The 144,179-nt window shown below is 37.7% G+C and overlaps 2 pseudogenes; one reads left to right on the plus strand and one right to left on the minus strand.

Annotated features, from left to right (window-relative positions):
- Positions 1-387: 387 nt before the first annotated feature.
- On the minus strand, positions 388-68,035 carry LOC143640307 (gamma-aminobutyric acid receptor subunit alpha-5-like; annotated as a pseudogene).
- Positions 68,036-91,367: 23,332 nt separating this feature from the next.
- On the plus strand, positions 91,368-91,544 carry LOC143640308 (DNA-directed RNA polymerases I, II, and III subunit RPABC4 pseudogene; annotated as a pseudogene).
- The last annotated feature ends 52,635 nt before the right edge of the window (positions 91,545-144,179 follow it).

The raw sequence follows: 144,179 nt of genomic DNA on the forward strand, positions 1-144,179 counted from the left end.
GAGCATTTCCTAAAATATTTATCTGTTGGGAAAACTTGTATGAAATGACATTCGAAGTATAAAAAACATTGTTAGGTAACACTTGGAACAGTTAAAAATATACTTATCTTGTTGTAAACTATCGATGTTGAGATACTGAGCATCTGAGTGTCAGAGTCATTGCCTTCTGTTTTTCTAGAAAGTTGTTTGCTTTATTTACCAATGAGACATCTTCAAAACATCTGAAGTAACATATAGAAACATCAAGGCAATATTATTTGTACATATTATTAAACATGCAAAAGTTTCCTGAAAGTGCCCAAATATGGAGAGTCCTCTTAGCTCATCCTCTCCCTTGTACCATTTTGATGGAAGTATGGCTTCCTTGGTGTCTGGGAGTGTGGTGGCTTACTTTGGAGAGGCAGCTCCTTTAATCACAGGCTCCCTATTCAAATATGTTGCCCAGTAAACCAGGTTGAAAGTGCCAAACAAGACTGGGAATACAATTCAGGACATTTTATCAATCTTGCTGATGCTGTTGTAAGTCTTTTTGCTTTCAGAAGTCTTCTCTTCAGAAGGTTTTACAGAGACTGAAGATGCATTTGAGGTCCCAGCTGGGGTTTGTTCTTTGGGGATGTTTGGTGGGTGGGTCATCTTCCCAGTAGTAAAAACATTTGTTGACTTATGTAGTATGAGTTCACGTCCCTTTTTCTGCAAAATATAATAAAAATGTAAGGACATGCCATCAGCAGGCAATTGAGCCCTCACTTTGAAGGTCTAAAGGTATACCTTTCAAAAGATGAAGAAATATCAGTTCATCCCTAATAGACAGCAGGCCTCCTTGGAGTTCTAAGTCTAAATAGCCCAAAGAACCACCACCCAGGGAACATGTCATGAGCAAGAGTCAGTTCTGATTTTAATGTTGGACATTTATTGAAAATATAGCATAAACTGAAGACTTCTCTTACACCAGAAATTAATCATCATTTCTTTACCTTTATGTGCATCAGTCAGATGAATGTGTGTGGTTATAAAGGAATCAATAGGAGAGCTCTAGAGAATGGGTGCTTAAGAATCATTAAGAAATCTTAACCTTTAGGGTAAGATGTCTTTCACTCAATACAGTGCTTCTGAGAATCATTCATGTTGTTGTTTATTTCAGTAATTTATTCCTTTGATGGTTTGAAGGGCATTTCTTTGTATGAATATACCACTGTTTGTTTCTTATGGATGGATACCTAGAAAGTTTCTGATCTTTACTAATATAGATTCAGCAGCTGTGAATGTTTTTGCTAGCATGTTTCATTTTTCTTGGGTATAAAATTCTAGAGCAAGTAAGATCATTAATGGAGGAAAATTCAGGATAGTGATTACTTTTGGAGAGGTGGGAACAGGGTTTTCCTGCTAAGACGCATAGTGAACTTTCTGGAAGTTGATGATGTTCTGTACCTTGATATAGATCTGGAGCACATGGTTGTACGAGTTTGCCAAAATTCAGCAAAGGTAATCTTAATAATATTGTCTTTAATGCCATATGGCTTTTACTTCAAAAACAATAAAACAACAAACCAACATTGAGTTCTAGTTAATGATCTACATAATGTTGTATTTCTTTAGAAGTGTACTGTCATCTGAAATTCATTTTGAAATGCATCAACATATAAGATGGATTGATGGATGGACAGAGAGATGACAGATGGTGATGACATAAACATAGTAAAATATTAATAGTGGACAGGTGTTCTTTGTAAATATTTGTAAACATCTGTATGTTTTAAACTATGCATAATAAAATATTGTAGAATAGGTATTTTAATTACCAAAATAATGTAATCTCATTAAATAAAATCTGGAAAACAGGATAGAAAGTGAATGGAAATATATAATCCATTAAAAATAGGGGAAAGATACGGGCTAAGAGGATAAGAAAGGAGGGAGTAAGTGTAAGCAGGAAGAGCAAATGCTGCGCCAGGTGCAGCTGTAAGGAGGGAGTGGGACGGAGGGGGCCACACATCAGAAACTGGCTGTGTACCAACACGCACCATCATCTGAGCACCATACCAGTCTGCCAGAAGGAATCAATAACCTTGCCTTACTGCTTTGGATGGCTCCATCTCTGGGTGTAACCAGGGAAAGAGGCACTTGAGGAGATACAGTGGTCCCTCAGTATTATGAAGGGATTGATTCCAAGATCCGTCTCATCATTCCACAGAAATCAAAATCCAAGGATACTCAAGTCCCTTACATAAAATGGCTTAGTATCTGTTTATAACCTAAGAACAACCTCCCATATACTTCAAAACATCTCTAGTTAACTTATAATACCTAAATCAATGTAAATGCTATGTGAATAGTTTCTTTACAGTAGTTTAGGGAATAATGACAAGAAAACAGTCCACACATGTTCAATACAAATATTTTTTTTCCTCAAATATTTTAAATCAATAATGTTTGAGTCCAAGGATACCATACAAAACCCATGGATTCAGAAAGTTAAAGGCACATCAGTCATGATAATGTGTGTTTTTAATTATGAAGCATTAGCATCAGGAAGGAGCAACTACTCAAGACTCAAGAGAGTCTAGATTGTTATGGTGGACATGGAGATGTGTTCTGGAATCCCCTTCCAGAAAGAGGTTGCTGGACAGCTATGGGCAGTGTTATTTCTTTCAGGAAACACCTGAGCTTCAGAAGCTGCCTGTCTGAGTCCCATCGTTCTTGAGGAATCAGATACCTGTGATGACTAAGTCCTGGCCAAATACTTCCTCCAGAGCTTCCCAGTTATCCTAGGCTTTGCTGGATTACCCACCCAGGGGAATGTCTTCTGCTGAATCTCACTTCCTCCTCTGTGCTTTCTCAGGTCCTCACCCCTGAAAACTACTTTGCACCTAACCTTGATCTGGTGTTTGCTCCTGTAGATCCCAGCATGGGACAGAGGTGAACACAGTCTATTTTCACATCCCTTATATGTCTAAGGGCAGTTTACACAAGTAGAGAAGCACTACGCTTAATCAGTCATGGGCCTCCCCAAAAGTCTGATGATCTCACTGCACAAAGCCCTATTGGAAGGAAGGCTGGAATCCCAGTACTGTGGTCTTCTGGGGAAAAACACCTCATCTCAACATTCTACAAGACTGATGGAGGCTAGTTGATTATTTTAGAGCCCCCCTCCTTCTTCCAGGTCTCCATTCAGATCTAGATCTAGAACAGTAGGCTGGCTGAGTGTGAATGTGTCAAATGATAGTAATGGTGACACTGTTGACAACATTCAGCAACACTTCAGGTCTCTCCTTTCACCCTGGGCTTTACTTTCCTACTAGACTCACAATCATGGACCAGACAACTTCAAGTAATGCAATGGTTTCTTGATAGCTCTTCTACTTCTGACTTAGCCATCTTCACTCTGTTACCATGCAGCATGGAAGACCCAGTAAGTTGGTAAGCATTTACCTTCCAGCAACCCAGACCTAGGTGCAGGAAGCATCTTTTTCTCAGACTCCTTTCTTGTTCCTTCCCCCATTAAATATCCTCTTTGGTTCCCCTTCATCTGTAGGATCAAGTTCAAATGGTTTGGTCAAGAACCTTCACAGTCTGAGAACACCCCGTCTCTACAAATGTTTTCCTAACTCCCTACCCATTGTCCACTGCAGTCAGATCATCCCTGTTCCTCGTAACCCTCTGACACACCCACCAAACAGGTTCTATGTGGTAGAAACATCCCACACTGGGGTAAGCACACACACAGGCAGCAAGCAGGGAAAAGGAAGCCCACTATTTGCCTACTCACATAAAATACTACTTAAAAGTACAGAGACTGTTAAAATAGACCTTGTGCATACACAACAGATTTATTTGTTCTGTGCATGATATAATTAGCAGTTTATCATGTGCTGTTTAATTTTCTATCCATTTACCATACTCTCCTACTCAGGCCTTTCCTTCCCCTCTTCCGTGACAAGGCAAGTTGTGCCTAGCCTTCTTCCAACAGAGTGAGTTGAACTTGGAAGTGGCACTTCCATGAGTGACAATGGAGCACAGGAGTACACACTTGGCCTTGAAAATGAGAGAGTTAGATGGGTAAAGTCAAGTCAGACCTTTTGAGTTTTCTCAGGAAAGGAAATGTGTCAACTCCAAGAGCATACCAGGCTGTGGATGGGTCAGCAATGAGTGCCCTCAATGGAACCAGTGTCCTGGGCTGGCAGTTACTAATTTGTGGTGCATGGTAGGGAAGTCAGGACATATAACTCAAGTCTTCTATAATGCCTTCTGGGACTCCTTTCAAGCAGATTTTCCAAAGGAAAGATCGAAGCTTATTTCTAAGTCTTCCCCAATGACTCTGACCTCTTCTCTCAGTACAAAGGATTTATTTGTTCTGTGCATGATATAATTAGAAGTTTATCATGTGCTGTTTAATTTTCTATCCATGTACCATACTCTCATCTCCCAAAGGATATGATTCAGTTTAGATTCTTGTGTAACTCTTTTTCCTTCAAATGTTCCTTAAATTTGGGCACAAGTCACCTGTTAAATACTTGATGATTAGTTGTTTTGAACAGAGGAATACTTTTCATAATGCATGTGCATGTTTTAAGTGAGCCAAATTATTGTCAGTGGTACTAGGCATGATTGGCTGATGGATGCTCCCATTAGGCTGTGTGCCCTCTCTCTGGTTTGAATGCCACCCCAAAGAAGATACATTGGATGGGGAAGTGGCAAAATAACAAGCAGGAAAATAAATCAATTAAAATCTGTACAAGTCTTACCTGAAGAGGTAGGAATTATTTTTGCAAAATTAGGCATGAATATAAACAAGTCCAAACCATTTAGCTAACAACAATTTTGACTGAATAAAATTGGTGATTTGAAATATATTAGAAAAGTGATCTGCTATTTAAAAGAAAAAAATTTGTAAGGGACTTGAATATAAGGGAAGGAATCATTCTGAGGTTGAAGAAGAAGCAAGAAGGAGAAATTTCTCATCTCTTATTTAGACACAGATTCAGGTAGGCTTTCTTGGTCAAGGGAACATGAAAGAAAGGAAAAGGAAGAAATTAAAGCCAGTACCTTGATCTTGGCGGCTTCCAAGGCTTTTTTACCATCCCAGGCCCAGCCTCTCTTTGTAAAGTGTTGACTATGGCAAACTCAATCAGCGCAGAGAAGACGAATGCGTAGCACACAGCAATGAACCAGTCCATGGCGGTGGCATAGGCCACTTTGGGCAGGGAGTTCCAAGCACTGATGCTGAGTGTCGTCATGGTTAGCACAGTAGTTACCCCTGCAGGTAGAGTGGAGAATGGAAACAGATCAGCAGGGCCCTCGTCCCCTGCTACAACACTGTCAAACATGACATACAGTGACACAATTGTAACCCCAGCCTGTACCTGCCTCTGTCTAGATGTGTTCATAATGTTTCATGCATTCAGTGCATTTTAAATATCACTTACTCAACATGTTTCTTTGCTCTAGAAAACAAACTGAGGAGGGCAGGGATTTTGGTCTGATATCTACATAGCTGTGTCTGCTTTTGCTTGGACCAAGCCAAGCAAATCATTGGTGCTCAATGAGGACATTTTAAGTGAATGGTGTGTCCTTGTGGCATTAGAGCAATTTCCATTTGAAAAATGGCAATTATGTTCACACAGCATTTAGCAAAGTGCATCACAAAGACTTGTTATGTGTTTTATAAGTAGTTGGTACAAGGCAAATTGATAAGTTGGACTTTCTTTCCTTTGGATTAACCCAACCTGCAAAGTGCAACTGGAACACTGTATCAGTCTGAGTATGTCATTCCCTCAAAGAAGGAAAAACATCCCCTCAAGCTGTTGTGCAAGGCACCTGCAGCCTCTAGGGAAATGTTATAGTGACCATACAACAAGGCTAAATTCCTTAGGGGAAAGCATTCCTTTAGAACTGCAAAATTATGGGTCACCCTTTGGAATGGAGTCGTGATCTCCATTTTGCAGGAGAAATCCTGAAGATATAAAGGCACTTAGCAATGTGCCCACATTCTCCAGCTGGTAAAGGAGACATCCCATCTTTGGAGCCAGGCCTAAAGCTTCAGTTTGTGTGCTTTCTACATGCTAACCCTGCCTTCCTTTCCAAAAAAGTTTTTTTTTTTCCTGAATGGGTGTGTAACAGTGTTTGGGATGTGGGTATAAACATACTTGCTGTGAGTCAAACAGTGAATCCCTTAAACTTCATATAATTAAGCCCTAACCTCTAGGAACTGAAAATTTGATCCTATTTGGTAATATGGTCTCTATAGAAATAATCAAGTTAAAATAAGGCCATTAGTTTGGGCCTAGGTCCAATATGACTGGTGTTCATTACAAGGGGGAAAATTGGGGGCTGGGGTTGTAGCTCCGTGGTAGAGCACTTGCCTACCATGCTCAAAGCCCTGGTTCCATCTCCAGTACCCTCCCTCACCATAAAAGAGGAAATGTGGAGACAAATAAGCACATGCTATAAACACTAGAGTTGTGCTACCACAAGCCACAGAGCTACCAGAAGCCAAGGACAGAGGCTGGAAACAGATTCCCCCTCACAGTCTTCAGGAGGAACCAACCCTACCAACATCTTTATCTTGGACATCCAGCCTTAAGAACTGTGAGACAAGAAAGCTCTGTTGCTGAAAACACCGAGTCTGTGGAACTTTGTTATGGAAGCCACAGGAAACCAATATAGTACCAAGGTAACATAATATTGCTGGTGGTCAGAGTAGTTATCTGTTTTCAGACCAAGTAATTCCTTAAAGATATTTATGTATATTCTTTGAACATAAATCTCTGCATGGAATTAATGCTTAATGAGACATCATTAGACATCTTTGACTTTTCTTAGGAATCAAATAATCACTGTGCTTGGAGGAGGAATTCTGTGCCAGCCCCTTAAATCTTCTCAGGTTGTTTAACATCTTAACATGCATTGGGAATCTCCAAGAGGAAACAGACTCTACCAGGCTTGGTCCCCAGCCCATAGTGCTATTGGAAGTGGTGGAAATTTTAGGATGTAGAGACTGGTGGGAGGTCTTCCAGCATTAGAGGCATCTGGGAAGCAGATACTGAGATCCTAGCACATTTCCCTCTCTCTTTCATTCTCTATCTCATATTCTGATCATGAGGTGAATGTTACACACTTCTGCTATGATGAGCTGCCTCATGGAAGGCCCCAAAAGCAACAGGGTCAATTTACCATGGACTCCAGAACTCAGAATCAAAATGAACCTTCCCTTCTTTTAAGTTAATTTTTATCTCAGGTATTTTGTTGCCATAGTAAAAATCTGACTTACAGTGAATTTTAAGGTGAGAGTCAGAGACGTTCAACTATGTCCACTGTGCCAAGATACCTACTGAGCTACATCTTTCTGTACTAAAAGTCTTAGGAATATAAAATTATGTTGTTCTAGAATCTTATTATATTCAAGCATCCCTCAGGAGATTGGTTCAAGGACCTGCTCAGATTCCAAAACCTAAGGATGCTTACGTTTCTTATATAAAATGTCAGAGTATTTGCATAGAATCTGTATGTATCTTCCTATGTACTATAAACCACCTCTATATAACTTATAATACCTTATACAATGTAAATGCTATGTAATAGTTGTTATGCTACATTTTTAGGGAATAATGACAAGAAAATTTTATGTTCAGTAAAGTCGCAACCATTTTTCAAATATTTTCCATCTGTAGTTGGTTGAATCAAGGAGATGGAATTTTTGAATAAAGAGGGTTGATTGTAAGTGTGTGTGTGTGTGTGTGTGTGTGTGTGTATTTAATTTGTCACTATCATATTGGATATATAAACTGCCACATGGTGGTTAATTTTAAAGTAGTATTTACACTTCAAATGAAATGCCTGATAACTTACAAAGCAGTACTTTATGAGCACTGTAAAAATACTACAGCAAAATCTCACCTAAGAGAGATATATGCAGGCAATTTCCAACCTTAAAAAGTACTATCAATGAAAGGCTTTCCAAAATGGGAATAATTATCAAAAAAACTACGTATTTTTCTCTAAACTATCATTCATAGAGAAATCCTAAATCCTAATGCTTAACCTTAAATTCTGAATTAATTGGTCAATTTGTTTCCCAGATCACAGAATGGACAAGCAGCACTCGATGTCTGATGGATGAGTTAGCCAGCTTTCCCTTATTGTAACAAAATACCTTAGGTAATCAACTTAAAAAAAAGGAAAGGTTTTGGGCTGGGATTGTGGTGCAGAGGTAGAGTGCTCGCCTAATACGTGCGAGGCCCTGGGTTCGATTCCCAGCACCATATAAAAATAAAATAAATGTATTGTGACCAACTACAATGAAAAAATAGATATTAAAAAAAATAGGAAAGGTTTATCCTGGATCACAGTTTTGAAGGTTTCAGTCCAGAGTTGCTTTTGAGCCTGTGGTGAGGTAGCGCATCATGTAAGAAGTATATGGTGGAGCAAAGTCGCTCACTTATGGTGGCCAGGAAGCAAAAGAGAGAAAAGGAAGAGACCACTGCCCCACAATTTCCTTTGTGGACACAGCTCCCTCCCATTACCTAACTTACCCTGTCTCACAGGCCCCACCTCCTAAAGGTTCTACTACTACCCAACAGTGTCACAGGCTAGAGACCAAGTCCTTAGCACGGGCCTCTGAGGAACAATTGAGTCCCAAATTACAGCAGTGGCAGTGCTTCTGTTACACTGAAGGTGGTTAGACCAGTCACAGAACACTGATGTCCAAGCCAGGTTGAGGGACACTCACCAAAAACTGTCCTGGCTGGGATGGACTCTCTGTTTAGCCAAAAGGATACCTGGGATAAGATCACTGTCATTATGCAGGGAAGATAGGTCTGGATGACAAAGTACCCAATCTTCCTCTTCAGGTGGAAATGGGCCGTCATGATTGTGTATTCACCTGCAAACAAGCAAATTGATGCACATCAGGCCTAGCTGGTTCCAGCTCTAGTCAGGGCAGTCCAGGCCCCTCCCTCTATCCCTACTTCATCTTGGACAAGGGTTTATTTGTATTATTTTGGTTAATGAGAGGACAGAGGAGGATGTATAAATTTCTTGAAAGTCCTTTTATAAGTCCTTACTTATAAAGCAAGTCCTTTATAAGTAAGTCTTTTGACCCTCAGCCTTTGAATAGCCTTTGCTGATGGAGGCTTTTCCTAGGGAAAATCAGATTTGTGTGTTTTACTAATCCCTGGTCACAATCTGTGCCATGTTCTGACCCGTCCCCTCGCCTGCTACTGCAATCAGGATTTCAGGATTTAACCTTTGTTGAAATAGCTCGGGGTATCTCAGAGCCCTGTTGTGGGTGTACAGATTCTTCCGATTTCGCAGCTGAGGAAACTCCAGGAAGGTGGACTGACCACCATCCCCCAAGGGCTCTGTGCTTGCCCAGGCTGGTTAGAGGGTAACCAGCAGCTCAGAAGACCTCACTTCCTGACAGCTACTCTCTTCGACTGTCCACCAGAGTGTCCTCTGTTCTTTGAAGTCAGGAACATTTCCTTGGGGATGTCCCAGAACCTTCTCTGGATTTGCCTGGCTGTGTGGGAGGCAAGAGGGGACCTCCCACTCTTTGCAGAGAATGATGCTGTCCTGATGGTTAACTGGTAAGGAGCTGAGGTGGGTGGGCTGCCGGTCAGAGGGAAAGTGAGGCCTACAGGGCCAGAATCTTGTTGCCACTTGAATGTGCATCTCCCTGGAGAGATGGGAAGGATGCTTTGAAAGTGTATGCTGAGCTAACCTGATCTAAGGATGACACTTCTTTGGTTGAATTGCAAGGAGTCTATAGTATGGCTTGGGAGCTGGGCTACTCTGTGGACAGGAAGAGGGCAGGCTTGGAGGCTCCACTAACCCAGACCCTGGGTAAGGTATCTCCTATGAGAGGAGTGGTCTGCTGGTGGCATGTGTAATGGGCAGGATGTTGGGAGGTTGGAGGCTGATGCCAGGGCCAGTACTTACTGTGGGCTGAGTTATGTGGATGCTCCCAATTGCTTTTACTTACGATGTCAAGAGATGAAGGAATCATAAAGGCAACATGTGGTAAAAATCTGCCCTCTTATAGACAGGGAGTCAAATTCTCAGCAATGTCTGAGACATACTGCAGTGATGGGACACACTTTCCCCATAATCCCAGGGCAGGCGAGAGCAGACGAGAGGGGCTGAGTGGGCTCCAACATGGAAGAAGGAAACAGGGATAAACTGAAGGGTTAAGGGATAGGTTTAGTGGAAGGACTGGATCATTAACAATGATCCAGATTTTCCTTTTCTTAATACTTAAAGAACATGTGAAGTACAATTCTACTTCTGTACACTAAGGTTTTGAATCACTCTTGTACTTTTAATAATTTTTGTTGTTTTCAATTTATTTTTGAGTTGGAGGTAGTAAAATCAGGTGACACTTAAACAGATGCTCTTTGGAGAATGCAAAAGGGGGCGGAAGCCTCAATTATCAATTTTTAAAGAGCTACATGAAGCAAACCCAAATGGTATCATCCTGTGTTGACACCACAGTTCCAAACTTCTGCCATACCACCTTTTCACTCATTTTCATAAAATCTGACCATTTCTGTTTCCTTGCCCTTTTTCATGGTAACAATTGGTGAAGCTATCCTGCCAGGCTCTCCTCTATCCCTCAATGATGCCATGCACAGGGTCCATCAGTTGGCCAGGACCTGACCCTATGCAAGTGCACGTAGAGGAGGCAGACACAGACCTAAATGCCCAGTGTACTGCCTGCTAGTTACAAAGGCGAGTGTTGCAGACACACAGACACATGGTGATGTTGACAGGGCTCCCCTGGGCACATACTCTGAGACTTAGAACTCATTTGTACTTAGGACTTATTCCATCCTTTGGGCTTTTTTCCCTCTGCTATATGGGGACTCTCTGTACCCCCTAAGTCCTCTGTCCCACCCACAACAGCCTTGTGACTGCTAGAGTCTGACCTGCTCTCAGGAGATGTTTGACCACACAACTTCAAGGCCCCAAAGATCAACTGCATGATGTTCCTTTGCCCTCCCCACTCACTTTAAATCAGGTGAATTCAGGTTTGGACTCCCCCTGCAGGTTCAGGGCAGCCCCCACAGCTGGGATTGACAGCATCTGCTCCCTTCTCAGTACCAACTCAGCTATTCCTTTTATGCTGCTTGGTTATTTTTTCCCCAGATTCAACCCCAGGGAGATCTTCTCTGAAATGTTCAGAGCAGAGACAGGAAAACAGGTAACAAGAGTATTTGTAAGAAGTTCTTTCCCTTTTCTGAAGAGACTGCACCTCACTGTTCAGGCAGGGGGTGTTATATAAGCAGGTCCACTCACCCGCAGGCAGGGCTTGCTTACACCGTGGCAAATGTACTACAGATTAATGCCTCACATGCTCCTTAATTCCCCGGATGCTGCAGCTGGTGCCTCTGTGTGTGTGTAGTTGCAGGGAGGGGTCCGTCCAGGAGCCCTTCTTTCAGCCAGCACTCATGTCAGCTATGCTGCCAAGGATAGTGCTGCTGGCCAGGGCATGATGTGCATGGTCCATGTCCCCCCTCTTGTGGGGCCCCCACAGAATGGGACACAGAACCCTGAGCTTCCAGAGGGTGTGGTGTTCTGCAGGTCCTGGCTGCACAGCCCTCAAGGGCTCTCACCTGTGCTGGTGCTGATGTTCTCAGTGCCCACTGTCTGCCCCATCAGGTGGTACTGGTTCAGTCTGGAGCCATCTTCTGCCACCACCACAGACTTGGTGGAGCCATTGGTCCAGACATACACAACCTCAGAATTAGGATATGCATCTATGGGGCGGAGGACAGAAAGTGTTATAAACATGAAATCATTCCCAGCCTGGAAAATATAAAGAGGTTGAGAAGCAAGAGAGAGAAATGATGGGGACGTTTGAAAGTTAATGCTGAATGACCTAAAAAGTGCAGGGTGGTCAGAATAGGGCCACTGAAGCTCAGGTCCTTCCCACTTTTGAAATGCAAAAGGCCTGGGTGTTCAGAAGCCAGTGCCCTCTGCTTCTTAGTATGTGTTTTCTCTTTTAATGAAGCAGCGATAATATCAGCTCTGAGATCAGATTACCTGTATCTTCTCCAGATCTGTGACCTTGAAAACTCACTCATCCTGTGCCTCAGTCTTTTCATTGATAGAATGAGCTAATAAGAGCACCTACTTCTTAGGGTTCCGGTATGATTGTGTGATCTACATAGTGACATATATGTGTGGCACACTGATGACTTTTGCTACTCTAAACCTTTCTCTCTGCAACAGGCATGTGCTATCAACACTGTCCTCAGGAGAAGGGTAGAAGGATAGACAGGACCAGGTGCCCCCATAAATGTTACCTTACATGGCATGGGCACTGTGCAGATGGAAAGGTGGTGCTGTATCTTAAAATCAGGAGATTATCCTGGATTATCCCAATGAGCCCAATCTTACCACAAAACAGAGAACTTTCTCCAGCTGGAGCCAGATGAAGAGATTTAAAGCATGAAAAAATGTACTCAACTGGCCATTACTGACTTTGAAGATGGAGGAACGCAGTCCCAGGGAAAGAGAACTCAAGGTGCAAAGGTCCAGGGGCAGCAGCATGCCTGAGATGCCTGAGGCAAAACAGAGCATACCTAGAAGAGGGCAGACGGAAGGCCAGATAAAACAGAGCTTTGAGGCATTTGACTTTTCCTCTGAGCCAGGAAGACTCTGGAGAGGAGAGTTAAGCCAATTAAGTGACCTATTCAAATTAATGCAATAAAAGGACCACTCATATGAGTGAGTCAGGAGAGCAGAATGCAGGTGGAAAAGGGACAGAAATGGGAGAGTAAAATTAAAAACAATCCAGGTGAGAGGCAATGATGGTAATAAATAAAGAGGAAAATAGAAAATACTTTTCTAAAACATGCTCATGTAAGAAACATGATGTGAGCTTTGAGAGGAAGTGTGTAGTTATTTGCACTGAGTAGAATGGCGAGAACCTGGAGGGCACTGACCTCTAATGAAAGAGCAGTATAATGTGTTGGAAGAAAGAGAACTGTAACATGTGGAGCTGAGGGATGCTGATGTGTGTGGGGTGGGAGCACACAAGCCCCGAGTTCATAACAATGGTCTCATTGTGATGCCACCTGAGGCACTGGGCTGGGAGGCCACCCAGGGAATGCTGATGAATAAAAGAAGAGGATGAGGCACAGTTTCCCAGTGTGCTGCAGGGTCTAGAGATTAAGGAGATGAGGAAAGCAGAGTTGCAAGTGGCCACCATAGCTGGGGGGCACAACAAATGTGTTGTCACATGGGCTGCACGTGATAGCCAAGGGGTGGCCAGAGAATCCAGCAGGGTCATCTAGGCAAAAGTAGGTGTGAAAGAGCCTGTGTATTCCAGTGGTCTCTTCAGGACCCTTCAGGTGAACTGGTACACCTGCCTCAGTCTAGCCCCAGAATCTGCATAGATGCCATGTGGAGCCATGACACCTTCAGAACAAGGCTGTGTGCTTTCACTCCCAGCTCCTCCAACAGGGCATGACACTAACTCCTGACTGAACAAAGCCAAGCACTGTCATACAAAAAAAAATACAAATGCTTCTGGATCTGGAGGATATGTTAGAGACACAGGCTACAAGGACAGTCTCCGTCAGTAGGACACATGTTCTGGGATCCCCCAGCAGCTGTGGCAGCTGAAAGTACCTACAATAGCCATTCTTAGTTCTTACATGCCACACCATGTCCTGTCAGAGATTTCAAAAGAGAGAAGCCAGAGGAATGATGGAGATTATGCTCAAAGTGTGGAAGCTTCTTTGCTAATACACATTACTACCCAAATTCTTATTCTATGTGCAAACAAGTATTCATAATAGTCAAAAATTATAAAACAAGCATGTATATGGCAAACACAGAGCCATCCCATGCACAGCTCACCAATATAGCTCACCATCCTGCTTTCCCAAGGAAGTATTCCAAATTTTATGTTTCTAGAAGCATTTATATTCTGGGCAGGGATTTACCCTTATCTTTTCTATAAAATCTGTGTTTTTATGCCCATTTGATTAGTATCTTTTCATTATAGAGTTTGATACACATACTTTTGGATATATGCATCACAAATATCTGCTCTAAATATGTAGCTCTTTCACCTTGTTCATGGCATTATTTAGGGGGAAGATAAATATTAATTTTAATGTAATCAAATCCATCATGTTTTAAGTTAAAGTTTGCTTTCAGAATCTCTTTCCAAAAGCCCTCCCCATTGCTCTCTCATATACAACACTTGAATTATACAAGGTTTAATATGTTGCCTTTTACACACGGCCTTAATTATCTGTATTTAAGTATCAGATACCATTTCCCCATGTGCATTTCAGTGTGACCACACTATCATTAGCTTGTCGTCCCCCTTCCCTCACTTGAAGTACCTGCTCTGGCAGGTAAGGCTGCATATATCAGGAGCCTGCTTTCTCCTCCCCTGATTCTCTTTCCACTTCCTTTTTCTGTCCCTGTTTCAAAATATTGCAATCATTCATATGTCAGGAGAACATCCAGAGGTAGGAGGGTAAGGCCCCACCCTTCCTTCCTCAGGGGATCCTGGATGTTCTTCGCCCTTGTCCATCCACATACATGATAGAATCAGCTTGTTAGGATTTATTTGAAAACAAAATCCTCAGGAGATCTGTACTGGAAACCAGTAGATCTAGAATTTAGGTTATAGTTTGGGGAAACAAGATGTCCCACCTGGAGTCTTTTCCATTATGGCATGATGTGTCCACTCATGAGTTTACATCATCTATACTGAAATATCTTTCAGTAAATTCATATCATGTCCTACACAATCACCTTGCACATCTTTTGATAGATTCCCCCCACCTTGTGATATGCAACACTCTTTTTTCATAATCAACATATCCTGTCTGAAAATGATGGCCATGTGGGGGGGGGCAACTTACAAGTTTGCTGGGCTGGGGGCGTGAGAACTAATGATAGGATCCTAATGTTGATATGCACATTAGTAAGATCTATACAGAAGTAAATATAATAGCTATTTATTTATTTAATAATTGATGAAACACCCTGGAAAGCATCCTTAGATCTTTTTAAGTGCATGTTGGGTAGTGTTCTTGTCAACCTTTTTCTAAAATTAGCATGACCTTCTGTTTTCAAGTTTTAGGTAATATAGAAAGGTGTTTTCACATGGACAACATTGGAGTTCTCCTAATGAAAATTTTTCCATTGTAATTTTCTTGTCTCCTGGGAAGATGTGCATTTCAGGGTGATGAATGTGTGTGGGGGGTAATGCTGCTCTCCCCCTTGGCACGTGGCTTTCTAAATGTCCAGTCACAGGCACCGTTGGGCATTTTCTGCAACTCCAATGGTTCCCTGGGTTCCACATAAATGACAACGAGTTTTCTTTTGCCTATTATGTAAATGTTGCAGAACCTTGAATAATGCAGGCCTGTGGATACTCAGACATGGATTTGAGCAAAGCAGTCTGGCTGGATTCTGTCCAGGCTGTAAGTATGGATTGGATAGAAGAGGCTAATGAAGCAGTGTCCTCTGGGTAGGGAAAAAGCCCTGCTTCCTGCTGTCTCCAGACTAGCTCAGGCTGGTCCTGAACCTGTTATCCTGTGCACCTGTTCTGTATCTTCTCCTCAGCTCATCTGCCTCATACCAGAGAAATCTCCTACACTGCAGCTGGCCTTCTACAGAGGCCTGAGTCATAACTGTAAGCTTCATTAACCACCCCTTCTTTCCATTTCCGTATCCACAGGAGACTGGGAGTTTGTTCCCTGGAGAGAAGTATGGTAGATCCCCACATATCTTCGAAGATGTAAATGGGTTGGGAAACATGAATCCCAAAGCTCATGAAAGGAGCTCAAAGCTTGGGAAAGTAAGTTTTGATACAAAACAGTTCTGAGACTTAGCTAAGATTATAGAAATTCATCTAAAGAGAGCCCAGAACACAGAAAATATTGTTTTTCTCATAGGTGACTACTTGATGCCAAGACTTCTAAGAGAGAAAAGGAAAAGGAGTGAGGACTAGGATGAGATGCTAGGGAGACAGGCAATGCCTGGGACACAGAGTGCTCTGGAGAAAGGTGAGATCCAGGGACACAGATGGCTCCTAATTAGGAAGCAAGGGTGCTGATGGGAATCATTGCATCTCAGAGGTACAGAGGTGGGAGTGGTGGCTGGGACAGTCTTGGCCTGGTAGGGCCACTGACTCCCTATCCCATCTGCCCTCCTGAATGTAGAGCTGCTCATCATTTCCACTGTAGACCTGGGGTGGCACATAGCTTCGCATGGCTCCTCCTCAGGCTCGAGGCTAAGCAGCATGTTGGCCAGGGAGTGCACTGCCAGCAGGGAGGGCTGAGGGATCACTGGCCCAGGTGGAGGCCCCTGTATGTTACTTGGAGCTTGCTAGGCATGAGTCTTTCCATTGTTGTGGGGTGGGCAGAAGATTAAATTAACAATATGTACCTTCCAGTCAAGATCCAATAAAATAGCAATTGTAAGTAGATAAAAGTCATTTGAAAGCACAGCAGACACTATCTACAACACATTATAATAATTCACATTGCTTTCACATTGCTATTTTTTATAATAATCCATTGCTTTCTTAAATATTAAAAGCTCTTTCGATGTGGATGATGTTAATACCATTAATAATACCAACAGCAAGAGGCACTGTGGCCTCCGGCATGTCTGGCAATGTCAGCACAGAATCCTGAGTTTCACTCTCATCAAATTAAGGGTGGAAATAAATGACCACTCATGTCCATTGCAGCTCAGATGTTTAGCAACCAACACTAAACTCTTCTCTTTGGGTCAGCAATGTGGCATTCAATCTTTCAGCTGGGACAACAGTAAAGGAGGCAATCAGGTTTACTGTGCTATCATTTTTCATGATTTAGAGTCCTGGAAAACAACACTCACCTCCTCTGACCATACATCAGCAGGGCTGTGCAAGAAGGCTTGAAACACATTCACCCACAACTGACTGGGGAATTCATCATCACTGCCCTCAAAAACTTTCCCCTCTGGTTGACACTTTCTGACCTCTTCTAGCATAGAAAATCTCTAGTAGAAGGTAGTGATGGCACAATCGACTGCTTACATAGAAGGCCTTTCATAAGTCATGTGTTTTTGTTTAACTATTAATGAAATAAGAAATTATGATTCTGACATTCACTATCAGAATGAACTTGGACAACCTGTTTGAGTTCTAAGCCTCTTATTTTCCCACCTGTAGTTTTTGCAAAAATAACACCCATCTCCTAAGGGTTGTAGTGAGAACAAAGTGTATACAAGAATATTAAGTATTTAGAATATGCCCATCACACTGTAGATGCTTAATAAATAATAGCCACAGTGAGTATAACCATATGTCAAGAAGGATTTTTACTTGGTGTCTAACCCAGACTAAAGAAAAGAGTTTTCTATTTGAATTTTCTCCTCCCTTATTCCCTCCCTCCCACCTTCCTTATTTGTGTTGTGGATTGAATCCATAGGCCTCATACATGGTAAGCACTCACTCCACCTCTAAGCCTCCAGCCCTGAACTGAATTCTGATTGTCAGCAGATCTAATTTTTGAGGAAAATAGTCAGTCTTATTTGACAGACTGGGCAGGGACATCTAGGAACTACTAACAGCCTCGCAAAAGGTCTGTGTTGTTCTGCATTAATTACATATGATGTTAGAGAAATGCAGATTAGAATGCCACAGGTATTCTAATTCTTTGTGATCTGAAAATGTACAGCATTTGAGTTCTCTGAAGCCTATGTCTCTAGCTTCCTCTCTCTTCTAAAACCAGGGTGGGAATAAGCATAGCAACTACCTAACAAGACCGTGTCACACATTACCTGTATGACTGTAGTCTCCTGGGTTGGAAACTAAATCCATAACTGACATTGTGGCTTGCATAACATAGAGAAGAAAAGTTTGCAAAATATGAATATATTTAGATGTGGCATCTCGAAGAGTCTACCAGAGGCCCAATAATCTTGCTTTAAATTTAAGAGATAAAATAAATCAAGAGTGTATTGCACACCCTTTGCCTTATCCAGAACCAGTTAAAAGGTAAGTGAGCAATCAGCAGATGGGATGAACAGATAACACATCTGCCTTATTACCAACAATGCCACCACTGTAGATCATGAAGCACTTCACCAGCTCATAGTTAAGTCCTTGCAAAATTACGCAGGGTCTGAGAGAACAGGATAAAGAAACTATGTTCTCTGTGTTTTTGGACTTTTAGTAGAAATAGATCAGGGAAGAAGGACTGTCACCTTCCCAGCAGAAAGATGCTCTGCCTCAATGACAGGAGTAAGAAGCACCGAAGGAGGATGGGAGTCCTCAGAGAAAATCTCTTACATAATTTTCTCACTTTCATGAACCACTTCACTTTTTTATCTTCAAACCAGCAGCTTCTCCCAATTACGACAGCTTTCACGTCACCTTGTCTTAAAATCACAGTGCTATCTTTGAATCATGCCCCTCTCTCATCCTACATATTCTCTTTTCATATCTGGCCAACAACTCCTCTCAGGTCTTATCTCTTCTACCTGCTTCTTGGGAATTTCTAGCTCTTGATGTCACCTCCAGGAAGAGTCAAATCAGCATGTGGTTCCTTTGTTCGATACGCATCACCCACTCTGCCTGCTACTTTTAGAAATACTTTTGTATTTATGGTCTTTCCTGTTTAGCTTGTAATGCCATTCTGCCAGTTCCCCAAAGGAGGCTTCCCTTCTTGTTAAAATGTATTTTTAATTGACAAATAAAAATTGTGCAAATTTATGGGGTACAAAGTGATGATTCGAGCTATGTATATAGTGCAGAAAGATTCTGTCAACATAGTTAATATATAACTATTACCTCACTAACTCATCATTTTTTATGTGTGTGGTGAGAACATTAGCAGTCAATTTTATCAGCTTTGAAATACACATTATTATCAACTGTGGTCAGCATTCTGTTTAATAGACAACAAATTCTATTCCTGTGGTCTACTGAAATTTTGTACTCTGACACCAACATCTTCCTTGTGCCCATCCTTTTCTACCCACACCCAACCTCTTGGAACAATCCAATCTCTTTGTTTCTATGAGAATCCCAAAACAAGCAAGATCATACAGAATTCATCCTTCTGTGACTTGCTTATTTCAGAGGAGGTTTCTCATTTCATTCTAGACCTGGACTAACAGACCAGGGGTTTTCTGTGTTTTGCCCTTATTTCCATTATATCTCTTTCTATTCAACTTCTACCAGGTTCATTTCAGATCCCCATGGTGAGCTATCTTTTATGTGAATCTCAGATGGCTTTAGGTTTCACAAAGATATTTAATCCAATGATCCACATGTGTCCATCAGCTCCTCAGGAGAAGCTCATGGCTGATACTTGTGTGTTCCTCCTTGCACCAAGCAGAGTGTCGAATGCTTTCCATGCTTGCTACAGATCCAATGTTTGTGTCCCCCAGAAATTATATTGAAATGGAATCCTAAATATGATAGTATTAGGAGGTGGGCCTTCACAAGATCATCAGCACATGTGGGTGGAACCCTCCAAATGGGATTAGTGACCTTATAAAACAGATTCTCTTGCTCCTTCTACCATCTGGCGTAAAAGTGAAAAGACAGTCCTCTATGGAGAGGAAGCAGGCCCTTAACAGTCAACAAATCTGTCATCAACTTGACCTTGGACTCTCCAGACTCCAGAATTGTGAAGAATAAATTTACATTGCTTATAAGTAGCCTAATTTATGATATTCTATTTTAGCATCCAAACAGACTAAGACATATTTTTCATCACCAAAAATTGCTCTCAAGTTGCTTGCCCTGAACACAATTACCATTAAATCTAGGCATCACAGTGACTTGAACTTATTTAACCAAAGGACATAGTACCACCACAGTAGGAAAAAGCAAAACAAACAAACAAAAAACCTTCAACTTTTCAGTGTTCTGTTTCTGATCAAATCAAAGCATAATTTTCCTATACTGAGAGTGGTATAATTTTAAATTATACAACTAGTTTTCCTTGGGAGATGTGGACCACTGATCTTCCTCCTGAGATGTGAATAAGTAATTTCCTACAAAAATGCCTTCGGAATCTTTAGTAGGTCTTTTGTCACAAGCAATGATGTCCATAGTCACCCCGTGTAAGCAAGTGATTTAAATATATCTTGGTGACAATGCCCTTCTATTATATCATTCCCCCAAATATATATATATATGCTAATCTGTCTTTAGCATTTGAAGACCATAGTTTGAAAAAAGACCAATTATTTCCATCTCACTTTACTTTTGGTTCATCACTCATACTTATCTCTCTTAAATTCAAAAGTCCCTTTGAAATGACAAAGTACTATAAATAAAACTCTTGGAGTCAAAAAAAGGCTCCACTTCCAGGAATGGCAAAGTGGCTGCTATGAGGTAACAACCATTAAGTCTGGACACTAATAAAAAAAATTACCCCCTGAAGGATCTGGAGAGAGAACAAGTACAGGAAGAAACTAAAGGGTGACACATGGAAGAAGCAATGGCTTTTCCCTTAAAAGGCTGTGTGTCAGTACTGTGAGGTGGCTAAGCTTCAGACAGGATTCTCAGTCTTGTCGGTGTGAAGAAGAGTCTGTAGTCGCCAAGGCAATGCAGCTGGAAGGTGAGGCATCAAATCCTTGAAATTAAAAGATCCATGGGGAGGAAGCCCCAAGTGTGATATATATACTGATGTACAAAATCTGCACCCAAATTTCTGTCTTACCCCCACACTAGGTATTTGCATGCATGAAGCATGGTCCCACCAGCCCAACAAAGGTCAAAGAAATACCTGACATGTCAGCTGCTGCCTGCCAGGGAAAGGCAGTCTGGAGTTTGAACTCAGCCAAGTTAACTGGTTTTATATATAGAAGTATGATTATAAATAGAAGTGTAAGTGTAAATAGAAGTGGAATATATAATTAAAACTCTATAGATTTAACAGAATCCAGAGTCCTTATAAAATAACCAAGTAGAGCATGCATCCAACATCCAGGTTTTCAATCCTTCCCTAGCGACAGGAACCTCACTTCACCTCATACAGTTGATGAGGGAATTGGCAGAGTTAGAACATCTAGACACCAACAACTGGGAACAAGGAAAAGGAGTAGGATGAGGCCCTACTTGGACTTTCAGTCACCACAGTCCTATACCCTTCCCAGGCTCAGCTCAGTATAAGTGGATGCAAAACACCACTCCCAGATTCTTCCTAGGGAGGGAGAGGCAGATCATGGATCCAGCATCCCAACTTTCTGGGTGCTACACAGAGGTCTGGCTTCCCATGGTGCCTGCCTTTGAGCACTGAGGGGACTCAGCATCACCCAGTCACCTAAGAGCCAGTGAGAACAGAGATGGCAACTGGTCTCACAGCCCATGCCACTGGTTCAGCACACAGCAAACAGGGAGAAACCCCTAGATCTCAGCTGCTCTCTGGAAAAGAAAATAGTTGGATGAAGCATCCAATAATCCAGCTTTTCTGAGATGCCTGAGGTAAAGGTTTCAGTCTTGTTTGTTTCTGAGTGCTAATGGGACCCAGCATACTCGACGTCTTGCGGCTGTTTAAATAACAACAAAAAGACGTAGATTGGATGAGACTGAGATCTCCAGAGCATCTTGCCAGAAGGACTGGTGAAGGTCTTCTCCTGAATGTAGTCAGCTCAGGAAGACTGGGAAACCCCCTCCCCCTTAGCCCATGTGTTAAAGGCTTGTCTCAAGGGTGGGACTATTGGGAGGTGGTAGAGCCCTTGGGAGATGGAACTTGTAGGAGGTCTTTATTTCTCTGGAATACAAACTCAAAGGGGACTATGGAGCCCAAAGACTTCCTTTTTTTCTTGCTCTCTGACTTATGATATAGGTGGCCATATTTTCACTTTAAAGACAAGGAAACTAGTGTGGCAAGGACAAAGCACTCTCTAGTCTTCTCTGATGGCACCATACTGTGCTCATACACAACCTACATTCTTCTGAATGAATGTGGAATTGATCTCAAAAGTATATCCACGGTTATTACTTGTGAAAATAACTTACAGCTGCCAAATTTCAGAGGGCAAGCATGGGTATCCATCGGGAAGTCTTCAAGTTGCATGGGGCACTCAGCAGAGATAGTCAAGCTGAAAAAAAAAAGACATCAGACCTTTAAATGACTCACTGTCTACTGAGCAGCTACTTTGTCCCAGAAAGCCATATCAAATACTAACTTTATCAAATACCTTTTGTGATACTGTTTAAAATGTCTTCACTAAAGTACCTAAATTTGCGTAGTAGATGAGTATCATTCAGAAATAAGGCTTAGAATGAAATCCACTCAGCTTGGTGTGTATGTTTCTCCCCTCCCATCTCTATACATAACTGCTTGTAAGACAACTAAAGATGCACTTAAAAGTATTTACTCTTTATTTCCCATCCCTTATTCATCATTATCTAAAAAGGTTACCTTGATGAGGCTGAAAATACACACATTATCTAAAATAGCTCAGAGCTCAAAATGTAAATGTAGATAAATGCACACAGTTTTAACCAGAACCTGGCTATACTCATTGTTTAATAGATTGATATGAAACCGTACAGTAGGTATATGTATGTTGCAATAGGAATGCTCTGGTAAAACTGAACTTGCTTTTTAATTAAAGCCTAGTTTTCCAGATAATAATACCAACAACCACAACTGCCATCACCAATAACAACAGTGATAATAATGACAGTGGGCCTGTTTGTGCCCAGAACTGTTTTGAATGCTTTACCTACATTCACTCATGAAATCATAGCAGCATGATGAGATCCCTTACTATTATTATGTCAGTTCATGGAGGAGGAAATTTAGTGTGTAGAATAAGGAATCAGACCCTAAATGCAAGGCTCTCATGGCAGGATCCTCTGCTGCCAGCTTTTGAGCACAGAGGCTCCCTAAAGGCATCTGCTGCTTGCCACACAGCCACAGGCTCTGCTCTGGAAGAAGCAAGTGCACTTGCAGAGCTACCACATGTGGGAATTCCATGGGCTGCACAGGGCTTGAGGTTGCTCCCCAAAAGTTCATATGCCTGAAGCTTGGGCCCTAGTGTGGGGTTGAGGTGATAGAAGCTATAAGAGGTGGGGCCTAATGGGAGATGATTAGGTCACTGGTGCCACCGCCTTTGTAAGGTCTTAATGTAGTTCCTACAGGACCCCAGTTAAAAAGTGACAGACTGACCCCTGAATCTGGAGTCCTGTCTTACCACAAGGACACTTCTGCTCATGCCTCCACCATTGTGATGCCATCTCCATGAAGCCCTCACAAGAGGTTGAACAGATGGAATCATCTGACCTTGAACTTTCAGTCCTCGAAACAAATCTCTTTACTTTGTTCATTACCCAGCATCAAGTATTTTGTCATAGTCACAGAAAATGGACAAGAATTCTTATTTATCTTAAAGACCTTTTTCTAATTAAAATTCCAAATTGTATTGAGCTTATCTTCTGTTTCTTGATTTTCTTTCCATTATTTAAAATAAAATGAATTATATAAAATGAAATCATAAGACAAAACATTTGACTTCAAATGATTGTTATCATTCTACTTCTAAAGCAAATAATAATTCCATTTTAAATAGCACTATGGTCAATGCCTCATTGTATTATATTTGAACACTGCTTAAGCACCCAGAAGGAGAATCCATGTAAAAACATTTATTTTTACCTTTCTTACTTCCTCCTATTAATATAGATTAAACTATAATTATTAAATTGGGCAAATAATTCACACTTGCTGATTGTAGACTGAGTAGTCAATGCATGCATTGCCTGATTGAAACTAAAATGTGATCAGTGGAAAGAGGTCTGTGCCCATAAGGAGTGAGAATTCTCCATTCACAATACTATGAAGGACAGTCCCTCAAATACATAGTGAGTCCCAGAGAGCTATAAGTGCAAATAGACAGAAGTCTCATGTTGAGGCAAGGAGATGACTTTTAAAATGGTATTCCATGTATATTCATAAATTATGAGAAAAAATATAAAGAAGATAATTACAAATACCTACCATTTTATTATGAATTTACTTGGTACAGGTAGCCCAGAATTCTTCTATATGTATGTATATTTTCTTTTCATTCCTGGTATTTAAAATGCATTCTTTTTTTTAAACCAAACATTAGAGCTGAAGTATTTCCCTCATTACTAAAATCTACATAATTGTGACTCTGAGGGACTGAATATTTAATTCTAGCATGCATGTGTATGTGTAATAACAAATAAAATGTTGTTAGATTTTATACTGTTGGTGGAAATACAGAGATCAAAGGCTCTGCTGGTGAGAGTCTGAAGGAAATGCAAAGCAGGCTGTTGGAAACTGTAAGAGAGAATATGACTATTGTATAGTGAGAGAAAGCTTGGCTGAACTGTATCTACAGTTATGCAGACAGCAGGGCTTATAAACAATCATAGTAACATAAAGTCCTCATTCCTGGAGCATGTAAACATTACCTTTCATGGAAAAAAAGGTCTTTGCAGATGAGAATAAGTTAAGGGTCTTGAGATGAAGAAGTCATCCAGGTGTGTCCTAAATGCAATCATCTCTTGAGACAGGCAAGAGATGAAACACAGAAGAGAGAAGGAGATGAAAACAGAGATTACAGAGGTGAGGTGCTGAGTTGCTGGCTTGAAGAGGTAGGCAGGAGCCTTGGACCAAGGAACGCAAGACAAAGACTCTAAAAAAGGTGATGAATTTTTCCCAAGAGCCTCCAAAGAGAGTGTGTAGCTCTACCAACATCTTGATTTTTGCTCCAGTGAAACTGATTTCAGATTCAGGTGCTTCAGAAGCTTAAGAGAATGAATTTGTGTTGTTTAATGCCACCAAATTTGTGGCAATTTGTCATAGAAGTCTTAGGAAGCTAACACAATGATGAAACTTTGTACCTACATGAGGATATTTCCAAGCCAAGTGTTGAAGTTGTGGCCTGCTTTCTTTCTGCTTCTCATAGTAAAAAGTGAGGGGCAGAGGAGGGAGATGAAATGGAAAGTTGCTAAAAAAAGAAAAGAGCCAGAATCAATGATTTGGATAACTCTTAATTTATCTAGGTTGCAAAAAAAAAAAGGAAATATACTTCAATTATGACTTTCAATGTCAGAATGGCCTGGTCTTAAGAGAAAAACAAGGGAGTCATAGGACAAAGTTCTGCTCATGAATCTGAACAACACAGAAAACTTTTTGAGATTATTAAATGTGTGACTCAGGGGTTCCCTCAGTCATGTAAGTGGAAGCCAGATATGAAGAGGGGATTATCCATGAACAAGCATAGAAGAGCTGCTTGTCTAATGGCAGGAACATCTAAGACATCTATGGGAGACCCATGAGATTCACAAAAATTTTACATTAACAGAAACACTGCTGCATTGGACTGAAAGGGACAGAGAACACAATGAAAGTAGGTATCAGACTCCCAACATCCTAGCGTCAGGAAACAGGTTGACAACACTCAGCTTCAAATATGTGCTACCCTAGGGAAAAGGAAGGAGGCTCCAAGGCCACAACCTCAGACACACAGGGCAGGACCTCACATCACAGAGCTTTAGTGCCAGGCCTTGAAACCTAATGTCATTTGTATGACTGGATTTAGAAATTGCTCGGAAATGCTGCTTCCTTTTTTCCTACCATTTTCTCTCATTTCAAATGGGAAGGTCTATTACTGCTCCCTTATTCCTGTTTCAGTATTGCATTTTTGGAGCAAAGAGCCTCCTGCTTCCTAGGTTCTACAAATTCACAGATGTAGAGGAAATGTGCCTCAAGACAAATCACAGCAGATCCTCACCCAAAGCTGATTTAGACAATTCAGATGATGAGATTTGAAACTTTTGAGCTGATAAATTTTAGTTGAGATTTTGTACATTAATTTGATGCTGTAATATGTTGAGTCTTTTGAGGATATGCAGATGGATTTAATGTAGTTTGATTGTGAGATGGACATAAATTTGGGGGTCCAGACTGTACATGTGGCAAGAAAACTAATGCCCTTAATCCTAATGCTCTCTTACCTATGAATATATCCTTATGTAGCAAAAGGGTCATTTCAGATATGATTCAGTTAAGGCTACTGAATACTTGCAAATGCATGTTTATTACGGCTCTATTCACAATAACCAAGACATGGAATCATTCTATGTGCCCCTCAAGCCGCATAAAGAAAATAGGGGATATATATATATATATATATATATATATATAGCATTATTCATCCGTGAAAAGAATGAAAATTATGCCATTTGGAGGACTATGGATGGACATCATGTTAAGTGAAACAAGCCAGACTCATGAAAACAAGTATTCCATGCTTTCCCTCATACATGGAAACTAAGAAAAGATAACCTACAAGTAAAAGAGGAACTTTTAGGGAAAGGGAAGAGTAACTGGGGGTAGAGAGGCAAGAGGGCAAGAAAGGGAGGGCATGTTCAAAGCATGATATATGCTTGTGCAGAAATGTCACAGTGAAACACATTAATATGCTATAAGTATAATTTAAAAAGTTAAGACTCTTAAAAATGGGGACACTATCTTGGATCCTCCTGGTGGGCCCAATGTCATCAATTGCAAGCTACTGGAAACGGAGAGGCTCCTACTGGAGGTAGGAAGTGAGGTGAGATGATGGAAACAGAGGAGAGTGAGCAGCAGCATGACCCATAGAAACAAGCAGCCTCCAGAAGCTGAGAAAGAGAAGAAAGTGGGATCCTTCCCAGTGAAAAGCAACTATGTGGCAATCTGTCATGGCAACGGTAGGAAATTTATACAGCAGTTTCCATACACTAAGACAGAAGTAATATTTATTAATTGTATAACCAGTTGTAACTATGCTGAATGTTCCCTAAGTTTTATTGTTGTTCTGGAGTTTTAGGAGTTGAATCCACGGACATTCATGTGCTTAGTCAAGTGTTCTACCACTGAGCTGCACCCTCATCCCCACCACAGAAGTTTTTCACAAAGCTGACAAGGAAATTTGGAAATATTAGTCAATTTAAAAATACCCACAAAGTGTTCGTGTCAATGAAAATACAGACTCGGTTAATGAAACCAGTGAGTAGTGGCCAGCAGACCACACCTCTCTGGAACCACACAGGCAAGGCACTGCCTTTCATAAAGATGCTACCAGTGACTCTCGGGCAATATTTGAAATCCTTGCGGGGAGGAGTTCTGAAAGTCAATATTAACATGTATAAAATGACTGATGCTATGGAAAAGAAACAATGTTTATTTGGTCATGATGTTTTTCCAGCCTTAGGAGCCCTAAAGAACACACCAATGCTTCATTCAGGTGCCTTTCTAGTCCCCAGAATTGTATCCATCTGAAAGACTGCAGGGCTCAGAGGTGCAGTGGCACTGGTACTGCCCACCTGGCCTCAGAGGAGGAGCAGGCTCATCACAGTATGGCCTTGTATGATGCCTCTGGTTTACCCACACATGTCTAAGGCTGAACAAGGCTTTTCAATACTCTGCCAAGGAGGAAGCCACAGAATTCTCCTGGCTCTGTACCTGAGTCACATCCTGAGATATACTGGAACTATAGATCCACATTTTGTGCTATGAAAAGGAGGTGTTGAAAGGAAGCCCAGCTCTGAGAATCACATACTCATTTTTCTTGTATTTGACTCATCTCAAGATTGGCAAATGAAGAGACATATATCCACATCTTCAATTACAAAAAACTGGCATGCACGCATGCGCCCACACGCACACACACACACACACACACACACACACACACACAGCAGGCCTCTGTATCCACGGAGCTTCCACATCCATGAATTCAATAAACTAAGGATAAGAAATATTCTGAAAAAAAAATTCTTCTGTACTGAACATGTAGACCTTCCCTTGTCACTATTCCCTAAACAAAACTGTTTAACAATGATTTAGATAGTGTTTACATTGTGTTTGGAATTTTTAGTAAATCAGATCCTCTTTTAAAGTACATAAAAAATGAGTACATAGATGTTATACAAACACCAAGAATTTTGGTATCTATGGAATATTTTCATATCTTTGGTATCTCTAGAACCAACCTTCCCAAAATAAGGGCAAGTGTAGGGTGTGTGTGTGTGTGTGTGTGTGTGTGTGTGTGTGTGTGTGTTTGTGTATATGCAGGCATATGTATGTGTATAAAAAAGTAAAGTCACCAGTGCTAGGAATACAGACATTCTTCTTTCTCCTTCAGAAACCTTCCCAGGTAGCTGCCTGATGCTAAAATCCTGCCCTGTTGGAGTTTTCTCCCTTACACTCCTTCACTAAAGGGAAAAACAAAACAAACAAACAGACCTCAAATTGTCTTCTAAAGAAAAGAATTTATGAACATATTTGTTTTCTTATAAACAATTACTAACATGATGTTCCACTTGTATTATTTTGTATACCTCCTAGGAATTGCCAATGTTCATGGAAACCTAACTACAATTTAGAATAAAAATTTTGAAGAAAAATGCATTCTAAAGCTTATTTAAATATGTAAAAATTGAACATTTTAAAATATAAATGTTGATCAGCCAAGAACAGTGTCTGTCTCATCAGGAAGATCACTGCCAGGCTGACCGACGCCTGTCTTATTACTGATGGTGTGGATACTGGTTGTGTTCTGTGATGGTTGTGCATCCACTGTAACGGATTGTCTTGGATCCAGGCTGACTACACGCCTAGTTTCTTTCAGGAGCTGGGCATTGTACTTGTTTGCCAAGGTTCTTGGGGATTTGTGCCTTAGCACTAACCCTAAACCCACCCAACTCCAAGGCCAGGAATAGGGTTGGCGGGTATTGCCTGAAATTAAACAGAGGCAAGTCCAGCAGAGGCTGTTGAGGTGGGAGAGTAGGAATAAGCAATAGAGAGCTGGAATAAAGTTCACAGTGACCTATTTTAAAAAATAGAATTTAAATTTGATGAACATAATCTTTTAAAAAAAAAGAACTTAGGGTATTATTTGAAATTTTAAAGTCTTTCAAGAAAGATTATGTTCAAATGATTCATGTTTTCATTTTTACAATTGTAGCATTCCATGCTTTAAAAAAATTGACTACTGAGATGACACAAATGTCTTCTTGGAAACGGATCTAAATTCTACAACTCACTTCAAGCTTGAGTTACAGAATTCATAAGTTGTTTTATGGCTAATTAATTTCATATGCTTGAATATAATAGGATGTATGGGACACCAACCAGCAGAATTATACTGGACTAAAAGTGAGGTCTGCACTATTTATTAGAATTTTCATTCGCCTTCAACTGTTGGAAAGATGTCACCAACTGTTATTGATGTTGGGAAATTAACATAAGTTTGATAATTTTGAAAAGCTAACATATTTCTTATCCTATAGGGACATAAGCTTTATAGATCTGTTTTGATTAATATCAGTATTTGTTTTTTCATTACTCATGTCCTGAAGAAGTCATCATAATGATGGGTGTGAGAGTGGGAATATTTTGTTTATTTTTTATGTGTATTTATATACTCAGCAATAAATATGCCTTAACAGGTCAAATGTGGAAAAATAAACATAAGCCTGAACAATAAAAATTGCTGCAAAATAGGAATATCACAAATATGCAAAGGAGTTACTTTCGCAAAATGAAATTCAAAGTTTAACTTTGAGAAATTGTTTGAGATATTTCTTTAAGCATAAAGCATAAGACAATGAATAGCATGACATAGAAGAAAGCAGATGGACAAGTCTGTGGAATCAAACAGAACCAGCTTCTATGATTCAAAATTGTGAAGCAGATTCCATTATATAGGAGCTACCTTACAGTATTGTTTAAGGTATTGACATACCAATGTAAAATATGCAGCACAATGTATGACACACAGTAGATGTTTTTAAAACTCTACGGAAGAAATAAAGGAGATATCAGAAACGATATCAGAAACATTGGCAGATTGGGGGACTCCAAAAGTCTGTCCATCCAGAATGACCTGGCAAAATTATAAACATCAACCTTTGTTTGAATTCTGGAACCAACAACAACAAAAAAATCTTACAACAACTAGAGGGATACTCAGTGAAGACAAAAGCACCTGGACTTCAGTAAGCAAGTTCTGAGGCATTTTAACTTACCAGGTACCATCCCTTGCTCTCCAAGTCTACCATAATCCTTAGCAATGGCAGCCCCATTCCTAGTGCAGGTGGCTGGTGACAGGAGTAATTCGAACCTTATTATTAAATGATATCTGTTACTTGTTTTGATCTATCTGAGGTTCTCTGCTTTTGATTTGCCTGTATCAGAGATTTCCCAGACTGATGTCCTTTCCCAGACAGCATTTGTCTAAAATCTATCACAGACTCGGGGAGGTTTTTTGATACTTTTCCCCCAAGGGGGAGGAGATGGTTTTCATTTTGGTTCAAGGCATTTAAAAATCTGTAGGATAACTATGTAACCACTAACCTACAGAAACAATGGCCCCACATGACAAACAATTTAGAATTGACAAAATTAATGGAAAAAAAACCTCAGCAAGCATTCAATACCTATAACAAGCACAAACAACAAATACTATGAAGGTGATGAGGATAGAGTTTTCAGAGTTACCACATTATAATTTTTTTAAATGCCTGTTTTTAATTAAAAAACAAAGCCCATGAAGAAACAAAGATAGTCTATTTAAAGTGAAAATAAAAATTAACAGAAACTCCCTGAGAATACAAAGACATTAAACTTCTAGGAAACAAATTAAACCAATTGTCTTAAATACCAAAGAACTAAAGAACACCATGCACAAAGTAATAATAAAGGAAGCACAGCACACAATATCTCAACATACAGAGTACAAGTAAAGAGAGAGAAGTTAGGAAAGCACCAAACAGAAAATCTGGAGGATAAAGACAAGCAAACAAAACAAAAACACAACTGAAGCAAACAATGTGTGGAGAGTTTCAACAGCAGAATGAAAAATTTTAATCAAACTTGGAGGCAAAGTAAAATGAAATTATCCAGTCTGAGGAGGAGGAGAAACAGAAAAGAATGAATAAAAATGAACAGAGTCTCAGAGAGGTCTAAGACACCACCAACATTACCAAATCAAGGACACGAGAAGTCCCAGAACAAAAGAAAGGGAGAAAAGAGAAGGAATAATTGAAGAAATAATGGCTCAAAAAGTTCTAAATTTTATGAAGAATATAAATTTAGCATCTAAGAATCCCAGTGAGCTCCTAGTAGGATAAAGTCAAAATAGATATAGATTAGAATACCTTATACTAAAATTGTCAAAAGCCAATGATGAAGAAAGAATCATGAAAGAAGCAAAGAAGAAGCAATACATAATGCACAAAGGTTCCTAAATAAGGTTAAACTGATGATTTCCACCAGAAACAATGAAGAGCCAGTGCAATGGATTACTGAATGTGTTTAAAGAGAAAAAGCTATCAACCAAGAATTCTATTTCCAGCCAAACTATGCTTCAACATTAAGGAGAATTTAATATATTCTAGATTAAAAGTCACTGAAGAAACATCAAAAAATCAATTAAAGTAATCCATCAGATCAACAAGCTAAAGAAAAGTTGTACAATCTTACATTAGATGCAGAAAAGGCATTTGACAAAATCCAACAACCATTAGTGACAAAAACTTACAGTAAACTAAAACTATTGGAGAACTTTCTTCACATGATAAAAATTATCTCCAAAACCCTACAGCTAGCATAATTAATGAAGAGAAATTCAAAGTTTGCTTCTCAGTTCAGAACTGAGCAAAGATATCTCCTCTCAACACCTTTTCAACATCATTCTAGAAACCCTAGCTAATAAAATAGGATAAGAAATGCAATTTAAAGATATCTACAGATTGAAAAGAAAATTATAAAATTGTTCATAAGCACAGATGATATGACTTTCTATGTAGAAAATATAAAAGAATCAACAACAATAATAATAAATTCCTGGAACTAATATACAAATTAAGTGAGGTTAGTGGATCCAAGATTAATATGCAAAATTCAATAATTTTCTCACATATCAGCAATGAGCAAATAAAATTTAAATGAAAGACATATTGCCATCCAAAATTGAAATATTTATGTAAAAATCTAACAAAGATGTACATGATATATGTGAGAAAAACAAAAAGACTGATGAAAGAAATCAAAGAACTAAATAAATGGAGGGAATTTCCATCATCATTTATAGGAAAATTCAATATCACTAAGATGTCAACTCTTTATAACTTGATCTGCACACTCAATGCAATTTCAACTAAAACCCCATAAAGTTATTTTGTGGATTTTAACAAATTGATTCTAAAATTTATCTATATGGACAAAATGCTGTGAATAGTCAACACAAGATTAAAGAACAAAGTAGGAACAGTGACAGTACCAAACTTCAAGGTTTATTACAAAGCAACAGTGAGTAGAGGATGGGGCTCAGTAGTAGAGCACTTGTCTGGCATGCAAGAGGTCTTGGGTTTGATCCTGAGCCTAGAGAGACAGACAGATAAAGTGACAGTAAGCAAGTCAGTGCAGAATTTGTGAAACAATGGACAAAGAGATTAATAGGAGAGAAAAGAGTGAAGAAATGGACCCACAAAATATTGTCAACTAATATTTGACCAAAAAGCAAAGGCAATGCCCTGGAAAACCATAATCTTTCAATAACTGATGCTGGGACAAATGGACATTCACAAAAACCCATTCAAAATAGATCACAGGACCAAATGGGAAATGCAAAACTATAAATCTCTTATAAGAATAAATGAATAAATTTATTATCCTATGAGAATAAATGACCTTGAGTTTGCCAAGGACACCTCAAATATGATAACAAAGGCACACTCCGTGAAAGAAAGAATTGATAAGTTAAAATTCATTAAAATCAAAATTTTCTAATCAGAGAAAAAATTAAAACACAAGTCACAGATGGGGAGAAACAAAGTACAAGATATATCTGACAAAGGACTGTTAAATGAAATATTCAAGGAATTCTTAAAACTAGACCACAAAAAGGAAACAACCCAATTAAAATATAGTTTAAAAAACCAACCTTAGAACTACCTCACCAAAGAAGACATAGAGATGACAAACAAACATAGAATGCTCACATCATGTGTCATCAAGGAAATGCAAATTGGAACAATGAGATGTCACCACATATTTACTACAATGACCAACTCCAGTACACTGATGATAGCAAATGCTGGAAAGCATGTGGAGAAAGAAATTCTCAGTTTTTGCTATTGTAAATGCAAAAATCATACATTTATTACATGCTATGTAATAAAACTTGAAGTTTGGTACTGTCACTGTTCCTACTTTGTTCTTTAATCTTGTGTTGACTATTCACAGCATTTTGTCCATCTAGATAAATTTTAGAATCAATTTGTTAAAATCCACAAAATAACGGAAGTTATTTTGGCAATTTGCTACAAAACTAAAAAAAAAAAAAAATCTTACCATAAGATCTAGCATTATGATCCTCAGTGCTTACTCACAAGAGTCGAAAAGCTGTGTCTACACACAATCCTTAACAAGAATGTTTTCAGTAGCATTTTTCACAATCACCAACACCAAGCAACCAAATATGTGCTTTCATAGGTGAATGGATGAAGCATACTATATCCAGACATAGCAATGGAATATTATTTGGTACTAAAAAGAAATGAGCTTTCAAGCCATGAAAAAATATGGAGGAAACCTAAGTGCACATTAGTAAATGAAAACAGCCAGATAGAAAGGTTATATATTGTCTGATTCAAACTACATAATATTATAGGAAAAGGCAAAACTATGGAGAACATGACTGTTGGGGTTTGTGGGGAGAGAGGGATAAATAAGTGGGGCACAGAGGATTTTTAGATCAGCAAAAATATCACATGTGATACCATAATCTAGGTACATATCATTCTAATTTTGTCAAATCCATAAAAAGTATAACATGAAGAGTAGACCCTAATGTAAACTATGGACCTAGGAGAATGATGGCATGTCAATATAGGTTTGTCTATTAAAACACATGAACCACTGTAATGGAGAGAGGGAGGCAATCCTTGTGTGGAGGTATGCAGAAAAAGGGAAATCTCTGCACCTTACTTTCGATTTTTCTGTAAATCAGAAACTGGTCTGAAAAATCAATTATTTTATAGGACTTAATAAGTTGGAAGAGAGTGTATAAAGGAGGTTGGATTTGATTGGGGCATGCTCAATACACATATGAATATATTATACTAAATTCCATTATTATGCACAATGAATACATGTTAACAAAAAGGAAAATAAAATCAATCATAAAATTTTAAAATATATAAAAAATTAATTTTTTAAAAAAACTAGGAAGTTCATTACTTAGTAAACTTCCATAGAGTAGACTTGACATATAATAAATGATAAAGGCAGTCCTATATGAATAATTAAAAAAAATACTAGACAATAATTCAAGGTTACTGAAGAAAATAAATGACAGAAATTACATACATAAATACAAAACGTGGTACTATACTATTATATTTTTAGTTTTTAACCCCTGTTTTATCCCATGTTTTTAAAAAATTTTTTAGTTGTTGATAGACCTTTATTTTATTTTATTTATTTGTATGTGGTGCTGAGAATTTAACCCAGTGCTTCACATGTGCCAAGTGAGTGTGCTACCGCTGAGCCCCAGTCCCAGCCCTATCCCACATTTTAAAAGACAAATGCATAAAGTGATCATTGTAAATCTGTAATAACGAACATACTTTATACAAGGATGTAATCTGTGACAACGAATAACATAACAGGAGACATGGCATAGCAGCAAAGTTTCTTATACTATATAAAATAAGTTGCTGTTAATTCAAACTAAGTCGCTATAAATTTTGATGTTAAACATAATCCCCAGACAAAACATTAAGAAAATAATTTTAAAATATACAAATAATTGAATGGGAATCAAAATTATATACTGGGAAAAAATTAACCTCAAAAGAAGGCAGTAACAGAAGAATCATAGAACAAAAAATAAATAAGACATATAGAAATAACCAGAAAAAAATGAAGAAGTCCTTTCTTGTCAGTGATTACGTTAAATGTAAATGGATTAAACACTTCAATTGAAAGGCAAAGATTGGCAGAACTGCTGGGCACAGTGGTGCATGCCTGTAATACCAGAGGTTTGGGAGGCGAGGCAGGAATATCATGAGTTCAATCTCAGCAAAAAGTGAAGTGCTAAGCAACTCAGTGAGACCCTTTCTCTAAATAAAATACAAAATAGGGCTGGGGATGTGGTTCAATGCTCAAGTACTCTTGAATTCAATCCCCAGTACCAAAAAAAAAAAAGATTGGTAGAATCGATAAGAAATATAAATTCATTATTTACTGCCAATAAGAGACACATTTTAGTTCCAAAATACATTAGAAAGTTGAAAGTGAAATGAAGGAAATGCATTCCATGCAAATCATAAACAAAGAGAGCTTTAGGACAAAATTTGTTAAAAGAAACAAAGAAAGATATCGTATAATTTTGATAAGAAGTTCAATTCATCTAGAATACAAGAAACTATAAACATAAATGAAGCTCACAATAGAATCCCCAAAATATCTGATGGAAAAAAAACGATAAAATTCAGAGAAAAAGGACTATCCTATAATAATAGTGAGACATCAATAACCCATCTTAAATAATGGGTAGAGCATCAAGACAGAATACTGAAAAGAAAACAGAGACTTCAGCTGCACTATAAACCACCTGGACTCACAGACACAAAGGACACTCAATCCAACAAGGACACGATACACATTGTTCTCAAGTGTGCATGAAGCATTGCCCAGGATAGACCAGCTGGCAACCAAACAAGACTCAAATTTAAAACTTGTGGAAATAATACAAAGGATCACTTCTGACTAAAACATGGAATGAAACCAGAAATCAACACCAGAGGAAAACTGAAAAATTTATGAATATGTGGAAATTAAAGAACACACTTCTAAAGAAGAAATGGGTCAAAGAATATATAATAAGAGAAATTAGGGGAAAGAACAACTTTGAGATGATGAAAACAAAAATATGACCTATCAAAATTTATGGGATAAGGAAACAGTAGTTCTCAGTAAAATTTATACCTAGATACACTGACATTTAATAAGGAAGATCTCAATTCCATAACCCAACTTCACATACAAAGAAACTAAAACAAAAAGAATGAGCTAAATAAATAAAGCAGAGAATAGAAAGAGAAAAGCTTGCTGGGCTCACAGAAGGGTCAGAGGGGATGCTGACTGGTGATAGGGAAGCCTGAGTCCCTGGACATAGGTGCCAATCTTCTGTACTATAGATGCTGCTGCTTTCAATCTTTAAATCCCTTCTTCCAGATGTCTAAGGACCTCAGATAACACACGAGCACTTCTGAGTTGCTATTTATGCCATTTTATGTGTCCTGCTTTAGCAACCCAGAATCTTTCAAATGATGACCTCAGGTTCTTCCTTGGTAGAGCTGGTAGGAAGGGTGTGTTGATGTATGTGGGTGTGAAGATGAAACTTTACACACTAAGATTCTCAGAAGGTGGTCCAAGAGAACCTCCCCAGAGTGGCAGTGCAGCAGTGCAAGGACTGGGGGGACTTCGTCCATTGCCTTTACTCCCTGGGCAGCCAGACTTTGTTTTCTGTATTCAGAGGCTGGATGGTCTGAACTTTCTATCTGCCTCTTCAGAGACAGCAATAAAATTCATGTTATTCAGGAGCATCATTAACACATGTACACAAAGACACCTCAGAGCCTTTACAAAGAAGGAAAATACATTCCAAATTATCCTTAGGTTTCTATGTAATATAGGGCAAAGAAGTGATCAAAAGGTATAAGGCTCCAGAGCAGTGTGAGGTTGGAAAATAACCCAAGGGACAGAATGATGTCCATTTGTAAGCCCAGGAGGAAGAACTGGGAGGTGGGGAGAAGAGCATCACCCCTTGGCATGAAAGGAAGGAAGAGGTGTAAAACTGGGCTCTCATGGAGACCCTGGACCCAGGCTGGCTCACAGGACTAAGCGGACATCTCCTCTGGGCTGAGCACTGTGAATAGGCTCTTTTCACTTATATTTACAACCCTAGGGGACAGATACTTTAACTGTCATAACATAAGGAGAAATTTATTAGTAGCAGAGCTAGGATTTCAATCCAAGCAGAATAGCTCCAAAGCCTACACCAAAGTTAAGAGTAGAATCCAAAATCTACAACTTATTTCACAGGCTATAAATCCTGAACATTCTAGAGATTCCTGCAAGGAATCAGAAAGACTTTTACAGTTGTCTTTGCATCTGTATCTAGAGGGAATAATAAGAGAAACCAAGAGCCAGGCATCAGCTGAATGACGGTAGCAGCCCTCTGGGGAAAGGTGAAGAGTCCCAGGGGATGGAAGGGAAGCTTTGGTAGCTTTGGACTACAAAGAAAGTCCAGTGTTTTGTGGCAGAAAGAATGGAAGGGGGTCAGCAATAGACAGAACCAGGTGGTTAACAAAGAACTAAGCAAGCAGCTGCAACGTAAGAACAACTCTGGGCTGCTGCAAACCTCAGCAGAGGGCACAAGAGAGAAGCCTGCAGTCCACCAAGAAGAAAATCAGGGCTTGAGGGTACTTATTTGAAGGCATATAAGTAAACAGAAGTAAAACCCATGGAAACAACTTATTTTCCAGAAGAGCAACTCAGAGATTGGAGGACAAAGCCTTGGAGGAACCCTATGTTCTGTTCATCCAGCTGTGTCTCTAGGTCCATGCAGCTTGGCATGTCCCATGTCTCTGTTCAATCCTTTACCAAGCAGGGCAAAGCCTGTGCCCAGGCTCCTCATGGAGGAGCACAGCACCCACCTCCAGTGCCTCAAAACAGCACCCTCTCTGTAGACCGGGGAAAGCAGTGGTTCTGATGACCAGAGAGTACAGGAAAACAGGTCCACGCAACCAAGAACGGTGAAGGCAACAGATTGAGGGGAGGGAAAATGGGAGAACAGACTCTAACCAGGAGAAGATCCTGGGAAATGTGGAACTAGCTTTTCTAAGTGGGCCACAAGAGAAGAACCACAGTCTGAGAAAACTGCCTGTTGTGTCTTTTGTGGAAGCAGACAGGAGCCTCTCTGTTATGGTTTGGATGTGAGGTGGCCCCCAAAAGCTCAGGGAAGTTTAGAGTTTCAATGATTGGGTTAAGAGAGCCTTATCCTAGTCAGAGCATTAATCCCCTGACAGGGATTAACAGGGAAGGTGTGGCAGGAGGAGGTGGATCACTGAGGGCGCACTAAGGGCGACTTTGGGGTTTATAGTTTGTCCCTCATGAGTGGGGCACTGTCTCTGCTTCCTGGGTACCCTGAGCTGAGCTGCTTTCCTCCTCTGCACCCTTCCACCATGATTTTCTGCCCCACTCTGGCCCAGAGTACTGAAGTCTGCTGTCTAAGGACTAAGACCTCTGAAATAGTGAAAGTCACAGATACTTTTCCTCCTCTAAAACTGCTCGGGCAGTATTTTAGGTCCTCGAGTCAAAACAAAATGCTGACTAAGACACCTTCACACAGGAGGGTCACAACATGGCCCTCACCTGTATCACCTCACTGATGCTTCTTCCAGTTCAAGGAGGTGCCTAACTTTCAGATGAGGGTGGGCACTCAATGATGATGTGGCGTGTGCAGTGGTAGAACCAGCCACAGACCCTCAAGGGGTCTGGAGGGATCCCTGTTCCAGACCTCTGTCTGTCAGCCTCTCTTTAAGGAGTCAAAGAAGAGAATGGGAATGTGGCTCAGCTGTGGAGCATTTGAGCCCCAGAACCAACCAACCAATCTCTCTCTCTCTCTCTCTCTCTCTCTCTCTCTCTCTCTCACACACACACACACACACACACACACACACACACACTTACTCACTCACTGAGAGTGATACCATTCAGAGAGAAGTGTAATAGATGGAAACATGGAAACATGAACCCCTTCCAGGTGGGGTTTGTCCGACTTTCTTCCTCATGTGAACGCTGGGGCTTGCTCACACAGAACTCCAGGTGCATGGCTTCCTCCTAGGGTGGCCTGGCTTTCCCTCCAACTTCAGGATCTCCTCACCTGCCGTGAGGAACAACTGTAGCTACTCTACCACTTCTGAGGGGTAAGGGGACATGCGTGGGAAGTGTGTGGCCTGAGAAGGTGGTCAGGAAAGCCTACCGAGGTGGTCCTGGCCTACACTTTCCCCAAGGCCAAACCAAAAGGAATCAGCCTTGCCCTGGTCCTTGTCCATAAGAAGGTCTTAACCCCTGCTGCTCCCTGGCCTTCTTCCAGACAGCCTCAAGCACACATTCACAAAGCTGCATACTGACTCCTGAAGCCATGTTTTTGCACACGCTGGTCTCTGTGTCCAGAAACCCTGGCAGCCCCAGCTCAGGCAGGGCCACATTACCTCCTCCACCCAGTCTCAACCCCGCCCCCCCCCGTGATGTCACCCTGTGGACTCACCCTACTCCCCAGCCCCTAAGTCTGAGCAGGCGGTTCCACAGATGGTGCTGGTTCAACTTTCCACAGGGCTTTAAATGGGTGAAGGGAGGGAGCAAGTGGAGAGGAAATGATGGCTAAAGGATAGGCTGAGCTGTGTGAGAGGCAGGGCAGGACGGCAGTGTAACCAGCCCAGGTCCCCATCAGGGCTTAGGAGACTTGCCAGACTGCCTTCCCCTCCTTATCCAGTAAGAGTCGGGAGATGGGAGCCCTTGTTCTCATCACACACCACACATAGCACACAAGCCCACTCACACAAGCTACACAATCACAAACACACCCCCACAATCACCTTCTTACACCATACACACATACACACAACTGTACACACCACACTCACATAAACACCCACTCACACACCAACACTCATCACAACCGCACCCCCCACACACCCCATATACATACTCTCTTTAACTATACACTATACCCATACACACACTATACACTCTCACACACACACACACACTCAGATACCACACTACACACCAACACTCACACAGCCATTCATACTCACTCACACATCCACACTCACTCATATACCACAAAGACACACTCATACATACAACCACTCTCCCACACTCCCACAAAACACCCTCACATTCTCCGACACCTATACATACTCTCTCACACACATGTACCCACACTCCCTCAAACACGACACACCCCCAAACCACACAATCTCTCTCTCTCACACACACACATACCCATGCACACTCAAAAAACGTATGCACACACTCATATACCACAATCATACACAACACTCACACACCTACATACCGATACATATGCACGCTCACACACACCACTCCAACTCTAGCACTACTATCCTCAGTGATCATTCCTCCCTGCAGAGGGCAGGGAGGGGGGTGTCCCCCAGCATTGCTGGAAATCCTGGGTCACCCAGGCAGGAAAGAACAAGACCCAGTGCCTTAGGGGCTGATGGAGCACACTGCATGCAGGCTCAGGTCTGCAGCTGGGCACCCGGGGAAAAGCCGAGCAGCACACCCTCCGGCTAACAGTCACACAAAACGTCTCTTTGGATTGTTTTTATCTGTGCCGGATATCTTCATTTAGCCACATCAGAGACTGCACAAGTGTAACATATTGAAAATAGAATTCAACGTTTCTCTGACACTTTCAGGAAAGCCCTGGTGCCTTTCAAATGTTCCCATTCGTTCACTCATTCCTTTGTGTCATTATCTTGGGGAATGGTATCACTTTGCAAGACAGACCTGGGAATCATTTTTGACACCTCCCATTTGTCACCAGTTTTAAATCTATCAAGTCCTGTCCTTTCACCTCCAAAATGTCACAGACATGGTCCATTTCTTCCATTTCCCTGGGGTCACCTTTCATCCCTTGCATGGATGTCATAATCCCCTAAATTCCTGTTCCCTCTGAGAATCCTAATGCCTCCAATCATTTCCCCCACACACAAAGTTGCCTCAGGTTTGATTCCTCAGCCTCAAGCCCAGGACACAAGGATGAACCCACTCAGTCACTGGCCTTCACCCACCTCCTTAAACATGTGCTCTGTGGACAGCCACGCACACCCCTCCTCTACCTACCCAATGCCACATCATCCTTGAAGTGACTCCCAAAGGAAAGCTTTACCTGACCTCTCCCAACCCCAAGGGCCCCTCTTATTAGTCCAGCCTATGTTCTTTTTCTTCTCTGTGTTTTAATTCTAATAGGCTAACAATTCCATGCTAACAACTAATAGTGTGTGTTCATTGACCTTATTAATATTGTGTGAAGTACTGTAGAAAAAATTACCTTCTAGGGCTAGGGGTGTAGTTCAATGGTAGAGAACTTGCCTAGTGTGTATGAGGCCATGGGTTCAACCCCCAGGACTGCCAAAAGTAGAAACATAAAGATCAGCTTCAATTAGGAAAAAACAAAGTTCAATAACAAAAATTAAATTGGCAATATACTATTTTCTTGTTAGATGTCTAGGAAAATATTTATACTTCTGCTACAGCAGAAACCTGGCTTCTCTATTACTAGGTATATTTATACTTCTAGAATGCTTTAGAAAAATCAGCCTATTAAAAGCCTGTAGCTTCAAGACTTTTAAGTTTCCTTGAAATACTTCGAAACTTTGCTTAAGTACAAAGATTTCCTGAGTCTTTGTTAACTGCACATGTGACAGGGATGAGAGCAGCTGGCTACCACTGGTCTAGGTGGGGTGGACACACATATGATCAGGGCTCAGAGTGGAAAAAACAGGATCCCTAAAAATGCTTCGGTTTCTGAAATTGGGCTGCATTTCCAAAGGAACTCTGTGGCAACACCAAGGTCCTATACATGTGCTATCCATCGTGGAAGCCACCATTCACATCTGGCTATTGATTGAGATGTTGCTAATATGCTGAATTGTTAATTTTATGTAAGGTTCATTTTTAAATAGATTGCTCATGGCTACCATATCAGATAGCACAAATTATAAAAGGCAAAAGCAAGACTCTTGAGATTCCAACCTCCTTGGGAAACACTTTGGGCATGGAGAACTCTATTGCATCTTCTTCCACTTCACATCAGGCAAATACCTAATTATTTTCAGGGTAAATATAGAAATCCTCACTGCATTAGTTGCATTACCATGAGACCATGACTTCTTGGAATTTTCTAGTGCCCATTGTTGTTGGCTGATCTGAGGTCAACTCAGACTCGAGAACCATATGGATGACAGCGTGCATGAGATGAGACCATTGATATCTGCCAATTAAAAGGACCACACTCTTAGTTGAGATTAGGAGGGCTGGTCCTTCAATCCTTCCCCATGTGAAAAAGGATTTTTTTTTTTCTTCTTCTTCTTTTTTTTTTTAACCAGCTTTTGACATTGACTCAGAACCCCTATTCCAGTGCCTGAGGTGCAGGTACAGGCTGGCTGCATGACAGGAAGGACTCTAGGCTAAGGACAGGCTTCCTGTGTCCTTCAGAAGAATGTGATACAGAGCCACAACACTTTTCATTTCCCTGGAAGTGCTTCAGTAGAGCCAGTGCTTCAGCAGTGCCCTCTGGAGCAGGCTGGCCTGTTTTTTCCTCCATGCAAATAGGCATGGCGCCACCTAGTGGATATTATTTTCAGTCTGTTAGCTGAACAGAGAGTGGGCAGGTTTCATAGGTATTATGTTACAATAGGGACAGGCAAGCAGGTTTGGGCATTTGGGCTTTATTGATGGGTGGATTCCTGGGTATTCACTTTCACCTGCTTCATGGGATGTATTTATTAATTCGGATAATGATGGCTCCAAATTCTTATGGAGTTGTGCACATTCGATAAATTTGTTTTTCTGAAGCACCTGGCTAATAACAAAGGACACAGACGTTTTTGCAAATTAATGAGCTCATCAAATCAAGTGATCCTTTCTATTCAAACATAACTGAATTCCTGGACTTTTGTGTGTGTGTGTGCATGGCAGAGGGGTATTCTGGATCAAGGCTCAGAGCTGAGACTCTAGTGAGCTTGGCTTTCAACCAAGAATGTTGGAACTTGTGGCCCTATGCATGTAAGAGGCTCTCTCTAAGAAAGTCCTTACTCAGGCAAGGGAGCCTGACATGTCAGCCGTGCAGAAGCTACAGCAGAAACCTGGCTTCTCTATTACTACGACTGGATGTGTCCGCAGCCTTTGAGATACTGTAAAATACTTTGAAAGACAGCAAATATGTGTTGGAGATGGTCCATTTACAAAGTATGGGGAGGTCCTTTGTGAGATGTGTGCTCAACAGTCCAAAACTATGGACTAACTGTAACAACTGTGAAATAAGACCCTCTACAATAGATCAAGAATAATTCTAGTCATGACTTTGAACCAAATATGCAAGAAATATGTGTTTAAAATGACTTCATTTATATGCTGCAAGTACAATGTTTTAGCCAAATATAAGCTTGAATCTTTATGAAACTGGCACAAACCAAAGCACTGAGCTTGTTTGCAAAAGAGGAATTTCTCTGGGTCTCCCTTCTAAATCCCTCAAACTGAGGTTGAGCAGAGAGACAACCTCACTTAAGAAAAAGTGGTCTCATTCAGTTCATTACTGTTCATTCCTTCACAAACATGCATTTAGTTCCTCTTTATTGCCAGGTGCTGAGATTATATGGAGTACAGCTGTCTGTCAGTAGCTGCAGGGAACTGGTTGCAGGACACTTAATTTTCACATTCAAAGTATCAGAAAGGAAGTAAGAGAGACAATCTCTACTCCCACTGTTGGTGAAAGTCAAATTCGTACAAATTTTACAGTGAACAATTTGAAAATATATATAAAAGATTTATCTTTTGTCCAATTCCTGGAATTGACCCAAAGCATATATCTGTGTGCTGAAATCACAATATTATTTATCAAGTAAAAAAAGGAAATAGGATGAATTTTTGTTATAGATACAGATACAGAATTTTGTTACAGAATATCCACCTGATGAAATGTGATGTATCATGTTTCAGAACAAACTCTAAGACACAGAAAAAGTCTTCAATACATTTTAAATAAATATCTACCTAAAGAAGTTTTCAGACATTGATACCACTTAAAAACCATAGGAGACGCTGTAGGTGTTCACACAGAAATGCACATATGTATGTATGTGTGTCTATACACAGAGACACAAGCACATGACCCACCCACAAATATTAACATTGATTCTTGTTGGCTTTGATATCATACTTCTTGAATTTTTTAATCATATTATTGTTTCTGTCATTATAAAATAAGTGTTACCTTGAAATTTCAAGATGAGTTGGTTCACAAAAGCAGATTTTAAATGGATATTGGTGTGTGTATGCATATATACTTGTTCATACACACACATATCAGTGTCTAGTTAAAAAAATTCTAGCTGTATGTATTCAGTTCCTTCAAATACATAATCCGTAAACCAAACACGTGTAACACAATTTCTTCCAAGTTAGTTTCTTGGGTTACTTTGGGTGTTGTGAATCACCAAACATAAATGTGACTATGCTGCCCTCCAGTGGCCATTCGAAGAATATGCTTATTTGGTAGCTGTTCTCAAAAGAGTCTTAGACCCTATAGCTCTTCCGCATTGTCAGAAAAATAATTAATAATAAGGCAACACAAAGGGGAAAAAAGTGATTCTAAGAGATTAATATGAAATGATCAAGGATTCCTGGCCACTAAATGCAAGTGAAGTTTAGTCAGCATAACCCCAAGGTACATGATCATTTGGATGCCTCCTATTTCTTCAATGTGTGGCAAATATTTGCCCATTTAATGATGAAAGTCTAAACAGAATATAAACAGATATAAGAACTTGTCTTCCTCAAAATAAAAACATCACAGAAGAAAACACTGTGCACAGAAGATGACACAGAGTGGCATTCGATACCTGACTCTGGTATTAGGCTACTCAGTGCTGTGTACTTTGTTATGATGCGGAAATGGTCAACATTCTAGAACATTTACCCAGGTCTTTCCCTCAGTTGGGCAGAGTGAGGATGGGCAGAACAGCTCTTCTGAGACAGACATAATCATGTGATTCTAGTGAAGCCCACCTCCTAAGTAAGTTCTTGCTCTTCTGACACTGAAGACTTAAGAGAGGCCCCTAATGGTGCATCCTCACAAGAGTTTGCACTTCTGGAGAGTGCAAAAGAAATGGAGATGAAAGACAGCCAGGTCTACCAGCCATGTCTCCCTGAGGTAATTACCCTGCCATAAAGGGCTTGTCTAGCAGCGAATCAGAACCCATCTACTAATGACCAAAAGTTCTATCCAGTATCAAAAGCAACTATGAAAGTCGGCCATGGTGACAATCATCCAGCAATATCCTGGATGGACTAAAGCTAGTCTCTTACTTCTCCATCCCTGAAAAGGAGGCCAGGATGAAGTGACTGGGCCACCATGCCTAATGTTTGAAACTCAACTTTGGGGACGGCTTTGTAAAATAGTTCTATTTGCTGAAAGACTCTCCAGGAGTAACTGTTCAATACAGATGACTTTACAATGTTGTGAAAGTGATACACATTTAATTGACAATATATTTAAATTTTGTATTTAGCCTTTTCCTGGGCTAGCAACATGCAGTAACAAACCAAATCACAGCCTCCTGTCAGTAACAGGATCATGAGTGAAACTGACATTCCACTGTGTGCTGCGTTGATAAGCTATGACATTTGGGGTAAGTGCATGAAATGCATTTTCAGCTTATGATATTTTCAGTTTACAACAAGTTTATGGAAATGTAGCCCTATTGTAAGTTTGGGAGCATCTGTACTGTAAAATGTCCTTTTGAACAAATTAATCCATAGCTGGGCACAGTGGCAGATGCCTATAATCCCAGTGACTTCCGAGGCTGAGGCAGAAGATCGCAAGTGCAAGATCAGCCTCAGTGACTTAGTGAGGCCCTGAGCAACTTAGAGAGATCCTATCTCAAAATAAAAAATAAAAAGGGATAGGGGTGTGACTCAGTGGTTAAGCGCCCCTGAGTTCAATCCCCAGTATTCAAAGAAAGAAATAAAGACATTAGTTCATATTAATTATACAGAATAGTGGGTTTCATTGTGGCATATTCATATGTGCAGGGGGGGAGCATGGGAAGAATAGACAAACTTTAGATAGGGCAGAGGGGACAGAGGGGACAGAGGGGAAGAGAGGGGGCTTGGAGGTAGAAAAGACGGTGGAATGAGATGGACATCATTACCCTAAGTATATGTATGAAGACACGAATGGTGTGACTGTACTTTGTGTACAACCAGAGATATGAAAAATTGTGCTCTATTTGTGTAATATGAACTGCAATGCATTCTGCTGTCATATGTAACAAATAAGAATAAATAAAATAAAAAATAATTTGATCAATATGATTGAACCCAGAGCCTCAGGTATACTAACCATTTGCTCTACAACTGAACTACACCCCCAGCACCGAATGTTCTCTTTTGGAGGATCCAGTGGGAAATGTTTGTGTCTCTCTTTGGGCTTACACTGAGTAGTTGGTGAACTGTACCTTCAAACTCTGTAAAGAATGACCCATTGGTCATAGAAAATTCTTCAGAACCAATGTTGTCAACTAACTCTAGGCAAATGCTTACGGCTGTTTGACAGGTATATTAGGATCAAATGGCATCAGCAGCTGACTTTCTCTTGGCTTCTTTTAAATCCCCTATGAAAATAATTCCATCCTGCTAAATTGTGCGTATCTTTGAATACTCATTTAAACGACTTCTGGGGTGTGATGGGAATTTTACAATACAAATCTTCTCCAAATACAATTACTCTGAGGCTACTTTTTAAAAGATGGTAACTGCACTAGTTTTAAACATTTCTAGATATTTATCTTAGGCTAAAAGGGCATCACACAAATCCTAGTTTGTTTTACACTTTCATGTTTCATTAATTACAAAGTTTAAAGTCACAAGATGTAGCTTCGTGGCTAAAGCCCTTCTCTAGCATGTGTGAGATCATGGGTCCAATCCCCTGTACCAGACACACACACACACACACACACACACACACACACACACACACACAAGACACAATGGTATTTGAAAAATGGTATCAGCTTTTATATTTCTTCCAATGTTTGACATCACAAGTAATTTCATAGCAGATACCTTTGTACATGAAGCTTAGATCATGTTTCTAATGATTTCCTCAAGATGGAGACTAACTGGGAATCACTGAATCAGGGTACCATTGGTATTACAGGGGGGTTTTTGTCAGCTTTCTGTTACTAGAACAAATACTTGAGATAAATAAACTTATATAGAAAAAAAAGGGGTTTTGGGCTCATAGTTACGGAGGTTTGAGTCCATGACTGATTGTCCCCTTTGCTTTGGTCCTGTAGTAAGGCAGTACATCATGTGGAAAGTGTGTGGTGGAGTCAAACCACTCACCTTATGCCAGGGAGTGAAAGAGAGAAAGGGAAGGATGTGGAGTCCCGCATTCCCATTCAGGGGCACACCCCCATTAACCAGAATACCCCCGGCTGGACTCCACCTAACTTTCCACTACTTCTCAGTAGGGTCACCCTAGGCATGCAGCTTTTATCACGTGCACCTTTAGAAGACATTCAACATCCAAATTAGAGCACAGGTCCAGACAGGTGTGGCCCAGTGCTGAAGCCAGAGGCTGTGCCCAAAGTGCCCCATGGTGGGGGTGGGGCACTGGGACACCACTTCACGTGATTTCTATTTTTAACAGGTTCATGTTGCCCGCTCATCATTTTGGCTAAGTCAATAACATGCAGTATCACCCCCTAGCTCTAGCTTCACCACATTAAAATTCATAGCACCTTGAAGAGGAACTATTTCCAATTCCCAAATGTTGTATATGACTGAAAAAGAAAACTCATTATCAACTTTGCAGCTCATTAGCAGAAGTCTCTGCATAAACAACCACTCACTACTGCCGACAAGTTGCTCACATTCTCACCTCTCACTGACTTCCTTCTAGGCATGACACTCTGAAGAGGGTACTAAGAAATCTACCCTACATCTAATAGTGCCACATCCTTCCAATTGTCAAATATGATGGCTTAAACAAGGGCACTGCTCAGACCTGAGCTCAAATTCTCATCCCTTCACTAGCTGTGTGACCCTAGGATAATTACCAAACACTTCTGAGCCTCGCTTTCTCTGAGTGTTAAAGGTCATGGTGTCATCTGGCTGGCAGGGTTCCTGCAGGTCCAGCACATGGTGCTCAATAAGAAGCCCCTCTCCCACCTCTTCCTCTTCTAATCGGTGGCCCTACCTCCCACCACCAGCTTCAGGCAGTGATACACCAATGGTAGCCTTCCAGTGTCTTCCAGAAATACAATCTCTCATTCCACGCTGTTTTGTTGAGGCTTTGCACCTGACCCCCGTGAGTGGGTGATGAGAATCAAGGACAACAATCCACTGGGGACTGTTGTATCCTACGAAAAACACACAGGCACCCCCACAATGATCACAGAGTCAATCCCTCAACCCAGCACCCTGTGTAGACCCAGCAAACTCCTCTGCCACCACACCGGGCTCTGCTCACAGGCTAAGATTGCACTGACTTCTCTCCATCCCCTCTCTTTTCCACGGGAAGATGACCAAGCCCTTATTCTCAACTCTGGCAACATTTCTTAGTTTTTCAATACACTGTGCTTCATGGAGAAGGAACTGTCCAAGGGCAATGATGCCCACAACCCACACATCCATCAATGGGAAGAACATGCACAAGATCATTGTAAGGAAAAGCAAGGTACAAGAAAAAAGAATGAAATGCACTGGTTGTGTCTCAAGACTGCTCATCGGAGCTCCTTATGGGGTGATGACGAGAAGGAGAAAGTTCTGTTGTCAATCAGGTTTGCATGTCAAAGTGTTACTCAGAAGATACATGAGAAAATACAGCCTCCAAAGATGACAAGAACAATATTAGTTTCCACTATAATTACTTATTTTACATATGAAGTTTAAGAGACTGTAGCAAGAGACAGGGAATTCCATAAACCTACATCTATCTGTGTGCTTTATTTATTTATTTGTTTTTCATTTGGCTTTGGTGACTTTTTTTACATTTAAAAAAAAAAAAATTTCTGAAGCTGACTTAAGCCCACCATGGAAGCTTTGAGAAACTATAAAGGAGCCCCTCTTGATGGTCAATTTATTGATTTACTGAAGGAGAATGAATAATGCAGGGGAAAAGATGACTAATGAACATTTGAAACCAGAAATACTGAAATTTAACCTCAGCCGTGCAATGTTATCAAAGTTTATGAGAAATGGACTTTTAAAACTTGAAGAGGTTGCATGACTACAACATAAAAAAGGATTCTTTTAAAGGTTTCAATGAAATTTTTATAAAATAAATTTTCCCTATCTTACATTATTATCTGGGTCACTAATTCCAAAGATGCTCTTGAACAAGAATAATTTTAAAAAAAAGTACAAATAACTAATGGCTCTGAACCCATAGGCGCTAAAGCAAAGAAGTGTCATGAGCTGTGGTATAAGAAGGGCAGAGTATGAAACACTGAAACGCACTGCGCAGGCTGCAGTCCTGAAACCCGTCCTCAGATGGATTGGACCCCAGGACCTTGGGACTGGTCGGGTGACCACGTCCCTGCACTGAACCCTTGATCGCCCAGCTTCCCCCAGCCCATCCCCTCGCTCACCGAATGGTGTAGAGCAGAGAGCCATTGTCCTCCAGCCGCAGCAGCTTGTGGGGCGTGGTCATGTTGTGCGCGATGGACTTCTTCCCATTGTGGAAGAAGGTGTCTGGGGTCCAGATTTTGCTGGCAAGGAGGTTGTTGAGAGGGAGGCGCTGCATGGGCCCCTTGAACCGAAGCCTTTCGTCTTTCCAGCTTTGCCAAAAAACCACATCTATAGTGTATTCCTAAGGCAAAGGAAGGCAACGAGGGGACATCTGAGTAGAAGAAGCCAGCGGCGGAGTTCTTGAGGGGACTATTTAGAATGATCTATGTGGGGCCAGGCCCCGTGACCTACCATTTCCGTGTCAGACACAGGACCGAAGCTGGTCATGTAGATGTCAGTCCGCACCTGAGTGATTCGCTCTGAAACAGACACACAGGTTGCTCCGCGCAGGGACTCACCCTGCACCTCGGTCACACTGTATTTGGGCATTTGTGATGTGTTTGGTAAATCCAGAGGACTGGTCAGAATACCCAGTGGAACTAAGCTGCTCCAAAATCTAACACAAATAAAATACCCATCACATAAAGAAAGCAGCTTGGTTGTCATTGTACTTCTGCCCCCTGGACTGTCTTTCTGCATAAGGGACCTGCTGAGTCCCCAGTGGTAGTTGGTTAGTAGCATAAACATTCAGGGGTAGCTCCAGTTAAAAAAAAAATGGAGCCACCATGTAGTCTCCAGGAAAAGGAGGAATGAGAAAATGCTCTGGGTGTGCTCTCAGACAAGGACAGCTCTCAGAGGGGAAGACCCACTGCTCCATGGATGGCATTTCAATGGTTAGAAATTTCCATCATGGAAGACTACTGTATCAGCTAAAATTATTGGAAAATACATAAAGTGATACAAGTGGTTAATAATATTGGGGAAAAATTGTGTGTTCTCTGGGCACCACTGAGGCCAAATAACCCCTGTGAGTACAGAACACATTCAGAATGTGCTACATCCGGTGTTAAAGGACCCCAGACTTCCTGATGATATCCCCATGGGCTCAGATCTTTTCTCTCCCAGTGTCTCCTTGCAGTGGACATCTACTTTTATACACAGGTGTTTGGTGCTTTGTGGTTCTGGTGCCTGTCTCCCCACTGAAACATAAGCCCCACTGCACCCTGAGATTTAGGGTAGCCCAATAAGCCCTCCTGTATATCCTCAGGGCCCCCAACCTGCAGAGTTGTAAGGCAGGCTGCAAGAACAGAGGACAACTCAGCAGGTCTCTCTATGCCTTGACCTCACTGAATATGTCCAAAAGGGGCAGGAGTGCTGAACACTGAGGCCTGGGAATGCCATTCAGAGGGCAGACCAGACATTGTCAAGGAGTCTTTGCCTTCCTAAAAAGGCTGAGAATGGCAATTCATGCTTTAAGTGAATCTCCCTTTAAAAATGCAAATATCAGAGAACTAAACCTTTTCCTCTAGAATGTGTTTGCCAGAGGGTGTCTACTTCACCTAATGAAGCAAGTTCAAATGCACTACATCTAAATTGGTTACAGCCAAATGCATTAAACGTGCCTGGAAACTGCACACAATCTTCACCATAAAATTAAGCTGTGCCAGTTGTGCTCTGGAAGAACAATCCATTATCAAGTTTTGTTTTGTTTTTTATCAGTTTCTCTCAAAGCACAGTCGTCCTTCCCTTATCTGTGCTTTAACTTTCTGAAGTTTCAGCTACCCAGTGTGAGCTGAGATTCAAAGATAAATTTGAATCTCAGCTGGGGTTGTGGCTCAGTGGTAGAGCACTTGCCTAGCACATGTGAGGCACTGGGTTCCATTCTCAGCACCACATATAAATAAATAAATGAATACAATAAAGGTCCATCAACAAATAAAAAAATATTAAATGGGAAATTCTAGAAATAAGTAATTTGCTCTAAAATAACTTTTACTAAAGTATATTCTTATAAATTGTTATAATAGTCTTGTTATAATACATTATTGCTGTTAATCTCTTACAATGCTTAACTTATAAATTAAACTTTATAATAGGTATGTATATACAGAAAAAAATCATAGTATATATGGGGTTTTGTAGAACCTACAATTGCAGGCGACTACTGGGAGTCTTGGAACATACTCCCATGGATAAGGGGAGACTATTATAAATATTATAATTATGGCCAAAGTCAAAAATTAAATTTACACCCCGTAAAGATGCAAAGAACAATACTGGATAGAACAGCTTCTCGAGATAAGCCAATCCCAAAATGTTTTCTCCAATATGCGGATGCTAATTCCCAATAAGGTGGAGGCACTAAAGAAGAATAGAGTTACCTTAGATTAGGTAGAGGGAAGTGATGAGAGGGGAGAAAAGGGGATGTGAGGATAGGAAAGATAGTAGAATGAAACAGACATTATTACTTTATGTATATATGTGACTACGTGACCAATGTGATTCTGCAACATGTACACTGAGAAAAATGAGAAATTATATCCCATCTATTTATATCAAAGTGCATAAATGCATTCTACTGTCTTGTACAATAATTAAAACAAATTAAAAAATTAAAAAAATAACTGCTTCCTCACAAAGTGAATAGGACTTCTGGGAAAAAGAGTTTGCAGGGACATTTTAGGGAGACCACTTCCCCAGCACTTTGCATCTGGGAAACAATAATAAAGGGTACAGGGTCCTTGGCAAGGAGGAAGCAACCATCTCAGGACATCCAGATGTGATGGTTCTTTCAGGGGTTGTTTGACTCACAGTAACCCAAGCTGTAGACTGTGGTTAGGTTTTTCCTGGGGCCTGGCCGGCCTCCTCCAAGAACAGCACACTTACCTCTGAGCCCAGGCTGCAGTCTGTTGTCATAGCCATCCAAGAGCCCATCCAGGATCCTGGTAAATATTGTGATGTTGCCATTGGTCTCATCTTTTCCAGAACTGGTTGGCATTTGTGAAAAGCTTTATGAAAGAAAAACAAAAGAAAAGGTTAAAACTTAAGTATTGTTTCTTACAAATTCTTCACAAGGTAGAGAAATCCAGGTATCCTATGGCAACTTTTCTTAAAGGGGGACATTGGGGAAAGGGAGCTTCCATACCACCTAGTTACTATTTTGCTGTCATAAGCCTTAGTTCCTGAGTATCCTAAGTTCTGTTCTGGACTAAATGTGCATCACCTAGCATGACAATCAAAATCTACCATTCTTGATTCTGAAGAGCTGTTTATTACCAATGTTTTAGCTATTTAAAAAACAAGTTAGGCACTGCACATGGACTAGCAGAATTTACTCCACTGATAAGGGATTTCATAAATTTGATTTAAACACAGAAAATCAGGATTCAATATCACTAGTAAGCCTTCTTCAATGAGCACTGGGGTGAGGAGGGGGATGGTGAAAAACTTTTACCCAGGTTGAAAGATAAGGCTGGTCTTACTGAGTCTTTAGTTGAATTGGGAGCATTTTGTGCTGTGAATAATACACCAGAATTCAAGTATTTAGTGACACAAGTGATTGAGTTTGTGATATATTTTTGGGCTTCTGCAGCCTTCAGTGCTGCCAGCTCATGGCACATTCTGTGTGTGCCCACACATCAAGAGCCAAAAAAAGAAAGAAAGAAAAAAAAACCTAGAAGAGCAGACTGAACCTTCAGGGATGATACAAGAGGATCATTCTGAGTTTGTTCAATGGAGTGAAGTTATCCAGGCTCAAAAAGCTTATGTAGATGGAACAGATGGAAACCAGAATGATCTGCTTAGATGCAATCCATGGAAATGAGGAATTTTTAAGAACTGGATGGGACAGACACATATAGATTCTGACCTCAGTGTCTGCCCTTGAGCAGATCTGGACAAGCTAAGGAGGTTATTTTGGGGAAAAGAAGGTCTACCATCCCAAAAGACAGTAACATGACTAAAGAGCATGGTTTCCACCTCTGGTTCCTGTAGATGCTTTGAGATGTGCCAACAGCACTTGAATTACACATTGGGCTTGGCTGCAGAGCTCAGAGGACTCACTGAGCTGAAAGCCAGATGTGACTCCCAGAAGCAAGCTCTCTTGGCAACTGGGAAAAGAATGCTCTATTCCTGATGCTTCCCTTAAATACTCAGCTGTGGGGTCTCAGCTGTACTTCATAATCATTGAAATTAGAGCCAAGAGCCACCATCCCTCTGTGGAGGGACACTGAAGTCAAAATCAATGTTTGCCTGCCCCACCCTGTTCATGAAAATTGGTCATTTTCATTGATTGCATTTATACAGATCAATTCTTTACTGACCCTAAAGCTTTTCCTTTTTGAATGACACAGTAGAAAGATCCCTTGATTTAATTTTTACATTGACATTAAAACACATATAGAAGTTCTAGCAAGCTAAAATTTAATCCTGTTAGTAAAGAGCCCACAGATATTTTATTCAGTGATTCAGTATTTAAAAATATTAAATTTCCCTTTTTTCTAGCATCCATGGTAATTTCACACTTTAGAAAGACAAAAAACTAAGCCACACAAAGCTAATGTCAGAATTAAAAGTCTTGACATCATCTTGGGTAGTGTATGAATGAATGTTATATTTGGTACTGGCTCAGTTAGTTGTGTAATGATTGGTCAAACAGATCTGGCCTCAGGGTCCACTTCTCATGGTGTTCAAATTCTAAACAGTCCAATTATTCAATTTTAGGCTATGGCCAAGTGCCTAGTATTTAGAAGGTACTTGCTGCCTCTTTAACATACAAATATACACCAGTAAAAAGAAAAGCAAATTCTTTCTGTATTCATGGATTCATTTTCTGCTGTTTCAGTTATCTGAGGTCAACCGCTGGCAAAAATAGTAAATGGAAATTTCCAGAAATAGACAAATCATAAGTTTTCAAATATGTGCTATTCTGAGTAGCATGATGCAATGTCATGTCAACCCACCCAGTATCTGAACCATCACTTTGTCCAATGTATCCTGCTGTATATAATATCTGCCCAGTAATCTTAATAATGGCCCCAAAGTCCTAGAGAAGAGATGTTGGCAATTTAATTGCTGTATAGTATTATAATTGTCCTATTTTATTATTAGTTATTATTTTTTATCTTATATTGTGCCTAATTCATAAATTAAACTTTTAAGTATGTAGATATAGGGAAAAAACATCATACATATAGGATTTGATACTATCCTAAGTTTCAGGCATCAGCTGGAGTTTTGGCATGTATTTCCTGCATTTAGGGGAGAAGTACTACATCTTAATGTTTCAAAGAAATTTTTCTAAGCTATTCCATTATCCATTGTGAAATGTTCTTAAATTACATTAGATCTGAATAGCCCTGGCTGTTAAGAGACAAAGACTTGCCTACATTATTGACCATTCTGAGGCTAGATCTGTAGAGATGTCTTTTGAGTGCCACTCTCCTTGGCTTTGTCCAAGAGGAAAGACAAACGTTTACTGGTTCACTAGTTTCAAGGAATCACCATTCCACCCTGAATTTCACTTCACAAATACCTAAATCATGTCTGATAGCAACAGGATAGGATTAAGAATTCCAAAGCTCAGCTTTCACTCACTGGCCAAAACAAGAACAATACAAAAAAACAGAGTTTAAATATGCACATAATTATACTTTTTCTTGGAGAAAGAGCTATAGTTAACCCTGTCTTGCCATAATCACTCTTTGTATTTATCTGTGGGCCTGCATAGTTAGAAGCATGGCTGAGGACCTGCAGGGTTTTTCCTTCACTGTATTAACTAAAGATAGGTGCTAAAGTAAGGAACAGATTATTCCAAAACTCCCTGAAAATGCCTCCTAGGATAGGAGCAATATCATTTTATTGTTTGTTTGCTTTTTGTTTTTTCCATGAACAATTGGGAAGCTCTCCACATCCATAGGTCAACCTCAAAAATGATTCAGCCACAGAATATGGTTATGAAGTACACCACATTGACAGCCCTGAAGAGAAAGACTCTTGCTTGATCACTGAACACAAATGCTGTGTTTTCTTAGCCCCCGGCACTGTTGTCCCTTCAGGAGAAGCTCACAGATGTCAGGGGAACTTGCTGGTGCTTCTACCAAGCTGCACAATCTTTAAGAGCTTCCTCTAGGATTAAGAGTAACCCCAGCTTTCTTTGTTCCATTTGGGCTCAGGGAAAGTACTTGAAAAACAAAATAACCCAGACATCCTGGGCTCTGCCATCAGTGAGTAACGCTGAACACAGCATCATGTAATGAGGGAGTCCTCCCACATTCCCCCTTCCCATTGAACACTCACTCCAGTTAAGGTCCAAGGGCAGGCTTGCTCCACTGGCCTTCCCATTCAACTTTTGTTAGCCATACTGAATACAATCCAGGAGCTCTGCTCACCTTTGGGTCCACCCTGAGTGTATTCCTGCCTCAAGGAGAAGCTAAAGGCTCTGCTCTTTGGGGAGTGGATTTTTGTAAGATGTTATTTATTTAACGGTCTTCAACATAAAAGGAATACTTGAAAATTTGGGTGACTCACACTTGATTTTAATGAGAGTTAATTAGTTAGGTTCTCTTGAAATATGAACTATTTCCTTATATTTGCATATACTCTCTTCAAAACCGTCATATTTACTCCATGTTTTCAGTTCTAATATTTTCAGATTATTGATCTTTCAGAAAAGAATAGTGTCATATCTTGATACCCATGAGGGACTGGTTCCTGGACTCCTTTTATGGAAACTCAAATCCATAGATGTTCAAGACCTTTATATAAAATGGTGCTATACTGGCATATAACCTGTGCATCTCATCCTACGCACTTTAAATCATCTCTAATTTAATTATAACACCTAATATAATGAAAATGCTATCTAAATAGTTATACTGTATTACTTAGAAAATAAAGATGAAGGAAAAGTCTGGATATGATCAGTACAGATGCAAGTATTTTCAATCTGAGATTGGTTGAATTCACAGATGCAGAATCCATGGATATGAAGGGTCCACCATCAAAAACCCATCTATCCTGTTAAAAAAAAATTCTCATTTTTTTTTTACATTTCTTTGTGTAAGTATTACTAGTCTATATAAAAGATATAAGGAATGGATTCCTAAACTTTATGGTGATTTGAAATGAGGACTAGAGATGTAGCTCAGTGGTAGATTACTTGCCAAGCTTGCCTTAGATCCTGGCTCAATCCCCAATACTACTGGAAAAAAAGAAAAATGGAACAGCAGGAGGAGGTGAATGAGGTGGTGGTGGTGGAGGAGGAGGAGGAAGAAGAAGAGGAGAAGATGGAGAAGATAAAGAAATGAGGTCAAGGGCCTCATATTGTAGCCTGAGAAAGGTACTGGTTGCAGGATCAGCAGGGACAGGAGTAAGGTGCTGAAGAGCCATGGAAATCCCCTGGGTTTCTTAAAAGGCTATGCCATGGCACCCAGCCTAATGTGAACTTCTGGGTCATTTATAGACTTTTTATGAAATGGAGTGGGGAGCTGGTATCCATGAAATTTGATCCACTAATGGGTTTCTTTCACCAGCAAAGTGCTTAAGAAAAATAAATTGTTCAGGAAGGGCAAACCTTTGCCAACTTCTCACCTCTCCCTGTTTTCCCATACCTGGCCTTTTTGAAGTTCTGATTTTGAGACTCTTGCATTAGCTTCTTCCTGACTTCTTGGCTCTGGAAACTTAGTTTTAATTGATCCAGGAGAAAACAGGCACCAGTAACTTTTAATCCCTCTCCCTGCCACCACCCTTGTGACCCTCCTGTGCAGCCAAGGTGGAAAGCGAGTGCTCTGGGGCTAAGCTAGAAACAGAAAACTGCCTTGTGAACCAACTGCAAACATGACTCCAATGGCCTCCAAGATTCTCTCTCCTCCGTTACATCTTCAGAGAGGCCCTGATTGGGCTTGGTACATATTCCAGCTCTATGACTACTGAGTCCACCATGTGCCAGGTGTTGTGGAGAGAACTAGGGACCCGAAAATGACCTGCAGGACATGAGTGTTTTCTGCAAGAACGTTTTGTGTTCCTGGAGGTTTTTCAGTAGAATATGGTAGGAATCCAGTGTCACTATGCAAGACGTTACAGGAACACAAAGGAGAGAAGACTCAACCTTTGCCTAGGTTCAGGGGAGAGGAAAATGAACCCGAGGCTTTAAGAATGAAGACTGTGTCTCATGTCAAGGAAAGGGGTGCAAAAGGGAATTGTCAACAGTGACCCTGAAAAAAGAAACTGTAAAAAAAGAAACATACCCTCTTTACAGAGGGTATGTGAGAACTCTGCTGAAAAGGACAACATGAGGATTAGCTCGATATAGAGTTCTTGCCTAAGATGATCCAGGCCCTCGGTTCAACCACCAGCACCACAAAAGCCAGCAATTGGTGGGCAGGTAGGCACACACTAAACCATGACCTCTGTATGCCATGCTACACATCTAAGTTCTTCCTGGGGGTGATAGGGCCCCTAAGCACTTTCCTGGAGCACTTGGGCAGCTTACAAATGACAGATGTGGACAAGGCAAGACCGGAGGCACAGAGATCAGTTACTCAAGCCATGGTAGTGGGGATAAGAGGTGGGATGAATGAGTATCATCAGCTGGGTTTTTCCCTTCAATCCCTCCTTTTGTCCTTCCTTCTTCCCTTTCTTCTCTCCCTCCCTCATTACTCCCTCCCACCACCAATGCCTTGTTTTTTTCAGATGAGGTTTTATATGTTTCCCAGACTGGCCTGAAATTCCCAAGCTAAAGAGATTCTCCCACCTCGCTGTTCACAAGGCTGGGACTATAGGTACATGCCACCAAGCCCAGCTCATCAGCTGAATTTGTGACTCGGGGGATGAGGGAGAAGGAGGGATCTAAATAATAGGACTGGAAGTGCAGAGGAAGCTTACTCCCAAATAAGCCAACTACCAACACAGGGTGAACTCTGCTGCAGAATTCATTCATTACAGTCAGCCTCCATATCTGCAGGCTCCACATACTCAGATTCAACCAACCACTGATGGAAAATGTTCAGGAAAAAAAAATAGCAACTATACCAAACATATAAAGACTTTCCCCACTTTTCATTATTTCCTGAACTACAAAGTATAACAATTATTCAAACAGAATTTACTTTGTATAAGTAACCTAGAGATGGTTTAAAGTATACAGGAAAATATGCATATTATGCCATTTTATGTAAGGGTCTTAGCATGGTGGATGAGGGTATTAAGAGGGGATCCTGGAGCCAGTCCTCCACAGACACTGAGAGACAAGGGTACCCTGGAGAGGGGAGTAAGCAAGGAGATTGACTGATTCATTGATTGTACCAGGGATTGAACCCAGGGGTGCTTAACCACTGAGTCCTATTCCCAGCCCTTTTATTTAGAGGCAGGGTCTCATTGGATTACTTAGGGCCTAAGTTGCTGAGGCTGGCTTTGAACTTCAAATTCTCCTACCTTAGCCTCCAGACCTGCTAAAATTATAGGTGTGCACCACTCTAGGTGTGATGGTTGGGTTTTGTTTTTTTTATTAAGATATAAAAGGATCTTTCTTTTTGAGAAACTTTTAAGGATTCTCTGACAATGTGACTGATTCATTTATCCATTAAGGTTAAAATCTCTGATAAGAGGAGTAATGTGTTGTAGATTCCATCTTTAAAGGTGCTTTATTCTACCAAGATATTTCCTTACTATAGTATTTTAAAGGGTACACTTTAGCTCATAATTTCTGGTGAAGAATATTCTTCTGAGTGTTGTCAGACCACAAATTGCACATGTAAAGAGAGGGCATGTTGTATTTCTTATGGTACAATCTCTGCTTATATTGACAGTCATGTTTTATTTACATAAAATGGGATTGATAACGGCTACTGCAGACAGTTTTAATGTGAAATTACTTTGGGGGTTGAGCAGATTGGTTTTATGCTTCACCTTATCTGTCTTCTGAAATTGCATTCTTCCCCCCAGTATTTGATTGCTTCTTGGAAATATATCTTCACTTGTTTGTTACTTGAAGGTCGTTACATAAGCACCTCTAAATGGCACCATTTTGTGATGTGTTTCCTCAATGTGCATTAGGCACTACTTTAGCTAACCATATTTAAAACAAAATGCTATGTAAAAGGAGAGAGGGCAGCCATGGTGGACACTAGCTGGATGATGAGATTAATTCCAAGTTTCTAGATAAGAATTTTTCCCATTTCAATGTGGAAAACTCAAAACTTGAAACACATATTTTATGTGGTTAAATTCCTGTATCATGGATTATGCCAGAACTCTTAGGTTCCTCCAACTCCATCTGAAAGACCCTCCAAGTCCTGCCCTTCAGTTTCCCAGATCAAGCACAAGTCCATCCCAGCTCACTACCTCCCTATGAACTCTCTTGTCCTTGACTCTTCTGTCTGGCTCAGAATCCTGCAGCCTACAACATAGAACCTAAATCATACAACCCTACAGGCCACACTGCATGCCATCCACCCCACACCACCCATGTTCCCTAGCTCAGGCCCTTCCTTTCCCCAACCCATGTATGTGTTCGTGCCACATGCACCATCCCACAGCTATCCCTTGCTTCTCATCATTCCCATCAGCAAGCACATCTGATATAGTACCATGGGTCTTTAAGTCATTCACCCATGTTCCCTTTCAGCTGTTCTCTGTGATTTGTTCCTCTTCTCATCAAAACTCATTGGAAGCGTTATTTTCATTAGAAAACCCTGCTGCCTCTCCTTCCTTCTCTTGCAGCAGCTCTTCTCTGATCTCCACTACCTGCATCCCAAGAAAATCTCTTTCCTGAAGGCCAGGAATGAACTCATTGCCAAATCCAAAGGTCAAATCTTGATCTTCATCTCAGTGGACCTGTGAGCAACAGGTCTAAGGTTCCCCTCCCTACAACACTTTCTCCACTTGGCCTCCTCCATTATTCTCTTCTTTCATCTTCTTCACTTGCCTCTTCCTTTTGTTCTTGCTGTTACCTTCTTTGCTCTTGCCTTCCTGTCTCCAAATACTGTAATATGCCAGGATGTAATCCAGGGAAGTCTTTTTTCTTTCTGTCTATACTCAAACTTTACTCGCTCATCCAACCCAATGGCTTTCCATATCTTCTACCCACAGATGTTTATCAAGGCTATGCATGCAGTCCAGTCTGTCTTTGACCTCCAGACCTCTATTTCCAATGGTCTGCCTGGCTTCTCCACCTCGGTATCTAACCCATATCTCAAAGGGCTTAGCATGTTCATAACCACACTTAGGATTATCTCTACCCAAACCTCTTCTCCACTGCCTTCTCTACTCCTTGACAATTAATTGAACCCATCAGGTTTTCAGGTCAAATACTTGATGTGGAGAGGTCATCATCTTTGTCCCCTCTTTTCTCATGCCCACACTAACCCATCAAGAAATCCTACTAGACAAAATAGTTCCTCCCCAGGGTCACTATGACCTTGTTGCTTCTTCCTTTTCTCCCCTCTAGCCCCACCCCAGATTCTATTCCATTTTATTTACTCAGCATACTGAGTGAGTTTTAAAATCTAAATGGCATCATTGGCACATTTAAATTAGATCACATTTTTCTCCCACTCCAAAACACTCCATGAACTGGGCCAGGCATCCTGTCACATAATCTGTAGTCCCAGCTACTCAGGAAGGTAAGGCAAGAGGATTACTTGAGGCCAGAATTTCAAAGACCAGCCTGAGCAAGACACTGAGACGATCTCTAAAACAACAAAACACCACTCCACCACTCTCTCTGATCCTCAAGATAAAAGTCAACTGATGCTACAGTCATCACCTACAAGGTCCTCTGACCCAACTCCACCCCTTCTTCTGATTCTGCTTTCTACCAATCTCCCACTTCCCCATATCATTCCCCTTGTTGTTCCTAATATGCCCAGCAAGCCCCTGCTACAGCACCCTTGCCTTTGCCACCATCTCTCCCACCTGATCAGTCTTCCCTACAAATAGCACTGCTCACGACCTCACTTCCCTAGGACCACTGCAATAGCCTTTCTTCCTTGCACATTCATTACCTCTACTCGGAATTGTTCTTTGTAGCCATCTTTATAACTCAACCGATACTTATTTCTCTATTACCTGTCTTAAACCAGAATATACCCTCCATGAAGGCAGGCTCCACTTTGCCCCCTGTGAGACCTCAGCATCTAGCATAGTGCCTAGTACATGGTGAGGACCCCATACATGCTATAGTAGCAGCAGGGAAATAGTCCTCAAGAAGCCCATGCAAGGGAGGCTTTGCATATGTGGTTCCATTTATAGCCCTTACTGCACTCAGGCACAGCTGGGACACCACATTCACCCTCTGGGTCTAGTAAAGGTCAGGAGTGGCCTGGTCAAATACCCAGAAGGAGGGATGATATGAGCTTAACACAAACACACACACGCGCACACCACCCCCATGCCCACCTCTGTTTAAGCACTTGTTTAAACATTTGGCATAAGTTAAACAGTTGTCCCTCACATCAGTCCTGAAATATAGGATCCATTACTATCCCTACTTTGAGATTCAGAACTGAGATGTAGACAGGTTACATAACTTCTGATGTCACAGACGTAATGTGTAGAAACAGAGATCACAGTCAGCCATCAAGACTGCCCCAAACAATACTTTATGCTCCCTAAATGTTTGGCAAGGATTTTGAAACAGGAAGCAAACTGATAGTGAAGTGATGACCCATTTTGTTGTTGTCACTAAAACTAAAATGAACTGACCCTGGGTTTCATTAACTTCTAGATTCTGTCTTTTTGATTTTGAAATGGCTTTTAAAGAAATACACATAAAAGGGATTTCTCAGGGAATTGCTAACGCCTGTTTCATAGTATGTCTTACTTTGCTGGGACCTTCTGTACACCATTAAATTTCATAATCCATATCCTGTACTGGGTTTTATTCAGGCTGTGAGGTAGACCAACTGTTTTTATATTGGTGTTATTTGAATTCTAAATTAAAATATTCTTCTGTTACCAATATGGAAATGTCCTTCCCATTCATTCCTTTTTCATGGCACTATAAACATTAGGACATTCTGAAGAAGGCTTCAGCATCTTTGAGATGGACCCTAATACTTCCATTTCTTTTTAAAAAAATTTGTTTAATACTTCCACTTTCCAATGGCAAAAATCAGACGCATCTCTCTAAGCTCTTGAGCCTGAGCTCTTTATATCCACAACATGAGGATTTTGTGAAAATTAAATGGCACACTTCTTAAAATGCATTGTGAAGATTAAGGAGACACACCTATAGACACACCTATAACTCACTGCTGAGAGGGTTTAATGATGTCTTGTTGCTTTCAATTCTAATACTTTCCTCTGAAATTCCACATCAACTGAAATATACATCTATGCCACTGAATCTTTATAAAAATCAAAAAACCCCACATTCTCCTTCTCCCCTTGAACTGAGCCAGTGACTCATTCTGGAGCTGATTGCCAGCTGGTGTCGGCAGAGAGCCGTATCCTTCTGAGCTCTGCTTGCTGCCTATTGGCATGATGAACATGTAAAAAGTTACCTTTATAAAGTATATAATTCAGAAGTATTTTCTATTGGTGCCTTAAGAAAAAAAAAAGAAAGAAAGAAAGTTGGGCATGACTGTGCAGCCAGGTTGCGGTCACCTACTTGTCTTGCTGGAGCTACCTATTTTTATGATCTCTAACTCTCCCTGAGCCATTGATTCTGTTCCTGCTGACTGCTTCAGTGCTGCTTTCTGAGTGTTTTCATAATTATTATAATGACTGTTTGTCCTGGGTCTTATGAACCTTCAGCTGTAGGGCAGGAAGAATTTGTCATCGGGGATAGAGAAGAGAGAACTTTCCATTTAAGAAGACATTGTGAGTGCCTGCATGATTCAGAGAAAATGTACTTTCTGCTCTAGTTAAGAGAAGGGAACTGTCCTTGAGTATATGTCTGCAAAGGCCCTGTACATGAGACCTAAGGTCCAGGCTGGCACACTTGTATAAATAAAGAATAGCCCTCTCTGTTTATGTATGTAAGGGACTTCTGCAAGGACCTGCTTTTAATTCCCAATTATAAAATACTGTTTTCTGAAGTCTGTCTGGATTGCACTGCCCACATAATAAAAATCCCAACACATTCTTTTTCAATGGATAAATCTATGAAATATATTTAATGCAATTAAATGAATGGAATTGGACTTAACCTTATGATTGAGTGAATAATCCTCCAAAGTATCTTGCAATTATCATGGGTCTTCCAAGTTGGACAATGTATGATTTTTTCAAATAAATTAATTCCAGTTCAAACTTAATAGTATATATTTTGGCATGACATTGATTGCAATATTGTTTCAGTGCTATTTTTCCTCTCCCATGTACTTTAGGATACTGGTTTCATTAAAATAATTATAATGGCTTAAATAATCCCACATCTTCAACCAGGCCATTGCATAAGGCTGACTCTCAAATAAGATCTCTGCTCTGTTGTATGCTTGATACATGCTCTATTCTATAATTTAACACTAATAGCAGAATTATAAAGGCTATTAAAAATGAGCTGCTGGTGACCAAATAAATTAAAGGATTATGAGGAAAAAAAAAGAAATAATAATCATATTATTTTCAAGGCAATTTCACATTAATTATCTTATATAATTTCAAATATTTCCCCTCTCACAAATACATTTCCTGGTTGACAGATACACATGCTTTTCAAAAACCCTGTACATCAACTCTATACAAGCACAAAACCTTACACATTGCCTCTTTCCTTCCTCTCCCCTTTCTGATTCACTCCTTACCCCCTGCCAGTTCTCTGACCTCTTTTGTGTATTTACAGGTATCAGCATTTCTCAGGGCCTTTGTTACTTCCCTCTTGCTTTTGTTTTGAGCCTGATCACATAAACTCTTTCTTTGGGGAAAAAAACAAACAAACAAGAGTTTACTTTAAATTCATTCCCACCCCTAATCTCAAAGTACAAAGTCCTCTCTCTGCTGGGAAGGAAGAGAATACCTTTCAGAATTACACCCCCCACCCCATCTATATTAGTTTGCAAACCAACAGTAGTCAAATAAGGCAGCACAGGAAGTAACCAGACACAATCACATAAAGTGTGCTGAGTAAGGAATCCCAGCAGTTACTGGCTTTATGAAATCCCCAAGTTAGCTATTTCTCCATCCCATCTTCCATAGCTGTCAGAAGAGGCTAAAAATGCTCATCTCATAAGACTGCTCCTAAGATTCACCTAAAACATAGTCCTAAAAATAGGTGCTGTACATTGTAATCGATACTATTCTTTGAAGATTTAAAGTCAAGCAAATGTTATGAAACTTTGGGATTTGACAAAATTATTCTTACATATGTTTGGGTAAAGGGTAAGTGAGAGGAGCCTCATATAAGAAGAGAAACAAGTAGACATTTGATATATTTTATGATATCTTTTGCGGCTGTTGAAAAGTACATCCTGCTGGACAAAATGTGTGCAACTCGGCTTCCTTCTTCACTAAAAACCCCACTTTATCAAAAGCAGCTGAACACCCAGGGTTAAGCATTAAAAGCACTCCAAGAACCTGTAATGATGTAATGATGTAATGATTTAAAATTCCACTTACAGAGATATTCTCTAAATGAAATGATCTCAAATAATTTAAAATATTGTAAGCCATATATGTTCACTACAAGAAAATCTGTAACAGCAAAATCAGAAACAACGTAAGCATCCCAAATTAGGGAAGTAGTAAACAACAGAACATTCATGCACAGTAATAAATCCATCCCTTTTAAAAATCACACAACTTAGATTTTGCAATAATAAAGTAACAAGTCTGAAAAAAACTACCCAAAAGTTAATGTGCAGTATGATCCCAGCTGTATAAACGTATGCACAGAAACAAGTATATTAAACTGTGAAGGGTGATTGTCTCTGGTGGTGGAATTATGGGCAATTTCCATTTTATTAGTTATGGTTTTATCAAAACAATCAAAATTAAAATCTTCTCCAACAGCTAACTTTTTAGAAAGATTGAGGAGTACCTTACCACTTGCTTAATGTTTCCTTCCAGCACATAATAATTACCTCTCTTATTTTGAACATGATCTTGGAAATCTATAGGGTTAATTAAGGAATAAAGCATAACTGCTTCTTATGGCTACACTTCTTTTATATGTTACTTCCTATTCCAGACTTGAACCTTCCAGGAAGTGTAATAACTTCCTACCTATTTAGTGAAAAGTCACAGTAATATGTTGGCTAAAATATTATAAAGAAACTATATGATGCCAATCCTAGCATACTCTTCACTTCCAAAATATCTCTAAGAATATGTAATATATCAGTAAGCAGACTGACCACACAATGCATTAACTTGAAAAGTTGAATACTTGGTAGGATTTCATTTACACACCTTCCATTCAAAACTTTGTGAGCATCACAGTTTATAGAATTTAACACTTGGAGAGAACTTGGAAAGAAAATCTGCATTTAACAGTTAACAAAGACAAGGCCTGTGAGGGGAGGTGTCCAAACAAGCAAGGAAAAAATAACATACAACTCTTCTTCCCAGAGAATACTTGATTGGCTGCAACCTATACCTGTTTCCATTAGCCAACATGGGCTGTTGGGCTCACGCTGGTGAGGGATGGGCATGTCCTTAGATAAACTATGTTGGAGAAAGTCCTCCTTGAAGACTCAGGCCTGTGCCCAGGTCCCAGTGCACCTGGGCTGCGGTCACAGCACTTGGAAGTCTTAAGTTTCTACCTGTCTGTCTGTCTCTTTCCCTCTCCCCTCTCTCTTCATCTGCTCAAATCTGGAAGGGTCAGAAGAGCAGAAAATGCCCAGAGCACAAACAAAATGTCACAGCCCCCAAAAGGATCATCTCTGTTTGCCAGACAGCAGGAGTTTCCCCAGGCTGTTGGAGAGCCACTTAATAGTCTCCACCCTTTTACGATTTACACATGTGCAGAGTATAATGTGAAACCTCTGGAGCCTGGTTTTACAGAACTAATTTTTTGGTGACTTTAATCCTGAAATTTAATTTCTTAATCATATTCCATAAGCTTCAAGTTGCAATCCTTTTGATTAGCCAGAACAGTTCTGGAGTGGTGGGAGAGAAGAAGGAGAGGAGGCTCTTAGGCCTCCTAAGAGCATGCACATGTCATGTTAGTTAACAATAATTTGATGAAAGAGAAAATCAATACACAGAGACTAATGGCCAAAATGAAAGGTTAATGTAAATGATAATGCTAGAACTTCAGGGGTGACTTTCAGATTTTCAGACGTGTAGTTTATGACGTCTGCCCCTGCACTTGAATGGGCTGTTCCAGGCCGTTGGCTCAGGCATGACTACTTGGAGTCCTTTTTCAATACATACACAGCAAAGACTGGGCTTGAAAGGCAAATTCAATTGCATAATGGAACCAAGGAGAGTGATCAGAATGTTGCATACCGACCACCCTGTCTAATAAGCAGTGAATGTCCTTTACGCAAGCAAACTTCTGAATCTTGTTTTAGCCCAAGTAGGAGGAAACACAGCTTTTACTCTGAAACCATATTTGGTTTTCATTTCTGAAAACATTTTCTGCCTCTTTTCTTGGACATACTGCGGAGATCCCACACCAGGGGCAGCCTTGCTCAGGAAGAAATTATAGGTCAGGAGCAAGGACCCTTCATATATTTACAACAAACTGAAGGGCAGCAGACTGCAAAGGTAAAAAGCAAGGGCTTGCTGAATTGATGTTCTGCTCTACAAGATTCCAGAAAGGTACCATTAGCCCCAAAATTTTAAACATTAAAACTGGAAGGGATAACTTACCCAAAGTGACTGGATAAGTTCATGGAAATACAAAAAAGAAGGAGGTTTTTAATCATGATAAAGCTAGAGAATATTCCATTGTCCAATCCCAATAAGATTATAGTTGAAGCAGATGAATTTGGAAGAATAACTGTTCTTTTCTCCCAACTTGATCTTGAAGCTGAAAAATACACAAAAAGGAAAAACATGAACATGAATTTTTTGCGTCACTACATTGGAATCAATCATAACAGCTCCCACACAACCATCGACAAAGAAAGGAAACCTGGCTGTCAATCCCAGGACAGGCATACACCAGGTGTTTTCTACTTCACTAGGCAGTTAGGTGGGGTATAAAGAAAAGTTACAATACAAATCAATTTTCATTTTTAACTCAGAGTGCAGAATCATTTTAATTCATTTTCCCATACCCCAAATCCTATTTTACTTTTCAGTATGTAATTAAATGACCCATTACTCCTATTATTAAAACAAATCTGAGCAACTATATTTTGTCTGCGCCAAATCCACAAGTGGAATAGATTTACCTTTCTGAAATGTCCGCCACGCGTTCAAAGCCAGCCAGTTACTCCTTGTTCTGCAAGGTGCTGAGAGAAAGTATGTGGAAAGAGGGGGGGAAAAGCACGTTTAGGAAACAAGTCTTCTATCGGATCACGATAATGTAATAAATTTCCATAAGACAGCGTTGCCACTTTCTCAGTATCCTGCCTCCATCACTAATTTAATAATCATTGCATTTGAGAAAGTCTCTCAGTTCTGTTCTGAGCCCTAATCAATGCAATGAAATCCAGGCAGACACCATCCTTAGGCTCAGCAACTAACCTTAGAGAAGGCTTATATTTCTTAACATGCACATAACGCAAATAGGTGTTCATGATGCATGAACAGCCCAGAGTTCGAAAGGAACATTTTTCCTAGGAGACCCCCCCAAAACTCCAGAATTGGGAAGTACACAACAGGTACTTCCACCTCAGAAGCGAAGGCCTTCTGTGACTCCGGTAAAGAAGGACAGTGTGCCTTGCGGTGGTCGCCTGACCCGGGGCAAGTCGGAACAGCGAGCACGAGGTGCTGCATGCGGGAAACCCGGGCGTCTCCTCCTGCAGCCCCTCAGCTCTGATCAGTATACCCCAAAGGAAGGCTGTACTCCACGGTCCCCAGGTTGCCGTGCAGGCTCTCCAGGGCACCGGGGCAGGTGGGCGCAGGGGAGGCACTGCAGAGCCGCAGCCTCCGCTACTCCGGTACCCGCTGCCCGACAGGGTCAGCCACCCGCCCGGTCCGCAGCGGCGAGCCTAGCGTTTCCCTCTACCCAGCCCTTCCTGGCTCGCTCCTGCTCTCGCAGACCTCCCTTGTTCTTGCCCCGAGTCCAAGCCCAGTGCCCCACCAAGCAGCACCTTCCTCCTGGGCTGGGACCGCTCGGTGCAGTGGAGGCTCGGAGTACCCTGGCCTCGAGCAGCCCTCGCGACACGCGCGCGACACCCCTGCGGGGCCCGCGCCCACCCCGCAAGTAACACCAGGACGCCGCGCGCCTCGGAGCCCCGGGGCTGGTAGGGGCCTTCCAGGCGGGCGATTTCGTCCCTCCGATTCCCGCGACAGCGGCTGCGGAGGTATCCTATCCCCCAGTTCCTACCAGGGACCCGTAGGTGCTGCGCCCTGAAGCCCCGTCTGGCGGAGCTGCGCCGCCCAGGATGCTCATGCCCTCCCGCGCCCGGGTTGTACCCGCAGTCGCCGGGGGAAAGTTTGCGCTGCGGCTTCCCCTGGCGCCCCGCCTGCTCTCCACTTGTGCTCCCTAGCCATGCAACACAAGGCTCAGGCGCCGCGAGGAGAGTAGTGCCGGCGGAGCCTGAGCTGCCTGTACTTTCCCCCCATCCGCATCTTCTTACCCCACTGCCCCGGCCCGGCGCGCCCGGGGCTTACCCTGCGCGCCGGCTCGAGAGGCGAGCCATCGGCGAGGGTGCACCCTCCTTCTTTACCGCCTGCTCTCGCCCGGTGGCAGGAGCGGAAGGCCGGTGCGGCGTCACCGCCCCATGCTGCCAGCGCGAACTTCCCCAGCAATCCCGGGTGGAGTGGATCCGGCGCCCCGCGTTCCCGCCGCCGCCCTGCGGCTGGGCTCTGCGCCGCGCCTGAGGCCGCGCGCTGCCCCGCTGCAGATCCCCCCAGCGCCCCCAGCGCACTCGCGAGCTCGCTCTCACCTCTCCTGAGCGCCACATGTCGTCTCTGGAATTGGAGGAACGTCCCTCTGCAGAGACGCTCCGGCAGTGGTAGCCAGAATCTCACCAAACGCGCTCTGGGCCAAACTCACGAAGGAGGAGGGCTCAGGGCCCCGCGGTTTGGGGGTTTGGGATAGGCCATATTTCTAATGAAGTTTCTTGAGGCTCCTAGGAACATATTCTGTACTCCCCTGGAATAACCACTGGTCCCCTTTTTAGAACAGAAATAGAAAGATCGTGTCAAAATCAGCAGCCTATTCTATGATAACGGAGGCCTTTGCTTTGAGAGCTTTCCTCTTCTGGGGCCCTGCATAGCACCTCCCTAGACATGACCTCAGTCCTCAGTGGCCCCCCTGTCTATTTGCATCTCTTATTCTCGTCAGAAAGAGACTGGCTTTGGAGAATCCTTTTTATTCAATTCATAGATAATAATTAATTCATTGCTTAGGAAGGAAAAGCCAGAGTAAAACTGGGGATTAGGAGGAAACCCTTGCTCCATTCCAGTATACAGTTGAGATTTTCTGAAGTACCATTTCCTGCGGAGAAGCCATGGTATGACTAGGATGGGGCTCAGGGCCATGGCCTCTCCAGATTTGAAAGTGTGTCTGGGTCAAAGAAAGGGATCTCCCCAGTAAATCCTCTGGGGACACAGCATCAGGCACTGACTTCAGTTGACAGAACATGCATGGGCTTTATTGTAATTATGTGGGTCTCCTGTGTCAGAGGTATAGTTTGAGATGTGAAGGAAGTACTAAGGACACCTGGGCAGACAGAGGCCTCCCTACAAACAACACCAGCACTAAAGCAACACATTCCCCAACTGCAAGACTGTAGCGAGCTGTTTCCACAGGAAGTAGGTGCTTCTTGTTGATGAAAACATCAGGGAGTAATGTTTAAGATTTAAAGTAAAACCACCAAGACCATGGGAAATTTGTATTATTGCTTCATATCTTTTGAGAAACTGCACTGTTTAACAGTTTCTTGTAGGACAATAATTATGAGAAAAGGCAAATTTCTAAATTTACTCTAGAAAAGATCTTTAATTTTCCAGAGTATGAAGCCCCTCAGTTTTCCAGTTATGTTTAACCCAGAGTATGATCAAATCTTAGCTACCTGTTGTTATTTTTGAGCACATTCCAGAAAATACAAATTTTTCCCCAAATGAGAAATTGCAAATAAATTCCAGGAACATGATGTGAACACATAAAAATGTGGGAAAATATATATATATATATATGAATTGTTATTCTTATGACATCTTTAGTCACAGTTATTAAATAATTATGGGTTCTTAAATATAAATAAGATGCTCATTTGAAAGGGTTTTCTAACTCTAAGATGGATGAATTGAACACAGACATTTCTTCATTTTCTGAGTCCTCAAAAGATTTATCCTAAGTTAAAATTCCTTGAAATTTGCTGTAGTTTGTCTTATGTGTCCCTCAAAGGCTTATTGGTTACAAAGGTGTGGTCCCCAACCTGTACTGCTATTGGGAAGTGTGGAACCTTTAGAGGTGCAGTGTAGTGGGAGGAAGTTTAGTCAGTGGAGGTGAGCCCTCAAATGAGATATTGGGATCCCGTCCTTGCCTCTTCCTCTCTTTTTTTTCACTTCCTAGCCTTGAGGTGAATAGTTTGGTCCACTACATAGTCCTGCAATGATGTGCTGCCTCATTGCACACCCAAGAGCAGTGGGGTTAAGCAACCATGGACCGAAACCTCCAAAACTGTGAGAAAAAATAGACCTTTCATCCTTACAACTTGTTTAATCTCAGGTATTTTGTCACAGTCATGCAAAACTAATAATAGTCAAAATTATTAAATTAAAAAGAATCAATATGATTTTCTAATAAGAATAATATACTTTTCACCTATTAGGTGTTGCAATTACAGGTTTAAGTATTCCAAAAACAGATGTTCTTCTCATAGAATTAAACAACATAATGCAAATAAATAGGTTCAATTGATTAGAGAATTTAAATCTTTATATGTTGTCACACAAAGCCATCCAGCTTATTTTTGCAAAACAAAAAGTAAATAGGGATTGCTTTCATATTTGTAAGTCAAGGATGTTAATTCTTACTGAATGAAATATCAATTGTAACTGAATGTGTTCTTTTAATGGAGGGCATTTAAAATTTCATTGGTTATTTTTGAAAATTTTCTATCAGTTTCAAATCAACACATATTCTACATATGAAAATTACATTAAGTAAGATTTGCTATTTAAAACTGTATTTAAGCATGTTTCTTAAATGCTTTCCTCCTTCCTGTGATGAAGTGGTATCTCAATCTTTCCTCATTATGTTCATGTAACATATAAGAGGGCCTCATGTTAGATCGGCTGATTACCTAAGAGGATGGTGAAATGATAAGACAAACCACAGTATCGTGGAAACTCACATTAATAATACTTACTAGCATTTCAATAACTTTTGGTTTAATGTGGAATTCAATGGTTGTCCTGAGAAACAATGGTCTATCAGTTGAATTTTCATTTGTTCCATTCAAATTTTACCTTTTATTGAATCAAATTAAGTCAGGTAGTTATACTTCTGGAGAACAGTAGAGGGCACCCCAGTTTCATACAACCTCAGTATTGGTGGTCTGTCATTTTTGGTTTGGGGTAGGAAACCTTAAAATAGCTGAACTTGGGGAAGATGGGCAGTGGCTTGACATTTACCCTAAAAACAGTAACAGTAACTCTGTACCTCATAAGACACCAAGCACATACTGCATCTAGAACAGAGGTTGAGAAGAGAGTTTCTTTATGTGAGTGGGTGTGGAAGAGGTGCTGAATACAAGAAAACCAAATCATATTACTGAGATCATGAAGAATCTGTCCTTCCTCCAGCCTCATCCACGGTACAGAATATGGTAGAATTTCCTTCTTTGTTAACACTGAATAATATTCCATTGCCATCCATTGTACACAGCACATTTTCTTTGTCCTTTCACCCATCAACAGACATTTGAGTTGCTTTCATAATTTGGCTATTGTAAAAAATGCTGAAATGAACATGGTCGTGCAGATATCTCTATCAGATAATGCATTAATTCCCAGCAGTGAGGGCTGAGGGGTAGTTCAGTGATAGAGTCCTTGCTAAGGATGCATGAGGCCCTGGATTTGAAACCCAGCAAGGTGTGTGTGTGTGTGTGTGTGTGTGTGTGTGTGTGTGTGTCTATATATATATATATATATATATATATATATATATAGTGTGTGTGTGTGTGTGCATATATATATATTCATTCCATTTATTGCTAGATCATATGATAGGGTCAGAGGTTAAGGATAGGGGGAAATGGGGAGATGTTGGTAAAAGCATACAAATTTTCAATTATTCAGGATGAGTAAATTTTGGAAATCTAATTTGAAATTTGATAAGTGGGTATATTTTAAGAGTTCTCATGACAATAGAAGAAGGGGAAGAAAATGAAGAAGGATAAAGGGGAGGAGGAGGAGGCAAAATGAAATGGTAACTATATGGTTAATGAGCTTCATTGAAGTGATTATTATACCCATGTATATGTATATTAAATTGTCACGTTGACCACCATTAAGACACACCAGTTATACTTCAATAAAGAAAAACTAATGTCCTCTGAGGAATAAGAGCTTGGTTAAGGTGAGAAGATGAATGTTCTAAGCTGAGAGTCCACACTGTAGAATAAGACACACACATGGGACTGTGTGCAATTTTGTATTACTGAAGAAGTGAAAGCAAGGTAAACACAGAGATAAGATGAGTCAGGTGTACAGAAGCCAGGCTTGGGAAGACAGGACATTTGGAACTAAGAGGTGGACTTCCTCCTACGAGCCTTAGGGAGCCATGGAATGTAGTTTTGGTGTCATGAGAAAAACAAGATGCTGGAAAAGAATCACCCCAGCAACTATCTACAGAGAAAGCTTTAAGAGGAGGCAAATCTAGGCTAAAAGCAAATATGGACATCCCAGGCACAACACAGGGACAGCCTATTGGAGGAATTTAATGATTGAGTTACTTCATCAATGGAATGATAAACTCATCGATTGACCTGTATTCAAAGCAGACTGACTTAGGGGTTCTTTGCCCAAACAGAAGCAAGTGGGCCTTGCTTGTTAAGGAAAAAGAAAGGTGGAGTCTGACTGGGAGAAGCAGGACAATTCCTAGGAAAGATGGCAGCTGATTTGGAACCTAAAAAAGAATGGGGACCAAAAAATAACAGAAAAAGCAAAAGAAAGAGTAGGAGCAGAGGCATAAACGTGCAGGACTCCAGGTGATAAATGCTGTATTTATAGGAAGCACAGTCTGGGTATTTTCAATCCATACGTTATTTCTTTATTTTTCTCATTATTTAAATTAGAACTCTCAAATTAGTTATTTCAAGGGTACATGTAGATGACAGACATGTTTTAATTAGCTGACAATATTTTAAAATACAGTATTTGAAAACCAGATTTTCCATAAATGAATGCATCCATTCATGAATATCTCTAGATCTCTGGATTTAAAAAGGGAAGAAAACCCCACAGATTCAGCAACGTTAAGCACAACTTCACATCTTTTTGCCTCACCTCCACCTACTTATATTGGGCATGGGCTCCTCAGAGTAACAAATTCTTTTTTATACTGAGCTTCATTTATATAACTTGGAAAACAGAGGCAAATGAGGTTTTAAAAATATTTAAGAAATTTTTAAATTATAATTTTATCTCCATTAGTAGTTATATATTTTTAATTTTATATTATTTTTATTTTAGTGGTGATGCTGGGGTTATACACATCTTTAACATATCACAGTCTACCTTGAAGTAATATCATACCATTTTATGCATAGTGTGATGGAACTGGCAAAAATAGTAATTAAAATAGCCATTACAACAATGTGTTTAGATTTAATTTATATAGTACATGAATAGTATATACTATAGCATATGAATCTTACAACACAACTCTATCACGAAGTATAGTATATCAGTCTTGTAACAATTATACTTCTATTTTTTTTTCCTGTCTTATTTGGTAGTGTTGTAACTTATTTCTTCTATATTCAACAAATTGCATTTCACTCTAATTATTGATTATTTCTTAAATGGATTTTCAAATGAGTAAAAATGTTCATATTGAGTATCATTTTAATTCTACTTATAGAAATTCCTTTTTTGTTCTTTTTTGTTGTTGTTCTTTTTAGTTATACATGACAGTAGAGTAGACTTTGACATATTTATTCAAACATGTAGTACATCTTATTCTAATTAGGATCCCAGTCTTGTGGCTGTACATGATGGGGAGATTCTCTGTGGTGTATTCATATATGATTACAGGAAAGTTATGTCAGATTCATTCCACTGTCTTTCCTATTCCTGTCCCCCATCCATTCCCTTCATTCCAAACTTTGTCTAATCCATTGAAATTCTGTCCTTCCCTCTCACCTCCCTTATTGTATGTTAGCATATGTATATCAGGGAGAACATTCAACCTTTAGTTTTCTGAGGTTGGCTTATTTTGTTTAGCATAACAGACTCCTGATCCATCCATTTACCAGCAAAAGTCATAAAGTCATTCATTTTATGACCAAGTAATATTCCATTCTGTAATATACCATATTTTCTTCTAATATACCATTTCAGTAGATATACCTGAAGCATTTTAATTGGTTCCATAGCTTAGCTATTGTGAATTGAGCTGCTATAAACATTGATATGGATGTATCCTGAAATATGCTGATTTTTAAGTCCTTTGGGTATATGCTAAGGAGTGGGATAACTGGGTCAAATTGTGGTTCCATTCCATGTTTTCTGAGGAATCGCCATACTGCTTTCCAGAGTGATTGCACCAATTAGCAGTCCCACCAGCAATGAATGTATGAGCATATCGTTTTCCCCATATCCTCACCAATATTTATTGTTACTTGTATTCTTGAAAATTGCCATTCTGACTGGAGTAAAAAGAAATTTCAGTGTAGTTTTAATTTGCTTTTCTCTAATTGCTGGAGATGTTGAACAGTTTTTCAAATATTTGTTGACCATCCATATCTCTTCTTCTGTGAAGTGTCTGTCTGTTCAGTTCCTTTGCCCATTTATTGATTGATTTTTTTAAAAAAAATTAGTATTAAGTTTTTTGAGTTCTTATATATCCTGGAGATTAACACTCTATCTGAGGTGCATGTGGCAAAGATTTTCTTCATTCTGTAGGGTCTCTCTTCACACTTGATTATTACTTTTGCTGTGAAAAAGCTTTCTAATTTGATACCATCCAATATATTGATTCTTGATTTTAGTTATTATGCAATCTTGTTAAGGAAGTCAGTTTCAAAGCCCGCATGATGAAGAGTTGGTCCTACATTTTCTTCTAGTAGTTTCAACATCTCTGGTCTAATGCCTAGGTCTTTGATCCACTTTGAGTTGAATTTTGTGCAGGGCGAGAGAGAGGGATTAAATTTAATTCTGCTACATACTGATTTCAATACTATCCAAAGTCCTGTACACATTTAATGAGATTCCTATCAAAATTTCAAAGACGTTCTTCAAACAAATAGAAAAAGCCATCATGAAATTCATTTGGAAAAATAGGAGACCCACAATAGCCAAAGCAATCTTAGTCAGAAAGTGAAACAGAAAGCATCACAAAACTGGACCTTCAATTATACTACAGACCCATAGTAACAAAAACAGCATGATATTGGCTCTAAAACAGACATGAAGACCAATGGAACAGAATAGAAGACACAGAGACAAACCATTATCATTCTTGTATCACCAACCATCTGTAATGAATTCTGTAACTTTTTCTTTCTTTGAAAACTTTTTTTCATCTTCAGTTTTGACATATACTATTTTCTCAGGTAGAATTATGGACTGATAAGTGTTTTTGTATATAGTTCTTGTGTGTTGTTGTTGTTATAGACAGATACCTTTATTCTATTTATTCATTATTATCTGGTGCTTAGGATCGAATCCAGTGCCTCACATGTGCGATGCAAGCACTCTACCAATGAGCCACAAGAAAAAAAAACCCTTATATCCCAGCCTTTGGATATAGTTTTAAGTTCTCTATGTTTGTTTTCTGCCTTGTGATGATTTTGGCCAGATGTCTGCTATTGTTTTTCTTTTTATTTCTCTCTACATAATATGTTATTTGCCTCCATGTCTGATTTTATCATTTTCTTTATTAAAAATTTGTTATATTTGACAGCAAAATACATTATAATTCATATTACACATATAGAGCACAATTTTCATTTCTCTGGTTATACACAAATAGAATCACATCCTTTGTGTCTTCATACATGTACATAGGGTAATGATGACCATCGCATTCCACCATCTTTCCTACCCCCATGCCCCCTCCTTTTACCTCCACCCCTTTTCCCCTTTTCCCTACCTGGAGTTCATTTAATCCCCCCATCTCATCCCACCCCCCGCCCTGCAGCATATTATGGATCACCATCCTTAAATCAGAGAAATCATTCCACATTTGTGTTTTGGGGGGATTGGCTAATTCTACTAAGCATTATCTTCTCCAACTCCATTCATTTACCTGCAAATGCTATGGTTTTATTCACTTTTAATGCTGACTAATATCCCATTGTTTATATATGCGACATTTTCTTTATCCATTCATCTACTGAAGGGAATCTAGGTTAGTTCCACAGTTTAGCTATTGTGAATTGTGCTGCTATAAACATTGATGTGGTTGTGTCCCTGTAATATGCTGTTTTTAAGTCCTTTGGGTATATACTGAGGAGTGGGATATCTGAGTCAAATGGTGGTTCCATTCCCAGTTTTCCAAGGAATCTACATACTGCTTTCCATATTGGCTTCACCAATTTGCAGTCCCACCAGCAATGTATGAGTGTACCTTTTTCCCCACATCCTCACCAACACTTATTGTTGTTTGTCTTCATAATATCTGCCATTCTGAATGGAGTGAGATGAAATCTTAGAGTGGTTTTGATTTGCATTTCTCTAATTGCTAGTGATGATGAACATTTTTTCACATATTTGTTGATTGTATAGTCTCTTCTGAGAAGTATCTGTTCAGTTCCTTGGCCCATTTATTGATTGGGTTATTTATTTCATTGGTGCTAAGATTTTTGAGTTCTTTATATATTCTAGAGATTAGTGCTCTATCTGACATGAGTATGGTAATGATTTGTTCCAAACTAGTAGGATCTCTATTCACCTCACTGATTGTTTCTTTTGCTGAGAAGAAGCTTTTTAGTTTGAATCCATCCCATTTATTGATTCTTGATATTAATTCTTGTGCTATAGGAGTATTATTAAGGAAGTCAGGCCTAATCTGACATAATAAAGATTTGGGCCTACTTTTTCTTCTAATAGACACAGTGTCTCTGGTTTAATTCCTACGTCCTTGATCCACTTTAAGTTTAGTTTTGTGTGTAGTGAGAGATAGGGTTTAATTTCATTTTGTTGCATATGGATTTCCAGTTATCCCAACACCATTTGTTAAAGAGGCTATCTTTCCTACAATGTATGTTTTTGGTGCCTTTGTCAAATATAAGATAACTGTAATTATGTGGGTTTGTTTTTGTGTCCTCTATTCTGTACCATTGGTCTACAATCTATTTTGGTGCAAATACTGTGATGTTTTTGTTACTATTGCTTTGTAGTATAGTTTAAGTTCTGGTATAGTGATGCCACCTGCTTCACTCTTCTTGCTTTAGCTATTCTGGGTCTCTTATTTTTCCAGATAAATTTCATGACTGCTTTTTCTATTTCTATGAGGAATGTCATTGGGATTTTTATGGGAATTGTATTAAGTCTGTATAGTGCTTTTGGTAGTATGGTCATTTTGATAATATTAATTCTGCCCATCCAAGAACAAGTGGGATATTTCCATCTTCTAAGGTCTTCTTTAGTTTCTTTCTTTAACATTTCTGTAGTTTTTTGTTGTAGAGAACTTTCACCTCTTTCATTAAGTTGATTCCCAAGTATTTTATTTTATTTTATTGATGCTATTGTAAATGGGGTAGTTTTTCTCATTTCCCTTTCAGAGGATTTGTCACTAACATATAGAACTGCCTTTGATTTATGGGTATAGATTTTGTATTATGCTACTTTGCTTAATTCATTTACTAGCTCTAGAAGTTTTCTGGTGGAATTTTTTGGATCTTCTAAATATAGAATTATATCATCAGCAAATAGTGCTTATTTGTGTTCTTCTTCACCTATCTGTATCCCTTTAATTTCTGTCGTCTAATTTCTCTGGCCAGTGTTTCAAGAACTATGTTAAATAGAAGTGGTAAGAGAGGGAATCCCTATCTTGTTCCAGTTTTTACAGAGAATGCTTTCAATTTTTCTCTATTTAGAATGATGTTGGCCTGGGCTTAGCATAGATAGCTTTTATGATGTTGAGATATGTTTCTTTTATCCCACGTTTTTCTAGTGTTTTAAACATGAAGGGTTGCTATATTTTTTGAATGCTTTTTCTGTATCTATTGAGATGATCAAATGGTTCTTATCTTTGAGTTTATTTATGTGATGAATTACATTTATTGATTTCCGTATGTTGAAACAAACTTGCATCCCTGGGATGAATCCCACTTGATAGCTGTGCACTATCTTTTTGACATTTTCTTTATTTAATTTGCCAGGATTTTATTGAGAATTTTTGCATCTATATTCATTAGAGATAATGGTCTGAAGTTTTCTTTTTTTCATGTGTCTTTGCCAGGTTTTGGAATCAGGGTGATAATTGGCCTCATAGAATGAGTTCGGAAGTGCTCCCTCTTGTTCTATTTCCTGAAATAAATTGAACATGGTATTAGTTCTTCTTTTAAGGTGTTGTAGAACTCAGATATGTTTCCATCTGGTCCTGGGATGTTCTTCTTGGTAGGCTTTTGATGGTATCTTCTATTTCATCACTTGAAATTGATCTGTTTAAATTTGTATATCATCCTGATTCAATTTGGGCAAATCATGTAACTCTAGAAATTTGTCAGTGTCTTCAATATTTTCTATTTTCTTGGAGTACAAGTTTTCAAAATAATTTCTAATTATCTTCTGTATTTCTGTAGTGTCTGTTGTGATAGTTCCTTTTTCATCATAGATGTTAGTAATTTGAGTTTTTTCTCTCCTTCTCTTCGTTAGCATGGCTGCGGGTCTGTCAATTTTATTTATTTTTTCAAAGAACTAGCTTTTTGTTTTGTCATTGTTTTCAATTGTTTCTTTTGTTTCAATTTCATTGATTCCAGCTCTAATTTTAATTATTTCCTGTCTTCTACTGCTTTTGGTGTAGATTTGTTCTTATTTTCTAGGGCTTTGAGATGTAATGTTAACTCATTTATTTGTTGACTTTTTCTTCTTTTAAGGAAAGAAGTCCATGCAATGAAATTTCCCCTTAGAATTGCTTTCATAATGTCCCAGAGACTTCAATATGTTTTATCAGTATTCTCATTCACCTCTAAGTATTTTTTTAATTTCCTCCCTAATGTCTTCTGCAACCCATTGTTCATTCAGTAGCACATTATTTAGTCTTCAGGTGTTGGAGTAGCTTCTACTTCTTATTTTATCATTGATATCTAATTTCATTCCATTATGATCTTATAGAATTCAGGGTAGTATCTCTACTTTTTTATATTTGCTAAGAGATGCTTTGTGGCATAATATATGGTCTATTTTAGAAAAGGATCTATGTGCTGCTGAGAAGAAAGTGTATTCACTCGTTGAAGGTTGAACTATTCTATATGTGTCAGTTAAGTCTATGTTATTGATTCTATTATTGGATTCTATAATCTTTTTGTTCAGCTTTTGTTTGGAAGATCTATCCAGTGGTGAAAGAGATGAGTTTAAATCACTCAAAATTATTGTTTTGTGGTATATTTAACTCTTGAACTTTGAGGAGTTTTTTGTTGTTGTTGTTTGTTTGTTTGTTTGTTTGTTTTTTGATGAATGTAGGTGATCCATTGTTTGGGGCATATATATCTGTAATTGTTAAGTCTTCTTGGTGTATGGTTCCCTGCCGCAATCTCTGGCTGGGCACAAATCACGAGTCTCCACACAGCTTGTAGATTCAAACAGCAATTCTTTATTCCCGAACTCACACCGGCCATCTACAAACACGTTCTGAGGGAATCCACATTCTCTGCCCAAATCCACACTCTGCCCAAATCCCCTACTCCTGGTCTTCTGTCTCCCAAATATACTGTCTGACCCTAAGAACTCAAGAGGAACTCAGCAGCAGGATACGCCCTATTCTAAAGGGGGAACACCCTTATCTCCTATTATGCTAAACCGCCCTATTCTAAAGGGGGAACACCCTAATCTCCTATTATGCTAAACCAGGAACACCCTAAACACGGATCTGCCCTGGTCCTTGAGCAAGGTCACCTTACATGCAATGTCCTGCAAAATGTCCTATTTCCATGAGTCCTTCCACTAAAGAAACATGGGGGTACGCTGGCAAAGAAATTGTCATACCTACTTGGCTGATGGCTCCCAGCATCTCCCCCCTTCTGATTAATTAAACAAAAAGTAATGTGGCTTAAGGACCGTGCCTGGTATGTTGTCCAGTTCAACATATGGTTCTTACCCGTCATTGGAAAACTGACCTTTAGGAGTCAGCCTCCTGTCTTAGGTTGATACCACTGCAACTGGATCATACCCGTCACTGACTACTGGTCCAGCATACAGCCATACTTGTGGATAGGTCTATTCACCAGTGGGGGGATGAGGTTCTTTGCCTCACCTCTGTTGGCCCCCAAATTTGGCCTTGCTGCCAGTGGGGGAGTGAGGTTAATGTGGCTTAAGGACCATGCCTGGTAGGTTGTCCAATTCAACATATGGTTCTTACCCGTCATCGGAAAACTGACCTTTAGGCAACTGACCTTTAGGCGTTACCCTCCTGTCTTAGGTTGATACCACTGCAATTGGATCATACCCGTCACTGACTACCGGTCCAGCATATAGCCATTGGCCCCCAAATTTAGACCATCACTAGCAGAAGGGAGGAGGATACAGAAATGTCACGACACCAAGCCAATTGACAGTTCCTTTGGAAAAATTGCATCATTGGTGACACCTTCAGCAAAGTTATGCCAGCATTACCACAATTAACATGTGGTGTGCTGGCAAGGAAATAAAAATTGCATCACTGGTGACACCATCAGCAAATATATGCCAGCATTACCACAATTTGCTGCACTAAACGTAGTTACATAGTACAAGCAAGTTCTGCAAGTGGTTCAAAGTGGAGGAATCTATCTTCCCAAAGTAAGTTGACTCCTTGATTGAGCATACTTGTTGAGTTATATTCATTGGGATGAAGATAGGAATTCTGGCAATGATGCTAAAGAGACATTATCCCGAAAAGAATTATTAAATATAATAAAAAGGAAACGTGAAAGTAAACAAACAGATCTGTTAACCTCCTTAAAAAACAATCCTTAACAGCTGTTTACCTGATTTAAATTAGTAAACAAGCAAATCTGTTAACCACCTTTAAAAACAATCCTTAACAGCTGTTTACCTAATTTAAATTAAGCCATTTAAATCACGTGAATAAAAAAATAATAATTTGGATCCATTTTTCATGAGCGCTCCTCATATATGAAATATGGACATACGCACACACAGACATATAACACAAAACACAAATGTGCAAACAAACGTACAACACATAAGATAATAATAAAGGCCTTGTAGCTTTACCTAGGTGAAATCTCCATTGCAATGTTTAAAAACTCCACAGTCAAAAAAATAAAACTGATCAGAAAAACATTAACCTAGGTTTGTATGAGCTCAAAAAATAAAAATAGAACCTTATGATGTGGAAAAATGCAATAATAAAATAGATATTGAAAAAAGCATCCTGGTTAATCACTGTTGCAGATGTAAGAATGGCCAAGCTGGAGTTCTGGATATCAGCTGTTATGGATTTGAGTCAAATCATCTTCTTTTCGATCTGTAGAAATCGTTTTAGTTAGTCTTTCTGGAATCCAAATCGTTTGCTGTTCTTCCTGTGGAAAAACAAAAACAGAACCCCGACTCCAGACAATCACTGGGTCAGGACCTTTCCATTGTCCTGTTAGAATATCTTTCCAAAGTACCTTAGGCTTATGAACATTTTTTGGATACATATGTCTTTCCGCAGCACTAAATCCTGATGAATCCAAATTTAAAAAGTTTAGCGTAAAAAGGGTTATTTTAAGTTTATCTTTGGGGGATATACACTCCTTTCCAATTCCCTCTTTTTGCTTTAATAAGTACATGTCTGTATCAAATAGTTGTCTTAGCTTTTTGCATTTTTTATCTAAAATACCTTTATTTGATATTTTCCACCATTTTTTAATCTTGTTTCTATCCTCTAGTTTTCTAAGGTTTGTACATTCACCCTTAGTTGTTTTTTTTTTCTTCCTAAATTTCTTTTGTTCCCTATTTTGTGGGTTTGAAATTCTTGTCTTCTTATCATTTTTATCTTCCTACATCTTCTCTTTTTTTTTTTTACCTTTCTGTACTTCTGTCTTAAAGTTTTCGACTTAAAATTTTTAATCTTCTTTATCTAAATATCTTTTATCCTATTATCTTCCCATTTTTATGTTTTTTTTTTCTCTGTCATGAAGGCATCTTAACCACCTTCAATTTAACCTTTTAAACCCTTTTAATTATCTCTATACTGTACTTTTAAATGTACTTTTTCACCATCTACAGCTTCACTCTTTTAAACTAGGCTTAGATTTGGTTTAAATCGCTTAATGTTAGTTTACATGGCTGCCCTTCAACCAAAGGCCTTTTTTACTCCATTAAGAAGCTTTGTCTCAATCTGCCATGTACAAATACCTTTTTCTTCTTTCTTCCTTTCTCAAACTTTTAAAGTAAGTCTAGTTTCCTCAAAATCTTTTTAAATGGCATTTTACAACTTTTTACTTTACCACAGAGATTATCTCATCTAGAAACATTTCTTTTTCCTTTAACCTTTTATATTAAAATATATTTTCACATCTTGAATCTTTTTATATCTCTTTTTAAGCAGTTAACCCTTTTTATAAATTCACATTCTGAAATAACCCTTATAAAATTTCTGATCTAGACAAATTACTCCACTTTAATAAGATGAAATACTTTCATGTTTTTTTTTTATGGTACTATAATACTATAATTGAAACCCAACTGAAACTTCTTATACTCTTTGTATATAAATTACACATGATAGAATCTTAACTCTTAGTAACCTTGTTTCAGCAAAGACATAGACCAAAGCAATATTAAACTTTTTTTCCATTTACCAGTTTATGAAAACACACATAATGTTTAAATATATTACCTTATGGAACTTAATAAGTAAAGAGTACTTGATTTCATATTTAGTGGTTGATATTTTAACACTTTAGCTTTGTAAATTATTCAGATGTCTGTAAAAACCAAGATCTTAGACAAGCGTAGTAAACAGAATTAGCCATCTCTTTCTTGTTGAAGAAAAATCCTTCTACAGGATACCATGATGGTCCCATTGATATATTTAACAACTTCTCGTTAAAAAGCCATGAGCTACATTTTTGTATTGTATCAACATATGCCCTAGCTGTTCTTAGTCTTACTGGGGTGCCTTTTTTCTCTAACAATTTCTCTTCCTTGGAGGCGAACAACTTCAAACCTTGAGCCAACCATTTTCTCCAGTTTGCCTGAGAAAGTTCTAGGAACAGACAACTTGAAATAAAAACAAAATAAATCAAAACAAGAACGCATTGTTTTTTGAAACGCTTACCCATTCTTTCGCTCTCCTTCAGGGGCGAGTAATTTCACTTACTTCCAATTTTTAGACATTCTGAGTATGAGCCACCAGATGCCGCAATCTCTGGCTGGGCACAAATCACGAGTCTCCACACAGCTTGTAGATTCAAACAGCAATTCTTTATTCCTGAACTCACACCGGCCATCTACAAACATGTTCTGGGGGAATCCACCTTCTCTGCCCTAATCCACACTCTGCCCAAATCCCCTACTCCTGGGCTTCTGTCTCCCAAATATACTGTCTGACCCTAAGAACTCAAGAGGAACTCAGCAGCAGGATATGCTCTATTCTAAAGGGGGTACACCCTAATCTCCCATTATGCTAAACCGCCCTATTCTAAAGGGGGAACACCCTAATCTCCTATTATGCTAAACCAGGAACACCCTAAACACGGATCCGCCCTGGTCCTTGAGCAAGGTCACCTTACATGCAATGTCCTGCAAAATGTCCTATTTCCATGAGTCCTTCCACTAAAGAAACATGGGGGTACGCTGGCAAGGAAATGGTCATACCTACTTGGCTGATGGCTCCCAGCAGTTCCCTTGAGCAGTATGTAGTGTCCTTTAACCCTTTTGATTAAGTTTAGCTTGAAGTCTACTTTATTTGATATGAGGATGGAAACCACTGCTTGCTTCTGCAGTCCATGTGAGTTGTATGATTTTTCCTAACTTTTCACCCTCAGTCTGTGGATGTCTTTTCCTGAGATGAGTCTCTTGGAGGCAGCATATTTTTAGCACTTTTTTAAATCTAATCTACTAATCTATGTCTTTTGATTGGTGAATTTGGGCCATTAACATTCAGGGTTATTACTGAGACATGATTTGTATTTTTTGTATTTTATTTAACTTGACTTGGTTTCTCCTCTGATTAGTTTTTCCTTTAGTTTAATACCTCCCTCTGCTGATCTTAATCATTGTTTTTCATTTCCGCTTTGTGTAATATTTTGCCTAAGATTTAGTAGTGCAAGTTTTCTAGTTGTAAATTCTTCTAACTTTTGTTTATCAGGGATGGTTTTTATTTCATCATCAAATCTAAAGTTTAATTTTGCTGGATATAAGATTCTTGGTTGGCATTCATTTCCTTTTAGAGCTTGGTATATGTTGTTCCACGATCTGGCTTTGAGGAAGAAAAATTTGCTGAGATATGAATTGGTCTTCCCCCTATATGTGGTTTGATTCCTCTCTCTTGCACCCTTTAAGATTCTAACCTTATTCTATATGCTAGGCATTCTTATTATAATGTGCCTTGGTGTAAATCTGTTGTAATTTTGTACATTTGGTGTCCTATAAACCTCTTGTATTAGGTTGTCCAATTCATTCTTCGTGTTTGGGAAATTTTCTGATATTATCTCATTGAAGAGATTGTGCATTCCTTTGATTTGAAACTTTGTGCCTTCTTCTACTCCAATAACTCTTAGATTTGGTCTTTTGATGCTGTCCCATAATTTTCTTGGGTGTTCTGTTCATGGTTTATAACTATCTTAACTGTGTGATCCACTTTATTTTCCGGATTGTACACTTTGTCTTCATTATTTGACGTTTTGTTTTCCAAGTGATCTAGTCTGTTGGTGATGCTTTCTATTGAGTTTTTTATTTGGTTTATTGTTTTCTTCATTTCAAAGATTTCTGACATTTTTTTTCAGAGTCTCTCTTTCTTGAAGTAATCTTTTGCTACCTGCATTTGCTCTCTTATCTCTTTGTTGTATTTGCTCATTTAGGTCATTCTTTAATTCATTTTAATTATGAACCTTCTGAACTTCTTCTCTGATATTTCATCAACTTCATTGTCCATGGGTTCTTTCATTGTAGTATCCTGGTTTGTTTGGTGCACTTTCCTCCCTTGTTTTTTCATGTTGTCTGTGTGTCTTCCTTTCTTGCAGTTTAGATCTGAGATATTACAGTTTCTACCTTATATTCTTGTAGTATCCATGCAGATTGTCTGTACCTCACCTTGATGTTGGGCTGACAGACCCTGCTGGTGTCCCTCAATGTATGCTACTGCAACTAAAGGTGGTGACAGCAATAGCCAAGGTAACACAAGATAATAGTGGAGGTGCCCTAAGATGGACGCAATGTCTTACAGAGATGGGGCTGAAAGGCTGGGCCTTACATTGTCTTTAGAATGCCTGCTTTAAGATGCAGCTTCTTCTAGGCCTGTCTGATGTCAAGTTAGGGGCTACTGTATGGGGAAGGCTATGGTGATGTCTGCAATGTCCCAAGATGGAAGAGGGTTAGACTTGGACTCCCTGATGAACTTGGACCTACCCTGGGCCTGGGTCCCATGCATATCGGTGCAGGTGGATGTGGGCCAGGCCTGAGGTCCTGCAGTGGTCTGCTAGTCAGAAAGAGGTGGTCCATATCTGCTTTTTTTGTATTGTAAGTTATACCATGTGATTTCTTTTTTCTGGGTGTCTGGGTTTGGTTATTTCCCATCACAATGTGAACTCTGGAAACTATTCAGCTTACAGGTCCCCAATTATTCTTCACTCAGCCTATGGGATTTCCTTCTATGAATGCATAACTTTCTACTCATGAATAGACTCAAGGCATTTCTATTACATTTCTGCAAGTATAACTTCACACTGTTCCCTTCTGTCATGCATTTTACCTCAAAAGTTTCAGTTTTCTTATCTTCCTGATGCTAATATTTGAATCTGAGGGATTCTTTGTGTGTGTGTTTGTGTGTGTGTGTGTGTGTTCTTTATTTAAGAACTACTTCCACGCTGGGTGCTGTGGTGTATGTATGTAATCCCAGTGGCTCAGGAGGCTAAGGCAGGAGGATCACAAAAATCAAAGCCAACCCAGGCAATTTAGAAAGCCCCTAAGCAACTTAGACCCCATCTCTAAATAAAAAAGTTTAAAAAAAAAGCCAGAAATAGTGGTTGAGTGTTTCTGGGTTCAATTTCTGGTTAGAAAAAAAAATCTACTTCCTTTCAGAAATTAGGAATAAATATTGGATTTACTTTTTTTGTCTTTCTTTTCTCAGGGGCCATGCTTCTACAAACTCTTGCTTAGTGTTGAAAATAATTGTTTTATGTATCTTGAATAGTTTTCCATGTGTTTATAGAGGGAGAATTGAGTTGAGTCCTAATTACTTAATCATAACTCCATATCTTCAATTTTTCGAGTGTGTGTGTGTGTGTGTGTGTGTGTGTGTGTGTGTGTGTGTGTGGTGGGGTAATACTGGAGTTTGAACTCAGTGTACTCAACCATGAGCCATATCCCCAGCTCTATTTTGTATTTTATTTAGAGGAAGGGCCTCACTGAGATGCTTTGTGCCTCAATTTTGCCAAGGCTGGCTTTGAACTAAAATCCTCCTGCCTTAGCCTCCGGAGCAGCTGGGATTACAGGTCAACTGTGTTTTAATACTCTTCCCCAATGAACATTTTACAACAGAAAAACATGCAAAATATTCTTCTGTCATAGATAACTATTCATTATTTTATTTACTTTTGATAAGCAGAAAATTCAACATTCATTTCAAAGTTGGCTGGTGATATTTTATGAACAAATAACTTTCCCTGCTTAGAAACAATTCATTTCATGAACAGAACAAATTGCCATTTATTTATACCTTCCTCTGTTGGTGGTCACTTGAGTTGTTTCCAATAGTTTGCTATGGCATTCTGGGAACATATGTAAGGGTTTGTTTTGTTTTCTACATTTTTTTTATTGGTGCATTATAGTTGTACATAATGATGGGTTTTGTTGTTACATATTCATATATATATGTATATGTATGTATGTATGTGTGTGTATGTGTGTACATATATATAATATGTATTGTCATATTTCATACATATATAAAATATGACAATATATATATATGATTTGGTCAATATCACTCCCTAACTCTTCCTCCCTCCTTCCTCACCTCCTACTCATTGGTCCCTTTCCTCTACTGATTTCCCTTTGATTGTCATAGATCCACTTCCACCTTTCTTTTCTTTTCTCCTGTCTAGTTTTTGCATATGAGAGAAAACATACAACCCTTGACCTTCTGAGTTTGACTTATTTTGCTCTACATAATGGTCCATAGTTTCATCTATTTTCCTGCAAATTACATAATTTCATTCCTTTCTATGGCTGAATAAAACTCCATTGTGTATATACACCACTTTTCTTTATTCATCCATTCGTTGGTGGACAAACAGGCTGGTCCCACAATTGTGAATTGTGCTGCTATAAACATGGCATGTATGGCTGTACTATGATGACTTTAGTTCTTCAGGATAAATAGTGTGGAGTGGTATAACTGGGTCTTATGGTGGTTCCATGAGTAGACTGTGAGGAACCTCCATAGTGATTTCAGTAGTGGTTGTACTAATTTAGAATCCCACCAACAGTGTTAAAGTGTTCTTTTTTCTCCACATCCTCTCCAGCACTTATTATTTGTGTTCTTTATGACTGCCATTATGACTGGTGTGAAATAAAATCTCAGTGCTGTTTTGATTTGCATTTCTCTAATTATTAGTGATGTTGAACAATTTTTCATATATTTGTTGGCCATTTGTATTACTTCACTTGAGAAATGTCTTTTTAATTAATTTGACCATTTATTATATGGATTATTTGATTTTGGTTTGAAGTGTTTTTTTTTTGAGTTCTTTACATATTCTAGATATTAATCCTCTCTCAGAAAAGTAAATATTAAAGATTTTCTCCCATTCTCTAAGTTCTCTCTTCACATTCCTAATTATTTCCTTTGCTGGGCAGAAGCTTTTTAATTTGATGCCATCAATTAAGGGTGCTTATAAGGCAGGATTTCTCAAACATTTTGTCTTTAAAACCTCATTATATTCTTATTTATGACCCCATTATTCTTTTATTTATGTGTACTATAGCTAGCACTTTGTTTGGAAGAATTTTTATTTTATTATACTTTGTTATGTATGACAGAAGGATGCATTACAACTCATATTACACCTATAGAGTACAATTTTTCATATCTCTCGTTGTACACAAAGTAGAGTCACACCATTTATAGCTATCACTTTTACACACTAAAAATAAATTGAGGTTTAAAAAATCTTGTTTATTTACTTAAAAATAACATTATGAGCTGGGCACAGTGGCACAGGCCTGTAATTCCAGTGGCTCAGGAAGATAAGGCAGGAAGATCATGAGTTCAAAGCCAGCCTCAGCAACTTAGGAACTCGGTGAGACCCTGTCTCTAAATGAAATATAAAAAATATATAATTCACTAACTAAAAAGAAATGGAGATCTGGCTTAGTGGTTAAGTGCCCCTGGGTTCAAACCCAGCACCAAAACAAACAAATAAATAAATAAATAAATAAAAATAGCATTACTAATGTCATATAATGACAAAATTATATGAAGAGATTATTTCAATAATGATGATAGGCAGATGGCAAAAAGACATTCAACGTATTAATTCTTAGGGAAATTAAAATCATAATGAAATATCACTGTACACCTATAGAATGGGTGAAATAAATAAAAATAATATTATCAAAGACTGATGTGAGCTGGGACTGAGGCTCAGTGGTAGAGTGCTCACCTGGCACACATAAGGCCCTGGGTCTGATCCTCAGTACCACATAAAAATAAAGGTATATTTTTTAACAAAAGAATTCAGAATCTATAAAAAAAAAGACTGATGTGGATTCAGAGCAACTTGATGGCTTTTGCTTTGCTGGTGGGAATGTTAAATGGTACAGCCTCTAAGACATGAGTTTGGCAATTAAAATAAATGAACATTTATTTTTCCATATGGCCCATGAATTGAATTCTTGGGTCTTTATCCCAAAGAAACAGAAATATAATTACATGCAGAAATTTACAGAGAAATGTTCTTAGCAGCTTTACTTATAATAGCCCAAACAGGAAACAACCCAAATTTTCTTCAACAGGTGAATGGCCAAACAACTGGTATATCCATACATAGAATATAGGTTGAGTATGTCTTATGTGGGGCCAGAAATATTTCAGCTGCTTATGATTTTTTTCAGATACAGATATATTGAGGATGTGTGTCAAGTCTATGTATGAAATACATTTATGTTTCATATACACCTTATTTACCTGGACTGAATTTTGTATAACGCTTTTATGCATGAAGCAAAATTTCATGCTGTAGAATTTTTCCACTTGTGGTGTCATGTCTGTGCTCAAAATGTTTCATATTTTGGAACATTCTGGATTTCAATTTTTTCCTCTTAGGAATGCTAAATCTGTACTGCTGAAAAACAAAAAGGAATAAATCCTATCAATAAAAACAATTTAATTCCCTTCTTCAAAATCTAAATGCCTTTTGTTATGGGCTGATTTGAGAGTTTAAGTCAGACTGACCCCATTCTGCTCAAGATATCTCACCCTGAGTGGGCAGTTGGCTCCCCTTCCTGTAAGAGCCCACTCTAATAGAAGCTGACATCTCTACCCACTCACACCCCAACACAATCTTTAAACTATGGAGCTTGTGCTGACTTACTTCCTGAGTGGGTACAAGAGGTGAAGATTTCTGAGAATGTACTTATGACTCTTCTTGCCTCTCCCATCCGCCCCACTTTGTTGTTTTTCTGTTTAAATGATCCCTCCACCTGCATTCATTGTCTTGGGCTACAGAACTGCCTGCCTTCTGCTCTCTTGGCGCTGGCCAGAATAAATCCTTTGTCTTTTTTTTTTTTCAAAAAGACATGGAGTTTTATTTGGAATGTTAGAATCATACCTTAACACTTTTATTTCCTTTTCTTGTCTTACTGCACTAGCTGGGACATTTAGTGGGACATTTAGTGTAAGGGGTAAAAGAGAACACTCTTTCCTTATTCCCACTCTTAACTACTTTATTTTTTAATTATAAGTTTAGGCCAAAAATCAGTAAATATTGCCATACTGTGCAAATCTAGACTATTGCTTATTTTTGTAAACAAAGTCTTTTTGGAAGATAGCCATTCATTTACATATTGTGTATAGATGTTTTCGTGCTGAACAGCACAGTTGAGTGACTGGATAGAAACCAATAGCCTACAGAACTACTTACTTTCCAGTTCTTTACAAAAAGGTTTTTCTGGGTTTGTTTGCAGTGGTAAAGATTAATTATATGTTTGCATTCACTTCTTCATCTATCAGTGTGTATACTGATTCTACCCTGTTATACTGTTTTTCTTCTTCCTTTCTTCTCTTCTTCCTTATTTGTCAATGTTTCCTGTAATGATTTGAACAATTTCTACTTTAAAAATGTTTTTCCATTAAAATTTTAAGTCCAGTCTGTTTGGAAACGCTGGGAAAAGTCTGTGTGGTGTATAGGAATGGACACTCAAAAGGTCGTTCAACCCCCAAAGCAGCAGCCAATGATCTATATCTGTGAGAATGTCACACAGAAAATGAAATAAAACCCAGGGATCCAATCAGATGCAGAGAACGTGGATACAGAATAATGTACAAAAAAAAGAACCAAAAGATTGGTGGTTTTTGATGCTGGATGAAACATGGGAATTCAGAGGAGTGTCTTCCTTTGTACCTGGATTTGACCCGTGAATGTTTCTCATTATTATACAGCTTTTCATTTAGCACACTTATCTTATGAATACAACTGTATACATATGATTCCATTTTATTTCATTTTCCAAATCAAATTGTGTTTAGATATCACTAATTTGTATAAAGACTTTTGTTTAATTAAATGACTTTAATTTTATTGTATTATGTGACCAGACACAAAATGAAAATTAAAATTGCTTCTCCAAATCACACACAAAAAAAATAAAAATAAAAAATAAAATTTTAAGTCCAACATTAATCAGAATCCAACTTTAAGATTAAGGGCATTATGGAATGTAAACACCTATAATTCTGCACATACATGCCATTTATGTTCATTATTTTTAAATTTCTCATTTTAATAACACCATAAGTTAGACCCTAACATTACTGTATATTTTGTGCAAAAAAAATTTAATTTTTGTTTTTACCATTTTTTTCTCAGTATTTTTGCCTGTTGAAACTTTTTTTCTTTGAGTGTTTTATATTTCTTCTTTATTTCTGTTTTGATTTCCTTGGCATGTGTCAGCTGAAGTGAATACCCTCTGTTTTTGTTTTGTCTGGGGCCTTGTTTTTCAATCTGAAAATTGTCTTGAGTTCTTATTGTTGAAAATCAGTTTTGCTAGGACTGTAATTCTACATTGGCATTTATTATCTCTCAGTAATTTAAACAGTTTTTCGTGAACTTCTGACTTGCATTGTTGCTATTTCAAGAAATTTTCTATCTTTTCTCTTTTTTAAGGTAATATAACTTTCTTTTTTGTTGTCTTTTAGGAATCTGTCTGCCTCTTTCTTTCTCCCCTTCTATGCTTCGCCCTCCTTCTCTCTTCTAATATTTTCAGGTATACTCAATATGTCTAAGTATATGTTTAAACATTGTTTTCTCCTATATAGGATGTGTTGTATGGTTTTTGTTTTTATCTATGGCTTCTATGTATTTTAATAAGTTTAGAAAAATTTGTGCCTCTCCCTAGTTCTATTTATTTTCTCATTTTGGAATATTTATGAACTATCATTATGACTTCTCACTCTGTCCTCAGTATGTCTTAAACTTGCATAGTTTCTACTACTAGCTTTCCTGTGCTACATTTATTTTCGTCAGTTTGCCCATTTTCCCTCCTGCTGTCTCATTTATTTAAGACATGTATAAGAATTTATTCTTAATGAAGACATTTATTTTCTAAAAATTGTATTTGGTTTATTTGTTAAATCTGCCTTATAATTTTAATAGTTTTGTATTCCTTACAGACTTTTTATTTTATCATTTTATACATATAATTTTGTTTTTGTAATGTATAATAAAGCCTGTATGCTTATTTTATATAGATATCTGCAGAGTTTGACATCTAAAGTCCTGATGGGTCCAAATTATTTTCCCAATGATTATCTTCTCTTAGTGTCTTATTTATTTGGGTTGCATAATTGTGTATTTATCTATCCAACTGATCCTACAGGCTATATTTGGGAGTGTTCTTCTCCAGTGGGCACTTGATTTTTATTTTCTATTTGTGTTTGGTTTTTCAGCCTGGGTTTACATTAATCTAATTTTTGTTGTTGTTGTTGCTATTTTGAATTTGTTTTTCTGACCAAGCAGGAATGTAAGGTTGATTTGTAAACTTAAAGGCAGTCCCATGGTCTCCTATTTCCACAATAGGCACGTGTTGTTCCCCTCTTCCTTCTATTTTTTCTTGTTGGTTTTATTGCTGTTATTATTTTTTTCTCCCAGAAGCCAGAACAAAATACTTTTCACACCTTTCCTTTGCTGGGAAACAACTTCCTCACTAAGATTGCAGTGGTTTACATGCTTGATTTCATGTAGGAATATCAGGTTGAGTCCCAACTTCCCCCTGGTCCAGTGCTTGGCTATTTGAGCTTTTTGGCTATTTGAGCTCACTGGTTCCTGCAGTGTTATTGTTTGGATATGTCCACCCAGAAAGTTCATGTGGAATGTTTACAGCTGAATCGATCAGACTATGAGAGCTTTAACCTAGCCAATGAATTAATCCATTTGATGGATTAGTAATTTGAAAGGAGAACTGTATTGAGGATAACTGAAGGCAGGTAGGGTGTAGGTCGAGCATTCCCCTGGGTATTGTGTATCTACTACCAATCTGCTTACTCTCTATCTGCTTCCTGACTGCCATGAACTGAAAAAATTTGCCCCACCATGCCCTTCTTTCTGCTATGCTATCTTGGGCTCAGAGCAATGGAGTTGTCCACCCATGTACTGAACCTCAGAAATCGTGAGTCCAACATAATTTTTTTCTCTCCTAATTTGTTCTTGCCAGTTATTTTTGTCACAGTGATGGAAATATGACTAACACATGTAGTATACAATCTTGGAATTTCACTTGCTTTCTAATAAGTACATCACTCCTGGTTTGTCATAATTTATCCTTTCTTTATTTTTGTTGTGTAGAGAACCATTTAGAGCAACATTTAGGTTTCTAAAATAGATGTCTCTCTTCTATTTAATACCTTTTCTAATGTGGTTTGCATTTTAAAATGTTTGGATTTTTTTCTTTATGCAATTATAAATTTAACAAACGTGAAAACACTGGGCTTTAATAAATGTATCAGCATTTTGATGATAAATTTGGAGTTTGCACCATATAAGCTGTGTTTTGTGAGCTCCAGTTAGCCAATACAATGTAAAGATTGTGAGCATTCATGTTTAGCTATGAATAAAAACACAAGAAGCTCAGATAGTTCAGCAAAAAGCTCAATAAAATCAGAGTCAAGATCACTATATTAATGCAAATTTTATGGCTATGACATCAAATAGCTACATTTCTCCAAATTGAAAGAGAGGAATATGGACTAAAATTACATTTCAATATCAGTTATTTTTAAGGGGAAAAGTGAGACCCAAGTCTGTTTTTCAACATTTGTATGAGTAGTAGAAAATTAATTATTTATCTTGAACCTTATATAGCAAGATACATGGAATTCTGATGTAACCACTCACAGACACTAAAGATAACTTCCATATGTGCTGCTAAAAGAAATACTCTTCAAAAACAAGGATCTGGAAAGTCTGAAAGTGAAGAATAGAAAAGAAAAACTATATAAACACTGACCAAAAGAAAGCCAGTATAACCGTATCATATCGATATCAGATAAAGTAGACGCTAAGACAAGAATTATTTCTAGAAATAAAGAGAGGTATCTTTTAATTTACTAGGAAGATGTAATCATTCTAAATTTGTAATATTTTAAAAAATAGGCTCAAGTGTGTTTAATGTGTCAAAATTGTCAGAACTAAAAAGAGAAACAGGAATCTCTAATCATCATACAAGGTTTGTATTTACTTTCGTCAGCTACTGATATTAAAAAGAGGGCTGAATAACAGAACATTTAAATAATTTAATTTTTAAAGCTGATTAAATTTAAACAACCACACAGAAAGAACCACACCATGAAATACTTCAATTTGGCAACAAAGCAATGAAAAATATGATTTCAGAATTCAGTGGAAGGAAGCTGAAGATCAAAGCCAAAAAATACACAAATCCCAAGGAATATTTAAAAAGAAAATAGAAGTACCTCAAAATATTTGACTATTAACTAAAAATTTATTTGTAAGTAGTTCACTAATCAAAAAAGAATCTACAAAATAATTTAATTGAATGATTAAAAACAAAAAGATTCTACATCCATACTTTTGAAGACAAATATACAGAGGAAAAAAGCCCTAAAAATCAAGAGGTTATGAATAGAAAAGCAAATTAAATACAAACAAGATAAAAAAGAATATGTATATTAAAAGGAGCATAAACAACTTAAGAACAACATCTAATAGAAAAAGTCAATAAAGTGAGAAATTGGTGTAAGGAAAAAAATCAAAATGATTCACCCTCAATAAGGCTGATCATGAATACACCAGAAAAGGTACAAAGAATTGCTCTTCTGAATGTTAAAATATAAACATTATATTTCTCACAAATGACAAAACTTACTAAAAGGACAAATTAAGAAGATAAGTATGAATGCATTAGAAATTATACAATCAAATCCTTGATAAAAATGTACAAAGGCAACTGTAGGCCTGGATTCTACCAAATATTTTTTTTTAATATTTATTTTTTAGTTGTACATAATACCTTTATTTTGTTTATTTATTTTTATGTGGTGCTGAGGACAGGGCCTTGCACAAGCTAGGCAAACGCTCTACTGCTGAGCCACAACCCCGGCCCCTCTACCAAATATTTTATGAAGACAGAAAACAAATATTTCACAGTTTCTACCAAAGAATAAAGGAACACTTTCTAACATTTTTATGAGGCCAATCTGTAATACAATACCTAAATGATAATTTTAAAAAGGAACAGTTCTGGATAATATTCTTCATAAACAAAAGGATACAAAAATGTGAATGTTACTGTTCAACAATATTCAGCAGTTTATAAGACCAACTGGGGCTTATTTCAGGAATCTTAAGTTAGTCTAACAGCTGCAAATCAATTCTTTAACTTGCCAGTAAAAGTAGAAATGAATAAATCTTACTTTCACTTCTGTAAAAAGACATGAAGTTTAAGAATCTTTCATAATTAAACCCTTAACATGACATATTTAAAGTATAAATCTAAATAGCAATCAGAGAGGTTTTCCAAAGGTTCATGATATTGGAAACAGTGGAGCACTGCATTGTGATGGGAATACACATGGTCATGTTTAACTACAGGCATATTCAAGGAGGTTAAAGCAAGGGGAAGATTTTAAGGGCAAACAAGGGGAGAAATTTACACAAGTTATTTCGATACTCTTATGGTTTAGATATGAGGGTTCCCCAAAAGCTCATGTGTAGGATGATTCAAGAAAGTTGAGAAGTGAAATGATCAGGTTCTGAGAACTGTTATCAGTAGGTTAATCCACTGATAGGGATTAACTGGGTGGTAACTACAGGCCAGTAGGGTGTGGCTAGAGGAGATAGGTCACTGGGGGCACACCTTTGTGGTTTATGTTTTGTCTCTGGGAGCTGAGCTCTCTTTTCTGCTTCTTTGTTGCCATAGCCTAAGCTACTTTCCTCCTCTGCACCCTTCTGCCATAGTGTTTTGCCTCACTATGGTCCAAGCAATGAAGTCATCCATCCACAGACTTAGACTTCTGAAACCATGAGCCCCAAATAAATTTTTCCTTCTTTACATTGTTATTTCTGAGTTCTTTTGGCCATAGCAGGGAAAAAGCTGACTTCAGATACAAAATCCATTAGCCTTGCAGACTCAAGGGAATAGTTGGCATGAGCTTATTGGTGGAGGTGTCCTTGTTGGCAAATATTCTGCCCAGAGCATCTAGTCTGAATTGTTGCTGCCTTAGAGAATATTAAACATTGTTATAGAAATCTGTGCAGATATGAAAGACAAAGCATCAAGTGCTTTTACAACTTGAAGAAGTCTCTTTTGGGCTTTTCTGGAGTCCTTGTGAAAAGTCTTATGAAGAGCTCTCCTCTGCATAACTACCTGGATCTTATTTTGTCTGACAATAACAATTTTGTTTAGGTATCATCAACTTTCACAAAGGGAATTTTTTTTTAATTTGACACAAGATTTGCTACAAACAAATCTATTAAATGAAATTAAGTTAATTTAACAAGGGCATTATAGACAAGGCCAGTATAAAAATGTAATTTTAAAAAATGATGTAATTATGTTAGAACTTACATTCACCAAATAAGCTAGGAAAAAAATCAAATGTTTTAAAACTTCCTCACAGAAAACCATGTAACATTATTAAGTGAAATTAATGAAGACCTACCTAAATGAAGGACTGTGTCATATTCCATGATTGAAAGACTGACAATGAGTTCTTCATTAAGATGATCAATGAATTCTCAGTAACTCCATAGACATCCCAACAGGATTTCTAAAAGTAATATTTGAAAAGCTGATTTTAAAATTTATATATGATCAAAAGGGGCAAAAATGACCAAGGTAATCTTAAAGAAGGATTCTACCAACAATCAAGACTGATTATAAAGCTACAGTACTTTAAAAAATGAGGTACAGACAGACAAATGGGAACAGAAATACGTAACTAATTGTTACAATGGAAAGAGAACACTGTGGCGGTATGGAGAAAGGATGGTCTTTCCTAATAAATGGTATTTCAGTTTGATATTCATACTGAAAGAATTAAACTTGCTCCCAACTTCATATCACTCACAGATGTCAGTACATTACTCATAATGTCACAATGAGAGTAAAGACATGATAGGGTGCTCTGTGTCATTATTCTTCAGAGGAATATGCATTAAACCACAGTGAGAGATTCACCCTACATCCATGAGAATGGCTTACAATAAAAAGACTGGCCTTTTCAAGCACTGGAAAAGATATGAAACAATTGGAATTCTTGTATACTAATGAGAATAAAAATTTATGTAACACTTTGGAAAGTTGCTTGATGTTATTCATTAAGGTTGAACATTCATATACACTATGAAGTCATACTTTCAATAGTCATACTTTGCAATAAAAATGCACATGTGTGTGCCCCATAGGATAGGTCCAAGAATATTCTTAAAAGGATATTGACAATCACCAAAATCTGGAAAAACTCAAATAGTCATTCATAAGAGTGTGGATTAATAAATAATGACCTGTTCATGCATTAAGTGCAATGAAAATCAATGAATGACTGTTTGAGGTAAAAATATGCAAAAATCTCCCAAAGAAAAGTCACAAAGAAATCATGCATTTCCATTCATACAAATATATAGAACAGGCAAAGATAATACACAGTCTTAGAAATCACTGTAGATGTTTTCTTTGTAAGGGTGGGGCGTTTTAGTGATTGTGAAGAGCACAAGAGTTAGGAATTTTCAATTACTTTGGTGGTGGTTATTACCTGGTACTTTTCTTGCCACCATGTCTCCATCTTGTGTATTTATGACTTCAGCATGTTCCCATATTACAAAAGTTAGTATCAGAATTCATTTTTGTTTTTTAATTCAGTGGATTTTGCAATTACATTTATAAAAAATCAAACAAATAAGAAAGTATAAAAAGAATATAAGTAGTGCAGAATAGACTTGCTAAAATTGAAGACTCAGATTGTATGGGCAGAACTCTGCTCTTAAGTGTGTGCATGGATCTGATTCACAATCGATATATACCCCAGTGGATTTGTCACTAGTTATCTCTAAGATCTCCATGGCTTTCTCAATGCCTTCATTCTGCCATCTTAATCTAGCACACCTGGGATTCAGAGCCTGGGTTTGAGATGGGTGTTCCCATAGGAGCCTGAACTAAAGTGCAAAAGAGGAAAGAAGAGCTTGGAAGCTGCCAGAGAAAGGGACCTGCCCTGGGACAAGTCCTTTGACCCTCTTTAATCTTCTGTCTACTCCCTTTGTTAATTGGTTTCATATATTCAGACTGGGATGCTTCTGTAAGGATTAAATGAATTCATATCTGACATAAAAAACAGATAAATTCTAGATTTTCCTTTTAATACTTGAGGTTTAAATTTAACTGTGAAAGAGGACAGCTTGTTAGGATGCAGCATATATCTGAGATTTCCATGTGTAAGTGTGCTCTGTGTGGAAAGGTAAAAGATGCCATTTATCAGAACTGCACTAATAAGATGGGGTCAGCTGCCTCTGTAAAACCCAGGGATGCAATTTCAAGTGCAGTGATTACATTTATGAAGACTATGACATAGAAAAATAAATAAAGATGAACATTTTCTTTACTGCCCACATTTGGTGGGCATCTAAGTGCTTTTGCTTTATCCTTAAGTCAAAATACCTGGCTGACTAAAGCAATCCATTATGAAATTAAAACAAACAAAACTGGACCTATGTGGCTATAGGATGGGAATGAACTTGTCATTCAGCTGATCAGGTAGATAAAATTTACAAATATTTTCTTGGTGCTTTATTGGATTTGTCTCTGTTATTGCCTAGACATTCTGGAAGATCTTAAACCATCTTCATATGCTTATATGAAATGTTCAATATTTATTTTTCTTGGCTTGTTTGAAGTAGCCAACAGAGTGTGAGTGTGTGTGTGTGTGTGTGTGTGTGTGTGTGTGTGTGTGTGTTGTGTACGTTCAGGAGGTTGGGAAATACATTAATTACGTGGAATTAAGTTAGTCATGGTAGTGCATGCTTGTAACTCTACATACTCAGGATTCTGAGGTAGGAGGATTTCAAGGCCAGTCTGGATGATGTTGCCAGAACCCATCTCAAAAAAAATTACTTATCATTTCTATTATACCTAGTCTGAAGAAATCATTTAAAGGGGGTATTAGAGCACTCCTAGATTTTAGTGCAGCCCCTCTTCTATCCTATAAGTATCCTTGGAAACTTGACCTCTCTCTCCCTAATTTTTCTAACTGCTTTGTGAAAACCAAGGCATAGCTTTTCCTCAGAACTTGCTAGAGAAAAAAATGTAGTGTTGTGTATGAGAGCACTTTTAAAGTTACAAAGCAATATCTAAATGTAAAGACATTTTTACAAAAGTTAGAACCACCATTCACATTCAAAGACCAATATCTTGCATTATGTAGGAATTTTCATAATTGAGAACTTGTTTTAGTATTCAAAATGACAGAACTATTATGCATCAATAATGTGCTCTGATAATTACTATTTTGTTGTAGTTTGAGTATTGACTCATTGCCAATTGGCTTGTTGACCACATTCAACAAGCCTAGAGTGGCTCTAGCACCGATGATGGCCTGTGAAGGGCACCAGTCACAAGTGTTGGGTGCTGTAACCTTATAGACTTGCTCTACTGTGTTATCATCTTCTTGGGCCTCAACACAGAGAAATTCTGTCATTTTACTTTGTCCTAACAATTGTCAGCACACAGGTGTGAACTTGCTTGTTGCTGGCCTCAAACACATGCTAATTTGAACCAAAAAAAAAAAAAAGACGAAAAATAGCTCCAAACTTCCCAAACTTCAATATTTTCATCCTGTACAAAAACTAACATTATATTTGGATTTATTTTTGGATCCACAATGCCAATTCTATCAAAGAATTAACCAGGTGGTAATATAGATTGAATATTTAAAACCCCAAAGTCCAAAATTAAAAATATTCCAAATTTAAAACTGTTTGAGCTCAGATGTAAGACTTCAAGTAGAAAATTTCACACTGTGAAATTTTGTTTCATGCACAAAATTGTTAAAAATACTGTGCAAAATTACCCATAGTATATGTGTATAAGGTGTATATACATAAATGGATTTTGTGTAGACTCACGCCCTGTCTCCAAGATCTCTCATTATGTATATGGAAATATTTCAAAATCCAAAACACCTCTGCTCCTGAGCATTTCAGACAAGAGATATTTGACCTACGGTAATATTTTGGTCACTTTCCAGGAATATATAATGTAGCTAAAATTCTAAATTCCTTTAATATAAATACCACCATGAAAACTGAGTAAATGGTACTGGGTACAGTGGTGCATATCTGTAATCCCAGCTATTTGGGAGGCCTCTGAGATAGGAGGATCACAAGTTCAAGGCCAGCTTTGGCAACCTAGTTACTCCTTGTCTCAAAAAAAAAAAATGGCTGGGGATACATGTCCAGGATAGAGCACCCCTACGTTCAGTACTCTTTCCACATAAACAGTAAACAGGTTAAAATTATTTAATGTATGAATGAAAATACATTCTTTACCCAATTGTAAGACTATAAAATTTAGACTACTTTCTATCCTTTGAAAAATATTTAAGTAAAAATATAAACAATCTGTCCAATGATCTTTAGGAAAATTCCTAAAGACCTTATACATACTTGAGAAATATTAAAACTAAAAGCAAATGAAAGACTTAAAAAAAAGTTTTCAGTAGATCTAAATCTGGTTGATTTTCCAAATGTATTTTTACTATAGATTAGGCCATTTCCCCCAGAGGTTTATACCTCTTAAAATGTGAATTGAAGATCCCAGTATGATACATTTACTCATCTGTTTAAAAGAGAAATCTCAGTTCTCCCATGCTCATTTGTATGGACATGAGTAACAGAGAATGATGTCAATTAAACTCAGTGTACACCATAAGGAAAGTGACATATGGTATTACAGATGAAATTTTACTTCTGAATTAAAAATGATCAACATTGAATGGGAATTAATCTGAAAATTTATACAATGGCCTGAAGTAGCCACCTCAAAAATTTTGGTGGGACAAGAAGTTATAAAAATAAACAAAGAAAGAGTGGGGGAAAAAAAGGCATAAAATCAACAATGAAATAAGGCAACAATATATATAGCTCCTGACTGTAAGAATGCTTAAGTGGTAAGAATGGGGCAGGAGTCTGTAGGTAAATGTCAGAAATCACCTGCTTAATAAAGTAGTAATAAGTATCTCTTTCTTGATGTAAGTTGATAGTGGTTCTCAAGGTCTATAATGCTTCTTGGTGGTTCCCAAGAACTACCAAGTGATAGGTAGCCTTTATAACTTCTAAAATTCTTTATAAGTATATACATATGCAGTTGTGTTGAAAAAACAGTATTATTTTTGATATTTGTAAACCCTTAAATTTTTAAACACTTCACATAGTAGACATACTGAGCAGACAATCCACGGCAGTCAAGATTCATGTGACAAAAGGTAGTCATATCTTTGTTTATATTCAGATTTGCTTCCTGGTTTTAGTTTGTTCTTGGATAGTCCTCCAAAAAAAAAAAAAAAAGAAAAGAACCATACTTTTGCTTACTTAATATTGTAAATAATTATGCATAGTCATATTCTTTTTTTTTGGTATCAGGGAATGCACTCAGGGGCATTCAACCACTGAGCCACATCACCAGCCTATTTGGTATTTTATTTAGAGACAGGGTCTCACTGACTTGCTTAGCACCTCACTTTTGCTGAGGCTGGCTTTGATCTCTCAATCCTACTGACTCAGCCTCCTAAACTCCTGGGATTACAGGCTTGTCCATCATACCTGGCTTGCATAACCACATTCTTATTAAAAGTTATATAGTTTACTGATACAAAATATAGTGATATCCATAAAATTATAAGGGCATACATGGTTTTGGATGTAGAAATGGTTTTGGATATGTTTTTTCTTTTTTTTTTTTTGAGAGAGAGAGAGAGAATTTTAATATTTTATTTTTTAGTTTTCGGCAGACACAACATCTTTGTTTGTATGTGGTGCTGAGGATCGAACCCGGGCCTCACGCATGCCAGGCGAGCGCACCACCGCTTGAGCCACATCCCCAGCCCCTTAGATATGTATTTTTGACCAATTGCTGTCTTGGAGGATATCACTAACCCTATGCTATAAAGGAAACGTAACTAAAGACAGACAGGTGCTGAACAGTGCACAAGTTTAGGACAAAAAGCTGGATTAGGAGTAATGGACAACAATATACCAATCAGTGTTCTTTTGGCATTTGATTAAGCTTCTATTTACAAGTTCATTGCCTCTTGAGGGACTTATATGCATATTCTTCCATGACTGGGAATAGTATTGCCTTTCAATAATAATAAAAAATGTACAAGGAATTAGCTGAGATGAATACCTACATTAAGAAGTCAGTAAGCTACTTCTAGTTCTCTAAAAAGTAAAATGTTAAAATACACAATTAAAGATAATACGCTTTGAAAGAAAGCAGGCTTCCATTTACATTTCCATAGGCTATTCACACCTTGGGGGAGGGGAGGGCAAAACAGTGTTCCAGGGACCTTTACCAAGTCCTTCTTCCTCAACTCTGATTATGATCATTAGCATTAGTGTCTTTAGTCTGGGGACCCATGCACCGGCCCTCACCAATCAAACCATCTACCAGTTTATACACCCCCCTTCATGGCTTCCAGCAACTGCCCTCCATTGATGCCATTTGATGTCACTACCAATGCCCATTGTGGCCAAATCTCTAAGGGCAACCTTCCCTCTCTCTGTTCAATTAAAGTTTGTTAGAACACAGGTCTGTAGGTTTGCATACTCTGACGTACTTTGCATGTGTATATTCTTGGGCTTAGCCGTGTATCTGTACAGAGAGAGAATCTACAGGCCATCCATGTGATAGAGGTAAGACTGACTGGCACCCACTCTCTCCTCTGACATTGGTATTCTGCTCATCCCTCCTTGCATTACATACTTCATGGAATCATTTGTTCCCTGAAGAAATGGACTTTCGGCAAACCCTTTCTTACCTGGACTTTAAAAGTGCCAGGTATGAATCCTAGAGATAGATCAAAGATTATATTTGCATCGAAATCCTTGCTTCGATACTTTATTATATAACCAAAGTTGAAAAGTTCTTGATCAGATATGACTCTGAGATTTTATGTTTCTAAAACTTATTTCCTATAATATTATAAGAAAGAAATAATTTGATAGTCATAACTATTATAGTAAAAGAATAAATCAATGTTTTCAAGTTAGAAGATGTAAATTTATGACATAAATGAACAAAGATCCATTGTTTGCTTAATCTTACTGCACAAGAAAAAAAATTGTACTTCTTTTATGTACTATAAAAAGTGAATGGAAAACAAAAACCTAGAAGACAAAGACCTTGCTTATTTTTGAACAAAATGGTAAGACAATTATTTGCTTTTTATTCTGTACAAAAGTTACATGTCAAAATGGTCCTTTTATGCCCTCCCAAGCATATATTTCTCTGAAAATTCAAGTATTAATGAGTTATGATTCAGCAATGGCCTGGTAGGAATGGGATACTCCTGAAAGAAACCTGATACGGTATAAGGTTGCAAAGCTGAAAGAGTGAGAAAGATTTCATGTTCTCTGTTAAAAGTTCCACTGTGGGTTGAGTATCCCTTTTCTGAAAGCTTGGGACAAGAAGTATAATCAATTTTAGACTTAAAAAAATTGAACCATAATTGTGGTGTAATCAGGCATCTTGGGGGGGGTGCCCAAGTCTAGCCATTCATTCCTATATTGTTTCACATACACCTTATATGCAAGCCTGAAGTTTATTTTATATAAAAATTTTAGTGTAACTGCATACATGAAGCAGGTGTGGAATTTTCCTCGTGTGGCATTGGCCCACATAAGTTATTTCACTTTTGGAGCATTTCAGGTTTTGGATTTTTGCATGAGTAATGATCAACCCATACCACCAACCTTTCCAGTGCTTTGTTTTCAGGGGAAAGGGAGAGGTAGCAGCCATAAAACCAGAAAAGCAGAGGTGGAGGTAGATAGGAAGGGAGGTAGACAGGAGTTCAAAGCCAGCCTCACATAGTCCAATAATCATCATAATAAAAACTTCCACAAAGTTAGATTTGTAAAACCTAATGAGCTTTCACAGTTCCAAAAAAAATTTCCCCCTCAGTGAAGGAGATAAATTGTTAGCGTTATAGGCTCCAAGACTTGTGGCACAACTTAGCAATCAACAAGTGGCACTTGTCCTTAATATTGTCATTTTTGCTATTAAAATATGTGGTCCTTGTATACACACAGACACACACACACATAAACAAGAGGCCACTATGTCCAACAGAATTACATAAATAAAGAGCTGAATCAGGCAACCACAGAATACGATGGCATGCAGAGTGGTACTGATAGTATTCATAGCAAGGCCAAAGGACACAAGGAAAAAAGGGAAAGAGGCATTAGAGTCGCCAGCGAGGCTTCTTGAAGGTGTGTAAGTTGCTCTAGTTAACAACATAGAATCAATCATTACAAAGAAGTGAAGAAATTCAAATAGCGCATGGCCCCTTGAACAAGTTATCAGGGCAGTTGTAATGAAGGAGGGTGAGTGCTTTGCCTGATATGGTGATAATAATCAAAGGAAGCACAAAAATATCACATCACTTTAGTCCATGATGCAAATATTTATTTTAATAAACTATATTTGATATTTGCCACTTCACAAGGTTAAATAATCATTTTCATTGAAAATTCAAGGGAAAAAAAACACAGTAAAAATAGCAAGTATTTTACTATGTTGGTAAGATTTTGAATAATTAAAAAACAAATATCTAACAGCAAAAAAAATTACAATTTATAAAATAGGTAAATGACCTGAATAGATATTTCTAAAATGAGGATATGCAAACAGCCAGCAAGCACATTAAAAACTGTTCATCAGTAATCATCAGGAAATGCCAGTTAAAACCACAATGAGGTAATGATCTCACCCGAGTTAGAATGGCTAAAGTAAAATTGGCAAATGTAATAAGTGCTCATGAGGAGGCAGAGAAAAGAAAGCTGTCCTACGCTATTGATGCAAACATAAATATGTATGGTTATTAAGGAGAATGACATGGAAGTTCCCCCTCAAAACAGAACTAGAACTACTCAGATTCAGCAGTAGTCAGGATATATAACCAAAGGAAATGAAATATTTTTGTCAGAGAGATTTTCATTCCTTTGTTTATTACAGCACAATTCACAATAGCTAAGAAATGGAAAACAAAACAAAACAAAAACTGAAAGTGTCCATCAGTTGATGAGTAGATAAAGAAAATATGCAGATTCACTATGGAATACTATTAAGCCATAAAGCATTCTGTCATTTTCAATAACATAAATGGAACTGGAGAATAATATGTTAGTGAATTAAGTCTAGTACAGAAGGACAACTATTTTCTACTTAAATATGAAAACTAAAATTTGATCTTAAAGAAGTAGAAAAGAGAATACTGGTTATGAGAACCTGAGAAGGATGTAGGGGAGAGAGGTTGGTTAACGGTTATAGGGTGTTATGACTTGGATATGAAGTATCACCTGTATAGCTCATGTTTTGGACACATGATATTTAATAGGAATGTTCAAAGGTGAAATGATCAGATTATATGAGCTATCACTTAATCAATGGGTTAGGATGAACTGCTAATATGAAAATAATACTGCACTGGGTAGTAATTATAGGCAGTTGGACTGTGGCTGGAAGAAGTGGAACACTGTGGACATGTCCTTGGGGATTATATTTTGTTCCTGGCTCCTTGTGGTCTCTTCCTCTATGCTTCTTGGCTGCCATGGGCTGAGAAGCTTTCCTGTATGATGTTTCCACCATGATGTTCTGCCTCACCTCAGGCCCAGAGCAATGAAGCTGACTAATTATGGACTGAGACCTATGTAACCATGAGCCTCAAAATATCCTTTAACTTGTTCTTGTCTGGTATTTTGGTCACAGGGACAAAAAGTTGACTAACACAGAAATTGGTACCAGTAGTGGCATTATGGCTGTAACCAACTTGACAATGTTGTTCAGAAGCCTTTGGAACTAAAATGAAGGGAGATTTGGGAAAACGTTTGAAGGTACAGACTAGAGAAGACTTAGAATGTTATACTCAGAGCTCAATGGGTGATTCTGGAGTAAGTTTAGAAGACCAGAATGCAGACTGAAATGTGGACAGTAAAGACCATACTCCTGAGGTTTCAGAGGAAAACAAGACTCAATTTGGAATTGGACAAGAGGCCATTCATGCTACATTCTGGAGAAGAACTTCTCTATATTTTTTTCTATGTCCTGAGACTATGTAAGGCCAAATTTAAAGGTGATGGACTAAGTAATCTGGTGGAAGAAATTTCAAGGAAGTATAGCATTCAGGCAGTGGCATAGATATTGCTAGAAACTTTTAGCCAGGTTTACTGTGAGAATCAGGAGCAGACAGCAGAGACAAAAGATTTTACCAACTTGCGGTTTGGCCAGAGAAGCATATATAAAACTGGCATCAGGAAAGTTGTGTTTGCTAAAGAGATTACCACTTCTAAAGAAAAGCTGAGTATTTTTCAGAGAGATGATACAGAAAGACGTTGTGAGGGCATCTCAAAAATCAGGGGGCGTAAAAGTGAAAACTCCTGGAACCCTGGGGCATCCTGCTTGCACAGGGGCGTCTAGGAAGTTGTTTCCCTAGGATTTATTTCACTGTATTCAGCTCTCCAGGCACATAGAGACCAATGCAGCTTGGTCCAAGGAGTCCTCGCTTTTGCTCCAGCTGGACTGGTCCTGGCTTCTGCTCCACCTGGTTCTGCAGGAATCCAGGTTGATAGAGCTAGAGCGTCATGGAGGTTTCTGCTGAGATTCAAAGGAAGGCCTGGGAGATCAGGCAGAGTGTAGGATAATCAGAATCTCTGTGCAATACCCCTGAGAGGGTGATGTGTGAAGCAGTGAGAATGAAGCCAAAGTTGTAGTAGAGACCCCTGGGATTAAGAGATGCCAGTAATATGGAACATCGGCCAGAGAAAACCCCTGGTCACTGAGAGATCCAGCCTAATAGATCTCAGGAGCTATAACCAGAAAAGCCATGGGTGGGGCTATCCAAGCCCATTGGAAATCACATTCCACAGCAGCATGTCCCAGATGCCAGACACGAAGCTATTGAACTTGTTTGTCCAGCTGGATTTCAGTATTGCTGTTTTTCTCATTTTTTAATATACCCCTATTCCTCCATCTTGAAATGAAAATGTTTACTGTTTATCATACACTGGATATATGTAATTTACTTTTGATCTTAATAGTGACTCACAGCCAAATCTGCCTTGAATCTCAAGTGAGACTTTGCACTTGGAGTTTTGAGCAATGATGTAAGTTTTAAGACTAAGAGAACTCTTCTAGAGAGTAGACTAAATGCATTTTGCATTGTGATCTGGCCTGAGCTTTTGGGGGCCATGATAGAATATTTTAGTCTGGATACAAAGTGTCTCCTAAAAAGTTCATGCGTTAGGAACACAACATCCAACATATCAATGTTGAGAGGTGAAATGATTATTTCATGAGAACTGAAACTTAGTCTGTAGATTAGCCCATTTGATAGATTAATAATTTGAAAGGACTACTGTACTGGGTGTAACTATAGGGAGGTGAGGGGTGGGAGGAAGTACGTCACTGGATGCCTGCCTTTGAGGGTTATATTTTGTCCCAAGAGGCAGCAGAGGCTTCTCCTTCTCCTCCTTCTTCTCTCTTTTTCTTTCTCTCTTTGCTTCTCAGCTGCCATGACTTAAATAGCTTTCCTCTGCTATGACCTTCTGTCATGTCCTGCCTCACCTCAGGCCCAAAGCAATGGAATCGGCTGACCATATACTAAGATCTCTGAAACTGTGAACCCCAAATGACCTTTTCCTCCTTTAAATTTGTTCTTATCAGATATTTTGGTCACAGTAATGAAAATCTACCTAATACACATGGATTCTGTTAGATGGGAGGAATAACTTCTAATGTTCTATAGCAAAGTTGGAAAACTGTGGTCAACAACAATTGATTTAATGTTTTAAAATAGCTTGTGAAAAAGATTCTGAATGTTATTAACATGAAGAAATGATAAATGTTTGAGGTGGTAGATACACCAACTATGCTGAAATTATCATTACACATTACATATATATATATATGTATATATGAACATACATACATATATATACACATATACACATATATATACATATACACAAGTATACATATATAAACATATATACGTACAGATTTACTGAAATGTCACATTGTACTTCATAAATGTGTATAAGACCAATGTGTCAATTGAAAATAAACTATATTTTAACAATAAATAATATTGGTAATTGGTTCTCCTTTAGAAATAAGTGTCATTGTAAATTAATCAAATATTACCTCTCAGAACTTCAGTGATGGTGAAGGTTTTGTCTTTCACTTTGATTTTTCAGTTGAAAAATGACCTCATCAAAGGATCTTCTATGGAGCGTTAATATTTGAATGAACTAGGGTCAAGAAATTGAAATGCTAAATGGAATAGGAAAGAAAATAAAGAGTAAATGGAGAGATATTCACTTTCAGCAGGGGCAAACTACATAACTCTAACCAACTCTTTCATGGAAAATAATTAGAAGAGCTGCATAGATGGTTGAAAATCTGCCTGCAGGCAACTGAGACTTCATAAGTAAGTGAAGAATTAGGTCAATATCCAGAAGATGAGATTGTGGCCCATGTAGTCAGTCGGGAAAAGAATAAATGTACCAATTGCCAATAGAGTTTGATAACTCAAAATAACATAGAACTATTAAAATTTATTCTAAAAACTTAAACAAGGAATAACATTTTTGAAAATCAGTAAGTATAATTTACTACATGATGTAGACCATTAGAAAATTATCATTACCTCAAGAAAACATCAAGAGAATTTACTTAATATAAAGGAATATGTTTTTTTTCCTAAAGGTTGACAGCAAATATAGAGAAAAAAGAGTAGAAATGTTTCTTTTAAGATGAGAGGCAAAACAAAGATTTACATTATTCTTATTTTTATTCAGCTTTGTACAATAAGGCAAGAATATAAAACCTAGAAAATAAGAGAACTATAGTTTTAATTAGATTTTATTACTAAGTACACAGAAAATCCAAAAGGATACAGAGATAAATTATTAGAAATAGTAAATAGGGGGCTGGGGATGTGGCTCAAGTGGTAGCGCGCTCGCCTTCTCAGCACCACGTACAATCAAAGATGTTGTGTCCGCCGATAACTAAAAAATAAATATTAAAAAAATTCTCTCTCTCTCTCTCTCTCTCTCTCTCTCTCTCTCTCTCTCCCCTCTCTCACTCTCTCTTTAAAAAAAAGAAAATAAATAGTAAATAGGTTTAATAATTGCTGAATAGAAGATTAATATATAAAACTAATTTTCACTTCAATATGTCAGCAACATGCAAGTTAACAATGCTATAGGCCATTTTGACTTAATTATATTTAGATAACATTGCAGCCAAAATCTTCAGAAAGTACCCTCTTTTTTCATTTTTATATTGTACATACTACTTCACCAAAATACAGAGTATGCAGGGCTAAACAAGTCTCAGTAGTTCAAAAGAATTGAATCATACAGAATATGTTCTCTGTCAACATGAAATTAAATTGGAAGTGAAGAGCTAAAAGATTTCTGGTAATGCCTCTAAGTATTTGGAAACTGAAAACACATTTCTTTGTGTTTTACAGGTCAGAAAAGAAATCAAAAAGACCATTTAAAAAATAACTTAAATTGAGTGATCATAAAAATATATTAAAATCTGTGGGTTAAAGTGGTCCTTACAGGAAAATTTATAACTTTAAGTGGTTCTTATAATTTTAAGTTTCCTAGCCTGTGCTTGTAACTCAGTGGTAGTATACATACTGACCACACATGAAGCACTAGATTCAATCCCCAAGACCAATAATGATAAATCAGATAAATCAATTTTATTTTCCCAAGAATTCACTTTAGAAGCTAGAATTTTTCAATGACGCTTTTAAAATCAGTAGCTGCAAAGTAAATAGGAAAGACAATAATAAATGCAAGAGCAAAAATAAATGAAACAAAAAATTTAATTTAGAATTCATTTGTGAGAAAAGATTAATATAAATTGATGATGGAAAACAAGAATATACATACCAGTATTTCCTGATAGATAGATGTTAAATTAGCTTCATAATAAATTGTTGAAGTAAATATTTTTGTTTTTGCATGTTTAGTTTTATTTATATATTATATCAAAAGTGTTCTCAAAAATATGACAGAGAACATATTCTGTATATTCAGTATGCACTGCTGTGGTTTGGTTCTGGAATATCTTCCGAAATGCTCATGTGTTAAAATCACAGTGTGCATGGCAGATGTGGGGATTTTAGGAAACGATTGGGCCATGAGAGCTGTAACCTCACTAGTGCATTAAACTATTTGATGGATTAATAATTCAAAAAGAGTAGGGTACTCCATCAAGATCTTACCAAGAACCAAGAGAAATTCTGCAGAGGAATTTCAATCACATCAGTGTGAAAGGCACCTTCCTTGGAAAAAAAAAATAATCAGCTCTGGATTTACAAATGGTAAGGGAAGAACGAAATTGACTCCTTTTTGCACTGTATATTGTCCTGGACAAAACATAAGTGAGAGTGTTCCTGGTGCTTCCATAACAATATGAGATTCGCCTATACTTATTTTTCCAACAATGTTATTATTCTGGAGAATGGGTGTCTTAGGTGAAAAATGTATCTGCAGAGTTTGGATGAGGTCAGGCCTTGCTTGTTTGAAATTTCAAACACAGAAAAATGAGTTAATTCCTGAATGAAATGACATCAGGTTTATATCAAGCTCCATTGATTTAGCAAGTCATGCAAGTTTTTTCTTTTTTTTTAAGTATCATAAAATTTGGAATGTTATCTGTTTCTATAGAAAACACGTTTATGGATGGGTAGAGGAGTTATTCCCTTGCCTTTTTCAAAGGAAAGGTACCACCCAATGCAATGTTACCTTTGCAGGCTTTTGGTTTTATTTTGATTGAATGTTTTCCAGACTTTGGAATTCTGAATTACTGTCATCTTTTGAAATAATGCTGTGCTAATTCAAACACCAGCATAAATTAAGGAGCTTCTTAAGTGCTTAGAAGAAATTAACATCAAAGAGCCACGCATTTAAAAAGAAACATAATGGGTTTCCCTAACTAAGCAAAGAAGTCTTCCAATATGTACTCAGTGTAAGAAGCTGTTGTACAGAGACTATAATAAAATGACTCTGGAAGTTCCTTAGGCTGTTTCTACCAGAAGAAGAAGAAGGGATACAGGTTTGGAGATCAGGCAGATTTGGATTCAAGCACTGACACTGCACCTGGGTAACATTGGCTAAGTGACTGAGGACTTTCGATCCTTCATTTCTAAATGGGGCAATGACAGTGGTCTCATAGGAAGAAGGTGAGAATGTGAAGACAGTGTGCCCACATCACTCATGTCCCTAGTGACTACAAGTGTTCCCCCAGACCACCCTTTTGCATACTTGTCACTTCATGTTTATGCAGGTATTGGCACACATAAGTGGGATGCACTTTAACACTAAAAGGGAGAGAGGTTCAAGCCTACAATAAAAACAAACAACCTTCCTTCCTCCCAAAACAGCATGACTTACTGTAACCTTTTTGTAGTGCTACAGAAAACATCATCCCATGCTCTGGATCTATATAAGTTCCATGGAGTTACCCATCTTGTCTCTAAGGCATCTTTTCTTAGTGGAAATCAGGGAGAGAGACCCTCTCTTGATTCCAGGCATTTCCATTTACTAGTTCTGGCACATTGTTCAAATCATTTCAACTCCCCACGTTGCAGCGTTTCCATTTATTGATGTAAAACAATGCTTGCCTCATTGAGTTTACATTATAGTGGAGAAACATTTTTTTTAAAAAAGAAGGGGACGGGAAGAGGCTGCCTATATACAGTCAGGCACCACTTAATGATGGGGACTTCATTTTGGTGGACTCAAAGTTTTCATCATTCGAAGAATCTTCCCATGTCTGTGATTATTTGTTAACCCCAAGGCTGCAAAAGACCCAAGCATACTGTTTACTGATCCCAAAGAGAGAACTTAGAGGACTTAGCAGTCAAGTTTTAGACATTTTATAACTTACTCATTCCTCAATGGTGGCAGGCTGGGATGCAATGGGGGATTGCATGGTGCCTACAAGCAGGGGAATATATAGAATTGGTTGCATGCCCACTGCACAGATGGCTTTCTTCAGATGTTTTATGAGTACATTGTTTTACTTAACAACCAACTTAACTCTTCAGATCCTCTCCCAAGGACTGAAGATAAAGGAAGTGGCCAGGTTCCCCTTCTCCATTTCTCTGGTTCCACATCTTTTAGAGATCTTCTTATCTCAGGAACTGATAAGTGTTTAACCAAACATGATTTTTAAAATATTCAACATGAAGTGACATGAAGAGGGTTCATAGAGGAGATACAGACAGGTTGAACTTGCAAAGATATTTAAGATCTCTGCCACAGTCTGGCTGGGCACAATAACCAAGCCACCACGAAGCACTTATAGGTTCAAACAGCAACTCTTTATTCCCAAACTCTCACCAGCACTCCACACACGCTCCAGGGGAACACTCTCCCCCTCCACTGGGCTCTGCATGCACTCTCTCAGAACCCCGGGAGAACTCAACGGGAACTCCAAAGTAGTGGGCAGCAGGAGCCGCCCTATTGCCAGACAGCAAAAGGTCTATATACAACTGAATACACAGCTTAACTTAACCATCATCATCTCAATGGCTTGCTGGCGTCACCTCTCCACCACTCCTTCTGGCAAAATGCCATGCGCCATCCCAACATCCGATCCCAACTGTGGTCCTCAACATCTGTGCCTTGTCTTCTTCCAATATAAGGAAAATATCTGTTCAGGAATAATAAATAAAAAGCATAGTGAATTTCTAAATATGAGAGAAGTAAATTTATGGTAATGTCATTAGGTCACTGTGCCATCCTTCCCCTGAAACATCAGTACAAGTGCAATTTAAGATAGAAGTGACCATGTCAAAAGAGAAATTAACAGGGTTTGAATTCAACTAAGTTCATCAATTTCTGGTTTAAAGAGATGCAAGATTGAGACTTCTCAGAGGTTATATGCAAATGAGTGTTGTGACCATTTAAGAGGGGTGGAGGGGAATGGAGTGACTCCCTAAGTAACTTAGCACTAAAATCTCTTTTTCAAAGAGAATTCACAGGAAAAAGAATAGGTTCTTCTTCTTATTTGATGTATGCATAACAGATACCAGGTGAAAATGATCGTGCTCCTACTAGAAATATAAGTGTACTAACTATGACTCCTGGGGCAGGTATGGTAGTTGTGGCAGCCTGGAAATGAGACCAGGGAGTCAGCCACATGCCTCTGAGTGCATCCATTCTCTCTTCTTTACTTCGGAAATAATACCAGTGTCTGGTGTTGAGGTTGTGGTGAGGAGTATAGAGTTAAAGTACTGATAGCATTTGTACAAGTGCCTTTGCCATGTGAATGCTACATGACAGACATCATATTAGTCCTCTACAAACCTCTGTGAGGTGGGTACTACAATTATTTCATTTTTATATTTGAAGAAAACATAGCATAGACATTTAAGTAACTGATGTGGAAGACACTCTTGTAAATACAAAGTAGAAGACCAGAATTTATGTGTATTCTGTGTGAATACACTCTATCAAAATAAATGGCAGCAAACTCATGTCATATTGGGGATCAAGCTTTGCAGAGGGGTACTGTGTGACTGCCCTGGGGCCTGTGACCCATAAATACTGGGCAACCATTTAATGTACATATTAGAATTAACTTGTACATTTTACACTTTGGGGTGTCAGTGGAATTTAATACTTTTCTACAAGACTGCCCTCGCTTCTGGAAATGGTAAAAGAATGTGATAGGCATACTATTGGCAGTAGCTTGCAAATATTAAGAACACTGGGTTTTAACTGAGGCCTTTCACAGTCCCCAGGTGACTCACTTTTCTGTTATATGTTTCTCCCTGTTCCTTTTCTTTCGGTTTTTCTTGATAAGAGAATATTTATCCTGTACATTCTAAACACTTTGTGTTGCAATTTATCTTGGTATTATACAATATAAAAGTGGAAAAAAAGGAAATACTTTCTAATGTCAAAATTTAATGTGTTAGGATGTAAGTGGGGCCAAACACATATTTTAAGTATCAGGTCTTTCTCAGTATCTTCAGAGCATAAGGGGAGTTAGCTGTAATGCTTTTCTATCGACAAGGCTGGCTTCACTGTACACATATGGTGTGGAGGTAAACCAACCTCTGAATGTTTTGAATTGGAATTTAAGACTTTTTTTTGTAAATGATAAATTAATTATAATTTAATAACAATGTTAATAGTTAAGAATAAATAATTTTCATATTTTAAATATTAGATATTAGTAGGGACATTTTAATATTACTAAATGATTTTATTAACTAATGCTGCTAATGACCCTGCATTGAACATGTATTCTGTATGTGTTCTATATATGTCAAGTGGTCATTTTGTTAATCATCATATTCAAATTTTTTATAGTCCTAGTAATGTTTTGTCTCTTTATTGGCAGATAAGAGAAGTATATTAAAAGTATCCTAGTATCATTGTGGATTAATTTCTTTACATATGTATGTGAATATATTTCAAAATATATTTTTGGTATGTATTATTATATGGATACAGATTTCAAAAATTTTCTTCCTTTTTATGTGTATATGATAGCAGAATGCATTACAATTCTTATTACATTTATAGAGCACAATTTTTCATATCTCTGGTGTATACATAGTATATTCACACCAATTCATGTCTTCATACCTGTACTTTGGATAATAATGATCATCACATTCCACCATCATTAATAACCCTATGCCCGCTCCCTTCTCCTCTGACCCCCCTACCCTATCTAGAGTTTGTCTATTCCTCCCATACTCCCACTCCCTATCCCACTATGAATCGGCCTCCTTATATCAAAGAAAACATTGGGCATTTGTTTTTTTTCATATTGGCTAACTTCACCTAGCATTATCTTCTCCAACACCATCTATTTACCTGCAAATGCCATGATTTTATTCTCTTTTATTGCTGAGTAATATTCCATTGTGTATATATGCCACCTTTTTAAAATTAATTAATCTATTGAAGAGCATCTAGGTTGGTTCCACAGTTTAGCTATTGTGAATTGTGCTGCTATAAACATTGATGTAGCTGTGTCCCTGTAGTATGCTGTTTTTAAGTCCTTTGGGTATAGACTGAGGAGAGGAACAGCTGGGTCAAATGGTGGTTCCATTCCTAATTTTCCAAGAAATCTCCATACTGCTTTCCATATTGGCTGCACCAATTTGCAGTCCCACCAGTAGTATATGAGTGTGCCTTTTCCCCCACATCCTCGCCAACACTTATTGTTGTTTGTATTCATAATAGCTGCCCTTCTGACTGGAGTGAGATGAAATCTTGGAGTGGTTTTGATTTGCATTTCTCTAATTGCTAGTGATGATGAACTTTTTTCATGTATTTGTTGATTGATTGTACATCATCTTCGGAGAAGTTTCTCTTAAGGTCCTTGGCCCATTTATTGATTGGGTTATTTGTTTTATTGGTGTTTAGCTTTTTGAGTTCTTTATATACCCTAGTGATTAGTGCTCTATTTGATGTGTGAGGGGTAAAGATTTACTCCAAAGATGTAGGCTCTCTATTCACCTCACAGATTGTTTCTTTTGCCAGATTGTTTCTTTTGCTGATAAGAAGCTTTTTTATTTAGTTCTTCCCATTTATTGATTCTTGATTTTAATTCTTTAACCAAATTAGAGACTTTTCCATTTTAAAACACCCATTTGATCTGAAATAAAATTTTTATATTTAATTTTCAGCTATATGAAATTGCCACTTCTATGTTTTCCTAATAAAGACATCTCTACTCTCTTTTAGTATTAATTTGGATGTTGTCTCTGAAGCAATCAGACAAAAATGGAAAAGGAAGACAAGAGTGTCATTTTCAAGTGGACATATATTTTCAAGTACTATAATTATATATACATATTTTCACATATTATAATTATAATTAGGAAAACTCAACGAATAAGCTAAAATAAATATTGGAATTTACTTTTAACCATTTACTAGCATGGTTAGATATACTATTAATATATGTTCCAAAGAAAGCTTTATACATCAAAAAGTAGGTAAAAAGACAAAGAGAATAATCTCCTTCATATTATCACACAATTAAGAAAACACCTTAGAATAAGTGTAAGTTCTCTGTAAGTGTAATTATCTTAAGAAAATATAATCACAAAATTTCATTGATTTAAAAAAAAAGAAAAGGAGAAAAAAATATATATACAGGAAACACATCAATAATATATAATTCAATTCAATTCATTTAAATTCATTCTCTTTCTCCACCACAACCACTTTTTGGCACTTTTCCCCATAGCTGAGTGATGCAGTTCTAATTAATGGGGCACAAGAGAGATGGCCTGGAACTTCCATGAGGTAACAGCAGTATCTGCTGGCGCCGTCCTGTGGCCAGTAGGAAAACTGTGTAGAGGATGGCTTGAACCTTGCAGGGGGCTAGCTGATGGAAAGATGGGCGAGCTGCCAATCAACCTATTCTGGAGCAGTCCTGGCTCTGGTCTTCTTAGTGTGGAAATGGTAGCTGCTTGCTGCACAAGCCAAGAGAGCTTAATAAAGAACCTTGGGCATTAGAAGATATATATGAAAAAATAAGGATAAAATAAAATATATAAAAACTTTTCTGTGAGACACAGAAGAAGCAACTGTATAGATAGACCGGTTGCCACAAAGTGAAGCTGTGAAGAAGCTCGCTGTCTGGCAGATTCCAAGAGAAATTCTGGACTCACAGGAAGCAGAAGTGCTAAGAGGCAAGAGGGAGAACTGGGGCTGTAATTGGGAGATTAACCATAGATATGAAAAAGCCACACAAAATCACCCAGAGCTGGATGTTCTCATAGAAACAAACAAACAAACAAAAAAATAGGAGGCTCATCCTCTGAGGCAAATGAACAGACATAGGTAGATACTTGATATGTATTTATTGAAAAACTGAATTAAAAACTTCCTAAAATTGATCATATGCCAGCCTAAGGCTTGATAGAAGATGTCAAAAAAATCAGGAAGTATATATCAGATTTTAAAAATATCCAGATTCTCAAATACAAACACTGCATTTAACAATTATACACTCAATATACATTCTTTTCAGGTACACATCCAATATTTCCAAAATTTGGTCATATAATGAGAGGGAAAGAAAGTATCCGTAAATGTTAAAGAACTAAAACCACACCTCTTGTTGTTTTTGACCACAATGGAATTAAAATAAGATATGAGTACTCCACACTTACACCACTAATGACTTAAAAGTAGTTATTTGAGAATTAAGACAATGCTTTTAAGGATGGGAATATGGCTCAGTGATAGAATATTTGCCTAGCATATATGAGACCCTGAGTTAGATCTCCAGTACTACGGGGGGTGGGGGGGAGTCCCCAAACCCAATGATGTTAAATGATGCAAGAGAAAAATATTTTTAAAAATCACAAAGTAATAGAGGAAATATCATGAACCAAATAATAATCTAAATAAAAGATATCAAAAGTCATGATATGTATTAAAGTTATGTTTCTATAGAAATTTATAATCTTTTAAAAATATTTATTTTTTAGTTTTAGTCAGACACATTCCTTTATTTCACTTATTTATTTTTATGTGGTGCTAGGGATCCAACCAAGGGTCTCGTGCATTCGAGGCAAGCGCTCTACCACTGAGGCACAACCACAGCCCCTAGAAATTTATAACCTTAAATGCATATAAAAAGCAAGGAAATTTGAAGAACAACAATTCTGTCAAAGAACTCTGCTACCTTTCAAGATGGAGTTTCAGGATCAGACTTTATCTAAAACAAAGGATAGTCAGAGACAAAAGTAGAAAATGTTTTCAAAACATATACCCATGAAAGACACATCAAGAATATACAAAGAACTTTCAAATTCTGGTAATAAGAGAGCAGATAATGAAGTAAAATAAAGGGGAAAATACTTAAACAAGTATGTCACCAAAGGAAACATGATTGTGGCAGATAAAATACAGAAAAAAATACTCAATATTATGGGTTGTAAGAGAAAAATAAAGTATAGCTGCACTGACATAATAATGATGTATTAGAAGAGATCCAGAAGATTGACTATATCAAGTGTTAGTGATATTGTTGGGGAATTAGAATTGTAATGTAAAATCATACAATCTTTTTTTTTGGTAGTACTGGGGATTGAATTCACATGCTCTCATATTCTAGGCAAATGCTCTATCACTAAAATACACTTCCATCACTTTTTAAATTTTATTTTGAGGCAGGGTATCATTAAGTTGCCCAGGGTGCCCTTGAACTTGTGATCCATCTGCCTCAGCCTCCGCAGAAGCTGGGATTGAAGGCATGCAACACAGTGCTGCATAATCATTTTGGAACACAGTGTGCCAGTTACTTAGAGAATTAAACATAGTCTTACCATGTGATCCAGCCTAAAGAAATAGACAAAAAATGTTACTATCACTACTTCTCTGTAACTCTCTATTGGAAGTTCCAACTACAGCAATAAACAGAGATGAAAAGATGTAAGAACTGCAGAGGAAAAAAATGATATAATCATGTACATAGAGAAAACAGAGTAGAGATACAATGGCTATTGTTTGGATCTGGAGTTTCCCCAAAGTTGAAAACTTGCTCCCCAGTCTGTGGTACTACTGGGAGATGATGGAACCTTTAAGAGGTGGCTCCTCAGCCCCTTACCTTTTCTCTGTTTGCCTTCTGGCCTCCATGAGTCAAACAGTCCATCCCCTCCATGTGTTCCCTGTCATATTGCGTTGTCACTCCTCAGGCCTAAAAGGCAAGGGAATCAAGTGATCATGAAGTCTAACTTCTGAATCCATGTATCAAAATAGACCTTTTCTCTTTTTTAGCTGATTACCTCAGGTATTTCATCACAGTGACAGAAAGTGGACTAACAATGTTAGTCAGCTTTCTGAAAAGTATATTATAATGAAATATATCTGTGAAATAAATTATGAAGGCTTGATGCTGGCAACCAAAGAAAAAAATATCTTTTAGAAAACCTACTTGCAGTCTGATGAAAAACACATTAAATTTTAGTAATAAACAAAGAATAAGATGGAAACATTCCAAATAACCAAGAACATCCTCCACTCCTCCAGCACCAGGCAATTAAGCATTCTCTAAGAAGTGATTTGTAAAAGACTAGCCCTGTCTGCGGCATAGCACCCATGATGGAGAAATTGTAGATGGTGGGGTGGTGGACACACCTCTAGCAAACCAACTCCTATCCCAAATATATGATATCTCTGGAAGGATTTGAAGCCTCCCTTAGTCCATTTTTCTGTTACTACATTAGAATACCATAGACTGGGTAATTTATACAGATGAAATAGTTATTTCTCACAGTTCTGGAGGCTGGGAATTTAACATCAAGTTATCAACATCTGAAGAGGACCTTCTTGTTGCGTCATAACAAGGCATAAAACATCACATGGCAGAAGGGGAGAGAGAGAGAGAGAGAGAGAGAGAGAGAGAGAGAGAGAGAGAGAGAGCAAGGAGGAAAAACCCATTCCTGTGGTAACAAGCCCACCTTCATGATAATGGCATTAGCCCATTCACAAGGACAGAGCCCTCACAACCTAAACACAAACACTATCACAGTGGCTACTAAATTTTGACATGGATTTTAGAGGGAACAAACATTCAAATGATAACAAGCCTATTTTTGGTACACACTGAAGCAAGTCATGCTAGTAACACACATCAAATCCATATCAGGTCCTACCTAGGCTAAATCAAACCACAACATAAAATTACTCTTTTCTAGGAATAAAATCTATTTACCTCCTATTCAGTTGTCCCATAAAATATCCAACTCTCAACAATAGCAACAACAATAAAAAAAATTCAGCCAGAAAAAGACAAATTAATTATTAATAGTTGGCTAAAACTTGACATAGATGTTGAAACTATCACAGAGGGAATTCAAAATGACTATGATTAATGTGATGAAGTCTGCAATAGAAAGTGTTTACAAAGTGCAAGATCAGACTACAACAAAGCTGAAAACTACGGAGAAGCAAACAGAAAATGATGAAACCAAAAACCAGTCACAAGAATAAAGAATGCCTTGAGTGGGTTCATCAATAGATTCAACCAAATGAGGAAAGAACCAGGGAACCAGAAGAGAAAGAAATAGAAATGACTCAAACTGGAACACAAAGAGAAACAAGGGTGAAATAAGCCTAACAGAAGATCTAATGGATAGTAGGAATATCAAAGTTTCAATATGTTTATCATTGGGATCCAAGAAGGAAAAGTGAAAGAGCATGCAACAGAAGAAATAGTTGAAGAAATAATGGGTAAGATATTTACAAAATGAATGAAAGACACCAAGATACAAATCTAAGAAGCCATAGAATATCGGTCAGTGATAAAAGAAAAGCAAACAAATAATTAGGCATGTTTGAACCAAAGTGATAAATGTGAAAGATAAAGAGAAAATCTTCAAGGTAGCTACAGAAACCAAACATTACATTAAAAGGAACAAAGATAGGCAGTACTGCAAACTTTGGACACTATGCAGCTAAAAGACAGTGGAGTGACACTTTCAAAGTGAAAAAAAAAATAAAAGAATGAAGAGAGGCGGGGATGTGATGATGGAAGTCCAGTACAATGTCTAATAATTTACAGTATAAATTTTCTATTTTAACAGACAATGTAATTTCCTATTTCAACAGACTAAAATGACAAACATATGATCATCTGAATAGATGCAGAAAAAGCACTAGATAAAATTCAAAAGCATTCATGATAAAGATTCTTAGCAAAAATCATTTGATTATATAAATCCCATGAATAAAGAGGAGGGGAAAACAGGATCATCTTCATTTATGTAGAACAGTCTTTCAAAAAGATACAACATCTTTACATAATTTTTTTTTAAAAAGACCACTCAACATGTTCAGAAGAGAAAGAAATTTTCTCACTTTGATTAAGGGCAACAGTTTAAAAAAAAACCCTCTGATAACTGAGACTGTGATCAGGAATAAAATACTTATGAATATATTCAATCAAGAAAATGCAAGTCATGTCCATTGAAAACTATAAAACATTCTTCAAAGAAATAGCAGTGGAAGTAAATGATTGGGAAGACATTCCATGTTCACAACTGAAAGATTATTTTCTTTCTTACTTTTCCTTCCATTCTTTTCTTCCATCCTTCCCTCCCTCCCTCCCTTCTCCTCTTTCCCTTATTTCCTTCCTTTACTCCTTCCTTCCTTCTTTCTTGTGGTATGGGGGGACCAAACCCAGCCTTGCACATACTAGGCAAGTGTTCTACCACTGAGGTGATTTAATACTGTTAAGATGGTAACACTCTCATAACATGATCTACAGATTCAATTTGATCCTTGTAAAAATACCAACTCTTCTTTTAATTTTTTTTCAAAAATTGATGTGTTGATCCTAAAATCAAGGGACAACAGGAGTCAAAACAACCTTGAGAAAGAAAAATAGGGACTGACGACTCACATTTCCTGATTTCAAAATGTATACAAAGCTACAGTAATCAAGACTAAGTGACATTGGCATAGGCTGTACATATAGATCAATGGAGCCAAATTAAGAGTGTAGAAATAAAGCCAGGCATCTATGGTCAATTAATTTTTTGACAAAGTTATCAAAGGCACTCTGAGGAAAAAGTTTTTTAAATAAATGATAATGGGACAAATAGATATCCACATTTAAAAGGATGAATTTGGACCCACAGATCACCCTGCATGTAAAAATTAACTCACAATATATTAAATCTAAGTATAGGAAATAAAAGTATAAAATTCCTAGAAACAACCATAGGGATAAACATTCATGACTTTGAATTTGGCAAACATGACATGAAAAGTATAAGTAACCAAAGGATAAAAAGATAAACTGAGCTTCATCCAATTAAAAAACTTTTGATCATCAGTGAATGCTACCTAGAATATTAAAAGACAACCCATAGAATGATAGAAAATATTTGCAAATCATGTATTTGATAAGTGCCTTATGTCCAAAACTCAACAATAAAAAAGATGAATATCTCTACCTTTTCCCCGCCAGTGCTGAGGATTAATCCCATGGCCTCTCACATGCTAAGCAGCTGCTCCACCATGGATTTACATCTCCAGTCCTACCCAATTTTTATAATGCACAAAGGATTTGAATAGATATTTCCCAGAGAAGTTATTCAGATGGCCAACAAACATGACAAGATGCTGAACATCACTAGTCACTAGAGAAATAAAACCATAATGAGATACTATTTTGTACCCACAGTGTTGGAGAAGATACATGGAAATTGGAATGCTAACACATTGTTGCTAAAAAATTTAAAATGGTATAGCCATTTTGAAAAAAAATGGGGCTGAGGGTGTAGCTCAGTGGTAGAGCACTTGCCTAGCATGCACAGGGGCCAGGATTCTTTGCCCAACACATACACACAGACACACACACACACACACACACACACACACACACACACTCGAGTTAAGATAGAAGTGAATTATGACCCAGCAACTCTACTCCTAAGTACATACCAAAAATAATTGAAAACTTACATTTATACAAACACGTGTTTTTGAATATTCATTGAAGCATTATTTATAACAACCAAAACCAAAATAACAGCAACAGCAACAACAACAATAACAACATAACCAGAAAACAAGCCAAATGCCCATCAATTGATAAGCAGATAAACTAAACATAATGTGGTATACCTATAAAGTGGAATATTTATTTCAGCCACAAAAAGCAATGAAGTACCGATATAGAATACAATAAGGATTGATCCCAGAAACATAATGCTAAACAAAATAAGCCAAGTGCAAAAACCACATATTGTATGATTCCATACATAAGAAATACCCAGGATATGCAAATCCATAGACTAGAAAGTAGGTTTAGACGATAATAAGGAGGGAATTATAAGGTATGGGGTTTTAGTGAGAACATGGAATTGTTCTGAAATTAGATCGTGATAGTTGCACAACACAGTAAAATACCAAAACTTCTGAGTTATGTATTATAATAATTAAACTGATGAATTTTCTGTCAAGCAAATTTTATATGAATAAAACAAATAAATAGAAAAATTCTAGCAAACTAACAATAGGAAGGCACCTCCTTAATCTGATCAAGGTCATCTGCAAAGAAGCTGTAGTTTATACCAGTCTTAACAGTGAAGAAATGAATGCTTTGGAACAGAAAGACAGCTAAGAAGCCCCTTCACGTTGCTCCTCAGCAACATTTTCATGGTATTCCTAACCAGTGCACTGAGTCAAGAATAGTTCTATATATTCTAATTGAAAAAAAAAAAGCCTTGTTCACATTTATATAAAGTACTTGTTTAAAAAATTCAAAGTAATCTACAATAAAGCTTTCAGAATGAGTTTAGCATGGTCTAACAAGACCAATATAGAAAAGTTCCTATTATTTCTGTACACTAGCAATTATCAAAGAATATCTAAATAAATGCTTATGTTAAAAGGTCAATCCTCCCCAACTTGATTGATAGATAAAATACAATTCTAATAAAAATCTGAGGGAAGTTTTTGTTACATACTTACAAAATGACTTGAAAATATAAGGATAACCAAAGGAAAGAGCATAGCCAGCACAATTTTTAAAAAGAACAAATTTAGAAGGTTAAAACTCCTTGACTTTAAGGTTTACAATAAAGCTGTAACAACCAGGAGAGTGTGAAATTAATGACAGTTTCCTCACTTAGATCAATGAAACAGTAGAAAGTACCAACATAATTCAGGTTAACCAACTTCTGAAAAAAGCATGGAAAAAATTCAATTGAAAAATAATGGTACTTTCTCCAAATGGTGCTGGGAAAATATAATATGTATATATTTTTAAAAATTTTCACATACTTACATCTTATACAAAATCATTCCAAATTGGATCATGAATGTATATGCAAAACATTAGATGGTAAACTGACAAGAAGGAGGAAAAGCTGTATGAGTTTGAATTTGGAAAAATATATTTTAGACATGACTTTAAACACATGATTAATAAGAGGAAAAGTTGCTTTGGCAACTTTGGGCAACATTGGCTTTCAGGAAAAAATTTTCTCTTTGAAAATAATGTTAAAATAATAAGTCAAGGCACACGCTTAAAAATATTTTGAAATCACATATCAAATAAAGGAATTTACCAGATTCAGTATCTATTTAGAATATAGAAGGCAGTGTTAACACTCAGAATTAAGACAAACAACCCAATTTTCAAAACTGGGCAAGAGATTTTAGCAGATATTTACCTAAGAAAATATGTGAGTAGCATATAAGCATATGAAAAGGTATTCCAGGTCATTAGTCATTAGAGATGAACAATGTAACCCACATTGAATCACAGTTCCACATCTATGAGATTGGCCACAATTAAAACAAAAGCAAAAACTAATCACATGTCCAGTGGTGATGCAAAGACACTGGACCTATCATACATACAAAACAGAGGTAATTATACGGATATCTATACCTCATTTGCCTATAGGTAGGTAGGTGAAATGTTAATTTGAAAATTAATATTAATGGTAAAGTATTAATTCGAATTAACTAGTTGTATTTGCACTCCAGAGTTTGTTACCTTAAAATTCAGGGTTACTAATGCTTTAAGAAACACGAACTAGTTTTGTGATCAGAGAAACAAAGGTCATTGAGAAGAAGGCAGCAGGAAGATACAGAAAGAGGTAGAGATCATTATGGAATTGGAGAGAGAGGATGACTTTTCATAGAGGAGATAGTAAGGAAAAGTGTTAAATGTGTTGTGAGGAAGCTTATACAATTGTGATCAGTCATAATAATTTCCTTGGCAATAATCACTAGTTTGATTTTACAATAAATATTTCCATTCCAAGATTGATTCTGAAGCTTTTTCTCTGATGTGTTACTGGTGATATTAGACTTTCAATGGCATCTACCACTTACATTGCAATTGATTGCATTAAAAAGGCTTTGCTAGGCAGAGAAATTCAATTTGCTAGTCATTTACTCCAAAGATATTTTCCTTAGCAAGAAAAAAAAAATCAAAAGGTTTCTCATCATTGAGAAGATTAAGAAAGTTTCAGGGCCTGAAGATGGGGGAGGTTTGGGGTGGGAAGATGAGGAGGGGTGGTTGAATATAAAAAGGGGAACAAAAATCAGAATAAAAAATTACATTTTTGAAGAGCAAGTCTGTACTATCATTGATGCCTTTTCTTTTTCTAATCACTGTTAAATGTTCAACATTTTTAAAGATTCCATAATTCCAAGAAAAATAAATAGCAGTATGACTGCTTATATGCTTATTATGGACTATACTTGGTTTTTGATACGGTCATTTTGTAACAGGTACTCTCCTAATTGTTTTAATTTTTCTGAACATATGCTTGAAATCACAAGTTTTAAAAAAAATTTTAAACTAAAATTTCTTATAATAAGTTCATTTTAAGTTAATCTATAATTCATCATCCTTTTGTTATGAAATGGCATATTGCATTTGTATACTACAAAAATTAATTCATTATTTTAACACTCAGGGTTATACAAAGTTTTGTATTATGATGTCATTTGATAGTATTTTATGAGCATTTTTTTATGTTATTAAATATTGTTCAAATAGATTTTATTATGCTTTGTTAATATCTTTTATGTCTGTTTCTTTATTTTATTCACAGTTTCTGTATTAAGTGAAATAATACATATGTCTAGGGATTTAGCTTAGTGGTACAGTACCTTCCTGGCATGTGCGAGAGTCCAGGTTCAATCCCCAATATCCCTTGAAATTAAATCTAATATTTTCTGTATTATGTAAAATATTTTATTTTATTATGTGTATTTATATTTTTATATTTATATGTTCACATATTTTTTTAACAATTTCTGTATTGTTGGATACATACTACTGCTAGTATTTTATTAATAAAAAGTTTTTAGATAAATACCATTGACAATTAGCTGTTTTTGCAAATAGAAATTGCCTCATGATATTTTCTGTAGACAGATTCTAACATATGCTATTACTGGTTTACAGTACACAGAATTTCTTGAGGCTCAAGTAGACATGAAAAGAAGTATCATTAATCACAACAATGTATTGGAGCAATTGGATTACAGAACACTTGGCAGCAATAGTTAAGATTTTTTTTTCAGACTCATTGATAGGAACAGTATCATTATTTTGAATTTTGTACTACTTTACATAACATCTTTTAATTTTATATTCTTATGTGCTATTTTTGTGAATCTATATTGATTTGTAAGTTTTTTCCCCAGTTTTATTGATAAATAGGTTTCATATAATGATAAAATCAATTCTTAAATACATGTCTGCCAGTTTTCCAGAATAATTATCTGCCAAAACATTCCTTTGTGCCAAATTTTATCACATTTTCATCAGCAATGCATGTGATCAAGTTTCCCCAAATCATTTTCAGCATTGAATGTTGTCAGATAATTACTTTAGCCATTCTGTAAAGTTGTAAAGTGCTTTGTTGTAATTCTAGTTTGTGTCGGCCCCACAGCTAATCATCTTGAACACATTTTCAGGTGCTCAATTGCCATTCATACATCCTGTTCAGTGGAGTCTCTCTTCATGTCTCCTGATTGGGTTGTTAGACTTTTACTGTTGAGTTTGAAAAGTTTTTCATTCAAAATTGATACGGGGGCTTTATTGGAGATGTGCCTTGCAGATACTATCCCCCACTCCATCCATAGTCCATTTCTTTATCCCACTGACTGAGGCTGCTGTAAGATAAAAAGTTTTCAGACTTTAAATATTCCAATTTATCAAACTTTCCTGATATGGATTGTACCTTAATGTAATATCCAGAAAGTATTTTCCCAGCATTAAATCCCAAAGATTCTCTCTTGAAGGTTTTCTTTCAAATTGTTTATAATCATATCTTTGAAACCTAGGGTAATGACCCACTCTCATTTAATTTTTGAAAAAGTTTGAAGCAGGTCAATGTTCTTTTTTTTTTAACCTATATATATATATATCCAATTGTTCCAGTACATTGGTTAAAAATATCGTCATTCATACTTCTATTCAATCAAATGCTTTTGCACTATCCTCAAAAATCAATTGGTCTGGGGCTTGGGATGTGGCTCAAGTGGTAGCACACTCGCCTGGCATGCGTGAGGCACTGGGTTCGATCCTCAGCACCACATAAAAATAAAATAAAGATATTGTGTCCATCTAAAACTAAACTAAAATAAATATTTTTAAAAAATCAATTGGTCTGATGACAGTGAAAATGGCAAGTAAGGAGCTCGAAAAATTATCTAGTCCAAGAAAGAAAAGAGAAAACTGGCAAAATTGTCAGAATCAAGTTTTTCAGAACTCTGGAAATTCACCAAAAACTTGGAGCAATCCAATGAAGGTTTATTAAAGGAAAAAACAAAACAAAACAGAATATTGACAAGGATAGCAAGCTATGTGGCATTTTAGCTTGCCTAGTTTCCATCCTCTCTTCAGTTCCAGGGTACTCTTGAAAGCAAACAGCCTGGCAGTCAGCAGAGAAATCAGAATGGGGTTTTTAACTCCTTAGAAATCTCATTCATAGTAAATGTTTTTTGACCAGTCTGGTGATTCTCTATAACACCAATGGGCTAAACCAAAAGTCTAAAATAAAAAAACTGGTGAATGAGATGTCCATGGGAACTCTGAAAACTCTGACATACTGCTAGGAAGAAGGCCACATGTAAACACAGGTCTATTTGCAAGCTCAAGCTGTGACCATGCACAGGGAAAACATCAGTAGGCCTTCAGCAAGCTCACAGTTCTGGCTGACTTTACCCTTGCTCATTCAGGAAGTAAAAACTAAAGTTCTCAAATGCCTGGCTGAGAATTGAAGGTTAGCCTATAACATTCACAAAGCCATTTGGCAAAGACCGGAAATATTTGATTCCAAGCATTTAAAGAAATGTCTGCTCAAGCATTAGCTGACCGCTGGTTTAACTGAGCAGAGATTTCAGCAGCTACAAACAAAAAAGAAAATAGAAAAAAAAAGCAAATAGATTTTACAAAATTAGTTCAGGAAATTCACTGAGCAAACTGAGACAATATAAAACTCTTAGGGAGGATGGAAAATATGATGGTTAGAGACAGTACATTATATTATTTAAAATGCCTATTTTACACATTTTATTTTTTTTTAATTTTTAATTGAATTTTTAAAAATAAATGACAGCAGAATGTATTGCAATTCTTACTACACATATAGAGCACAATTTTTCATATTTCTGGTTGTATATAAGATATAGTCACAGCAATTCATGTCTTCATGTACTTTGTATAATGATGTCCATCACATTCCACCATCCTTGCTAATCCCCTGCCCCCTCCCTTCCCCTCTCACCCCTCTGCCCTATCTAGCGATTGTCTATTCATGCTCCCCCTCCCTACCCCACTATGAATCAGTCTCCTTATATTAGAGAAAACATTTGGCATTTGGTTTTTTTTTGGATTGGCTAACTTCACTTAGTAATATCTTATCTAATGCCATCCATTTACCTGCAAATGCCATGATTTTATTCTCTTTTATTGCTGAGTAATATTCCATTGTCCCAGATTTCCAAGGAATGTTCATTCTGCTTTCCAAATTGGCTGCACCAATTTGCAGTCCCACCAGGAATGTATGAATGTATCATTTCCCCCACATCCTTGCCAACATTTGTTGTTTGTCTTCATAATAGCTGCCTTTCTGACTGGAGTGAGATGATATCTTACAGTAGTTTTGATTTGCATTTCTCTGATTGATAAAGATTATGATCATTTTTTCATATATTTGTTGATTGATAGTATATCCTCTTCTGAGAAGTGTCTGTTCAGGTCCTTGGCCCATTTATTATTTTGTTATTTGTTTGTTTTTGGTGCTTAGATTCTTGAGTTCTTTATATACCTTAGAGATTATTGCTGTATCTGATGTGTGAGGGGTAAAAATTTGCTCTCAGGATGTAGGCTCTCTGTTCACCTCACAGATTGTTTCTTTTGCTGAGAAAAAAACATTTTAGTTTGAACCCATCCCATTTATTGATTCTTGTTTTTAATTCTTGTGCTATAGGAGTCTTATTAAGGAAGTTGGGGTCTAATCCCATATGATGAAGATTAGGGACTACTTTTTCTTCTATTAGATGCAGAGTCTCTGGTTTAATTCCTAGGTCCTTGATCCATATTGAGTTAAGTTTTGTGCCTGGTAAGAGATAGGGATTCAATTTCATTTTGTTGCATATGGATTTACTGTTTTCCCAGCATCATTTGTTGAAGATTCTATCTTTTCTCCAGTACATGTTTTTGGCACCTTTGTCTAATATAAGATAATTATAATTTTGTGGATTAGTCTCTGTGTCCTCTATTCTGTACCACTGGTCTACTGGTCTGTTTTGGTGCCAATATCATGTTGTTTTTGTTACTATTGCTCTATAGTATAGTTTAAGGTCTGGTATAGTGATGCTACCTGCTTTGATCTTCCTGCTTAGAATTGCTTTAGCTATTCTGTGTCTCTTATTTTTCCAGATGATTTTCACGATTGCTTTTTCTTTCTATGAGGAATGCTATTGGGATTTTGATCGGAATTGCATTAATCTGTATAGTGATTTTGGTAGTATGGTCATTTTGAAGATATTAATTTTGCCTATCCATGAGCAAGGTAGATCTTTTCATCTTTTAAAGTCTAGTTTGATTTCTCTCTTTAGGGTTCTGTAGTTTTCATTGTATTGATCTTTCACCTCTTTTGTTAAGTTGATTCCCTAGTATCTGATTTTTTTTTGACAATGTTGTGAATGGGGTAGTTTTCCTCATTTCCTTTTCAGAGGCTTTGTCACTGATATACAGGAATGCTTTTGACTTATGGGTGTTGATTTTATATCCTGCTACTTTGCTGAATTCCTTTACTAGTTCTAGAAGTTTTTTGGTGGAATTTTTTGGGTCTTCTAGGTATAGAATCATATCATCAGCAAATAGTGCTAGTTTAAGTTCTTCTTTTCCTATACTTATTCCTTAATTTCTTTCATCTTTCTAATTGCTCTGGCCAGTGTTTCAACAAGAGCTATGTTGAATAGAAATGGTGAAAGAGGGCATCCCTGACTTGTTCCAGATTTTGGAGGGAATACCTTCAATTTTACTCTGTTTAGAATGATGTTCGCCTGAGGCTTAGCATAGATAGCCTTTACAATATTGAGATCTGTTCCTATTATTCCTAGTTTTTCTAAGGTTTTGAACATAAACGGGTGCTGTATTTTGTCAAATACTTTTTCTGCATCTATCGAGATAATCATATGATTCTTATCTTTAAGTCTATTGATGTGATGAATTACATTTATTGATTTCTGTATGTTGAACCAACTTTGCATCCTTGGGATGAATCCCACTTGATCATGATGCACAGTCTTTTTGATATGTTTTTGTATTTAATTTGCCAGAATTTTATTGAGGATTTTTGCACCTATGTTCATTATAGATACTGGTGTGAAGTTTTCTTTCTTTGATGTGCCTTTGCCTGGTTTTGGAATCAGGGTGATATTTGCCTTATAGAATGAGTTTGGAAGTACTCCCTCTTTTTCTATTTCCTGAAATAAATTGAAGAGTATTGGTATTAGTTATTCTTTCAAGGTCTTGTAAAACTCGGCTGGGTATCCATCTAGTCCTGGGCTTTTCTTGGTTGGTAGTATTTTGATGGCTTCTTCTATTTCCTCACTTGATATTGGTTTGTTTAAGTTGTGTATATCTTGCTGACTCAACCTGGGCATATCATATGGCTTAAGAAATTTATCAATGCCTTCACTGTCTTCAATTTTATTAGAGTAAAACGTTTCAAAATAATTTCTAATTATCTTCTGTATTTCTGTAGTGTCTGTTGTGATACTGCCTTTTTCATCACATATGCTGGTAATTTGTGTTCTCTCTCTCCTTCTCTTCGTTAGCATGGCTCAGGGTCTGTCAATTTTATTTATTTTTTCAAAGAAGCAACTTTTAGTTCTCAATTTTTTCAATTGTTTCTTTTGTTTCAATTTCATTGATTTCAGCTCTGATTTTCATTATTTCTTGCCTTCTACTGCTTTTGCTGCTGATTTTTTCTTCTTTTTACATCTAGGGCTTTGAGATGTAATGTGAGGTCATTTATTTGTTGACTTTTTCTTTTTTGAAGGAATAAACTTCATGCAATGAATTTTCCTCTTAGTACTGCTTTTATAGTGTCCCAGAGATTTTGATATGTTGTGTCTTTGTTCTCATTTACCTCTAAGACTTTTTAAATCTCCTCCTTGATGTCTTCTGTAACTCATTGTTCATTCAATAGCATACTGTTCAGTCTCCATGTGATGCAGAAATTTTTATTCTTTATTTTGTTATTGCTTTCCAATTTCATTCCATTATGATCTGACAAAAGGCATGGTGATGAATTACTATTGATCTGATATGTGAGGAGTACCTCTACTCCTTTGTATTGCTAAGAGTTGCCCTGTGGCATAGTATATGCTCTATTTTTGAGAAGGATCCTTGTGCTGCTGAGAAGAAAGTGTATCTGCTTGATGATGGTTGATATATTCTATATATGTCAATTAAGTCTAAGTTATTAGTTGTGTTATTGAACTCTATAGTTTCTTTATTCAACTTTTGTTTGAAAGATCTGTTCAGTGGTGAGAGAGGTGTATTAAATGTCACCCAAGATTATTGTGTTTTGGTCAATTTGACTCTTGGACTTGAGAAGAGTTTGTTTGATGAACATAGCTGCACCATTGTTTTGGAAATATATATATTTATGATTGTTATGTCTTGTTGGCATATGGTTCCTTTGAGCAGTATGTAATGTCCATCTTTATCCCTTTTGATTAACTTTGGCTTGAAGTCTACTTTATTTGATATGAGTATGGAGATCCCTGCTTGCTTTCACAGTCCATGTAAGTGGTATGATTTTTCCCAACCTTTGACCTTCAATCTGTATGTCTTTTCCTATCAAATGAGTCTCCTGTAGCCAGCATATTGTTGGACCTTTTTTTTAATCCAATCTGCTAGCCTGTGTCTTTTGATTGGTGAGTTTAAGCCATTAACATTTAGGGTTACTATTGAGACATGGTTTGTATTTCCAACCATATTTGTTTATTTTTGTTATTTAACTTGACTTGGTTTTCCTCTTTGATTATTTTTTCTTTTAGTGTACTACCTCCCTCTGCTGGTTTTTATCGTTGTTTTTCATTTCCTCTTCATGAAATATTTTGCCAAGGATTTTTTAGTGCTGGTTTTCTAGCTGTAAATTCTTTTAACTTTTGTTTATTGTGGAAGGTTTTTATTTCATCTTCAAATCTGAAGCTTAGTTTTGTTGGATACAAGATTCTTGGTTGGCACCCATTATCTTTCAGAGTTTGAAACATGTTGTCCCAGGATCGTCTAGCTTTCAGGGTCTGTGTTGAAAAATCTGCCATTATCATAATTGGTTAACCCCTATATGTAATTGGATTCCTTTCTCTTGTGGCTTTTAAAATTCTCTCCTTATTCTGTATGTTGGGCATTTTCATTATAATGTGTCTTGTTGTGGATCTGTTGTGATTTTCCACATTTAGTGTACTGTAAGCTTCTTGGATTTGGATTTCCATTTCATTTTCATGTCTGGAAAGTTTTCTGATATTAGTTTATTGAACTGATTGCTCATTCCTTTGTTTTTGACCTATACGCCTTCTATCCCAATAACTCTTAAATTTGGTCTTTTTATGCTATCCCATAATTCTTGGATGTTCTGCTCATGGTTTCTTATTATTTTTGCTGTGCTGTCTACATTTTTGTCAAGATGTTATACTTTGTCTTTGTTGTCTGATGTCCTGTCTTCTAAGTGGTCTACTCTGCTGGTGATACTCTCATTCAAATTTTTAATTTGGTTTATTATTTCTTTCATTTTAAGGATTTCTGGGTTGCTTTTTTTTTGTATATCCTCTATCTCTCTGTAGAGGTGATATTTTGCTTCTTGGATTTGTTTATGTAGCTCATTGTGAAAGTGATCTTTCACAATCTGTATTTATGTCTCAATTTTTCTTTGAGATTCCAAAACATCTGATTCATGTATATCCTGAAATCTTTATCTGTTATTTTTTCTGCTGTAGCTGTTAATTCTTCTAATGATGTGTTGCCTTGAATTGTTTGTGGTACTTTTTTCCCTTGTCTTTTCATGTTGCTCGCATTTCTTTCCAGCTCTGTGGGACTGGTGTGTTATTGTTTTTACCCTATAGATTTGTGGTGCTCTTGTATAGTTCCAAGATCCCTCCTTTGTGGGGAAGGACAATGTTGACAGTTCCCAATATCAACAATATATCAAGTATGAGCAAATTATTGTTATTAAGACATTTATAGTTAGTCTCAATGTCTAGAAAAGTTGGATTCAATTATTATTTAAAATATAATCAGTAGTTTCATAAAAGGTGTACAGTTTCTGGTGGTGGACAGAGTACTGGGGGTCGGGCGTATGATGTTATGTTAAGAGGGAAAGATGCGAGGGAATGGGATTAATACAACTTAGGGAATTTGGAGGAGAACTTTATTGAAGAGGTTTAGTAGCAGGGAATAGACAGGAGGTAATTTAGGGTAGACAAGTATGTGGGAGGACAGAGAATGCATAAAAAATGTATGTATTTAGAAAATTACAAAAAGTAAAAATAGTAAAAATTAGGAGGTTGAAAGAGGGAGAGAAGGAGGAAGAAAAATAAAAAGAAAAGAAAGAAAGAGAAGAAAGTGAGAGAAAGAAAAAAGCTGCCTGACTGCTTTCTTGGATTCATGCACAGAGCAGCCAGAAATGGTATCTCCTCTACTCCACCATCTTGGATCCTTTCTATTTTTTTAATTGTCTATTTCATTGATCTCTGTCTCATCTTTACTATATCCTTCTTTTAGTTAAAATTTCTTGTTTTTTTTTTTTTGCTGTGTCTAGATTCTTGAGATGTGAAGTTGTTGATTTGAGATCTTTGCTCTCTCTCTCTCTCTTTTTTTTAAATGTAACCATTTACTGCTTTAATATCCTAAAGGAGATTACTGATTTCACAATGTTCCATTAGTTTTGGTATGTTGCTCTTTCTTTTTCATTGTCATGAGCTATTTTTTAAATTTTATTGTCATTTCTCTTGAGCCATTAGTTGTTTAAGAGGGAGTTGTTTAATTTTCTTGTATTTATCAATTTTCTTGTTTCTGCTATTGATTTCCAGTTTCATTCCTTTGTTGTTGGAGGAGGTACTTTGCATTATTTTGCTTCTTTATTTGTTAAGGCTTGTTTTGTGGCTTACTATGAAGTCTATCTTGGAGAATGTTTCATTTGTAATTAAGAGTATGCATATTCTGTTCTTGTCAATCAAAGTGTTTTGTGTATGGTTGTTCAGTCCAGTTGGTCTCTAGTGTTTGAGTTCTCTTTTACCTTGTCTATCTTCTGTTTAGTTGTTTAACATGTGACAGTGGTGTCTTGACTGTCCTACATTTATTGTGTTACTTCCTATTACTCCCTTCAGTTCGGTTGATGTTGCTTCATTTATATGTAAACTGTCTAATACAGGTGCATTTGTATTTATTCTTATTATGTCTTCCTGATGAATTATCTGCATTACCATTGTATAATTTCTTTGTTTTCTTTTTTAATGACAGTTTTGTCTTCAAGTTCTTTTTTTCTGATAGAAGTATAGTTATTCCTGCTCTTGTTAGGTTCCTATGCCCATTTGCATGGATCTTTTAAACATTGTTTAACTTTAGACCTTATGTGTACATCTAAGGTGTGAGTCTATTGTAGATCATAATTAGTTGGATTTTTCTTTTTCCTGCATTCAGCCAATCTATGACTTTACATTAGTGTTTTAATCCAGTTCAATTTAAAGTAACTTCTAACAAGGGAGGAATTTCTATTGTTATTTTCTTTACTCCTCCCATTACATGTTTATAGCTTTCTCTCCTTTCCTTTCTTGCTGCCCTATTATTTTATTTCACTGATTTTTTTGAGTAACATATTGTGATTCTCTTCTCATTTTTATTTCTTTGTGGTTATCATTATACTTACATAAAATATCTTAAAATTATAATAATGTATTTTAAACTGATATCAACTTCAATTTCATATAAAAACTCTACTCCTTTAAAATTATTCCCTACCCATTATAGTATTGATGATACAATGATCTCTTTGTATATTATGTTAATTAACATCTGTTTGTTATTATTTTTATGCTTTTGCATTTAAATTCTGTACTAGATTTAAAGGTGACTTGTGCACATGTTACAAAATTACAGGATTCTGTATTTTTCTGTATATTAAGCTTTACGAGCAAGTTTTAATTTTCATATTACTTTTTTCATCCTTTGGCTTTGACTTGAAGGATTCCCTTCAGCATTATTTATAGAGCATATCTAGTGGTGATAACTTCATCAGCATTTGTTTATCTTGGAATATTTTGCTTTTCCCCTAATTTTTGTGGGGCAATTTTTATTGAATATAGTATTCTTGATTGACATTATTTTTTTCTTTCTTCTAGCCTACAAAGTTGGAGAATGTTCCATTTGTAATTTTTATTTTGTTCATGCATAATTTTCCTGATTTCATTTAGTTGTGTGCTCTTAAAAATATAATTGGTCATCCTTGTGATAGTATTTTTGATTTTTTGTCTGGTAATTCATAGATCCCTTTTAGGGTCAGATTTAGAGATTTAATTTGTTCTTTTGACTACTTAGAAGTCTAATGACAATTAATCCTTGTACATGACAAGTCTCTTCATTCAAGATTCTGTTTGTCTATGGCTTTTGACAGTTTGCTTATTGTGTATTTCTTTGTAGGTCTCTTTATATTGATTTTTATTGAAAGTTCTTCTATCTCCTTGGTTGGTATGTCAATTTTTGTCCTCAGACTTCAAAAGTTTTTAGACATATTTTCTTCAAGGTGTTCTCTATGTACCTTTTTATTTTTCTTCCTCTTCTGGAACTCCCAAAGTGGTGTACATAAGTCTGTAGACTCTGTTCATTTATCTTTTTATCTTTTTTTTTCTTTCTTTTTTTTTTTGGAGGGGGGTTACCAGGGTTTGATCTCAGGAGCACTAACCCCTGAGCCACATCCTTAACCCTATTTTGTATTTTATTTAGAAACAGAATCTCACTGAGCTGCTTAGTGCCTTGCCATTGCTGAGGCTAGCTTTGAGCTCCTTATCCTCCTGCCTCAGCCTGCTGACTGCTGGGATTACAGGTGTGTGATTCTGCCTCTGGCCCTTTTTCTTTATTAACTTTTTATTTTTATTATTCTGTCTTGATAATGTCAAAGTACTATTTTTGAAGTTGCTGATTTCTTCTGCTTGGTTGTCTGCTGTTGAATCCCACTAATGAATTTTTCAATTAATTAATTTTGTTTTCTATAGCTGTAGTTGTTGTTTTCTCTCTCTTCTCAGCTTTTTAATGATATTTTAATTTTGTTCATGCATTATTTCACTGATTTCATTTAGTTTTGTGCTTTTAAAAATATAATTGGTCATCCTTGTGACAGTATTTTTGATTTTTTGTCTGGTAATTCATAGATCCCTTTTAGGGTCAGATTTGGAGATTTAATTTATCCTTTTGACTGTGTCATATTTTCCTTTATTTGTATATGCCTTGTTATCTTTTGTGGGACTTTGGTATTTGAAAAATCAGCCACCTTTCTTAGTTTTTTGTGGTCTAGTTTTGTACAGAAAGAACTTTCATCAATGAGAGTGGCCAGAGGTTCTGGAGACCTCTTAAGCCTTTCCTTTAGATGTGTCCTCTGTGAACTTTCTCATTTAGAGTAATTGAAGAAGTGTCTTGATTCCTACTCAGAAGCTTTCGCTAATATCTCTCTGCACTACTGCAGCTTCTTTGGTGTTATAACAAGCTGATGTACTGGAGCTCTCTTAATATCTGTCTATAGTTCTACAGACTCTGGTGTTGAAATAAAGCCATCCTTGACTTTGTTCTCAGAGTTCACCAACCTGTTAGCTTGTTTCTTTTAGCACTTAAACTCAAGCAACACAGAAACCAATCCCTTGGACAGCCCCACAAAAGTCAGAACACTGAAAATAGTCCACTCTTTCTTTCCTCTGGGAGAATTGCTCTTTCTCATTGCCATTCTTAGATTTTCTACCTCTGTGCAATTCTTTATCCTTCTTCCTACTCTAGGACTTAGCACTTGAAAATTGTTGTTGTGGTAAAATACAAAAAACATAAAATTTACCTTCTTAACCATTTGTGTGTATGTGTGTGTGTGTGTGTGTGTATGTGTGTGTTTGTGTGTGTGTGTTACCGGGGCTTGAACTCAGGGCAGTATGAATGCAAGGCAAATACTCTACAATTGAGCCACATTTTAGCCATTTTTAAGTGCACAGTTCAGTGATGTTAACCACACTCGCAGTGTTGTGCAGCCATCACCACCATCCACATCCAGAGCTCTTTTTATCTTGAAAAATTAAAACTCTGTACCCATCTCAAAATCTGTATCCATCCCCTTCTCTACTGTCTCTGCCAGCTACCGTTCTACTTTCTGTCTCTGTGAATTTGACTATTCCAGATAACTCATAAATGGACTCAGGCAGTATTTGTCCTTTTGTAATTAGCATTATTTACTCAAAATCAAATCCATAATGCTTATCCCTGTTGTAGCATGTGCCAGCATTTAATTCCTTTTAAAGATTAAACAACATTCTATTGTATTCCACATTTTGTTTATCTATTCATCTGTTGATGGACACTTGAATTGCTTTTAACCTTTGGCTACTGTGAATCATACTGATGTTAACATAGGTGTACCAATGTCTGTTTTGAATCCCTGCTTTTAATTCCTTTGTATAAATACCCAGAAGTGTGATTACAAGGTCACGTGGTAATTCTGTTTAATTTTGAGGAACCACAATACTGTTTTCCACCATGACTGTGTTATCTTGCTTTTTAGTACCAGTGCACAAGGATTCCAATTTCTCTACATCCTTGCCAACACATGTTATTTTCTGATTTTTTGATTTATTTTTAATAGTAACCTTCATAAAGCATAAAAATGGTCTCTCCTGTTTTCTGTTTATATTCTTTAGTGACTAAAGTGGTTCATCATTCTTTTATGTGATTATTGGTCATTCATTTATCTCCTTGTTGGAGATGTCTATTTAAATTCCTTGCACATTTAATATTGAATTGTAGAAGTTCTTTCTGAACTGAATTGCAACCCTTGTCAAATATATGATTTGCAAATATTTTAAACATTCTCTGGGTGGCTTTTTAAAAACTCTGCTGTGCCTTTTATGCACAAAAGATTTAATTTTGATGGAGTCAAATTTATCCATTTTTTTCTTTTGTTGACAGAGCTTTTGGTATTAAATGCAAGAAATTATTCACAAGGCTGATGTCACAAAGCTTTTCCCCTGTGTTTTCTTCTGACACTTTTGTAGTTTTGGGTCTACATCTGGGTCTTAAATCCATTTTGAGTTTATTTTTGTATGTGACATAAGGTAAGGATGCAACTTTATTCTTTAGCTTATGGATATCTAGTTTTCCCAACCTCATTTGCTGAAAAGATTAATTTCCTCATTGGATGACCATGCACTCTTGTCAAAGGTAATTTGTCAGAGGTGAATTTTGAGTCTTTGAGTTATAAAGCCTAAACCGCCTGTCTCTTTCCTGAGTACTGTTGTTAGAGCAACTTTTGTAAATGGTTCATTCATGCTAGCATGATTCTGCCTAAGAGATAATGTACCAAAACAATTAACTTCCCTCAGGTTTTGTGCACGTGTGTTTACTCCACATTTCTATCTCTTAAAACCTTTATTCTTAATATATTTGTTGTTTCCTACTTTAAGTTGTTAAAGCTTTATATCTATAGGTCCTATTAATGTGATGAGATTAAAAAGCTCTGAAAACCTAAAGACTAGTAAATATTGCAGAATTGCCAGAAATGTCTCTTGGAAAAGTTAAGTACCCAAGTGACTGACTTCACAGCCTTCTGTATGGCATAAAGTTTATGTGATGTTTGCAGACAGAACACTTATCGAATCTAGTGAGGTTGAAAAAAGATGATACTTAATTTTCATAGTTGTTAGTAAAGCTTAATCTAAAATGTAGAATACTGCTTTGATGAAATTCAGGCACTAGGAACATAGTGCATAGCATTTGTTGGGTTGTTCTTTCCAAAAATGATATTAGCTTTTTGGAGCTAATATGACTTCATTGTGCTGACAGATGTTTGAGGAGTTGGTTCAAATTCAGAATCATTGTTCCATTTTGTATATTATGAAAATTGTTGCCCAAGTTATACTGGATACACAATTTTACAAGAGATAGAGAGCTCAGAGGTGCTACTAATAGTCTGAAAAGTGGAGTGCAGAGTCTATTTGTGAATGATCAGATATTTAGCAAAATTGAAGAAGGCTCATTGAAATAATTGCAGATACAACTACTCTTGTTTCCATAGAAACTTGATGTGGAAATTTTCTTAAGTCTTGTTCATATTCCTTCTGGACAGAAATATTCTGAAATTGCCTCTGTCCTTTCTTTTGCCAGTCACTAAATGGTGAGAAAGGGAATGTCCTACCTTTCAGAGGATTTCTGCTCCCTGATTTAGAAGTCTGATGATTTGGCAGTCTCATTACTGGACTCACTCACTTTGACTTCTGACATGAAAGCAGAAACTATTTTTGTTATTTTGTTTTGTTTTTTCATTAGACAAACAAACTGATGTGCAACATTAGCTATCACATCTTCTGATCATATAACATTTATGTGCTCATAAGTTAATGCACAGAAGATTTGGAAGAGAAATTCTTTGACTTACTGACATTTTCTTCATTTTTAACTTATAGAATTTAACTCTAAGACATAATAATATCAATAAACAATGTTTTAAATTTTTCTTTGGCAATGAACTTACTAGAACTTTTTCTTGAGTTACTTTGCTTTGGAATTTGCTAGATAGCCATGTGATAGATAACTAACTGGAATACTGGTACATTCCTGATAGTGCTTATCTTGTGTATTTAGTATTATAGCAAAGCTTTAACATAAATTACTTATATAATGTCTTGTGTTTTGTCTCATATATTTGCTATAAAATTAACTACTGCTATAGAATAACTGTAGTCATTCTTCACTAGCAACTTGCTTTGGGTAAAGTCTTATTTTCCTAGAACTTAATAAATGCAAGTAGGATTTTCTCCTTGAAAATTTTAAAAAGTAAGACAGGCAGGGTTTGCATTGCAAACTCAAGACACATCCCAAAGAAAAATTCACCCATATGTTTCCAACAAGCCTGAGATGTAAGTAGTGAATGAGTCATTGGGGCATTGAATTGTGCTCTCTTCTTTCTAGCACAGAGTATTAACATATGTGTGTTTTTCTCCACAGTAAAACTGACCGTAATTGATGTTGACATTTATGTTAACAGCATTGGTCCTGTGTCATCAATAAACATGGTAAGAAGATTTTATTTTCTGATCTGATGGCTGTAGCACCCCTTTTGGTTTACATTCTCATTGTGGATTTCTGCTTGAGATTTACCATGTAGATTTAAAACTCAAAATTCAGTTCTTAAATCTATAGTATTTGTTGGTAGTTTAAATATTGAAGATGATTAAAAAAAATCAAGAGGTAGAATTTGTGACGTAAGCAGGGAGACACTGCTCTGATGATTAAGAAATGTTCCTACTTCCCTCTTCTCTGTTCAAGTATTCACAGCACATAGATTTTCAAATGGGATTACTTGAAATTGTGTGATCATTGGTTTAATCGAGCTATTTAATATTAGGAGTGAATATAAATGTCAGATTGTTACTTTTGGTTTCTTGTTAAACAAGATCCAAGAGATCTGCCTTCAAGTGTTTCTCAGGAAGGTTTTGGTGATTACCCAGTTTATACTCTTGTCTTCAGAAAAGTGTCTGAGGGTCCATCAGCTGTCATTGTTTATTTATTTCAGGAGAAAGTATGGGATCAAGTATATGCTTTCCTTGAGAAGGGTGTTTCTACAGACTTATAAGCAAATTGAGGTAAGGATTATTTACTGTGAAAGAAGTCTTTCCCCATGAAAAGGTGCTTAGCTGCTCAGCGAGTGCTGATATCCTGGAAAATAAGATACAAGCCTCCTCTTTCAGGCTGCATACCGTGTGTTCCACCTGTGGGAATATGAAGGTTTCCTAGAGAAGGCTTGCATTTGTAGCCCCAAGCCATGTCATAGATGGCTCCATGCTGAGGGCCTTTCCTGTGCTCATTCCTACACATTTTGTCCTGAAAGGATGACGTGTGAGACTGAAAGTAGGGAATATCCAAAATGCTAACTCACATATCTTCTTTTCATTGCAGTATTCTGTGGATGGAAATAAACCCTCCACAATTAGTAGCAAGATTGCACTGCCAGATTTTAAAAGTGTTCTTATCTTTGGTGATACGAAGGTTCCATTGAGGGGTAAAATTATGCATATGGGTAAATCCTTCAAAAAACCATTCTTGGGGCTGGGTGTGTGTAGTTCAGTGGTATAGCATGTATTTGCATGTTTGAAGCTCTGGGTTCAATCACCCAATTAATAAAAAATCTCCATAACCTCTATCAATAAACTGGAACATAAAGGTAAAATGAATAAAAGAGAATTACTTTATAGAGCCCATGGACTACAGATGGCTTTTGTAATAAAATCAAGCTACAAATCTCATAGTTCCTTTCCTGATAAGTAATTACTTAGTTGACTGCATGAGAGTAATCATTTCTTAATGTATTTATTTATTATATTAGAGTTTTATTTGCTTATGTTTGTTACATAGCATTTTATTTATCAGCTTTATATGTAACAGTAATTTGTGCCTAACACTGAAAACAAAGGTACCTCTGTAGATGTATAGTTACCGAATTATTTTAACATAGTGTTCTTACATTTGTATATGTAGGGATTTCTTAAATCTTTGAAATCTACTCTGTGCTCAGTATTAAGCTTTGTTGTTGAAATCATGGGGAAATCACAGTATCAGAAGAGGATGCAAAGTGTGTGATATCACTCTCATATGATAAGAACTCTGCAAAGTTAGGCACCCTCCACAGGAAAATTGGAAGAACAGAACACACTTCTCCACTAAGGTCATATCAATCTGAAACTTGACTGACAGGGCAAAGTTTGCTGGGTAGGACAGTATGGAAAGGTCCCTGGTTACAAAACAGTATAACAGTGTGTGACAGGACTGGGGAGAGATTTATGTCCCAAGGAATGCCCAGGGGGTGGGTGCATGGGGTATCACTCTTTCTTCTCAGGCTGAGGCCTTGAAGCCATGGCAAAGATTTGACTTTGCCCTAAGGTTTCTCCAAAACAAATCACAGTGTTTGGATAAGTGCAAAGCCCACTTCTACCTTAGATATATGCAGATCATACTTCATTAGATTAGCTTTTAATTCAACTCCTGCAAAATCTCTGGTCAAACCTCCTTTTACCTTTTTAAAGAAAAAAACAACCATGTAAGGACACACATTTGACATTAAGAATTTAAAATCTTAAACTCTGGCCCTTTCATTTAAAGATAAGGAACCTCCTAATCAAAATGGCCTGAGGCATTTTAAGGCCTCCTTCTCAAATAAATAAATAAATGAATAAATAAATAAATAAAAAATCCTTGGGCTTAAGCAACATATACATCCTGCTACAGAGATATAGCAAGTTACCAATGTTAGGGTTTTTTCTGGAATAGGGATAGGAACATAAAACTTTTTCCAGTTAACCCCCTTATTTAAAAAACAACAATAAAAATGCCCTGAATGTCTTGAAATTTCATTTAGTCCATGTTTTTCTTTCAAGAATGTGACTCTACTGTAGTGAAAGGATGGACCAATGAATGTTGCTGCTTTTTATTTTGCTCTCCAGGCAACAGTAGAGAAGCTGATCAATAACAAATGTTTTACTTTGGAAATAGTGGCATGTTTATGGTCCATTCTTGGCAGAGCTGAGGTAATCTAGGCCATTCCTGCATCTAATTTCTTTTTTTATTTGTTTTAATTAGTTACACATGACAGTACAATGATCTTGATATATTATACATTTGAATCAGATGGGATATACTTTCTCATTTTTCTGAGTGTATGGGTTGCAGAATTGCATTGGTCATGCAGTCACATATATACCCACAGCAATATTCTGCTGTCCTTCCAACCTGCATCTAATTTCATGAGGAAGAGATAATATACTACTGACATACCTCAGCTCAGCAAAGCATGGGGTAGGCAAGGGTTTGTTTAAAACACACACACACACAAACACACATACACACGTTTATACATATAATTTCTATGTTCTCTGTGGGTGAATCTCTCGGTATCTCTCTTTGTTTATTCAC

Source organism: Callospermophilus lateralis, unplaced genomic scaffold (genome assembly GCF_048772815.1).
Source record: "Callospermophilus lateralis isolate mCalLat2 unplaced genomic scaffold, mCalLat2.hap1 Scaffold_177, whole genome shotgun sequence".
NCBI lineage: Eukaryota > Metazoa > Chordata > Mammalia > Rodentia > Sciuridae > Callospermophilus > Callospermophilus lateralis.